At 56.3% G+C, this 120,895-nt stretch overlaps 8 protein-coding genes and 1 long non-coding RNA gene across 14 annotated transcripts; 4 read left to right on the top strand and 5 right to left on the bottom strand.

The window, feature by feature from the left end:
* Window positions 1-19,866: 19,866 nt before the first annotated feature.
* LOC309344374 lies at window positions 19,867-26,185 on the top strand. The gene is made up of 2 exons (XR_014157702.1): window positions 19,867-25,714; window positions 25,967-26,185. It is a non-coding gene; the product is annotated as an uncharacterized lncRNA (long non-coding RNA).
* A 145-nt stretch (window positions 26,186-26,330) lies between these two features.
* On the bottom strand, window positions 26,331-31,381 carry SLC35H1 (solute carrier family 35 member H1). 2 transcript variants are annotated; one of them, XM_081866709.1, is made up of 9 exons: window positions 31,263-31,381; window positions 31,022-31,163; window positions 30,422-30,485; window positions 30,253-30,325; window positions 29,990-30,158; window positions 29,808-29,891; window positions 28,408-28,583; window positions 28,022-28,151; window positions 26,331-27,896 (listed from the first exon to the last, which is right to left on the bottom strand). In XM_081866709.1, exons 1-9 carry the CDS (start codon window positions 31,371-31,373, stop codon window positions 27,787-27,789), a joined length of 1,059 nt encoding a protein of 352 aa, XP_081722835.1. In that variant the 5' UTR covers window positions 31,374-31,381; the 3' UTR covers window positions 26,331-27,786. The 2 variants fall into 2 exon arrangements, with proteins under 2 accessions (XP_081722835.1, XP_081722836.1); XM_081866710.1 differs by lacking the exon at window positions 31,022-31,163 and having other exon boundaries at window positions 31,263-31,353.
* A 1,134-nt stretch (window positions 31,382-32,515) lies between these two features.
* ELMO2 (engulfment and cell motility 2) lies at window positions 32,516-46,477 on the bottom strand. 4 transcript variants are annotated; one of them, XM_081866570.1, is made up of 22 exons: window positions 46,453-46,477; window positions 45,154-45,286; window positions 44,681-44,721; window positions 44,395-44,467; window positions 44,147-44,197; window positions 43,772-43,953; window positions 42,202-42,301; window positions 41,103-41,254; window positions 40,928-41,006; window positions 40,609-40,644; window positions 39,793-39,843; window positions 39,393-39,515; window positions 39,173-39,307; window positions 38,418-38,522; window positions 38,222-38,330; window positions 37,825-37,961; window positions 36,567-36,730; window positions 36,363-36,475; window positions 35,449-35,556; window positions 35,204-35,286; window positions 35,018-35,095; window positions 32,516-33,494 (listed from the first exon to the last, which is right to left on the bottom strand). In XM_081866570.1, exons 1-22 carry the CDS (start codon window positions 46,458-46,460, stop codon window positions 33,294-33,296), a joined length of 2,262 nt encoding a protein of 753 aa, XP_081722696.1. In that variant the 5' UTR covers window positions 46,461-46,477; the 3' UTR covers window positions 32,516-33,293. The 4 variants fall into 4 exon arrangements, with proteins under 4 accessions (XP_081722696.1, XP_081722698.1, XP_081722697.1 ...); XM_081866572.1 differs by lacking the exon at window positions 39,793-39,843; XM_081866571.1 differs by lacking the exon at window positions 40,609-40,644.
* A 1,173-nt stretch (window positions 46,478-47,650) lies between these two features.
* Window positions 47,651-51,854, top strand: SNRPB (small nuclear ribonucleoprotein polypeptides B and B1). Its single transcript, XM_081866452.1, has 7 exons — window positions 47,651-47,789; window positions 48,591-48,742; window positions 50,003-50,114; window positions 50,671-50,823; window positions 50,988-51,126; window positions 51,308-51,433; window positions 51,673-51,854. Exons 1-7 carry the CDS (start codon window positions 47,787-47,789, stop codon window positions 51,708-51,710), a joined length of 723 nt encoding a protein of 240 aa, XP_081722578.1. The 5' UTR covers window positions 47,651-47,786; the 3' UTR covers window positions 51,711-51,854.
* Window positions 51,855-53,305: 1,451 nt separating this feature from the next.
* On the bottom strand, window positions 53,306-64,153 carry DDX27 (DEAD-box helicase 27). The gene is made up of 21 exons (XM_081866281.1): window positions 64,046-64,153; window positions 63,723-63,845; window positions 63,331-63,390; window positions 62,107-62,272; window positions 61,854-61,903; window positions 61,648-61,734; window positions 58,555-58,660; window positions 58,301-58,474; window positions 58,014-58,164; window positions 56,890-56,989; window positions 56,505-56,646; window positions 55,831-55,984; window positions 55,652-55,733; window positions 55,343-55,520; window positions 55,128-55,234; window positions 54,678-54,780; window positions 54,465-54,562; window positions 54,226-54,355; window positions 54,029-54,116; window positions 53,755-53,832; window positions 53,306-53,643 (listed from the first exon to the last, which is right to left on the bottom strand). The coding sequence occupies exons 1-21, from the start codon at window positions 64,124-64,126 to the stop codon at window positions 53,625-53,627; spliced, it is 2,277 nt and encodes a 758-aa protein (XP_081722407.1). The 5' UTR covers window positions 64,127-64,153; the 3' UTR covers window positions 53,306-53,624.
* A 134-nt stretch (window positions 64,154-64,287) lies between these two features.
* On the top strand, window positions 64,288-76,216 carry ZNFX1 (zinc finger NFX1-type containing 1). Its single transcript, XM_081868316.1, has 13 exons — window positions 64,288-64,511; window positions 65,622-67,361; window positions 68,342-68,461; window positions 68,706-68,854; window positions 69,451-69,594; window positions 70,377-70,482; window positions 70,610-70,851; window positions 70,982-71,121; window positions 71,819-71,973; window positions 72,243-72,388; window positions 72,498-72,608; window positions 73,087-73,182; window positions 73,298-76,216. The coding sequence occupies exons 1-13, from the start codon at window positions 64,433-64,435 to the stop codon at window positions 75,743-75,745; spliced, it is 5,676 nt and encodes a 1,891-aa protein (XP_081724442.1). The 5' UTR covers window positions 64,288-64,432; the 3' UTR covers window positions 75,746-76,216.
* Window positions 76,217-77,940: 1,724 nt separating this feature from the next.
* CCNDBP1 (cyclin D1 binding protein 1) lies at window positions 77,941-85,945 on the top strand. The gene is made up of 10 exons (XM_081866574.1): window positions 77,941-78,032; window positions 78,270-78,351; window positions 81,446-81,527; window positions 82,223-82,319; window positions 82,484-82,557; window positions 82,677-82,753; window positions 84,141-84,394; window positions 84,658-84,718; window positions 85,408-85,454; window positions 85,665-85,945. The coding sequence occupies exons 1-10, from the start codon at window positions 77,956-77,958 to the stop codon at window positions 85,771-85,773; spliced, it is 960 nt and encodes a 319-aa protein (XP_081722700.1). The 5' UTR covers window positions 77,941-77,955; the 3' UTR covers window positions 85,774-85,945.
* A 48-nt stretch (window positions 85,946-85,993) lies between these two features.
* On the bottom strand, window positions 85,994-94,469 carry LOC309344302 (protein 4.2-like). Its single transcript, XM_081866575.1, is given in 14 exon segments — window positions 85,994-86,239; window positions 86,241-86,265; window positions 86,267-86,442; window positions 87,747-87,910; window positions 88,710-89,042; window positions 89,216-89,458; window positions 89,823-89,926; window positions 90,038-90,176; window positions 90,474-90,651; window positions 91,414-91,536; window positions 91,771-91,889; window positions 92,067-92,300; window positions 93,368-93,556; window positions 94,347-94,469. Coding segments are annotated over 14 exon segments (2,280 nt in total). The 5' UTR covers window positions 94,357-94,469; the 3' UTR covers window positions 85,994-85,996.
* A 423-nt stretch (window positions 94,470-94,892) lies between these two features.
* On the bottom strand, window positions 94,893-107,175 carry TGM5 (transglutaminase 5). Of its 2 annotated transcripts, XM_081867678.1 has the most exons (13): window positions 107,007-107,175; window positions 106,362-106,538; window positions 104,727-104,978; window positions 103,895-104,013; window positions 103,066-103,194; window positions 102,059-102,236; window positions 101,160-101,298; window positions 100,696-100,799; window positions 99,940-100,179; window positions 97,540-97,887; window positions 97,285-97,445; window positions 96,784-96,917; window positions 94,893-95,419 (listed from the first exon to the last, which is right to left on the bottom strand). In XM_081867678.1, exons 1-13 carry the CDS (start codon window positions 107,014-107,016, stop codon window positions 95,245-95,247), a joined length of 2,166 nt encoding a protein of 721 aa, XP_081723804.1. In that variant the 5' UTR covers window positions 107,017-107,175; the 3' UTR covers window positions 94,893-95,244. The 2 variants fall into 2 exon arrangements, with proteins under 2 accessions (XP_081723804.1, XP_081723803.1); XM_081867677.1 differs by lacking the exon at window positions 107,007-107,175 and having other exon boundaries at window positions 106,362-106,835.
* Window positions 107,176-120,895: the final 13,720 nt, after the last annotated feature.

Raw genomic sequence — 120,895 nt, 5'->3', positions numbered from 1 at the left:
TCCCATGCCTGGCTGGTGAGGGTTGCCGTGGCAGAGTCCTGGGTCTCTTGGGTGCAGGATGGTGCCATCATGGGGCAAGCAAGTCTCCAGCACAAGGTACAGGGGCTGGTTGTCCTGCCCTGACCCCACAGCAGGTGAGTCCCCTGCTAGTGGCAGCAGAGGTCCATTTCCATGGGTGAAAGGGGCACGGGACCCCCTCCCAGGGCTCTCTGCTCATGGTCAGCTCTCAGCCAGCTCAGCGCAAAGTTGGCCTCGCATGCAGAAGGGGGGGGCATACTTGCCGCCTCCCACATCAGATCCTGGGCCAATAGAGCAGGAATGCCTCTCCCCCCCCCCACTCCTTACAGGTCAGAGGAGGAGATGGGTGGAGAGGGAGATGGATCTGCTCTGAAGCGAGAGGAGCTGAGCCCCCTCTGGGCAGCATGGCCAACAGGGAGAGAGTTGCACACAGGGCCAGATTGAGGTTTGATGAGGCCCTCAACTCCTGAAGGTAATGGGGTCCTTTCTATGTCCAGCTGTCCTTTGTCAACAACAAATTGTTGCTGGATTTTATTTATTTTGTTGTTGTTGTTGAATATGTGCTTGATGGTAATTTATGGACCTAATAGGTATCTAAAGCCATTTGCACCCTTTATATAGAAATGAGCAAACCAGTGATATTTGAGGGAGCTGGCAAGCAGGCGGGGCCCATGGCTTAACATCATAGGAGCCTACACAACACACAACTGTTGCTGTATGTAGGTTTTATTTTATTTGTTTTTTATCTTATATTTTGGAAATGTACATCCATTTTTTCCCTTTAAATTTTTTTGGTGCCCCCAAGAGAGTGGGGCCCTAAGCTAGAGCTTATTGAGCTTATACATAAATCCATCACTGGTTTCACATGTGTTGTTGCTGTTGTTTAAAAAATAAGCATCAGTTTGGGGCTGGGTGGAGCCAGCGCCATAAATGTCTGTACAGAAATTGAAAACACTCTGAGGGAGGAGATGGGCCCTCAAAGCAGCACAAGCTGCTTCTTTCTCTTGCCAACTTTGCCCCCCACCCCCTCCTCAAAGAGCTCCAGGTGACACTCAGGCACCTCATTACCTGGTCCAGATTTTCCCATTTCCTGCCCTCTTCCTGACTCCTGGCTCCGGGGATTCTGCCCCCTCCCCCTCCCCCTGCACCTGGCCTGGCCTCACCTGCCTCCCTCCCTGGGGCTGCTGGCAGCCTCCACTCTTCTGGGCAGGTGGGGATGTCTGCTCAGGTGGGCTCCTGCAAACAAGCCCCCCACCCTCTGAGATTCTCAGGTGCAATACATGCATGTGGGTGGCATGGAGGATCTTTGGGGGGGGGGCGTTTCCTGCCATGCTCCTCCTGGCTGGCTTGTTCAGGATCCGTCCTGTGCCCGCAGATGGGTCCCTGGGCAGCCGCCTTCTCCTGCGTCCTCAACGCTGTCACATATTGATCTATGGCTTCTGCTTACATGGAAGGAATTAGTGATGCTCTAGCGGCTCAAGGGCTCTTCGGCTACACAGCCCCCCCTCCCCCTCTGGCCCCCACCTCAGCCTGAGCATCCTCACACAGGCCCAGCCTTCAAAACCCAACCTTCTGGGCCAGGTCTGACACACCCGCAGCATGCAGCTTCTCAGTCTGGTGCGCTCTGTCAGTTTGGCGGGAGGCAGACTTATGAGCCAGACCATCGATCCCATGGAGCCTGATACTGTCTACACTGACAGGCAGCTGCTCTGCAGGGATTCAGACAGAGACTCTCTCCCAGCACTGCCTGGAGATGCTGCCAGCGGGGATTGAACCCGGGGCCTTTGGCATGCAGTGCAGACGCTGTAGCCACTGAGCCACAGCCCCACTGAAAGGGGCCACAACTGATGACCCCGCTTCCTACGGAATGGGTCTCTGGAGGCCCCCACTTGCAGAATGCCATGTTTGATTCAGGCAAGAGGATATTTTAGGCTTCCTGGGAATCCATTCAGCAACTGGGCATACACCCTCAGGGGCCCTGGAGCTGGAGGTCAGAAGAATTGCCAGTGGGATCAGGCCAGTGGCCCATCTAGTCACAGTGGCCAACCAGTTGCATAAACCCACAAGCAGCATTTGAGCACATGAGCAACTCTCCCCTCCTGCAGCTTCCACCAACTGGTGTTCAAAAGCACCGCTGACTCCAATGGGCTGGCAGAGCCAATCTTGTGGGTGCTTTGGGGACCTCTGCAAGGGTGCTGCTATCCCAGCTGGTAGCAGCAGACCCCTCTTCCATGGGAGCACCATGCCAGAGCCCCCCACCTGCCCCCTTGCTGCATTCTGCAGTCCTGCATTGGCTCTGGGCTGGCTGGGGGGGGGGAGGCAGGCAGTACATCCAGTTCCTTCTGCAAAACTTCAAACCCACCGTCCTGTTTGAATTATTCACTCGTAATCCCTGGAGTTGGCAGCAGCTCCGAGAGGCTCCAGCAGGTGCAAGCAGGAGACGGAAGGAAAGGGAAAGGGGGGAGAGGACATCAAATGGTAAAAACCACCAAGGATTTAGAAACGCAGAAGAGGCGGAAGGGGGGGAGGGAGAGCTGTGGTGGGGAGGCACAAGGGGTTAGGCAGGGGCAAAGCAGCTGTGTGGACCCCCAGCCCCCAAAAGACTCCAGGCCCTGGGGTGGAAGGAGCTTGTGGAGCAAAGGGCTAAGGAAGCCAAGGCAGGAGCTGTTGGCCCCAGAAGGCCAAATCCTGGAACCAAACACCCAGCACACATCTGTGCATTTCACTTTGGCCGAAGAACATGGGAACATCAGAAGAGCCGGGCTGCGGGAGGAGGCCAGAGAGAGGCTCGTCTTGTCCAGCTCCTGCTCCCACCATGGCCAGCCAGATGCCTGGGGGAAACCAGTGTGCAGGAGGCGAGCAAGAGAGCCACACTCGCCCCGCCTGCAGTGTCCAGCCACTGGCCTTCAGAAACATCGCTGCCTCTGACTGTGGAGGTATTCTGCCCAGGAGCCTCCCATTGGCCTCTCCTCCAGGAACGCTTAATAATATTTAATAGTCATTTTTATTATTTATACATCACCCATCTGACTGGGTTGCCCCAACCACTTTTGCAATGCTCAGCAGTCCTCCCTCCCTCCCTCCCTCCCTGTCTCAAGAAACATCCCATGTTGCAAAGAGGGGAAACGGGAAGCCAAGGCTGAACTGCTGGGGGCTGCTGTGGGGCTGCTCTGGCCAACGGCGGAGGCTGCCAAGAGGGGCTTCTCTCTCTCTCCGGACTCTAGGATGGGCCACCTCCGTGGAGAAGCAGAGCTGCCCCTCTGGATTCCTCCAGGCCCATCTGGAAGCTCCTGTGGGCAAGAGAGGAACTCAGCCTGCCTAGAAGCTTCTTTGGCGAGAGGCCTCTGCTCTCGCAAGTCCTCTCAGCCACCCTCGGAAATGGCAAGGCGGCGGGCAAGGGCAGGGCAAGGGCAGGGGCAACTGCCTCCCCGGGTTGATTTTTGTTCAAGTGAGCAGTTGGGGGGAAATCACGCAACCGGAAAAACACGAGTGAAATGAGGCCGATGTGCTTAAAAAGCACATACACAACAGGCCATGTCAGGGATAGCATGGCCACAAATTATATGTAAGGTAAAAGGTCTCAGCCTCCATACTCAAACAGCCCAGAAGATATTGCAAGGCCTCTTCTCTCTTCCCAGACTGTCCTTCTTCCTCGTGGGGCAGAAGATGCTTCGTCCCTTCCTGGAAAAGACCCTGAAACTCTCCTGCCTCTGCGTCTTCTGCCTCTCTGGCACCTGCCCTCTTTCTTCTGCAGCCAGCGCAAAACAGCCAGTCCAGGGTCCCACTCCACCCCTGGTGGCCTAAGGGTTCAGGGAGAGGTTCTCTAGGCCGTATCCAACTAAGTTTGCCTCAGAGGAGACCTATTGAAATAATTGCACAGTCATAGAATTGTAGAGTTGAAACGGACTGCCTGGAAGGTGGTGGACTCCCCTTCCTTGGAGGTCATTAAGCAGAGGTCAGGGGCCACCTGTCAGGTATTCCTTAGCAGTGATTCCTGCATCGGAGGGGGCTAGACTAGATGGCCCTCGGGGGTCCCTTCCCTCTCTACAATTTTATGGCCCTAAATAGGCCAGTGCTTGCCCTGGGTGGAGAGGGTGACAAGGAGAAGCCCCACAGCAGGCTCTGAATCCTGGCTGCCCCAGGGTCTGACTCTGCAAACATCTGGCAGGAAGGGGCCTCTAGGACCCTCCTCCAACTGGCCTTCTGACCGACAGACCAGTGCCCCCACTCTGGGGGCATCCCAGCCAAGGAGCGCAGGGAGGTGGGAATGTTGTGCCAACCCAAAGCAGGAAAGGGAGGCCATGAATGGCACGCCCTGCCAGCTGCCCCTGTGGGGCTGTGGAGCCCATAGGCAGGGAATGGCGTGTGGCCTGGGGGTCTGAAGCAGGCAGGTCCAGGGGCCCCAGGAGGCCCAGAGGCCCCTCATGCGGCTGTGCCAGGGGGCATCCTGCGGCCAGCGCAGCATGCGCTTGGCTCCCTGCCAGGCAGGTGTGTGAGGCATCCGACGTGGCAGAGAGGCTCTGACAGGAACGGGCACCAAAGTGTAATGTTGATTACGTTGGAAGCAAAATAAACACGAGGCCTATTTATGTATCTATAGAGAATTAATTGGGGAGCTCCAGAACGCGGCAGATTATAAATGAGAATCATTTTCAGCAACTCCAGCTCATTCATCTTGTTTCAAAAAGGGACTGTCAGCACGGAAGCTTCTGGCTCCGCATCACCCCCTCCCTCCCTCGCCCCCCAGTGCCCAGGGGGAGGGGGCAGCTCAGGGATGAGGGACCCGCCTTGCATGCAGAAGATCTCTCATTCCGTCCCCCCCCCCCCAACCATACATACACACTCCAGCTCAGAGGATTTCTGGGAGCAGAATACGAGAAAAGGCTTTTTCTGCCTGCAGGACCCTGGAGAGACAGTGCCAGCCCAAGTGGGCCCCAGTGCATGAGGTGGATCAGTAGTCTGGCTTGGCCAACCATGTTTACAAAGAGCTTTCTCTCCCCCCCCCCCCAATCCCACTCCCAGGCCAGACCAAAGGCCCACCTGGTCCCGTGTCCCCTGTTCCTGCAGAGCTTTCTTTGGGAACTCACAGGCAGGACCTGAGGCAACCGCAGATCTCCCTTGCAGGTCATTCCCAGCGCCTGGCCTTCAGAGGACTGGGTGTCCATGGGGCTAGGGCTGGGGGGGCACTTGCTGGGTCCCTAATGTACTTATTATTTTAGTGCACACAGACACCCATGCATCCAGCTGACCAGCAAGAGGTTTAGAGTGCTCTCCGAAGCAGCTTTTTGTTACTGGCCACCTTGCCCAAATTCCTCAAAGGCTCTTGCTTTTGCTTGAAGAGGAATCTACTTTTCCTTTATCTATTTTCCTTATGGATGCAGAAGCATTCACTTCAAAAAGGGCCAGGCTGCTTTCAGACCTTGCACCCAGCACTCACCACAGCCAAGGCAAGCTTTTCATCTGGCCGAGAGTCATACAGTATCGTCGTCCTGAGGGCAAATTACAGCTCCCTGCCTTTCCATTAATGTTAAATGGACAAACAGAAGTTAGCTCCCAAATGTATAATCCCATGCAATGCAGCAAATTGCCATGGCTTCTCTGCCTTCTCTTCAGCACACTGCCTGGTGCTTAGGGTTCAAGAACATAAGAGCATAAGAAGAATTCTGCTGGAGGAGACCAGCGGCCCACCCAGTCCAGTCTCCTGTTCTCACCGTGGCTGAACAGCTGCCCCTTATGGGGAAGCAGCAGGCAGGATCCGAGCCCAAGAGCCACGCTCTCCTCTCCTGCTGTTTCCAACTCCAACTGCACAGCCAGAGCACCTTGTTCTTCCTGGGAGGTTTTTAAGCAGAGCTCAGATGGCCTCCTGTCAGGCATTCTTTGGCCATGATTCCTGCCTTGCAGGAGCCTCAGGGTCCCTTCCAACTCTACAATTTTGGATTCTATGGCTTCAGTTAGGTGCATTGTTGTTGGCGCTTTGCCCCTCTACTTCCGCTGGTCAGCTGAGGGTTTGTTTCCAGCTGCCCTGTGGGTCTTGGGTGCCCCAGAGGGAGCCAAGGGGCCCTCCTTGCAACCTGGACACAGAGAGCCGCAGCAGAGCAGACTTGGGGTTCCTCCTCCTGCCCCCCGGTCTGCACGAGGGGAGATGTCAGACCAGGCAGGAGGAGACTCCTGCGCATCCTTCGCCGGCTGTGACGGGTCCAAGCGGTGCTTGGCAGAGCGTGCGTGCATGCGCTCCCTCCAGGGATCCTGATTCTGCCCCCTTTGATTGCACAGAAGTGGCAGCCGAGTCAAAGCAGCTAAGCCGAGCGAAGCACATCTGTGTGGAATTCCCGGTGGGATGCGCTGCGGATTCGGCAGAGGAAGCGGGCCTGGCGCACATGAATAGTCACTTCAGCTTAGCAAACACCCTGGAAATCCATAATGTTCCTTAGCTCCAGCCCATGCGCACAGTAGCTTGCTAAAAAGGGAGGGCTCCTTGTGGGGCTGGGGGCTTAGAAGCCACTCAGTGCAAGGTTGGCGCTGTGGACTGGAGGGGGGTCACCAGTGGCTCAGGAGGGCAGGCAGAGTCCACAAATGGCTCCACCTGGGCGGGGTGAGCATCACCCGCACGCAGCCTGGAACTCTTCTGTTTTGAGGAAAGTCAGGGTATAAAGGTATAAAGGAAACGTCTTTCCACATTAGTGTTCCAGCTGTTGGGCCTCAGAGTGAAGCAGGAGGTGAGAAAGGGCCTTGAAACCTCTTTTTAAAACTTCCTCTCTGGACTGAATTCTCCTTCTGCATGACTTGGGTGGTGGCATTTGTAAAACACATTATGCATTTGTAAAATTGGCACCATTGATCTCAGGACCCATAATCACAGAATTGTAGAGTTTGAAGGGATCCCAGGGGTCATTTAGTCCAACCCCCTGCAATCTCACCACCTGGCATGAGGGGCAAGTGCTGCCAGCATGGCTAAACCTCTTGAGAACAGAGACTATGCGATCCAAGGTGCATACAAGGGGACAGCAGCTTCGGGGGGGGGGGCAAAGCAGCAGCAGCAACAGCAACACCCCCCCCCCAACAGGAATGGAGTGGAAGGAGTCTTGGTGGTCTCAAGTAGTTGTGGAATAAGAGGAGAGGGTCCTCCGAGGGGTCAGAAACTGGTTAAAGAGCAGCCCTCTCTTAGTGGGGTGGGATCTCTAAGACCCATCTTCTATCTGCAGAGCTGTTTAGGTTTGCATTTCTTGTAATTGGTTTTAACAAGATAGAAGTTGATAAAAGTTTGCATGGCGTGGAGAGGGGGGATGGGGAAAAGTTTTCTTCCTTCTCTTACCAGAAAACCCACCGGCATGAAGGTGAATGCTGGAAGATTCAGGACAGATGAAGGCACCACCATTAAACTGTGGAACTCCCTCCTGCAGGAAACAGGGATGGCTGCCAACTTGGATGGTTTTAAAAGGGGGATCAGGGAGGAGGAGAGAGCTATTGAGGGCTCCCAGCCAGGATGGCTCTGCTCTGAATCCCAGTTGCTGGAAACCTCTGGAGTGGAGAGTTGTGCTGGAATTCTCCTTGCTTGTTTCCCACAGGTTGGCCTGATCCAGGAGGCTCTTCTCTCAGGAGGAGCAGGACTCCCATTCCAACTTCCTTCCAGGTTTAGATCTTCAGGGTTCTTGCCCTGAGTTGCCCCAGGAAGGCATTCCCAGCACCTCCTTCCTTTGAGATAGTCCCATATACAATTCACCAAGTTGTATTGTGGGGGATAGGTGTGCTCAACATGCTTCTATGAGGTGTGAGCTTTGGGGGTGGGACGGAGAGTAGACCCCCAAACCCCCCTGATGAGCTGGTTCCATGGGAAGGCAGGAGAGGAGAAGGAAAACCCCCAGCACACACGCATGGTAATTGATGCTCCCTCAGCCTGGCTCTTAGCTTCAGCCTCTCACTCTGGCTGGCTGGTAATTTATATCATTAAAAGAGGAGTTCGTTCGAACAGCGTTACTAATTAGTACGGAAATACTATTAGCATTGTTAACACATTCAAAGCATTTGTATTAATGCTTGTTGGCACTGTGCGAGAGCCAGCCTTGTGGAGGGAGGCCGGGGGCAGGGGGGGGCGGGAGGGAGGGAGTAGCAGCTCAGGAACAGCCCAGAGCAGCCCCAGGAGCAGCTGAGAATGATCATTCCCCCATCCCCAAGGGGCAGAGAGGAGCTCTCAAAGTCTCCTTTGTGGGTTCCTCTCCCCTGTCAGTCCCCCCCCCCCCGAGTCAATGAGCTGAGAGTGGGGAGGGACCCCGAGGGGCAAGAGACTCCGAGGGGCCTGCACTTTCCCAGAGTTGGGTTTCCTTTCAGTGTGGAGACGGTGATGCCTTTCGGATACAGTGGTACCTCGTTTTACAAATTAATCCATTCTGGAAGTCCGTTCTTAAACCGAAACCATTCTTAAACCAAGGCGCACTTTCCCTAATGAGGCCTCCCACTGCTGGTGCCCTTCCACCATTCGGATTCTGTTCTTAGACCAAGGTAAAGTTCTCAAACTGGGAAACTTCTTCTGGTTTTGCAGAGTTTGTAAACCGAATAGTTCGTAAACAGGGCTGTTTTTAAACCAAGGTACCACTCTATATGCTTTTATTTACACATTTATACAACCAGACCCCTTCTGGCAACTCCTGCATCTTCCCAGCTGGTGCCAAACATCTTGCTCTGCGAGGCAGAGGTGGGGGGGGTCTTGTTGTCTGGGCAGCCCAGGATCTCCAGACACACTGGCCAGGCTTGCACCTCAGGGCGGGGGGGGGGGTCACTTCAGTGCTGCCAGTGCAGTGGTTTGGCTTCCCTCCTGGAGGCGAACTCTGTTGTCTCTTGAGACAGACGGATGCCAATGATACAACCTGAGCATAGGATGGAGGGACTCACAAAACTAACACCCCAACAGGTGTTGCCTCCCATCAGTCACAGCTTGGGAGTCTGGCACAGAGCAAGACCAGCCTCTGTCCAGCTCCCAGCAGTATCCCAAACACACAGCGCCCCCTCCAGGCCTGTTGCTCCCCTGCATCCCGCCAGGTGAGGTGGATGAGAAATGCCTACCTTCTCCCCAGAGAACACCATCACTTGGCTGTTGCTACAGCAACGTGGCCCACTCTTTTAGTCATGCAAAATGCGGTGCTTAGCTGAGCGGCTAAGGCCATTAGCCTAACAAAGAAATTGGTTGGACTGGCTCTCTGCAGCTCCTTCTCCTCTAGTCCAAATCCCAGATGCAGAATCCCAGGCCTGGAGGGGACCCCAGGATATCTTCCCCATGGACCCCTCCCCCACCTCCCTATTCTGTAGCAACATTTTGGTTAGAAGACCAGCATTTTCATATTTGAGTTCTTTAAGAATTCTTGGGTCAATGCCATCTGGACTCTGCTTGTGTTTTTATTTAGTGACTAAGGGTTAGAACTTAATTTCTTTTCACCACTGAATTAGAAGGCTTTCAGAAGCCTTTCCCAAGCAAGTTAGTTCATGCTCGGGGAACTGCCCTCCATCCTTTGCCATGCAGAGAGACACAAAGAATTCATTCAGCTGCTCTGCGATCTCATTTTTCTCCTTTGTCTGCTTGCTCTTCTTTTTTGCCAACACTTGCCTTTCCTTTGTGTTCTTCTCATTTGTACAAGACTTCCATTTTTGACAGAAACCTTTTTGCCTTCTTCGGTTTCCTTGACTCTGCTCATTAACCATGCTGGCATCCTTTTGCGCTTGGCAGTGGCCTCGTTCCTGATCTGCAGAAAACAGCCTAGATGAGTGTCTACTGCTGTTGTTTTCAATGACCCCGGAGCACTCTGGAGACCCCTGATCCTCTCCACTTTCCCATCCAACTTCCTTTATACAAATCCTCTCATTTTCTAGAAGTTTCCTCTTTTGAGGTCAAATTTGACTGTTTTGGACTTACGGTACTCAGCAACTGTGTCCCGTTCCATGTATGTTGAACTCAACAGCACCATGTTCTTTTTCCCCCAGATGGATTTAATGGCACTTAATGCCTCACTCCAGATCCTAAGAGCCTTTTAGGATAAAGCCCCAAAATGCCCCCTTCTCATTGGTTCCCTGACAGATAACTCCTGCATGGAGAAAGCAAATTGTCTAGATCCATTCAAGGCCTAGTTTTAGCACCTAAATATCCTTGGTTCCCCTGAATAATGACCTATAACAGGAGAGAGGCAGGGGGAATCCTAGAACTGCAGTTAGAAGGGCCTCCCCAAGGGTCATCTAGTCCAACCCCCTGCAATGCAGGAATCTCAGCGGAAGCATCCATGACAAGTGGATGACTTCATTGACCATGGCATCCTTCTGGAAAGACTCCAGGGGATGGGAGCTGGAGGCTGAGCTACAACCGTTCCTCTCCTTCCTCCAATGTCATCACTAGAAGTTAGGATTGGGCAACTACTGCTTGGCCCCACAGCCACAAGAGCCAACTCTTAGGGGCCGAGGGGGCTTCAGCCCCCAATAAAATATTTGAGGAGGCTGGGGCAGCTCCATCAATGTGCTGAGGGCACAGCGCTCTCTGTGCCATATGACTCAGGAGAGGCCATGAAGGTGTCAGACCAGGGTCTGGGTGGGGCTGAATCCCGATAAGATGGAGGCACAGGACTTAACTGTACGGCCTGCTCTGTGAGAGCCTGCATTCCCCACTAAGAAACAGGCTTGGGGAGTCATCCCGGATTCCAGCTTGCCTCAGGAGTCCAATTGGCTTCTGCATCTGTTCCCAGTTCAGGCTGATTCATTAGCTATGGCTTCTCCTGAGTTGTCTATGCTCTAGTGACCTCCTGCCTAGACTACTGTAATGCACTCTACATGGGGCTGCCCTTGAGGACTGTCTAGAAGCTGCTCTTACACCAGGTATTTGTCCATCTATCCCAGGATTGTGAACTCTGACTGGCAGAGGCTCTCCAGGGCGGTCTTGGGCAGAGTAGAGCCTTCGGCACCATCTTCCTCCTTATCCTTTTTAATTGGAGATGCTGAAGCCTGAACCTAGGGCTTCTTGCCTCCAAGGCAGGTGCTCTAAATCCAGGCTCTGGAAGCTCCCCCTTAACCCCCCCCCCCATGCGCACGTGGTGCTGGGGTTCTCCTGGGCTCCATGCCCTCTGTGGAGCCACAGGTGGAGGTGGCAGCAGCAGCAGCAGCTAAGAGAACCTTTAGAGAAAGTGGGCCTGGCCCACCACTAGTTAATCATAGAATCATAGAATCATAGAAGAGTTGGAAGAGACCACAAGGGCCATCGAGTCCAACCCCCTGCCAAGCAGGAAACACCATCAGAGCACTCCTGACATATGGTTGTCAAGCCTCTGCTTAAAGACCTCCAAAGAAGGAGACTCCACCACACTCCTTGGCAGCAAATTCCACTGTCAAACAGCTCTTACTGTCAGGAAGTTCTTCCTAGTTACTTCTGTGCTGGACTAATGCAATGGACTCTCTGTGGGTCTGCTTCTGAAGATGGCAAGAGTCACAGAATGTGGTCACCTAGGAGCTCTCTGGGGTTTGTTACGGAAATTACAGGGGGGGGCACATCTTTAAAGTTAAATATTACAAATATTATGCCTGAATATATGCTTCCAACTTGACAGCTCAGGGAAGTCACCTAACTTTAGAAATAATATAAAATCATCTCCTTTCCCAGTTCCCCCCATTCCAAAGCTATTTTCCCCTGGCAAAAGGACTCCAGGAAGTTCCCAGAGGTGACAACTGCTGGGCTCATTGTTAGCCAAAGGAAGCCAAATTTCATCACCTGACTTGGCTCAGGCTCCAGACATGCAAAGGAACTCCTATTGCACTTTTGGGTGGTGGGCACTTAAGACATATTTGTCTATGCTTATCTTATACCTGGGTCTTGCCCTGCCATGTCTGCTTATGCTAATCTTGCACCAAGGACTTGTCTGGACATGTTTGCCAAGGTTAACCCCTCCCCTTCGAACTGTATTCTGGGATGTGGTGGGAAAGTTTTAAAAGTCTTTGTCACCTGTGATAGGAATTTTATGGTCTTAGATATATGGCAACGTTCATAACCACACGTACATAGATCAGCACAGGAAAGCCAACCTGGAACCATTTTGATTCCTAAACTGAGCAAATGTTTCTCTGCATGGTCAAAATGGAAAAGCCTCCTCATTGTCTCTTCCTTCACAAATCCTGTCTTAACACCCCATCCTCGGGGTTCAAAATTTGCTCTTTGAACCTATTGCGCAATAAACTTTGGTCTACAGCTATTTGCTCCGGTTGGTGGCTGGACTCCTTCCTTCATTCCGCAGGGACCCGCAGGCTCTGCCCAAGGAGCTGGGGGACTGAGCAGCCTCACACCTAGATTTTTCCTTAACAGGTTGAATGGCCAGGATATGCAAAGCTGATACTGTGCCAGTCACTTGAGCTTCAAGTGCCACTCTTTTTTTTTTTTCTTTTTTTTTTATTAAGGATTTTCTTGTTTTACAGAAGGGTAGTGCCTCGTATTTTTTTTTTCTTCTTCTTCTTCCATGTAACGTTTTTACAAACAACTCTTGACCTCTGACGCTGCCAGTCATTGGGGGCTGGGCTGAGTCAAGGACCTGCCTGCCTCCCTGCCCAAACCTCAGGAGCAGAGTCTGAGGCCCCTCTTGCTAGACCCGCCTAGGAGAGCAGCTAGAGACGGGGCCTTCTCTGTGCTGGGTCCCCGTTGGTGGAACTTCCTTCCTTGTTTGATTTCCCACACCGGTTCCAGCTTTTAAACCAAAGCTGAAGCCTCATTCGTTTCCCATTGCTTTTAGCTGAGATGAGCTTTTCCCCATTAAGAACTTGGGCGGTTATAGATGATATTAATGGATATTTTACTGCTGGTTTAAACTGTGTTTTAATTGGTTTAATTAATTCTGTAGATTGCTTGGCTGGACTTTGACATCTTCCTCACTACAAGTTTTAAACTGCAGGGTTTTTTTATTGAAATTTCTCTTTTGAGTTAGTGAGGCTTTTCATTTTAAGAAATGTCTTTTTCAAGCAAACAGCTGCCTCCTTTAAGCTGGCGGTGGGGACCAGCCCCTCCCTCAGAGTTCAGTGGCATGAGCCCCCCCCCCCCCCCCCCGTGGCAAGGGCCAGGCATGCAGGTGGTCAGGGACACCTGTCCCAGAAGCAGGCCTCCATCCTCCAGGCGCTGCAAGCAAAAGGGCTGCAGCTCAGCAGCAGAGCAGCTGCCTTGCAGGTAGAAGGTCCTAGCCTCCGTCCCTCATGGTGGCATCTCCAAGGAGGGATGCCTGAAACCCGGAAGAGCCACTGCTGCCACTCAGCATGGATGGAGAAGACAAGACTGGGAGGAGGCATGAGAGTCACCTGTGTTACGGAAATTACGGGGGTGGGGGACATCTTTAAAGTTGTTAAATGTTACAAATATTATGCCTGAATGTATCCTTTCAACCTGACAGCTCAGGGAAGTTACCTAGCTTTAAAAATAATATAAAATCAACTCCTTTGCCAGTTTCCTCCATTCCAAAGCTATTTTCCCCTTGAAAAAGGACTCCAGGAAGTTCCCAGAGGTGGCAATTGCTGAGCTGATTGTTGGCCAAGAAAAGCCTAATCCCATCCCCAGACTTGCCAAGGGGCCAGACATGCAAAGGAAGTTCTCTTGTACTTTTGGGTGGTGGGTACTTAAGACATATTTGTCTATGCTAATCTTACACCTGGGTCTTGCCCTGCCATGTCTGCTTAGGCTAATCTTGTACCAAGGACTTGTCTGGACATGTTTGCCAAGGTTGAGCTAGTGTAACCCCTGTCTACCCCTCCCCTTTGGTGACATGTCAGGGATGTAGCAATGATGTATCAATGTTGCTGTGCAAACTGTATTCTGGGATATGGTGGGAAAGTTGTAAAAGTCCTTGTCACCCCATCCTCGGAGTTCAAAATTCCTCTTTGAACCTGTTGCGCAATAAACTTTGGTCTACAGCTATTTGCTCCGGTTGGTGGCTGGACTCCTCCTTCATTCCGCAGGGACCTGCGGGCTCCGCTCGACCAGCTGGGGGACTGAGCAGCCTCACACCTAGATTTTTCCGTAATACCTTCCAGTATCTGAAGGGCTTTCACGGGCAGAAAGCTTGTTTTCTGCTTCTCCAGAGAGCAGGACCTGAATGAATGGACATCATCAGGAAGAACTTTCTGAGGGTAAGAGGAGTCTGGCAGTAGAAGGGTCTCCCTCAAGAGGTGGCAGACTCTCTTTCACCAGAGGTGGGCACCTGTCAGGGATTATGTAGCCATCATTCCTGCATTGCAGGGAGTGGTCTGGATGACCCTCGAGGGTCCCTCCCCACTCTAAAATCCTATGATTCTATGGCCCTTAATCTGACTTGGTACATAGACTATATGCAACTGGCGGAGATGACTGGCAGAATCCGAGACCTGGGAGAAGAAAGGATTGAAGAAGATTGGAAGAAATTTAAGACTTATTTACAAAAATATTGTAATTTGGTTGAACGTTAAGAAGGATGCTTGATCATAAATAACTGGCCACCACTAAATTAGACTGGAATTTGATAATAAGTCAGATTAAGGAAAACATAAACCTTTTGGAGAATTGTTAGATTATATTTAAATGATTGGATATAAGATTGCAAACAAGTTGATAATTTGCTTGAAAAACTTTTCAACGATGTAAGTGGGAGCAGAAAACGTGAGGAAGTCCAAAGAAGTTATGAAATTATGTTACGATATAACCAATGCTGTTTATTATCTGTGCATTTCTTTTATAAAAAAAACCTTAATAAATATTTATTTTTTTAAAAAAATAATCTGACTTGGTACAGGGCATCGCCCTGTGTCCATGTAAGTTCCTATGAAATGGATCCAATAATGGGCAGGGGGCCCCGGGGGTCCTCTTCAGATGGACCTTCCCCAATAGCAGAAGGACAAACGGGGCTGATGTTCTCCTCCATCACCCACTGAGCTGCTTTAATAAGAATAAGAATAAGAATTTATTATTTTTACCCCACCCATCTGGCTGGGTTTCCCCAGCCACTTTGGGCGGCTTTCAACAGAACATTAAAAACATAATAAAAACATAATCAAACATTTAAAAACCTTTAACCTTTAGATGCCAACTGAAAACTTTTCCATGCTTTCAGGTTTATGCAGACAATAACAAAACCTCTTCTTGTAACAGGTGATTCATTTGAGTCTTTGCGTAGTCTTTATTGTATACCTGTGTGTTGTTAACTGTGTCATTGTTGTTTTACCAACAGCAGCACACAGATAAATAAATATGTTGGGGTGGGGGCACTGGTGGTGCTCTAGGGGTTGCTGACTCCAAGGTGTGTGCATTTGCAGTGGGGGGGTCAGCTCTCAAAAGTTGTGCCCAGTGGCCCCGGCCAGGCCAGGAGCTTCTGGAACAACCTCCCAGCTAAGGCTCAGGCTGCTCCCAACCTGCCACAGAGGAGACGAGGGTCCTGTCCACAGCCCCCCTCCTTGCACTGCCACCCCCCAAAAAAAAAACTTGGGAGAGATGAGGTTCTGGCCACAAGGGGTTAATGCCAGGAGCAGAGCAGAGTAATTGGGAGTTAATACGGTCCTGTGTTTTTTATTACACTCAGTGCATTAAATTGATAGCCTGTTACCAAAGGCCACGAGTGTCACCTCTCAACAAGATGAAATCTATGTAGCCCATGGACAGCAGAAACAGCAAGATTTATAAAGGTCTCCATAAAATTAACATTTGGAAGGGAAGGGAGGGGGGCAGGGCAGCTGTCTCTGGAGATGGGAGACCCCCCCCCCAGCCTCCCTCCCTCCCAGCAGCTGGAACTGCAGAAATGGGGAAGGGGGAGCAGCCTGGTGCAAGGGATCCAGCACCCAAACTGGGCAAGGCTGGACCAGTCTCCTTTTCTGACCCCACTCCCCTTAACTCCTGCTTTTCAGAAGACAAAAGGAGGCTGTGACGTGGCCAGGCCTGGAAAGAGGTGCAGGGGCTTGCAAATGGCTTTAAGGCCCAAAGGACCCCCTTTCTTTCCCTCCAGAATCTGAGGACCAGCTGAGGGTGGGGGGGCAGGAAGGTGTCTAACAGGGTGGGGCAGCCTCAGGCCTTCCCCCCACAGTGTAGCCCTGTGGCATACGCAGAAGGGGCCAGGCTTGCAGGAGGGGGGGGCTTTTGCCAAGCTCATGGTGAAAAGTGCCCCCTGCACCAGCTGCCCACTTGGGGCAGGCATGGGCATGCATGCCCCTCCCTGGACCTCTTGATTCACCCCCCACCCCCATCCCTGGCTATCTTAGGCACCCCCAGCCTGGCTGCAGCAGCAGAGACACACACTCCAGCCTGGAACTGCGACTGCTCCTGCTCGCTGGATTGTCACAATTAAGACAATGAAATATTTAGACAGGAATAAATAATGAGGCAAGGGCTGGTAATGAGGGGAGGCCGCCCAGGCCTGACGAGGTGTAAATCAGCACTCCCTGCCTCCTCCTCCTGCTGCTGCTGCTGCAATTAGTTATTTCTGCACCCAGGAAAGGCTTCCAGGTCTTACTCTGCCCCCTCTCTTGGGACTGGCACCAGGAACAGTTTGGGTTGGGCAGGGGGCCTCTGGCACTAACTGCCCTGCTGTGGCCACATCCCCATAAGTGTCTCCAGACCTGGCATGGGGCGCATGGGGTTCCCTAAAAACACCCTGGCTAATTCCATTCTGGAAAGAAAACCTTGCATGGAATCATAGAATCACAGAGCTGCCAGGGAGCCCCAAGGGTCATCCGGTCGAACCCCCCAGTAATGCAGGACCCACAACTCAATAATCCCCGAAAAGGAGGAGCCAGCCAGCCTTTGTTTGAAAAACTTCCCTATTTCCACTGCCTCTTCATGATTGCAGGTCCTTGGTGCTCCCTTTCCTTTGCACCCATCCAGGTCAGGCCCCGGAGAGCTGCCCTCTCAGCTTGCCCACCTCCCCACCTGGCACTCTTGCTCAGGTGGAGGAGGAGGAGGAGGAGGAGGAGGAGGAGGCCCGCTCTGTCCTGGGGGAGCCAAGGGAGGGGTTTCCCCTGGTCCAAATGGCCTCTTGGCACCTGAAGGCTGGAGGGCTGCCTAGAAAGGCCTGTAAATGCCGCTTTGGTCATCAAGATAACCCTGAAACAAAGTGTTAGTTGCTGAAAAAATAAATTCACACAGGTTTGTATCCCTTGACGCTTCCAAGTCTTAGTTTTGGTTCAGCTCATTGGGAGAGGAGAGGCTTTGACACTGGCTACCTGTCACTCTTCCCTTGACCTGAGAGATGCTGGAGAGCTGGGAAGGGGCCTCCAAGCCAGAAGAGAGCTAACTGGGCTCCTGATGCCAACTTCCTAGCTGGCTGGGTGTATAAGTAATGCTAAACATACTGTATTAGCACCTCACAGATGAGTCATGACACCTGCCTGCTGCTTTGGCATCTGCCTGGAGTCTGTAAAGGCTCCCGGGCTCTGTAGGGAGCCTTGAAAGCTCTCACCTTTCTTTCATGAAGCAACAAAAGCGGTCCTTCCCTTCTGGCGTTCCTGACATCCCTCTGGTCTCCCTGCATCCAGCCACCCATTCAGACCCTCCTTTGGGCCTGCGGATCATCACAACGAAGAGCAACAGCAGGCCTGGCCCGGTCCCTGCTTCCCTGCCACCCAGTGAACCTGCCATTGCACCCCCTGGTGGCAGTGAGCTGCCCAGGTCTGCTACCTTCAAGGCGCCATGCCCAGCGGAACCACACCCTGGCTAGTGGGCTCCCCCTTTGGGGGGTGTTTTCCTTGGGGGTCACGCTGACTCCATAAAAGAATAATCCAGATTTCATGAGTGCCTGGCAGCTTTAGCCAAAGTCAGGAGGAAGCGGCTGTGTTGGGCCCTCCCCTGTTGGGGCCAGAGGCCTCTGGGGGCCACGTGCAGGGTCAACTGAGCTGAGAAGAGGAGCCTCGACTCGATGGGCCTCCCTTGGCCTCATCCTGCTACTGGTGGTGCTGCTGCTGCAGGGCTTCTCTGGTCTTCTTTCCTCTCTCCTGATTTTATAAATACTATGTATATAAATAGAAAAAATATTTATGTTACACATTTCTAGCTTACTTAATATAACTTGATAAACTGCTTAATTCAGTGTTTCCCAACCAGTGTTCCGCGGCACACTAGTGTGCCGCGAGACGTTGCCTGGTGTGCCGTGGGAGGGCACACTCATTGAAATTAGAATTAGACTTTTGCCCCCCGCCCGCCTTCACGCTGCGTTTCTCCGCTCTCCCGGGAAGGCAGGCAGGGGGGAGCAAAGACTTTCACCCCCCGTGAAAGTCTCTTCTGAAGGCGGGCGGGGGAACAAAAGTCTTTGCTCCCCCCGCCTGCCTTCAAAAGCCGTCCAGGATAGCGGGAAGCGCTTCCCTGCTATCCCGGACTGCTTTTAAAATGCTGGCGGTGGGGAGCAAAGCCTTTTGGCCCCCGCCGGCCTTCCTGGACCTCTTCTGAAGGCCAGAGGGGGGGGAAGGCTTTGCTCCCCACCGCCAGCATTTAAAAGAGGTCCCTGGAGATTTCCCTATAGGCTTTCTTCTTGCGAAGCAAGCCCATAGGGAAATTCATCTTGCGAAGTGCCTCAAAAAACGGAAAACCCTTTCGTCTTGCGGGTTTTCAGTCTTGCGAGGCATTCGTCTTGCGGGGCACCACTGTATATATAGTCAATATAGGCACAGAGTTAATTTTTTAAACATTTTCTAATGGTGGTGTGCCTCGAGATTTTTTTCATGAAACAAGTGTGCCTTTGCCCAAAAAAGGTTGGGAAACACTGGCTTAATTAGTAATATAAGAGCATAAAACTTTCTACAATTTCTATATACAGGGAAGAGAGATTTCCTCTTTCTTGCCCCTCCTCGGTCCATTGTAGCAGGAACCAGCTTCATTTTTCAATGCAGTTCTTGCCTTGCTGTGCCTTCTCTCCCTCTTGTCAGATTTGTAAGTTGCCATAAAGGCCCTTTGGCAAACTCAAGAGGGCCACGAAGTTGTTCCTGGGGGAAGAAGGTGCTTCCAAATTTCCATTTTAATAAATAGGTTACCATTCCTTGGAATGATGCTTCTGAGATACCCAGATATTGTAACCGTGGGATCTATGAGCTGGACGGGGAGCGACGTCCAGGCCCCGTAGAAAGCGGCTTCCCAGAAAGCGACGCCAGGCGGGTGCGGGGCTGGATGCCGGGAGGGGAGGGGCCTCCGGGGGTCTCAGGACTCGGCGCCGGCTCCGCCGCCCTTGCCTTTGGGGGGCGATGGCTGGGTGGGGGCACTGGGGGGTCTCCCGGCACAGGCAGCCCGCCGTGGTCCGCCCGCCTTGCCGCAGCCTCGACGCGGCTCCGCACCGCCGCCGTAAATCACTCTCTTTGCCTTTCGCAGCAGCAACTTAACGGGATTAATTTATTGCGTTCTGTCTTTAACAAACATCATTATCATATCGCCATGTAGGATTATGCAAATCCGGGGGGCGGCAACGAGCGGAGCCTCTCGCCAAAGGCACCTTCGCTCCTCGACGGGGCGGGAGGGAGACCCCCCCCCAAAGTACCGTGCGCGCTCGCTCGGCAGAGGCAAGGCGCGCCCGCGACGAGCCCGTTGTCCGCTGGCGACCCCAGACCAGGCGCGGCCGCCCTCCCCAAGGGGCGGGCGCGGAGGGCGGCTGCCGTCGGACCCCGGCTTCCACCAGCAGGCGCGAAGCTGCAGAGATCCCCGGGCTCCGGAGGCTGGCACCGGGAAGAGGGCGTCGGGGGGCTCGTGGGCGCAGCCGCGTGGCGACGGCCTCGCCAGAACGGCCTTCGAAACCCTCGAGGAGCCAAGCGGACGCCGGACAACCAGCCGAACCGCTCCTCCCTCTCCCCGCGGCGGCCAGGACACCCCCGCCCCGTCCAAGCAGCGGCGCCTCCCTCTTAGGCACCGGGTCGCCAAGCTCGCGGGCCGGCGGGGGCTTGCAGAGCCGCTCCCGGGGACTCCCTTTCCCCGTCTTCCCGCGAGGCTGCCAGGTTCATGGGAACCGGACAGAGCGTGGCGTCTGACCTGCTGCCTGGACTGGAGGGGGCGGCCGCCGTCTCTGCACTCCAGGTCTCGATGCTCCCCGGGAAAGGCGGCGGCCACTGTGCGCTGTTGGCGAGAGGCACCAGCGCCATGCAAGGCCCCCCTAAATCTGGCAGGGACCCCCGTTAGAAGCCGCGCTTGGCAGCGCTCAGAGGCCTGGGGAAGAAGACCCCCGAGGGTCGTGCCCATCATCTGCAGGGCAGGCAAGACCGGATTCCCCAGCTCAGCTCCCAGCCGCCCTCTTCCAGCTGCGCTCCTACCTGGACAGGATAGCCTCACCTCTGACACAACTGCGCTCTAGTAACCTCCAGGTTTGATTACTGCAACGCATTGTGCATGGGGCTGCCTCTGAAGACTGTTCTTGGAAACTTCAGCTGCTGCAGAATTTGGCAGCCAGGCTGCTCATTGGGGCAAGACGGTGTGAGAATTTTACACCGATCCTGGTCCAACTGCATTGGCTGCCTATGAGTTTCTGGGCCCAAGGATGGAGAACTTCACCAAGCCAGAGTAGTCTATCCCATTTTCTCATGCCAGTGCAACAGGGGGCTGCTGTCCCCCCCCCCAAGGATCCCCAGAGCAAAGGCCACTTGCAGCCTGCCATGGATCCAGCCCAGAGCAGAGGGAGGCCTGTTCCTGGACGGGAGCCAGGCCCCCCCTCTCCTCTGCGCCCTTGCGCCCAGGCACCTGGTGCCGACCTTTGTCATTCCCTAAATGCCAGCGCTGTAGGCAAGGCTGCGGAAGGAGCCACTGGAATGAAGTCTCCTTACTGCTTTTTATTGCAGGATCACTGCTTGGATTTACGAGGCCTGAGTGAGTCTCATTTCTCTGGCAAGGCAGAGGGAGTAATTAACTATTAATAAAAGTATTACCAAGCTCCCCACAGGGGCTGCTTAATTCATGGGGCAGGAAAGGGCAGTGCAAGGCGGCTGCCTCTGCGGCGACCGACTGCCTTAGCACCAGCCTTGCTGGCTGCCAGAGATGAGGACCAGGACCAGGTAGCCTCTCTTGCTCGGAAACTGGTAGGCGAGGGCACTGCAGCTGTGGCCCCCAGCAGCCGGGGAGGCAAAGCCTTCTCTGCCACTTGAAGGAGGTGCCAGGGAGGGAGACGTCTGCCTTGAGCCCATGGGGGGCCCAGGGCCAAGTGCCAGGCTGACCCCAGGCCCCAGAGACTGTGTGGCCTCAGGCAGGCATCCTCCATCTGCCTCACAGCCCTCCCCCTCCCCCTCCCCCCCCCAGTGGAGGTAGGAAGCCTGGTCTGCCTTCACAGCAGTGCTGGAAGGGTTACTGAAATGATGGCATGGAACACACCTGGAATACCTAAGAGGAAATGCTCTGTAAAGACCAAGTCTTATCGCTGGGGAAATGATGGAGTTCCTCCGACAGCGACTCTGGCAGACAACTTGTGCTCCCAAGTATATTAATGGCAACTGCCAGCTGAGGCACAATTGGTTGTGTCAACTGGCTGTGGGAGCAGCACGGGGAGACCCAGGATGAAACGCCAGCCCCCTCCTAGGCCTGGGTCACTAGAGGCCTGCCCCCTTCCTTCCATGACCCCACCCATCACAACCTGCCCTCTGACAACACCTGGTGCTCACTTATCCCCTGAAGGAAGCCCACCTTGTGCTTCCTGCCGTTTTAGAAGAACACAATCTGAGTTTCCACATCTCTGGCCGAATGCCTTCATTCACTTTTAAGACTGTGATGTGGGCACCAGTCACAAAACGGCCACCATGTGAGCATGGCATCACACACAGTTAGAGAGAGCAGTCACTGTGGCTTACCTCCTCAACCTCAGGTTCCCATGAGAAGTCAGCTGTGTCTGCTGGTTGATGTTAATTTCTGCGCTCCCCCCCCCCCCCACACACACTGGTGGTGTTGCTGGCTAACAATAGGGAGCATTTCTCAGCACCAGCAAAAATGTACCAGGTGCCCACGCAAAACTCTCTCATGCACATGGACACCCGACACACACATGCATTGCTCACCTCCCACCACAAATGCATCTCCCCTCTCTCTGCCCAAATGCATCTCTCACAGACCAGACCACACACACAGTCTCTCCTCCCCTTACAAAGCCCAACTCTCCCTCTCTCACATACATGGGCATCCATTTTTCTGGGGGGAGGGGGAGGAAACCCTGAAAGGAAGAAGGCGAATTTCTCTCTCTCACACACACGAAACAATTGCTGTCCATATCTGTTGCCTCATATCCTTCGAAAGATGCTTTAACCTTACATTTTTTTAAAAAATGAAAGCTGTGAATCTAGGAATTCAAGTTCATCCCAGGGGCACCAAAGCAGCCCCGTGCTCCTTGGCACTGGGTTGGCACCCCCTGGCATGATGGCTGCAGAGGAGAGGAGCCCAGGCCTGGGGCTCAAACGTATCCCTCCAGGCGTGGGTGTAGCCAGGGGGAGGTGGGTAATCAAGTAAATCAATAAAAATAATTAACAGGGGTTCTGCCTCCGCCCCCAACATAAAGCCTGCACCACTAACATCAATCCTGGCTATGCCCCCAGGCCTCCCCACTTCAAACTACACCCCTCCTTGAGTGTTTTGGTTCTTGACCCCTGGAGAATGCCTCTTCCTTGCCTAACGAAGCAGGGGGGTGCAAGAGTCTGTGGGGAAGGGTCCCATTCACACCAGCCACTCCATAGACATCTTTGCCTGTGGCCCCACCCACCACTGGCCAAGTCCCAGCAGCCAGCAAGGCCAATGGTCAGGGATGATGGGAGTTGGAGCCCAACAACTCCCAGAGGGCATTCGTCTTGCTTGTTTCCCATACTCTACACATTAGTAGAGAGGCAACTAATGCACAGAGCATGGGAAACAAGCAAGACAAATTGGTGCATTTAATACAGGATGGCAAATATGACCTGGTAGGGACTACCAAAACCTGGTGGGATGAGAGACATGGCTTGAGTTTGGAACTGAGGGCTATGACCTGTTCAAAAGGAATAGACCAAACAGGGAGGAGCAGCACTGTATGTGAAAGACGTGTAATAATAGTAATTTATTTATACCCCAGCCACTCTGGGTGGCTCCCAATAGAATTATTAAAAACACAATACAGCATTAAACATTAAAAACTTCCCTAAACAGGGCTGCCTTCAGATGTCTCTTAAAAGTAGTATAGTTGCCGAGTATCTGAGCAGCAGGGACCGGGGAATGTGAGGGCTGCTGTCAAGGTGCTCCTGCCTTGCTGCCTGTGGGCCTTCCTGATGCAGCACCTGGCTGACCACTGTGGGAGGACAGGAGAGGTGAGGTGGCCTCCACCTTTGGCCTGATCCAGAAGGGGATCTTCGGTTTTACGCCTTGAGTGGCAGCTGCCTCCTCACCCACCCATCTCCAGCAGCCCTCAGCAGGAGCAGGGGCCAAATGCCAGGGGCCATCGGAGTGTGACTTCCCAGCGCCCCCCGGAAACGGCTCCACAGCTTGGAGCCCTGGAGGAACCTGCAGAGTACAGCAGGACCCACTGCCTGGGAAGGAGAGGATTCAGAGGCCCTGCTGCCCCCAGACCCCCCAACCCAGGCCCTCCAAGCTGCTGAGGTTTTCATTTGGCAGCTGCAGGCCACATCAAGGAAGAAGCAGTAGCGCCAGCAGACAGCGCCTGGCACAGCAGCGCCACCTGCTGCCCGCTTCCTGAGTGTGGCCAAAGCCATTGGGGCGGCAGGAGAGAACACACCTGTCTCTTCCTGCCCACTCCCCAAGATGGTGTGCTTGGCCGTCCAGGTTCCCGTCACAGGAGATGCTTCTATCCCACCAGGAATCCGTTTTCTTATGCTTCAAGGGCTGCTGTGGCAAAGTCTGCCACCACTAAGCCAGGCTTGCCTGAAGGTGCCCTTCTTCCTCTGGGCCCTTCAGACTGGCAACTCCGCGTTGCTTCAGTTCTCCTGCTTTGGGGAAGGGCAGAGGGTGAGAGGCCTCCTTCCCCCCCCCCCCCGATGCCCAAGGGCAGCTGCCTGCTTCCTCCTCCCCATCCACCTTCCCAGGGAAGAGGCCCCAAGGCCCTTCCTCCTGCTGCTCTCTGAAGGCTTCGCTGCTGCTGCACCCTCTATTTCGATGATTTCATGTCTGATTTCCACTCTTGCTTGCTTTTGGCAACTCCCTCTCCTCCTCGCCCCCCCCCCGGCCATTTCTATTCCCATGGTCACTTCCAGCTTACGCAAAGGATCCTTCCCATGTTGAGATACCCTGCACAGAGAGGGGGCCTTCTTCAGCATGGCTCTCCAGAACCAAGGCAAGCACAGTGTTGCCATGGAGCAGTGGCTGGCCCCTGGCCGCTCCAGTCGTGCCCAGCATGGAGGAGAAAAGGGCTGACAGGCAGAACTCTGGGGCACCTCCCAATTCCTTCCTGTTTGTGGAGCCTGGTTGGGGCAGAGCGCCTGGGGGCCAAGAAGCCCCCCTCCTCAGCAGGGGGCAGAGCTCAGCACAGCACAGGCAGGTCCCAGGCAGCCACAGCAGCCGAGGGCCTTGGGACTGTGAGGTGGAGCTGGACGTGGGTGCAAGGACACGGCTCCTTGGCAGGTCCAGATCTGTGGCCTGACGCTGCAGAACACCTTCCCCTCCAGGCGAAGGAGAACATGGGTGTCGTCCGTCACAATAACACCTTTTCAACAATTTACACTAAAAACATTTAAGACACACAGACAATTACATTTCCTTTGTTAAGAGGTTTATAGGGTTCCTTTGGATGCTTGAAAGCAGCTGTGTGTTTTTGTGGAATGTACATTTCAGCCCCCCCCCCCCCCCGCCAGAATATTCTGCTCTTGGGATTCTCCCTGGCAGCTTCGTGGATTCTCTGCATCTCTGCCACGGCTGCTCTTCAACTAAACACAATTGCCCACGTGGCTTGTCTTGAAGGGCTGCTGTAGTTGCATCTCAAAATAAGAGCACTGACCACAAATTAGGAAAAGGGCAGGCAAGAAGGCAGTTCAGTTCACGGGGGCTTAGAGCAGGCGAGGAGCAACACAAGAGGAAATTGTCCCTGCAAATCAAAGGCCAGGCGGACAATGGGCCCAGGAGGACAAAGCCTTTTGCTCAGGGCATCAGGCAGACAAGGGCCAGCCAGGCCAGCCGCGGAATGAAGGTCACTCACTTAACACCAGTGGGGAATTCAAGAATCTTAACAAGCTCAGCAAAGAGGCAACTCTCCTCTCCTGCAGAAACTCCACTCCCACCAAATGTTCCCAAGATATGAGGCATATTTGGCAGCCGTGGAAGGAAAGGAGAGGCCTCTCCTGGAAGGGCAACTGCTTGAACAGGAAGCAGCGAGGAGGAATGAACATCCTTGCATTCTTGCAAGGCAGGAAATAAATAAGAGAGGCTCCATGCAGGGAACCATGATTGTTAATTACAGGTAGGTAGCCATGTTGGTCTGCCGTAGTCAAAACAAAAACAAAAAATTCCTTCCAACTAAGTTTGTTATTGGTATGAGCTTTCATGTGCACGTTGGTCTCTGAGGTGCTACTAGAAGGAATTTTTTATCATGATTTTTAACTTGATCATAAAGGATTCAAAGCAAAGGATCAGCAGAGAGCTGGTCAAGTTTGTGGACAACATCACATTATTGAGAATGGTGAGGGGGAAATGGACAGCCAAGGGATCCCCAGGGTTCCCCTGCTGCCACCAAGCCAGCCAGGTGACAAAATGGCAAATGTGGTTCAATGTGATTGTACATCCTCCGAGTGACGGGTGAGGAAAGGGATCTTGAGAGCCAGTGTGGTGTAGTGGTTCAGAGCGGTGGATTCGTAATCTGGGGAACCGGGTTCGCGTCTCCGCTCCTCCACCTGCAGCTGCTGGGTGACCTTGGGCCAGTTCTCTGAAGTCTCTCAGCCCCACGCACCTCACAGGGTGTTTGTTGTGGGGGAGGAAGGGAAAGGAGAATGTGAGCCGCTTTGAGACTCCTGAAGGGGAGTGATAAAGCGGGATATCAAATCCAAACTCTTCTTCTTCTTCTTCTTGGGGCTGCAGTGGGGAGCTGAAAATGTCAAGTGAATGTGCAGCAGCTGTGAATGTGTCAAATCCAACATTAGGGATCAAAAGCAAAGCTGCCTACAGGATTCCAAGTGTGATCCTGTCATGGATTTCCATAAGGGTAATCTCATTTTCCTTAGGAAAATTTATGGTGGCTAAATATGGGATACAGTCTGGTTCTGCTCACTTCATCTCCAGAAGAAGCACAGCAGAGCTGGAAAAAGCTCTAGAAAAGGGAAGGCAAAATGTTCAGGGGTGAAAAAGCAACCAACCAGCAGCCCCCCCCCAAAAAAATTAAAGGGCTGGAGCAGCTGCCCTTTGAGGAAAGGTTGCAACAGGCTGAGGTTAGAAAATGGAGACATGATGGGTGAAACTGGGCAAAATGAGCAAGGCTTTCCTCCCTCTCCTGTTACTAGAACCCAAGGAGGGTCACCAAGGAAGAGGGAGATTTGGGATGGGGAGAGAAGGAGGCCCTTCTTCACACGGTGAAGAGTTAAACTCTGGGATTTGCTCCCAGGAGAGGCAGTGATGGCCACCAGCTCAGCTGGCTTGAGCCGGGGACAGAGTCACAGAGGAAGAGTGGCTGCAAGTGGCGACTGGACAGAGCGCAACTCCATGCCGCCTCCAGAAATCAGGGTGGGGAGAGCCCTGCTGCCACACTCAGTCCTCTTGGGGGGGGGGTCTCCTTGGGGGCATCTGACCGGTGATTCTGGGAGACCGGAAGCAGGGCTGGATGGACTCGCTTTGGTCCAACTAAAGCCACAAGCACCACCATGACGTCTGAATGGATGGCACAGCTGCATTTCAGTCAGCGGCTGGCCAGGGCCATTCTGAGCAGCCACAGCTGGGGGTGAGGGGAACTGGCAAGGCGGCTGCCACATTCTTCCCCAAGGCTGTGATCTGAGACTTGCTTGCTTGCAAATCTGGATGACTTCCAAGGGACTTACTTCCAAGAGGGTTCAGGACACTGAAATGCTACTCTGCAGAGTGCAGAGATGGGCAGTGGAAACTCCCAAACGGGCCTCCAATGTCCTCAAGATGTCAGCAGTAAGGGAGCCTCACGCCAAGCCCAGAGATGAGCAGCGAGGGCTCCTCTTCACCCAGGCAGCCTGACTGGTCCAGGGCATTCCGCATTCAGGGCTCCAGCTCCCAGCCTGCTTTCCGCAAGGCTACCTTCTGGTCCTATGCCAACTCTCTCTCTGCCCACACCCTGCCCAGGTTCGTGGCAGGTTTCTACTGCTTCCTCCAGTAGCTAGAGCTCTGAGTACCATCTCAGAAGCGCCTAGTTCTGAAACCACCATGATGCCCACCCCTTCCAAACTCCAGGGACTGCTGCAAACCCAGAAGCAGAAAGCAAGAGGCTCTCGGCTGCTGCTCTGGCCTCAGCCCACTTTGGTCCCAACACGTCTCCCCAAGAACCAGCTGGTCCTCCAACCCCAACAGCCTTTTCGCTTCTTAACACATTCACGTGGCACTGCCTCCGACCCTGAGGGGCACGGAGGCCAGAGGGCACAAAGATGGGCGCAGAAAGGAGGCACCCAATGTCGCCATCCGTGAAGGCTCACAGGATGGCACAGTCCGTCTCACTTTACAGCCTCCCCCAAGCTCCCTCTCTGAGCCATGGAGCTCCCTCTCTGAGCCACCCGCCAAGCTTCGTGTGGCTCCCCCATCCCCCAAGATCTTTCCCATAACACCAGGGCCCAAGTGCTTCAGCCTCTTCCTTTCTACGGGGTCCCAAGCCCCCCCCCCATTTGAAGCCCTCCGGGGTAGCCGGCTCCCCCTGCCTTGGGCTCTCTTGGCTGAGCTGCTGGCATGTTTCAGCGCTGGGGGAATCCCGCAGGGTCCTCTTCCTCCTGGTGGTGGAGCAGCAGCAACTCCAAGTCCGGGCTGGAACAAGACTCCTTGGGCTGCCTGGCGCCCTTTTGCCCTGCGCAGAGAAGGAGGCACTGGTCAGCCGGCCCCCAACAGGCAGCAGGGCTTCTCCGGCCCCCACCCCAAACCTTGGCTATGCAGGAAGCCCAAGTCCCAAGACCCCACCGCCCCCAACATTACCTGTGGCACTGAGAGCCTTCAGCGCAACGTGGAGGGAGAGCCCCAGGAGGCAGACGACGAAGCCCAGCCAGTTCAAGAGGCTCAGGTGGTCTCCCATGAGGTGCGTGGCCAGCAGAAGAGTGCAGACCTCCTGAGGACAAGAGCAGGGGCGAGTCACAGCCAGGACTGACGGCCCCAGGAGCCAATCGAAAGTCTCACATTGGGAAGGGGAAGGACTGAGTACTTCTCACTGGGGCACAGAAGCCCCTCAGGCCTCCATGGGACAAAGGGAAGACCCCACGCCAAAGACTCATGGGCTCCCAGCCGGGGCCAAGCAAAAGGCGACTGGGGCCATGGGTTGGCTGGCTGGGCAAGGAAGGGCCAGAGGAGGAAAGGCCACCCAATACCTTGAAAATGCCAGAGATGGACAAGGTGAGGCTGGAGGTTTTCGACACCAGGAGGAACTCGGAGAAGCCCAGCCCAAAGGCCAGCAGCCCCCCCAAGGCCAGCTTGCCCAAGAGGCCCAGCAGAAGGTCCACCTCGTGGAAACGGAAGAGCTTCTCCGACGCAGACAAGGGCAGGCCTGGGGGGAGAGAGAGAAAGAGAGAGAGGGCTCAGGAACCTCCAGGGCCCTTTACCTGGAAGCAAGTGCCATGGGTTGGACTTCTAAGGGAGGGTGCTCAGCCCTAGGGGCCCTCAGTGCTCCTCCTGCTAAGCCAGGGGCCGAGGGAAGCTCAGCCCTGTTCTGGGGAGGCCAACCCACCTTTGAGCAGGCTGAAACTCAGCAAAAGATTGACAAACACTCCAAGGGTTTCTCTCCCCCTGCAACCAGGGAAAATATTCTTTGCAAATGAAGAGGAAAGTTGCCTGACCACCTGTGGGGCGGGGCTGAGGGGTCCACTATGAGCTTTTTCTACAGGAAGAGGAGCTGCTATGGTGGTCACAAGACTGCACTGAGGCAAACAAATAATTCCCAAGTCTAAATACAGCATTTCTTTGGGTTTCTACAGTGGTGACAGTTTTGATTTTAAATGTTGGTGGTTTTTAAAATTTCCTATCAACTGAGATGCTTTTGGGTGCTGCCCTGTCTTGTAGTTCCAGCTCTAAATTTGTAATTTCTGTTTGCTGAGAACTAAATAACCAGCCCAAAATAGCCTGACGGACGTGGCTTTTCCCCCTGCTCATTGTTCTCTTCCACTTATGCACAATGCGCCATGCCTGGCATCACAGGGCGCTGTCTAGCCACATCCATTCGCTTCCCTGGGTCTATGAGCATCGATACCACCCAGCACATTCTGTCCACGCCTGACAAAAGACTATTATACATTTCCCCATTTCTCCCCAGAATCTCTCCCTCCCCCCTTCTACATGACTGGAGCTCTGAACGTACCAGCCAGCAGCTTTGGAGAAGGAACCTAAACCATGCTTGGACCCCAGTAAATGCCCTAGAGCTGTGGTTCCCTACATGGGGCACCCCCCCCCACAGGGGGGCAATTTGGTTCTTAAGGGGGGCAATTTGAGAATGAGTTATTCACAGTTAATGGCCTTTTGGGCTTCTTCCACGTGAACAGTTCACTTTTTGAATAATAAGAATTATATGTTATGTGGGGGGGGGAGGATTTTAGAGATGCTTAGGTGCGGCATGGCCAAAGAAAGGTTGGGAAGCACTGCCCTAGAGTAAGCAATCCCCAGACAAGCACCCTTTTGGGGAACAGCTCCCCTGGGAGCAGATTTCCACCTGGATCCACTGCTCTGCTGCTTCGCGCTCAGGTGTCATTTCTGCCCCCGCCTCACCCCAACAACTTACCCTCAAATGCAGCGAAGAGGGGGAAGAGGCCCAGGAACATGGCTGGCTGCAGGTGGAACATGGTGTCTATGGGATTCTGGAGTCCTGACAGGAGGGGGAGAAGGGGGAGCCCATCAAGGAGGAGGAAACGGAGCAGGGTGTCGCCTGCCCCCCCTCAACACCCGCCCCAGAGGGGCACATACCCAGCTCGTCCTTCTGCAGAAGTATCTGAGTCAGCGTCCAGCGGATTCCGCCCAGGAAGGAGGCACCCAGCACCATGGCAAAGCCCTCCATGTCAAACTGCGTCGCCTTGTAGGTGAAGAGGAAGAGCCCCCCCGCAATGAGCAGCACCACCAGCACCAGCGCCCCCCTCTGGTGGGAAGAAGAACAGCGCAGGTTGGCTGGTGGCCGCAAGCCCAGGGATACCCTCCCGCTCAGCCTGGGGGGGGGGGGGCTGGGCGCTCACCGGCTCCTCCAGCTTGAAGACCAGAGAGAAGAACAAGATGAAGAGGACGGCCGAGGACTTGGTCATGGTGTAGCTGCAAGGCCAGGGAGGAAGGAGGCCGTCAGGCAGGCAGGCAGGCAAGAGAGACGGGCAACGTGTTCACAAGACCCCCCCCCCACCCCATACTCACAGCGAGACGGTGATGTAGAGGAAGCTCCAGTTGCTGAGCCCCACGTCCAGGGCCGTTGACAGAGCTGAGAGCAAAGAGAAAGAGGACTGAACGAGAGGTCAGCTTGGCTGTCTCACCCACAGCTAGTCAGTCAAAATGTGTCCAGGAAGCTCCCAAGACGAGGAGGATGGCCACAGCCCTTCTCCCTTGCCCCCAAGCAACTAGCATTTGGGGATAGACTCCCTCTGCACATGGAGGCTCCTCAGTCAGGCATCTCAACTAGTTGCCACCTTCCTCCCCTGACTGAGCTACCGGCCCAACCACCCCCTCTTCCAACAGTAAAAGACGGAAGCATAAACTGTCCATTCTGCATTTTTTCTTCTCTCTTTCCTGGGTCCCTTTCCCTGTGGACTCCCAGTGTGAGGATCAGGGGTGAGGACCCGGAAGCTGCGCGCCGGCTCCCTCGGCCCAGAAAGCGAGATGAGCGCGCAACCCCCGAGTCGGCCCCGACTGGCCCTCCTGGTCCGGGTCCCCTGACCTCGAAGTGGGAGCTTGTTGAGCTGATAGGCAGATCCGGCGCTGCCTTCCCGGGAGCAGAGGGCGGGGGGGGGGCGGCCTCACCTGCGGGGCCCACCTGGCGCAGGTAGGCGGCCCAGGGCAGCAGCGGCCGGGCGGGTCTCCGGGCGCAGCGGCGCGCCAGGCCCGAGAGCGCGAAGATGACCAGCAGGTGCAGCAGCGTCATGAAGAGCGGGAAGCCGAAGCTCTGCGGGGGAGGGGAGGGGAGGGAGAGGGGGGTGAGCCGGGGGGGGGAGGGCGGGGGGGAGGGGCGCCTGGTCCTCCCTCCCCCTCCCCCCCCGCCCACCTTCATGATCCACTTGTTGTAGAAGGTGATGCCGATGGAGAAGGCGTAGTAGAGCAGCACCAGCCCCGCCGCCCGCGCCGCCGACCCCGCGCCGCCCCCCGCGGGCCGCATCCCCACGCCGCGCCCTCCCGACAGCCGCTTCCGGCCACAGGACCCGCCCCTTCCGGCGGGCCCACATCGACTCGCCGCGCCAGAGCGAAGACGAGCGGCTCCTGGCGGCGCCTGCCCGTCGCTGCACCCTGGCCGGCAGCAGCCCCGCCCCGCCCGCCCCGCCCCTCGGCTTCTCGCCCCGCTTCTGGCCCCCCCCCCCTCCCTGCCAGGCAGGCCAGGCCGACGGACGCAGCGGCTGGCGCAGGGTTACTCCTCCCCGTGGCCCTCAGGGGCCGGGGGGGAATTCGAACCCGGGTCCCGACTCGGATTGCTGCCGCCGGGGGCCGAGTGGGGCTGCTGCCCCGGGTCCCCCCGGGCTGGCTGGGAGGCGAGCGACGCAGCCGTGGGGCCCGATCCCCTTCTCCCTGCGCTACAACACGCACCACCTTTCCCGGAGGGACCCAGCGGGAAGATACCGAGCGGCCTTGAGCCTGGCGCGGCTTGCTCCTGGGAAACCTCTGCAGCATCCTTGTCTCAGCAGCTCTTCCAGGATCACCCCAAACATCCAAGGATGGGCCCCGGGTCCAAGTGTCTCCCAGAATCCTCACCAATTAGGGGTGGGAGTCCAGGCCCTGCAAGGCATCCATGGGCCCCTGGCCAGCTAGACCCCCCGCCCGCCCCCCTTCAGGAAGTGGCCCAAAAAGGGAGCAGGGGGGCAGCAGGGGCGATTGTGCCCACAGGGCAGGAAAGACACAGCCCCCTGCCTCCTCCCAAGCAGGCAGAGAGGGGTTCGGCTGCCCTCGCAAGCAGGGGTCCATGTCCCCAGTCTTCCAAAATCGCAGGAAGACTCACAAGCACCCATATTCTGCTCAAAATAAGACCTGCATGAGCAGAACCTCTGGTCTTTACTCCCAGTTTTCAGAGGGGAAATGGGACGTGTTGCTGCCCACTCACTTCTCCTCTGAAATCCAGGATTTTGGCACCATCTTCACCAGGCAGCTCTCACTTCTGCCTGGGGTGGGGGGTGGGGAGAGGCACTGGCACCCACAAGAAGCAGGAAGCCCTTTTTCCCTCCCAGGGAACAGTCCGCTTCTGCTTCAGCCTGGGCAGAGTCTTCCCCTCCCACAGCCTGGTCTGTGCAAGAAGGAAACAGGAGCCGCAAAAAGGAGGAAAACAGCCTTTAATGCAAAGGTCGGGGAGGGCGGGGGAGGGGCATGCCAGGTCCAGCCTGTGCACTGTGCCCCACTGCCAGGTCAAAGCAGCTAGGCTGGCAGCCTTTCTTGGGTCGGGGGGGGGCTCAGTGCTCTTCCACCCAGGGGAGCCTAGATGGGGGGGGGCAGAAGCTGTACCAGGGGCTGCATTTGCCACTGCGGGGTTCACTGGGCGGCAGCAGACTCACAGGATGGAGCCCCTGCCTGCCTGCCTGGAAAGTAAGAGAATCATGTAATGGTAGAGTTGGAAAGGGTCCCCAGGGGTCATCTCGCCCAGCCCCCTACAAGGCAGGCCCCAGAGACAGTCATGGATGAGGCTCTGCTGCCAGCCCCCATCTGCCATGCCCCCTTCCCAGGGAAGGCAAGAGCCACCAGCAGCCTCAGGCCAAGCACATCAGGCAAAGGCACACCAAGGACGGCTCTGCAGGGAATGCCACGGGGGGGGCGGGGGGGGGGGCTTCAGAGCACGCTCAGCCCTCCAGCGCAGCCGGCTGATTCTGGAGTAGCCGGGCTCTGGCTCTGGCCCTGCTGCAGGGCGGAGAACAGCTGCCATAGAGGGGAGAGTCTTGTAGCATTAAAAAAACCCCCTCAAACGTGACTGCCCAGCAGGATCCCTCCTTCCGCAGTTGGAGAGGAGCCCCCCCCCCAGCAAGAAGAAGAGGTCCTGGGCATGCGCTGGAGGGGGCCGGAGGCTGCCCCCCTCCCCCCCTCTGCTGCCGAGGGAGGGGCGTCATCCATAGTGGTAGACGAAGTCGTAGCTGCTGGGCTCCTTGGGGACGGGCGGGGGCACCTCCGGGATGGGCATGTTCTCCAGGTCCAGCAGGCGCAGCTTCATCTCCATGCTGAGCAGCGTGTCCAGGTCGCTCTTGGTCAGGTCGCTGCCCATCTCCTTCCCCAGGAGGGCGTTCAGGCCGTCAATCCAGATGCAGTACTGCGGGGAGGGGAGGAGGCACCTGAGACCCCAGGAGGGACCAGGGGGGGGGGGGCGTGTGGCCTGGTTGCCCCTCCTCATGCCCCCTGACATCTTGCGGGGGGAGGGGACACCTGCCCCCGCTTCCTTCATCATAGAATTGTGGGGTTGGAAGGGACCCCGAGGGTCATGTGCTCACCAACCTCCCAGGAAGGGCTTCCCAAGGAGAACAGGATGCCGGACTCAGGGGCCTCATCCAAGAACATCTTCCCAGGTCCACATGGCATCTAATAACCTTCCTTCCTTTCCCTTGAGACAACGGGGTCCACGTCTTGCCCCCTCACCTTGTCTCTGCCATTATGCCCCCTTCCATGCACTCACAGACCTGCCGTTTAATTTCTTTGGGTTTTATTTCCTGCCTTGTTTTACCTGGCCGTGATCCATAACTGTACATGGACTGTATATTGCCACCAGATCCTGCCTGATAACACTGCAATTTGCAGAATTTTGCATAACCTTTCATTTTGGAAAGCAATACACATTATTTCAGAACAAAACCAAGCAAGAAAATCAGGCTCCTCAAACCCTGCCACATCCCTCTCTCCTCAGCCACTGAGCTCCCTTCCATTTTGCATGGTGGGGTTCATGTCTCTCCCCCCCCCCCCTTGACTCTCCAGAGACTGAGCAGCTTTGCAGAGGCAGGCGAAAGAGAGAGAGAGAGAGGCAGGAAGGAAGTTGGTGGGCAGCTACATGGTCAGCCCTGCAAGGTTTTAAAAAAGGAGCTGAGGTTGACGGAGAGGAAAGAGTAAAGGGCGGGGGGCTGAAGAAGCAGCTGGGGGGAAATGGAGGAAGAGCAGCCCAGATGGGGCAGCCGGACACAGAGATTGTTCTAAGAATCTCCACATGGAGACCAGGGATGGCTTCCCTAGCTGGGGGGCAGGGGCACAAGAAAGCCTCCTGGATAAAAGGCAGGACCCCCACCCCCTTTCAGTCCTCCTCTCGATTTTCTGGGCCCAAGAGAAAGGAGACAGTCTCTGCTTCACCCACAAACGCTCTCCCCTGGTTTTGTGAAAGCCCCAAAGCCCAAAGTGGCCTGGGCTTCCTTCAGAGAGAACAGCCCTTTCTCTAGAGGAAGTGACAGGAGATATGAGAGCCATTGTCAAACCTCTCAAGGGCTGCCCCATGTTTTCTCCTGCTCTGGAGGGCAGGACTCAAACCCATTCCTTCCAGTTAAAAGAAAGGAGATTCCAGTGAAACACCAGGAAGAACTTTCTGGCAGTAAGAGCCGTTAGACTGTGGAAGGGTCTCCCTTCGGGAGGTGGGGGACTCTCCTTCCCGGGAGGTTACTGAGCAGATGTTGGACAGTCATCTGTCAGGGATGCTTGAGCCAAGATTCCTGAATGGCGGGGCTGGACTAGATGGCCCCTGGTGTGCCTTCCACCTCTACAATTCAATGACTCTTGGAACTGCAGCCAGAAGGAGGAAGCGCATTGCAGGAGCAGGGCCATTTGTCGGGAGGAAGGCAGCTTCCCCTCCTGACTCACCTCGTATTTGTTGGGGGCTATGAAGTTCAGGGTCTCATCTGGATCGTACAGGATGGAAAAGGCCAACTCCAGAGCCTCCTGCGGATGGGAAGAGGGAGAGCAGGGGCTGGTGAGCCAAGGAGGCCAGTCCCCACCCCCTGCCAAGGACACCCCCCCCGGGTCTTCCTCCCCTCCCCAGCCAGCTACCTTGTTCTGCTTCAGAGCCCCCTTCTCCTTCATGTGCGGACAGTCCTTCCCAGTGACGACAGCCTTGATGTCTGCAACGGGAACTGGGCGAGAGAGAGGGGCTGCTGGTCAGGCTGGGCAAGAACAGTGGGAAAGCCCCTTCCCTCTTCCACAGAGAGTTGGGAGGAGGCCCTTGCCCAGAGGGTGGTCATTGAGCCCCTGCCCAGTGCCTCGCCTAACCACCCACCCCCCGGCATGGCACTCACTCTTCTCCTGCAGAGCCTCAAAGGTGACCTCCCCCTGGGCGTTGTCCTCCAGATCCCCGTAGTGAAGCACTTTGTGGTTCAGAGCCAGGCGGCAGAACCAGAACCGCTCTGTGGGGCGACAACAGCAGCACACGGCCCATAAGAAGGCAGGGAGGCCCCTTCTCTGAAATCACTGAAAACCTGGCAAGTTGCCCTCTCGGGTGCTCTAGCGCCCAGGAGGAGTCCCAGACGGAGATTAATGGGGGGTAAGGGGCATGTAGCCCCATACCTTTCAAGGAGATCAAAAGGGCACGACCCGCAGTCGTCCGTGAATGCCTTTTTGTTTGTTTGTGAGAAGGGATGGAAATCGCCATCTCCCAGACGAAAAGGCAAGGGCACTGGGCTCAATGGCTCCATCTTAGGACAGTCCCAGCAAGCTCCCATGGTGAGCTGTGGAATACCTTTGAATCCGGACATAATTGGCAAGTGAAGAGGCACCCCTGAAAAGATTCTGATTTATGCTGGAGGAGAAAATCATCTGTTTGGAAAGGTTTGGAAAGAATGAAAGACCCAAAGGGGGGGGGGCATCAAGCCACGAGGGCCAAATGCCTAATTATGATTATGATTTATTTCTACCCCACCCATCTGGCTGGGTTTCCCCAGCCACTCTGGGCGGCTTCCAACAAAAGATTAAAAATACATTAAAACATCAGTCATCAAAAACTTCCCTAAACGTAGAATCTAGGAATGAAGGTAGACTGTCTCTGGAGCTGGAGGTTCCATAAGGACATAAGATTAGCCCAGCCGGATCAGGCCTGTCCTCACAGGAACTGAGCAAATGCCCTAGAGGGAAGACCCCAAGGGGGACCCATAGGCAAGAGCCAGCCATGGCCAGGATTCCCCCCCCCCAGCCCTCTCCTCCCCGCTGCCCTCACCTTGCCTCCGCCGGTTCCCAATCTTGCGGAAGCTGCTCCCCTCGCAGAGGCGGTTCAGGCGCTGCTGCTTGATGAGCTCCAGGATCTCGGGCTGGATCTTCTCCCGCAGCTCCCTGGGGGGCGGCCACACAGCAGCCAGTGAGCACCCCCGCTGCCCCTGCCAGGCACCACCCCCAGCCCTGACCCCCCCAAGCGGCCGCTCACATGATGGGCGGGGAGTGGAAGTCGTCCTGGCTCATGCGCTCCGACTGGCGCAGGCGCAGGATCTCCGAGTAGCTGAGGCTGCGCAGTTTGCTCTTGAACTGGTCCAGGGAGCTGGGCTTCGAGGGCAGCGCCCGCATGATCTGCTCCCGCACCACCTGCATCACCTGGGAGAGGGGGGCAAAATTACGCCTGGCAGGGAGACCGGGGGGGGGGGGGCGAGGAGGGAAGCTCTTCTCCCAGAAGTGTGAGAACATCCAACGACCGAGGGAGGGAAGGGCTTCTTCACGCAGAGCATCGTTAACCTGTGGAACTTCCTCCTGCAGGAGGCAGGGATGGCCTGGGTGGCTCTGAAAGGGCTACTGAGGCCACTGACCACAGTGGCTCTGCTTTGCCTCCCTGGTCAGTAGCAGGAATGCTTCTTGATGGCCCTCGCTGGAAACCTGAGGTGGGAAAAAGTTCTCTCGCACTCAGATCCTGCTCATGAGCCTCCCATCATGGGCAATGTGGCTGGCCACTGTGAAAACAGGATGCTGGGCTAGACTCAGTACAAATTTGGCTCGAGTTGTTTCACGCTTTTATAGGATGATGTGTCAATGTATCCACAAGTGATTGGATTCTCGTGTTCCTGCCTTTTGCAGATCTCACAGGCCTCCCTCCTGCATGGCATTTCCATGCTTCTCTGACCCTGGAGGGTGGGAACCTTATTGGTATTACTAGAAGGGCACCAACAGCCAGCCAAGGAGGTAGATTTAGAGTCGGGAGGGCGAAGCAAGCTTCTCCTTGAAGCATTCCAGGGACACGGAAGGAAGATAAGGGAATGTCAACAGGCCTTTCTTTACTGAAGGCCAGAAGACAAGTACAAAAGATGAAAACAGAGCGGAGCCGGACTTTTGACACTCCTTGACCTGTAACCTCATGCCATGATGTTTTGTGATGCATACCAATAAAAGCTTTGTTCAAATGTCCTTTGAGGCAGTCTTTGCTCGCTGGCAAGGCTGCCCTATTGTGGGTCCTTACAAGGCGCTTTTGCTTGCTAGTCTCTTGGTTTCCTTGCTATTTCAAAGTGTGACCCCCCCCTTCCCCGGGCCAGACCAGTGGAGCATTCTGTTCTTATGGAGGAGGAGGGAGGGGAGATAGCCCAGCTGAGCCGGAAGGCAGGAGAAGGTGCCAGGGGCAGAGGGGAGGAGACCCCTGCCCACTGGAGTGCAGCTGCCGCCTCCACCCCCCACCCCTGCCTCTGCCCCACGGCCACCCCCACCTTGTTGAAGTCCTCTGCCGTGGCCCGCATCTCCTTCCAGGTCTTGTTGAGCAGCTGGATGCAGATGGCAAAGAGCTCCTCGAAGGCGCGGTCGTGGGTGAAAAACATGGGGTGGTAGTCGTTGCGGCCCTCGTTGGCTGGGTGGGGAGAGGGAGGGAGGTCAGAACAGCCAGGATGGCACCTCGGGGGGAGCACCAGGGAGGAGGAGGAAGCCAAGTACGTGGGAGGGGCATCGTGGCCACAGTCAAGCAACGTAAATTCCCTGGTTGGAGGGGGGGGGCTTTCAGTCCAGGGGCCACTTTCCTGCACAGGCAGCTTCAGGGTCCCCTCTGGCACAGGTGCTCAAGAGAAGACTCTGTGGGTGCTCCCCCCTCCCTCCTCATCCGACTTCACTTACGCAGCTCCCCAACCTGCAGGATCTCACACAGCATCTTGGTGAGCTCAATGGCGCTGCGCCCAAAGGGACACTCGTGCTTATCCTCCCGGCTGCTGTTCTCTAGGACGATCTATGGGGCAGGAAGGGAGCAGAGTGAGGGGGGTGGGGCTGGTCCAGGAGCCTCGGCCTTCGCAGAGGGGGCACCCTCCCCGCTTACCCGGATGTAGGTGTCCTGGTGGCACTTGGCCAGGTAGAGCATGTTGTCCAAGGCCAGCATTCCCGGCGGGGTCTGGGTGAAGTCCAGGGCAGGGTTGATGTGGTTCTACGCGGGAGAAAAACCAATGGCTGCCGTCAGCAGCAGAAGGAAGGAGCTGCCCCCAAGGGGTCCCCACTGCTGAGGGATTCAGGGCAGGGAAAAGGAAGTGGAAAATTCAACTGTGGAACTCTCTCCCACAGGATAGCTTCAAGAGAGGGCTAGCAAACTTGCTGGCAGGACCAGTGGCCAGCAATGATGGGAACTGTAGTCCAAAAACAGCTGGAGACCCAAGTTTGGGAATTTTTAATCGCATTAATAGTTTTGATGAACGATTTCTGATATTTTCTGGCATTTTGAAATACTATAAATTTACTTAATTGTATTAATCATTTTGATGAATTTGTTATTGTTTGCTTTACTTACACGTTATTGTGTTTGACAGAATAGCAACTGCAATGTCTGTTGTTTTCTAACGTTATTGTGATGATTGTGAGCTGCTTTGAGCTCCACATTTGTGGCTGGAAAAGTGGACCATAAATATGAAATTGAATCAAATATCTGTTGCTGGAACGGCAGGAGGGGAAAGCGCTGCTCTTGTGCTCTGGTCTGGCCTGCTGGTTCCCTCTGGGGCTCTTGCTTGACCGTGGGGAGAAGAGGCTGCTGCATGAGGAGATGCCCCACCCCCGGCCTGAGGGTCTTGGGGGGGGGTTGCCTACCATGAAGCCCAGCATCTTGTAGTCCTTGGTGTACATGGCTCTCCTCTTCTCTGTCCCGCCCCCAGGGAGGCTGCTGCTCTCCGACTCGGCGTCAAAGGCGATCCTGCGCAGCTCAAAGATGATGTCCCTCTGGGCCTGGCGAGCGAGGAGAGAGGGCAGAGCGTGAGCCCAGCACGGAGGCTGCCGTTCACATGGAGGGGGCCACAGTCCTGCCAATCACCTGGTCGCTGGGGTCCATTTTGGTCATCATTCTCTCCTCCAAGAGGTTGAAGGTCAGGACCTGCAGCACGTACAGCTGATGGGCCATCTCCGTCTTGATGGGGCGGTTGCCCCGGATGACGTGCTGCGGGAGGAGAGGGAGGGAGGAGGTGGAAGAGGCTCACCTGCCAACCCCTCCCCGCGTGAGCAGGGCCAGGTCCCCCTTCTGGCCCCTGACCAGCGGGGGACACGCCTGGTTGAGGGGAACAGGAGCCCCCACCCTCTGCACCCAGAAACACCCACAGCCTGCAGGCCAGAGACCGTGCAATGGGGGGACCACAAAGACTGGGCACCCCAAGACGGGGTTCAGATGGTTGCCCAGAGGCAAGGCTATGTCAAGGCTGAAGCCTGGTCCTACTCACTGCCAGGATGATGGAGCGCAGGTGCTTCTGAGCAAAGGCGTTGGCCATCTCCTGTTGGGGGTTGACAGAAGAGGGAGAGAGAGAGAGAGAGAGAGAGAGAGAGAGAGAGGAAACTCCAACCGTGCCCCACCTCCTGGGGGGGGGGGGAAGGGTGCTGAGCAGCCTAGCAGTGTCGTGGCAGGCTGCTCCAAGCACAGGAAAGGCAGCCATTCAGCAAAGGGGCTGCTCCCACCCTTGGAGAGTCCTCTGGCTGTCCATCGCCCAAAGCAGCTGCAGCAGCAGCTGGAGGAAAGCTGCACCCCAAAGCCCCCACCTCAGCAGCCCCGCCAAGGAGCCCAGGCCACCTGCACTCCCTCTGGGCCCGTCCCTGTGCACCCACAGAGCACACACCCCACAGGATGCAACCACAGACCCAAGCGGTGGCAGGGGTGGGAGCGGGGAAGAGAAAGAATCACCCTGGTTTTGCCCTCTCCAGATTAGCCAGGAGCTGCAGCCCAGCTTGTCCAGGAGGGCAAAAACGCCACAGCAGCCAAAGAACCAGGGAGGAGAAGGGCGGCCACAATCTCCTCTCCCTGTGGACACGTGCAAGGTGTGCAAGCCAGATAGATGTGCGAGAGAGAGACAGACACAGGGAAAGACGGAGACAGACGGAGACGGTGAAGGCTGCCTCTGAGGCGGAGGCAGAGGAAGGGTACGGGGGTCTCTCTCTCTCTATTTATTCCCAAGACATTTCCACCCCGCTTTCTGGCTCTGAAGAGAGAAAACACCAGTGCTTGCTCTTAGAGAGGAACCTCCTGGGCTGAGGGATTTACTTACAGTGCAAGGCAGGTCTAGCGGGTTGAGGAGCTTCTCCTGCGGACAACAGGAAGCAGAAAGACACAAAGAGAAGCCGGCAGAAGAGTCAGCACAGAGACCCTCGCAGGGAGGGCAGGCGGGCGGGCGGGCGGGCGGGCAAGCAGGCGGGGGGGACGGGACGGGCAGACACAGAGACGCAGTGCCACGCAGCACATCCACAGACCGGCCAGTCACCACCTGGGGAGGCACCTTCCTCCTCCCTGCCCCCCATCAGCGAAGGAGTGCAATGGCTGGTGCCCTCCCCTCCCTCCCCATGGCAGCCCCTTGCCCGGCCACCCACCTGCCTCTTGTCCTCCGGGGCCTTCAGAAAGAGGGCGTTGATCAAGGCAATGGCATACGTCTGGATCTCCTGGTTTGAGCTGCAGGGGCACAAGGGGGGGGGGTGAGTGGCAGGCGGCTCCCCACCTCCTCCCACCCACCCTGACAGGATGTGCGGTGCTGGAGGCGCCACTCACACTTGCAGGTGGGCAATGAGCTGCCCCACGGTGATCTCCTGGGCAATCTTCTGGTAGAGGCTCTGGCTGTTGAGCACCATGCTCTCCAGGATGGCCAAGGAGCGCTGCAGGATGGAGACGTCCACCGTTGGCTGGCTCACATAGCCTGCAATCTGGGGGGGGGGAGGGGGGAGGCAGAGGCCGCTGAGCGCCAGAGGCATGCATGCCCACTGCCCTGCCCAGGGAGCCCCCCTTCTCCTGTACCGCCTGCTAGGACTGTTGCCTAAACTGGTTTGAAGTCCATTTTGTGATACAGTGGTACCTTGGTTCTCAAACGCCTTAGTACTCAAACAATTTGGAACCCAAACACAGCATACCCGGAAGCGTTCCGGTTTGCAAACTTTTTTTTGGAAGCCGAACGTACTCCATTTTGAGTGTTACACTTCCGTTTTGAGTGCTACACTAAGGTCTGTCTGTTTTTGCTATTTATTTTGTGTGTTTTTTTGTGGCTCTTTTTTTGTCTGGAACCCAGTTCAGCTACTGACTGTGTGACTGCAGTACATTATTCACTGCTTTCATTTTATGGATCAATGGTCTCATTAGACAGTAAAATTCATGTTAAGTTGTTGTTTCGGGGGTTGTTTTTAAAAGTCAGGAACAAATTAATTCATTCTGCATTACCTTGTATAGGAAAACACGCCTTGGTTTTGGAACGCTTTGGTTTTGGAACGGACTTATGGAATGGATTAAGTTTGAGAACCGAGGTACTACTGTATCAGTTTTGTTGTTTTTGACCTGGCAATATATCGTGAATCACGGTTGCTATGCAAAAATCACGATGCAGGAAAAACCACGAAGCCAGCCAAGGCTTCTCTCAGTTCCTGCAGCCCCTGTTAACTCTGCCAGCTGAGCTCTCCCCTGCCTCATGCAAGGGCAACGAATCCCAAGAGCCAGCAAAAATCACAATGAGGGGGAAACTGTGAAGCCAGCCGAGGGCTCTGCATAGCTCCATCCTTATTTCAGACAGGGCAATATACTGGTACATTGTGATGTTTAGTGGGTGAGATGTTGACAAGCAGCAATCGCCCAGCCCTGCCACCTGCACTCGCGGAGGCTGTACCTGTTTGATGAAACTGATGGACACCATGTCCCAGGAGATGATGCCATGATCCATGAGCTCCAGGAAGGCTGTCAGGGTGAATGCCAGCATCTCACTGTAGCTGCAGGGGGCACAGGGGATGGCAGATCAGTAGGGGGCGGAGGCACCCTCAGGGCTCCCTCGCTCCCCACTCATGGCTGGGCAAGGCAGCCCCTCCAGAGAGTCACTCTGCTGGGCGACGCAGAGCTGCAACCAGGCACCGTCTTGGCGGTCTCACGTCAGCACTTAGTGGGCAATGGGAAAGGCAGCCGCCTGCTTCTGGGGCCTCCTAGTGTCCTCAGCACCTGCAACCCACAGAGGCCAGAGGCAGGAATTTGCACTCCCTCCATGCTCTGCGGCTCCACCACCCGCCTGCGGGATGTCCTGCCGTCTGGAGAACCAGAGCAGAAAAGGGAAGAGGGCAAAGCAGGCCGGGCACTCAGAGCCTGGCAGTGACAGAGGAGGATTTGCTCAGGCCACCAAGAGGCTCAAGGCCTCCCTGCACTTGCCCACTAAAAGCCAACGTGGATATTGAATTAACTATTCAGCAGTTTTAAAAAACCATATTAAATGGTATATATAATACCATAAAATATTCATTACAAACAGCAATGAAAACAGACTTCGAAAACAGCAGGCAGGATGCCATTGCCAAAATGCAGATAAAATCAAATTTAAAAAGCCTAACAAAGTTACACATCTAGGAAGGCTTGGCTAAGGAAAGGGTGGCAGTGTTTGGGCCCGTTTAGAGAAAATGTAGGAGGCAACACATTGGAAGTTTGTAAAATCATGCATGGCATTGAGAAAGTGGAGAGAGAAATGTTTTCCTCCCTGTCTTTGGATATCCCACCCAACTGAACGCTCGAAGATTCAGGACTGATAACACCAAGTCCTTCTTCGCACAGTGCAACTGAACTGATGGCCATCACCTTAGAAGGCTTTCAGAGTGGATCAGACCCAGGGCTGGAGGCAAAGAGGACACTGGGTGGCTCGGCTTTGCCAGTCAGAGACAGCCATGCTGCTGAATCCCAGTTGCCGATAACCGCAGGTGGGCACCTGGTTGGCCACTGTGAGAACAGGCTGCTGGACTTGGTGGGCCCCCTTGGGCCTGATCCAGTGTGGGGGGGTCTTATGTTCTTACATTACAACATTAAGCAATGGGGAGAAGACCCAGGCCTGGGAGGATTGTCTTCTAGCCAGTGGCCTTTTCCCTCTTTGCGCCCCTGGGTGTCCCAGTGACCAGCATCAAATCCCAGCTGCCCCTGGCTGCCACCTCCCATGCCAGGAGGAGAGAAAGAGCACCCAAGCCAGGTCCTGCGGAAGAGCAAAGAGAACGCTGCCAAGGAGGTGGCGCCCGAGTCTCTGCTGCCTCCCCTGCCCTCTTGGCAGCCCTGAGGCAGCTGGCCCCCCCAACCAAGAGCGCCCTGCTCCAGAAGAGGCCGGGGGGCTGCAAATGGCTGCAGTGCTGGAGCAAAGAGAAGGCCAGAACTGTCCACATTAAAGGACAGACCCTCAGGGGAGTGAGCGCTGCTGGTGCTGGATGCCCACTTACTGGGAGAGGAGCTTGGTGCCGCCCTCCACGAGGCGGGTGAGCACCGAGATGCCGTCCATGTTGATGAACTCTGTGGCAAAGGTCACGTCCGCAGAGAGCTTGGCCAGCTCCTTCATGGCCTCCAGCCGAGCCTCCATGCTGTGCGACTGCGTCCGGTCCATCAGCTGGCGGGCGGCCCTGGACTGGGGGGCAGGGCAACAGCTAGCCCCTTGCAAACCCCCAACCCCTCCAGGGGGCTCCCCTCAGCCAGGCAGGAGAGAGAGAACAAGAGGAGGTGGCCTCGTGCCATGAGCCCAAAGCCAGCCAGCAGGCTCCAAATCCTCAAAGGGGGATAAAGAACCCCCCACCCACCCCCCAGAGGCAGCCCAGACCTACTGGAGAAACCGCCAGCTGGAGGATGGTCCCATTCTTGATGTCACAGCGGGTCTGCAAGGCAAGAAGGGGGGGGGGCTGCTTAGCACGACTGGGAGAGGAGCGGAGGCCCCCCAGCGGGGCTCCTGGTCTGCTTCTGTGGGTTTCCTCCAAGGCCCCCATCCTGATCAGAGTTGCAAGGAGCTGCATGGCACCCCATGACCCGCTCCCTGCTTCTTTAGATGGGGGGTTAGGAACCAGCTCCCACGCACCTGCTCTGTAATGTACAGCTGGGCCCCATCTGCGTAGCGCAGCGTGTAGTACTCTGGGTTGGGCAGCGACCACCTAAGGGGGGGGGAGGACCATGTCAGCCTCCTCCCTCAGGAAGCAAGCTAGCGGGGGGGGGGGGCAGGTGAGCCACACCCAGGAGCCGGAAGAGCAGCTGAGGGGCTCAGAGGAGGGGATCCAGCAGCTCCAGAGCCCCAACAAGGAGCTGGCTGGAGTGGGGGGAGAGAGGCTGGCGTGGCCCCCATGAAGCCAGTTGTGGTTCCCACTCACCCGTCACAGACCTCCTTGATGATGGACGCCAGAGGCCGCTTCTGAGAGAGGCAGGGGGAAGAAAGAGAAGCCTGAACTACAACTCTCCTCTGGACGGCAGGTGATCAGCAGCCCCCCCCCCCGGCCCACCCACCATCCAGCACTAGAGGGCCTGGACACCCCAGGAAGCTGACAGCTGGAAGAGCAGGGCAGAGAAAAGAAACCCCTTCTTAGCAGAGAGCAGAGTGGAACTCTGGAACTCCCTCCCACAGGAAGCAGCTTGGCCACCAGGGCTTTCCAAGAGGGTCAGACCCATTCTGGGAGGAGGACAGGGTTCTCAATGGCTACTAGCCACGTGGGCTCAGCTCTGCCCCACCCCACCCCCCCAGTTGGCCACTGTGAGAACAGGATGCTAGATGTGGTCCCTGCCCCCCTCCCCCCGGCCCGATCCAGCAGCTCTTCTGATGCTCTTAAATTCAGCCTGCACCCGTCACCTGGTCAATCTCCAGCAGCTGAGCGTTGGCCCCTGGCCACTCCACAGCCACCTTGACAATGTCCGACGGGGGTGGCATCCCTCCTGGCTGACGGCCACCTGACAGGTGGGGGCGAGGAATGGTCCTCCCAAACCTAGCCAGAGGGGAAAGGCAAGTCAGCTCCAGGGCAGAGGGGATTCTGCCCGAGAGATGCCCCCTCAAGCGGGCACTCCGAGGACCCAGCAGCACCAGCCTCTGCACAGACCCAAAGACAAAGGCCCAAAACCCTGGCAAGCAGAGCCAGCCCCCTGGCTAGGCAAGCTCTTTGCCCCCCTCCCAGCTTCCAACAAAGACCTGGCAAGGAGGGGCACTGCTCTCAGAGGCACCCAGCACCACCTCCTGCTGTCCTGGCCAGGTCCAATTCTGGGCTGCCCCCAAAGACTGCCCGGCCCCACCTTCCTAGAGCTGGGAAGTCACTGGGAGGGCAGCCTGGCAAGGAAGCAGGGCAGGGTGACCCGGATGCCCAGCTCTGCTTTTTTGCCAAGGAGTTGCCCCAGAGGAAGCGCAGGCAAGTGAGGGGCCCCTCTCCTGACCACAGCAGCCAGCCAGACCCCCTCCCAAGGGATGCCAGGGAGGACAGGGGCTCAGCACCTCTTTGCCTTGCAGGGGCCAGAGCAGCTGGTGCCTCTGCCTGCCTCCCCTTCACCACCAGCCTCCTATTCAAGGCCAGGCACACTTAACCCTCTCCTGGCGGCGGCTGCTGCTGCAGCAGCTCTGGCGTTCAGTAGCTTTATTTGACCGACTCTTAGTTTTGCCAGGAGATGTGGGTCATTATGTGCTGTGCAAGTTTTTGAACAGGTCTTTTTTTTTTCTTTTTTTTTTGGAGGGGGGAATAAAGCACGCTGCAACATACACAATACATCCAACCCAACCTGTTTTTCCCAGCAAAGTTGAATATATTTTAAGGGCATCACAGTTGACCATTATGATCTGCCCTTTAGTTTTTAAGAGAGGTGAAGATGAAGGTGCTAAACTATTTCATGTTAATGAGGCCAGGGATGGACCCCTGAAATAAAGGGCACTGCAGATCGAACCCGAGATTTAGCTAGCGCTGCATCTGTTCCGGACGCCCACATGCATACATTCTGCTGGCTCTTTTTAAAAGAAGGATGTGTTTCTCCAGTGTCCCGCCCTGAATGCTTGGGCAGAGGCTTCCATCAGGCAGGGCAAACCCCATATGCTGCCAAGCCTACCAGGCAGCTCCACACACCAAGTCCCTTCCTTTGCCTTTCCCCCAACTGCCACTCTGCAGCGCCCCACCTGTCCATTGCACTGGGGGGGGGCTCGGGGGTCTGCCCACCCCAGGCAAGTCCGGGGTGGTGGCTCCCCATCCAGGTTCTGGGAGAGCAAAAGCAGCAGCAGCAGCCCAGGAGGAACCAGCCTCCTTCTGGGAAGGGAAGAGGAACCAGCCTCCTTCAGCAGAAGAGCCAGGCGACAGGAAGCCCGGGGGGAATTCGGGGGCTATTTGGGGGGGGGGCTGCCCCCTCCTCTCCCGCAGGAACTGGGGGTCTGGGCAGCGCAGGACCAGGCGCTCTCGCCCCCCCCCCCAGGCCCTCTCACCCACAGACCCTGCCTGCCTGCCTGGGAGGGGGGAGCAGAGATGGGGCGCCCAGATGGGCCAGGGAGACGCAGCTGCCCCACTGGGGGCCAAGAGCAGGAGTCCCCCCCCCCAGCTGCGGTTTATGGGAAGGTCCCAGCGGGGGGGGGGGAGATGCTTTCCGGGCGCCCAGTTGGGGCAAGAAGCCCAGCAGCTCCTCCAGGCCAAAGGAGGGGGTCGCCCCCTCCCTCCGAGCAGGCGGCCTCCAGGCGCCCCCCCCCCCACGGGCCTCTCCGGAGCAGCAGCGGGGGGGGGAGGAGGGGGCGGCCCGCGAGGCCCTCAGTCCGGAGATGGGGGGCCGGAGGGGGCCGGCCGGTCTCCCGCAGGCCCCGCCGGGGGCGCCCGTGTCTCCCCCCCCCGAGCGGCGTCCGGAGGGGAGGCCCCTCCCCCCCCTCTGCGTGACCAACAGACAGAGGGGGCGGGGGAGGGAGGGGGAAACGGAGCCCCGAGAGTCGCCGCTCCGCCCCCCCGCCCCGCCCCGCCCCCGAGGCCGGCCGCCCGCCCGCCCGCCCTCCCCGCCCCGCGCTCACCCGGCTGCCCGGGACCCTCCGCGCCGCCGCCGCCGCCGCCGCCGCTCTCCCTCCGGCCGCGGACCCGGCTGCGTCCCGCCCCTCCCGCCCGGCCGCGCAGCCCCATTGGCCAGCGGCGCCCGCCACTCAGGAGCGCGCCTCGTCCCCCATTGGCGTCCGCTCCGCTCCGTCTCTCTCCAGCCCGGGAGGCGGGGCCTCCTCGCCCGGCGCCGGCTGCCATGGAGACCACGCAGCTCCGCCCTCCTCCGGAGCCGCCGCGCTGGGCGGTCGCCCGGGCAACGAGCCCCGCCTCTGAGGGGCGGGGCCGGGCGCCGGAAGTGTGGCTGGGGAGCGTCCGGTCGGCGGGCGCTTCCGGTTCCGCTCAGGCAGCGCGAGGCGCGTCTTTGGTTCGTGAGGCGGCGGGAAGGCAGGCAGGCCGGCCGGGGGGAGCCGCGCAGGGAAGGAGGACCGACGCCGCCACCGCCACCATGGTGAGGGGGGGGCGGGGGTGGGATGGGGGGCCCCCTCCCCTCCCCTCCCCCTCCCCTCCTCTCCCCCTCCCCCTCCCCCTCCCCCTCCCCCCCTCCCCCCTCCCCCTCCCCCTCCTTCTGTTGTAAACCAAAATTGCCCTTTTCCCTTATGGGGGACCCAAGAGCCCATATAGAGTCCTTAAGTGGGTTCCCTATAGGTAGGAGAAAAGAACAGAGGCCAAGCAGAGAATAGGGAGAAGCAAAGCAGCTCGTAAGCCTGATCTGTATTGAACTGTTGCAACAGGGGGCCCCCCTCACACGCAGGAGAAGGAGGAGGACCCTGAAAAATGGCGTGCAAGGCCTTATAAAGACTTTTGAAATTGCCACCCTGGAGCTCAAGACCACCCCCAGAAACATCATACATACATCACAGAAGGAGGCGGTCTAAGCAGAGATTTGAATGTTGTTTTTCTCCTGTCCTTGTTTACCTCCTGTCTGGCAGGTTACCTGTTAATGGTCACTTGACTGGATACCCTGGGGAGCCTGGCCAGTCTTTTGTAATGACAAATACTTAGTTCCTGAGCCAGGTCACAGGCTCACACCCTATTCATATCTTAAATGTGCCCTTAAGACAGGATTTGTGAAGGAAAAGACAATGGGGAGGCTTTTCCACTTTGACCTTGCAGAGAAAACATTTGCTCAGATTAGGAATTAAAATGGCTTCAGGTCGGTCTTCCTGTGCTGATCTATGTATGTGCGGTTATGAACATTGCCATATATCTAAGACCTCAAAATACCTATCACACTTCTCCTCCCCCGCAGACGGTGGGCAAGAGCAGCAAGATGCTCCAGCACATCGACTACCGCATGCGCTGCATCCTGCAGGACGGCCGCGTCTTCATCGGCACCTTCAAGGCCTTTGACAAGCACATGAACCTCATCCTCTGCGACTGCGACGAGTTCAGGAAGATCAAGTGAGCGGCCGGGGGGGCGGGGCTCAGCAACACCCCCCAAGCAGAGGCCGGCCCAGGAGGGGCCCCCGACCCAGCCCCTCATGACACCTCCTGAGGCACAAACCAGTCGGGTGGAAGGAGGGGCACCTGCAACCAGGGCGATAGCTCCGGCTTGGGGAGGTGGGCCCCCGCCAGGGGCGCACTGCTAAATCGGCTAAAAATGTGCCCATTAATATGTCTATAAATAGAAATATTGATGATTGCCTCACAAAGGGTTTTAAATAGAGGGTGAATTGAATGGGGGTGGAGGAAAGACAGAAGAGCTCATTTGTCAGTAGTTAGGGGGCACAATGTGGACAGTTCTGTCAGGGGCACAAGATCACGCCACCAAATGAGCCCTGTAGGCGGCCGGGGTCTCTCCCTCCTGGTCCTCCTTGGGGAAGGACAGGTCTTCGTTTCTGCCCATAGGACCCCAGAGACGGTGGTGCTTCTGCCATAGCCTGGGGTCCCCATTCGGTCTCTCTCTCCTCCTTTGACCCCCCTCCAATGTAGCATAAGGCACCCACCTCTCTGAGGGGCCAACAGGTCGCCCCCTGAAAGGTAAGTGTAGAGGGCAGAGATGCTTGTGACACAGCTTTGGGTTGCTTCTTCCTTCCTTTTGCCAACGCACCAAGAAATGTAGCCTTATGAGGCTTTGCCCTCGGGTGGGAAAAGTATTGCGCCCGGGAAAGGGAAGTGGGAGTCAACAGACACTCAAGGAATAGTTTCGGAGAAAAGGCTTTTATTTCTACCATCCATGAACTGGTAGAAGGAGCGTGATAGTTCACAAAAGCATGCACGAAATTCACAGTCATGTGCACAAGCATATATACCCCTTTCCAGTTCCCTCCTCCTTTCTCCTCCCTCAGGAGTCCTCTGAGCATGAACAGAAAGCTGTCTTGGGACTCTTGGGACTCTTGGCACCCTTCCCAGGAAAGGGGTTTCAGAGTGTTCAGATATGTTTCAATCTCTTGTTCTGGCATGGTTCCCGGACAGAAAGTAAGTTGCAATGTGGTTCTTTAGCAAGGCCAGAAGGCATGAGAAAGGCCTGAGAAACAATGGACTGTGTTCCCTACCTTTTGTTACAATCTTTTTAGTTACAGCAAGTGGAATGTTTCTGATGCTTAGCTGCTGAGAAAATGATTTTGAAAAACTTTGAGAAGCTTTGAGCCTGCTTTGGTGGGGGGTGACTTCAGGCCTAGGTGAGGTCACCTGTCCTCACCTTCCTTCATTTTCTTCTAGGCCCAAGAACTCCAAGCAGCCTGAGCGGGAAGAGAAGCGAGTGCTGGGCCTGGTGTTGCTGCGAGGAGAGAATCTGGTCTCCATGACAGTCGAGGGGCCACCCCCAAAAGATGTAAGCGGAGCCAGATTAGGGGAGATGTTTGCTCATGATCTTGTCCTTTCCCAGAATAGCTTAGTAGAGGGGTCCTGACAGCAAGGCATCAACTAAGTCTGGCTTTTGGAGTTTGCTCTAAAATATTTACAGTCTGCTTCTGGAACTAAAGGACATGCCAGTATATATTTATTTTGAAACGTCTGCTTCTTCTACATATCAGGAATAGCACAGAATCAAAAATCAACATGGAGAGTACCAGGGAGGGGTAAGAAATCAATCAGAGAGGATGGGGATTAATGGCGGCAGAGAGGAGAAGGGGAGCCAAATATTCCTTGTTGTGGTACTTGGAAGAAAGAAACTGGAGTTTCAGAGGAGTGCTGGGAGAAAAGTCAGATTTTGGTGTTGAGAAGACAAAGGTGAAGCAGATAAATGTGTCAGTCCATCCCCAAATTAAAAAAAAAAATTATTATGCAAGTGGTGGCCTGACTCATTGCTGAGCATGGTAGGTTTTTTGTTAAGAACCTCACCACCACTGGAAAACTGTCCTGCTGCAGTGACTGTTTGGCTCTTTCAGACTGGCATCGCTCGCGTGCCCCTGGCTGGAGCCGCTGGAGGACCTGGTGTTGGCAGAGCTGCTGGAAGGGGCGTCCCCGCAGGAGCTCCCATGCCCCAGGCACCCGCAGGCTTGGCTGGCCCCGTGCGTGGTGTCGGTGGCCCATCCCAGCAGGTAAGCAGGAGGCACGTCCTCCCAGTAAATGGTTTGGGGGGGGAGGAGTCTGGGGCAGCTCAAGGACATTGGCATTGGATGTTTGCAGGGGAGGGAACAGCAGTGGATCCCTCCAGCTTGGGATCCCACTTGCAGATCTCTAAAAGCCTCTTCTCTCCTCCCAGGTGATGACTCCTCAGAGCCGAGGGACAGTGGCTGCCGCAGCAGCTGCCGCAACGGCCAGTATTGCAGGCGCCCCCACTCAGTATGCGCCAGGCCGCGGAGGCCCCCCTCCACCTATGGGCAGAGGGACCCCACCTCCAGGTAAGCAGCAACCCAGTTGCATCCCCCACCCAGACTGGCAGAACCTGGGATGAAATGACAGTAACTGAGCACTGTGAAGAGTTGGTGTCAAAGCAGGATTACGCTGAGGTTCACTTTGGGACTTGGGGGAGGCGTGGTCTGTGGAGTCAAGGGGACTGAAGTGGCTTCCTTTTCACTGCAGGGATGATGGGGCCTCCCCCGGGCATGAGGCCCCCCATGGGCCCCCCGATGGGCATGCCGCCTGGCCGAGGCTCCCCGATGGGCATGCCACCTCCTGGAATGAGGCCTCCTCCCCCTGGCATGAGAGGTGAGTTGACTTTGAGCCCGAGTCAAGGGCTGGCTGTGTGGGAAAGCCAAATCCAGAGTCCTTTTCTGCTGCCTGTTGGCCTCCTGTGAATGGAAATCTCACTGGAGGAAGAAAGAGGCCCTTGATAAGCTTGGAACTAAGGGGAAGGGAAGGGCAAGGTTGTCCTTGGGGCGCAAGAGCACTGCTGCCTCCTGGGGCAGGACCTGCCAAGCTGATTGCCTCTCTTCTGTCCTTTCTAGGTCCTCCTCCTCCTGGCATGCGCCCACCCAGGCCCTGAGAGGTGGCGCTGTGAAGGGAGAAGAATTTGATCCTTTGGACTTCTATCTTGTTCACCCTGAGGGAATGGTGGGGTGGGGGGGCTGTATGTTTTATATTTTGGGGGTTGTCATGTTGCCCTTTCTAATAAACACTGGGAAATTTCCTGCTGTGGTGGTGCAAATTTATTCTGAGATTGTGCAAAGCAAACGAGTCTAGGCTTCCTGGAGGGCTCTTCACCTGGGCTCAGGAACTTAAGAAGAGCCAGCTGGATGAGGCCAATGGCTCATCTGGTCCAGCACCCTGCTCACAATGGCTGACCAGATGCCCCAGTGGGAAACCTGCAAGCGGGACCTGAGCCCTCTCCCCTCCTGTGGCTTCCAGCAAGTGCCACTCAGAAGCTAGTCACCAGCTTCTTGCCCCTCAGCTTCAGTGCAGGGAGCTCACGCCAAAGCCTGGGGGAGGGGGGTGTTGCAGCCGTGTCCCTCTGGTTGCTGCCAAGGCATCAAACTGCTCAAGCATTCCTGAAGAGGAGGAGGTTGAACTTAAAGCCCCAGTTGAGAACTTGCTTGCTGTTTGGACAGAAAAATCCCCAAATAACATGTGGGCAGTGTTACAGTCGCCAAAATGGAATGTCTACGTGCCATTTTGGGGAAAGACTAAAGTCTTATTTTTCCAATGATGGACCGACTGATTATCAGTGAAACATCTGGCTAGGATGACAACCAGGAGCTAGGGTAAGACACGGACCATATATAACGTAAGAATATCCTTCACAACTGTGAGCAGAGCAGTGGGGTGTGGTAAGAGAAGACAAGCTACAACAATTAACTATAACATTGTTCATGGCTCCTGCCCAGGCTGCACAGAAAAAGCATATTGTGGAGAAAAAAGATAAAAGAATTTCTCCCTCTCAACATTAGAGGCATGATACCGTATTTTTCACTCTATAGGGCGCACCTTGTTTTAGAATCTTCCCCCTCTCTGCGCCCCTTCTGTGAAGTGGCAGGAGAAACTGAGCCCCTTCCATTTCTCCTCCCGCTTGGCTGAAGGGGCGCTGCGCAGTTCTCCCTCTCTGCTGAAGACAGCAGTCTTGCTCTCCCGGCTTCAGCAAAAGAACCCGAAGCCTCTGGAGCGCAGTGGGACCTTCCACTGTGTTCTGGAGGCTTCAGGCGGCTCTCCAGGCTTCATCGAAAGCAATGCGAAGCCTCTGGAGCGCGGAGGGAGCGCTCCCTCTCTGTTTCAGAGGCTTCGCATTGCTTTCGCTGAAGCCAAGGAGCCTGCATTCGCTCCATAGGAGGCACACACATTTCCCCTTAATTTTTGGAGGGGGGAAAGTGCGTCCTATAGAGCGAAAAATACGGTACATATTTTCTTGTTCCATTTTGGGCAATTCTTTTGAGACCAGTTACAAATGCAAATAATTGAGCTGTAAATAAATCCTGATTTATAGCAAGATTTCTGCCATCTTATTACACTGTTCTGACACTGGGAATTTTTGACTTCATATTTCATAGTACACTTGAGTGGTACACTTTCCCAATTACACACAGAAGTAGAGTTTCTCTACCACCGCCCACACCTTTTTTAAAGAAAGTGTCACATGAGACCTGTAGCCTGTCAAAAAAGTCATTTTTAATGATAAACGTGTAGAATAATCTAGTTTTTCAGAACATGAACAGTTTCTTCCTCGGTGAGAAATGTTGGAAAGCAAATGGAGTTACAATACGCAGGCAAGCAAGACACTGGTGAATTCCTATTTACAGGCCGCAACAGTGGGAAGCGGTCTGGCTTGTCCTTCCCAGGCCAAAGCTGCCTCCAGCTGCCCGGATATGGCTGGTGCTGCTGCCTCCAGGGAGACTCACTTGGATTCCAAGCCTCAAAGGGGCCTCCACCATCCAGAAACCCGCAAAGGCAGCCCAGGAGAGCTCCTGCCTCACTTCTTCCTCTTGTACCTGCACAAGGACAGGAAGCAGAAAGTGCATCAGTCCTCTGGTGGGAGAGGCAGAAGAGAGCCGGAGGGAGACACATGGGGGTGGAAAAGGCAAGGAGCACAGGAGCCTCACCTGGAGCTGGCTGCTCTGAAATTCCCTCCCTTCCTCCTTGAGCCAAGACCCAGGCGCTTGCGGTCTTCAAACGAGGGCCTGCAGGAAAGAGATGTCAGGATCACGGCCAGGCAGGGCCTCTGCTGACAGGTGGGGCGGGGCTGGCACAAGCCTGTCCCCCCAAAGAGGTGGGTGCCTTTACTGAAGGGGGTTGGACTAGATGATTCTAGCTGGGGAACTTCTGGCCCATTTTAGCAGTTGGGATGATGGGGAGGGGGCCATGCACAATACTCACCCCGCCCGATACTGCTTCAGGGCTCTCCGGCTGGTGTTGGTGAGCTCCTCATCAAACACAGACGTCTTCTTGTGCTGCTGCCTGGGCCCTTGAGGAATGTGGCAGAGAGGGAGACCCTAGGTTAAAGCCAAGGCGACCTGCAGTCTGGCAGCCCCCTGCTAGCCCCTCCCCTGCCGAGAAGTGGAGCTGCTGCTTACCTCCCTTGGCCGCTGTGGACGGAGCCTCCTCGGGGATGGCCCTGGCGCGCTTGGGTCGGCGATTCCTCTTGGCCAGGCGCTCGGCGTACATCTGGGACTTCAGGATTTCGAACTGGGACCGCTCCTCCGGCTGCAGGGACAGCACAAAGGGGGCTAGCAGTGCTTCCTCCCCCAACTCACTCACTAGCCCCTCCAAACAACCGCCCCCCCCCATACACACACACTCAGCCACCGCTCACCGTCAGCTGAGCCGCCTTCTTCTGAGACTCCTTCATGAACTTCTTCCGCTTCTTGGTGCCTCGCAGCGCCAAGTCAAACTCCTGCAGGGCCTTGGCAACTGCGCAAGAGGCGAGATCCCAGAGGCAGAAGGTGAGAAGCCAGGCAAGGAGAGAACCCCCTTTCACGGCCAAGGCCCCCCCTGCCCCCTCCCGCTCTCCCGGCCAGGCCCTTACGCTTCTCCTTCTTCCTCTCCTCCCGGCTCTGGAACCAGCTGCGGGCAGCGCCCTCCGCCCCTTCCTGAGCACTCGTCTCCAGTTTCCGCTTGGCAGTGTTGATCTAGGAGGAGAGCAAAGTCAAGGGCCTGCTGTTGGGAGAGCCCCTCTGTAGTAAAGTTAGTCTCTTTGGGCACAGCCTCAATGCCCAGGAACCTCGGTAGCGAGCCAAACAAGAGCTGCCCCATGTTCCCTCATCCACCTGGCAGGGCTGTGTCCCACGGGGGAAGTTACCACAAAAGGAGCCAACTAAAGGGGAATCCTGGAGGGGCAAAAAAGGAAGGCACTCAAACCAAATTGCTCTGCAGGAACTTGCTTGCTCCCATGAGCCCAGGCATCCCTAAGGCCTCCTCCCGTCCCCCCACAGAGCCTCCTTCCCCCACCTTGCTGCCGCCTCCTCCTCCTCCTCACCTGGGCCTCCGAGTGCTGCAGCTCCCTCTCCTCGCGCTCCAGGCGCAGCACAGCATAGACATCCGACTCCAGCTTCTCAATCTTCTCCCGGAAGCGCAGAATCACATCTGGGGGCAAAGGGCAGCCGCTCAGCCTCCCACAGCGCCACCCCTGGCCTAAGGGTGCCCGTCCCCATGCCCTGCTCCTCAACCCCTCCCTGCTGCCACCATGCTTACCCTGGGGAAGGACCCTGGCCTTGACTGGCGCCTTGGCTGCTTTCACAATCTCCTTCAGCATCTTGCGCTCCTCCTCGCCCACCAGGGAGACCGAGCGGCCGGCCCGCCCTGCGCGTGCTGTGCGCCCCACGCGGTGCACGTAATGCTTGGTGGTGTTGGGCATCGTGAAGTTGATCACCTGTGGCGAGACAGGAGAGCCTCAGGAGAGCACCTGCGGGACCGGGCCAAGGGCCCACCAGCTCCAGCATCTCGCTCTCCTGGTGAGAAGCTGAGCAGGACCGAAGCTGGCTGAGGGGGAGAGCCACTGACCGTTTTGACACCTTCAATGTCCAGTCCTCGTGCCGCCACGTCCGTGGCCACCAGCACATCAATCTGCTCGTCCTTGAAGCGCCTGCAGACAACAGCAGCATCCACAGAGAGGGAGTGTCAGGGGCAGCCAGCCTCTCTTGCACACACCCCTCCTCCCTGCTCCCCCTCCCCCTGCCTACCGGAGCCCTTCCAGGCGCTGCGCCTGCGAGAGGTCGCCATGCAGCTCCCCGACACGGAGGCCCATCAGACCCAGAAGGATGTGCAGGCGATGTGCTTGCTTCTTGGTCTGCGTGAAGAGCATCACATGGTCCAGGAATGTCCGAGTAAGCAGGGCTGAGGAGGAGAGGGATGGGAGGACACAAAACTCACAGATAGCCTGTGGAACTCATTCCCACAGGAGGCAGTGGCGGCCACCAACCTAGGATGCTTTAAAAGAGAATTGGACCTGCTCAAGGGGGAGGAGAGGGCTTTCGGTGGCTCTTAGCCACAGTCGCATCAGCAGTGCTTCTGAATTCCAGAAGCTGGGAACCACAGGAGGGGAGGGGGCTTTTGTGCTCAAATCGGGCTTGGGGGGGCTTCCTCACTGGGGCATTTGTTTGGGTGCTGGGCTAGATGGGCCTTTGGTCTGATCCTGCAGGCTCCGCTGATGTTCTTAAAAGCCTGGTGGGTCAGGCCAACAGCCCATCTAGTCCAGCTTCCTCTTCTGATGATGGCCAAAAAGAGGCAAACAGAATCTGAGCACAAGAGCGACTCTCCCAGCAACTCATATCCGGCAGAGCAACCATTATGGCTATGTGCTTAGGGGTCAGAAGCTGCCCCCGAGGGCTGCTGGACCCCCACTCCAGGCTCCCACCTGCCACAATCGCCTCCCGGTCTCCCTCGCGGCTGGGCCGGATGCGGACAAACTCCTGGCGCAGAAACGGGGCCACATCTGTGTTGCTGTTCACAAAGATCCGGACAGGGTTCTTCAAGGAAACGGAGGCCAAGTCTTTCACCTGCCAGAGAGGGGGAAGCTTGGTCAGCCCTGCCATGAAGGTCCCCCTAACACTCCACTCCTCCAAAGAGAAGCAGGGCATCCCGGCCCAAGGGAGATCACGGGGGGGTGGGGTCCCTGTTCTGTAGCAGAGCACCAAGATTCAAATACATGACAAGATTCCTGTGACCACTTCCTATCATCCGCCCAGCGCATTGTCACAACCGCACCCTCCCCAGTCTCCTCTCTGGGTCTCCCTTGGTACCTCGTCTGTCATGGTGGCAGAAAAGAGCATGGTCTGGCGATGTCGGGAACACAGCCGGATGATCTCCTTCATCTGCTCCTCAAAGTACTCATCCAGCATCCTGTGGGGAGCAAGAGAGACAGGTGAGCAAAGAGGGCAGAGGGTGGGGAGTGAGGCCTCCTCCTCCAGGCACAAAAAATGCGCCAAAAGGCAGGTCTGGGCTAGGACCAAGATCCCAGGGGATGGGGCAGCACCCTGCAAGGAATGACTACAAGGCAAAAAGGGAGCAGAAAATAAGAGGTGTGCAAAATAACACACAGGATGAAGAAAGAAAAGAGGGAGATGTTTTTCTTTCCCTTCCTCATAATACTGAAAGGTGACATGACGGCTGTCTTCAAATATCTTAAGGGCTGTCGCATAGCAGAGAGAACAGCCTTGTTTTCTCCTGCTCTGGATGGGAAGACTTGAACCCATGGCTTCAAATGACAAGACATACGGAAAAACTCTCTGACCGTAAGAGCTGCTTGACAGTGGAGCGGTCTCCCACAAGAGGTGGTGGACTCTCCTTCCTTGGAGGTTTCTAAGCAGAGGCTGGGTGGCCAGCTGTCAGGGATGCTTGAGCTGAGATTCCTGCATGGCAGGGGGCTGGACTAGATGGCCCTTGTAAGTACCTTCCAACTCTACTGTTCTAGGACTCTGTGGTACTAGAACCCCAAGGAGCCGTCTAGTACAGCTGAATGTTGGAAGGCTCAGGGCAGATAAAGGAAGGACTTCACACAGGGCATAAATCTGGTGTGCTGATGGCCACAAACTTGAAGGGCTTCAAAAGAGGACTGGACAAATGGACAGAGGAGAAGGTGGCTGGCTACTAGCCATGACAGCTCTGTTCTTCCTTCCGTGTCCAGGGCAGCCTACCTCTGAATACGGGGTTTGGGGATTCACAGATGGGGAGAGGATTGCTCTCGTGCTCAGGTCCTGCTTCTGGGGTTCCCTAGGCAGGCCTCTGATGGACCGCTGTGAGAGCAGAATGCTGGCCTGGGTGGGCTTCCTTTGGCCTGATCCTGCAGCCAGGCCTCTTGGTGTTCTGACGGCCTCTCCCCCCGCCCCCCCGCCCCCCCCCGCCTGTGCCCAGAGATTCTCCTCACCGGTCAGCCTCGTCCAGGATGAGGACCTCAACGCTGTCCAGGTGGAAGGAGGGGCAGTTGTGCAGGTGGTCAATGAGGCGTCCGGGGGTCGCGATGAGGATGTCGGGGCCCGAGCGCAGCGCTGCCTCCTGGGTCTTCAGGTCCAGGCCCCCTGCAAGGACACAAACCGGGTGGGGGCATCAGCTCACCGAATGCACTGCAGCCCCCTTGCTAGGCAGCATGGGTGCAAACAAAGTCAACCCCCCCCCAATGGAGCCCTCTCCATCTCCCAGGTCCTCCTCACTCACCCACGGCCAGGCAGGCGGTGACACTGGTGAACTGCGCCAGCTGCTTCGTGACAGAGTGCACCTGAATGCCCAGCTCCCGGGTAGGCACCAGAACCAGCACCCGCGTCACTGGGGCTTGGCGGGGCTTGTAGATCAGGCGCTCCAGCACAGGCAGAATGAAGGCCGCTGTCTTCCCTGAAGACAGATACATAGATCAGCCTCCTGGTCCACCCCAAGCCTTTGCCCCACCCCACTCCCTTGAACCCGGGGCTCACCTGTCCCTGTAGCCGCACATGCGCAGATGTCCTTCCCCAGGAGCCCCACAGGGATGCAGGCCTTCTGGATGGGGGTCGGCTGCTTGAAGCCCAGGGCGGTTATTGCCTGCCAATCACAGCCGTTGGGAAGAAGCCAGTGTGAGCAGGTCTCTGCCCTACAACCATGCAAACGCTTAACTAGGAACGCGCATCAACATGCTGCTCTCTGGCCTCTCAGAGGGACTGGGTCTCCACGCTGACACGGGCAGAAATCCCAGCATATGATCATTTCAGGGGAGATCAGTGGGAACGTGGCCATTTCTAGCTCAGCCTTGTTGGCTGCTGCCCATACCCAGCCGAGGGGCGTCTTCAGTGCAGGAAGGCTAACTACGTCACCCAAGGTGCCTCGCATGCTGGTTGGCCTAGCAGAATCCAAGAGAGAGAAACTGATCTACCCTCAGACTACAACTTATTTGAACTCAAGGGTAACATTCTATCATCTCGAGGCAATACTTCAGGTAATTTTGCTGATAGCCTACAAAGGCAGTTGTCAGGGGCTCAAGAGCAGAAGCACAGGGAAGGGAGGAGATGGAGAGCGATGGGGAAGAATCTGAGGGGAGCGTAGGAGAAGATGACAGTGGCCCGAGAGATTCCATGAGCCTCTCCAGCGAATCGGAAGATTCACAGAAGGGGGCGCTGGAGGCCAGGGCAAGGGGGTTCCCAAGGGGGACACCCCAGGAGCAAGGGGCCAGCGGGGACTCCCAGAGCAGCAGTTGGAAATCAGGACCAGCTTCCCCACCAGAGCATAGTGGGGGGGAAGAGTCCCAGGTATCGGGGCCAGCGTATCCCCCACCAGGGAGAGAAGATGAGTCAGGGCTGACCACGCCTCCATCGGAGAGTCAGGGAAAGGAGGGGAGGTCAAGTCCAGCGAGCCTCCCGGAAGAGGGAAGCAGTGACCGAAGCAGTGTAACGGTCAGGAGGAAGGTCACTGGGTTGGCGCGAGAGACAAGTTCAAATGTACAGGAGCGCGGGACAGCAGAGAATGAGGATTGGGAACCAGGTCCTAAAGCCCGCCGGAGGCAGGGGGAGGAGTCAGGCGACTCAGCGTCGGAAGAGTCCAGAAAGGGCAATGCCCCAGCGGACAGGAGGACCCAGAGGAGGAGAGAGCAGCGGAAGAGGTGGAGCAGGGCTAGGATCTTAAACTGGTGTCAGGGGGGAGGAGATTCAGACGGGACTTCGACGGTCTAGGGTTTAAGACGTAGAGCTGCGCGCTGCAGCTTTGAAATGGAAACTGAACTTTAATAAAGACTTTTGTACATAACGACGACCTGGCGTTGGTCCTCTGTGAGCTGGGACCTTGGGGCAGCTCTGACAGCAGTAATTCCAGTCTTTCTGCAATCTAATACCGTATTTTTCCGTGTATAACACGCCCCCTATTTTTTGGGACTCCAAATAAAGAAATCCCCCATATGCACTATCCATGTATAAGACGACCCCCAATTTTAAACTTGAAAAAATAGGGGGGAAATATAGTCTTATACATGGAAAAATACAGTAAATAATTATTATTACAACCCCAGAAAGTGAAATACTTGATTCTGGTGGCTGGTTTGATTCTGAATGTCAGGTGGCTAAGTGCTCTCAGAATCTTTAGAAAATAATCAAAATTTTTAGGAAAGTGTTTTTTTATACTAATGGAACCAATTACAGAATGTGGTAGAATTTCTTCTTACAGCTTTGGACACTTGAGTCATGTAACAACGGAGAAATATTCAACTAGATTTCGGAGCATTGAATTGTGTGGACTGAGCGAAACGAAATATCCTACTGAAACAGCAGGAACCAATCTAGACAGCTGCTTTGACGGCAAAGTGTGCATGCACCAAAGGTCAACACAGTATCTTCTTGTAGCATTTACAGATCTACCTTCAGCTTTCGATTTGATAGACAGAGTTTGGTCTAAGCTGTTCAATACAAATATTGAAAAAGGACTATAGATTTTAATTTAAAAACGACATTCTTATGCTCATCTTAAAGTGAAAGCAGGTTAAATGTCCACCTTACTAACCCTTTTTTAGCAAATAAACTGGACTGACTGACAACCGACAAGGACCCCCTCTCCCCACATGAAGGGACCCTGACCCTTTGATCATCACCTGAGGCCCTTCCTCTGATGCCTCCTCCATGAGGTCCAGAGGGCGGGCAAAACATTTGCTGCTGTGGCTCCTCATTTGTGAAAAGTTCTCCCCAGAGAAGCTCGCCTGGCGCCTTCATTACGTATCTTTTTTTGCCAGGCAAAAACAATTTTTCTTCAATCAGGCCTTTGACTGATTAACCTTCTACAGCTTTTTTAATGTGTTTGTGGGAGGAGAGTTATGGGTTTGTTTTTGTTTTCTTATGTATTTTGTGGTCTCATTTTGTATTTTTATGTTGTGAACCGCCCTGTGATCTTCGGGTGAAGGCTGGCATACAAATTTAAATATAAATAAACAAGAACTTTCTTCTTCCATCCTCCAACTACAGGCTCATTTAAGGTCCATTTACCCAGAAGCCTCGAGCCCTGTTAACAGTACAGTGGAACCTCGGTGAAAACGTTCGAAAACCAAGAAGCAATGGGAGGTCGGCAAAATCCATTGAGAGAAAAGAAAAACACGCAGCGGATGTGTTTGAAAACAGAAGCAATTACTTCCGGGTTTTCAGCATTCAGATTCCGAAACGTTCAGCTTCCAAGATGCTCAAAAACCGAGGTTCCACTGTATGATGAACATCCTAACGTTATCTTTGCTGCTAAACAGTAGTTTTTTTGGGTTTTTTGTTTTGCTGTCCTTCCAGTAAGAGATACCAAACAAGCCTGCATTTTCACAGATCTGTTTCTTTTGTTGTTTTGTTTGAATTAGGCAAGGCATGTTTGCCTAATTTACTTCTGGGGCTACAAAAGCTGTCAAATGTGATGACTTGGTGTGGGCTGAGATTTGCCCATCTAAAAGAGACTAGGCAACCACCTTCGCCATCATAGAATCATAGAGTTGGAAGAGACCACAAGGGCCATTGAGTCCAACCCCCTGCCAAGCAGGAAACACCATCTCCCTCTGAAAGAAAGCAGGAACTGGCTACCTTCAGCAAGGGCCGGGAGAGGTTCATATCTTGGAACGACAGGCTGTCATCGTACTGTGAAGCATCTTCAAAGAACTGCTCAGGTTCCTAGAAAGGAGGATCAGAAAGAGAAAGCCTGAAACACAGATCCACAACATGAGAGAAGGACCCCTGTTTCTGCAGGTATTCCTTCTCACCCCAGCACCACCCAGAATCCAAAGGCTCACCTCCTCTCCACCTCGCTTCCTTTTCCGTCGCTGCTTCACCTTGAGTGTATCTGTAAAAAACGACATGACCCCCCCCCCACCAATAGATGATCAGAACACCTTACAAATCAGAGAGCAGCGCCTCCTACTAAAACCTTGATTCATGCAGCTAGCTGCAAAAAGCATGTCAGCTGCCCCACTGTAAGGCACAGAAGACGCACCCTTGCTCTCTTCTGCCCCGGTGCCTGCACAGCACATCCATCGTCATGGTTACCAGCTTTTGTGAAGATGCTCTCATCTGCCGAAGAGTACTCAGACTCCAACTCCTCCTCCTCCTCTGCATCTTCCTCCTCACTTCCTCCAGCATCCACCTTGTCTACATTCTCCTGTGCAGCCTCCCCAGCATCTTCTTTTGCTGGCCCTTGTTTAGCTTTCTTTTCCTAGAAATGAGACATTGTTTTTCCTGCCCAGCCTCCTTCTCTATGGCCAAAGAGTTTAGTGTCTTGACCAAAGACCCTAACAATTTCATTATAATTTGCCAAACTGTAATAAAAAGCGTACAACAACTACGTACTCCAAAGCATCAAGCATTTAAAGAAAGGGAGTCAGAGTTCGTATCACCTGCTAGCTCACACCTAGCTTAACTTCCCTTAGACCTCTGAATCTCCAGCGTAACTTTTTGCAATATTGTTTCTTTTTCTCATCTTTCTTGCAGCCAGAACATAAAGCACCACTTTATGTGACACAAATCCATTAGCGTCAAATATGTTAGGGAATTGTTTCTGCCCTTGTAAGCCTGCTTCTAAACTTCCTTCTCCAAGATTCCACGATTAAATAATGTTCCACTGAACCAGAAAAACTGCTTGAAGATTCTCCAAGGGTCCCTACAAAGATGCAATCACACTGCAGGCACCTTATGCAAAAGGCAAAGCCCACACAGCTCTTTCATGGGTTACACATGCTGCCCCACCCAAAAGCTGATCTTGCATTAAGCAGAGGATTGGGATAGAAGACCTTCCAGGTCCCTTTCAAATGTATGGTGTTATGAATCGCCACCTGCCCTGACTTTGGGGTCCTGAAAATGGGAAGTTCTGTTGTGCTTAGATAAGTCACTCTGCAGTCACAGAAGTTCCCCTGCACGTGAAACAGATCAGTTGGACACTTTGTTTTGGAGGACACTACTTTTGGAAGGCAGCACAACATCCACACACAGGCGCCCAAGTGGTGGGGACTGAGGGGTATTCACCACCCCCAAATTTTTCAGGGAGGGGACTGAGCTGCCCCAAAATCCTGTGGCCCTGCTCCTCCTCCCTGCCAATGTTGCGTGGGGAGGAGGAGGCCAAGCATGGAGCCCAGCTCCCCATTCCGCACCCAGCACTCGAGTACCGGCACATGACGTGTAACATGATGCGCCCCTGCAATGTCGAGGGCAAATTGCTGCCCTTATCCACGCAGATACAGGATCCCAGAAGATTCCAAACCGGTGGGAATTTCTAACCTGGGCTTTCCTTTTCTTTCTTACAGTTGCAATCTTCTCGTCCAGGCTAGTAGCGGATCTCTGCATAAGAGAAAACAAACAAGGTGAGTGCAGGAGTGGAACGCCAAAGATCAGAAGCTCCAGCAGGATGACCTCATGGGAACCCTGAGGCACGGAGCAGCCTTCCCATCTTGACTTTGCAGGTCTCAGAGAGAGGAGAAGGGGGGGCAGAGAGAAGGCCCGGACACCTTTTTTGCTCCAGAGGAGGATGAAGAAGAATTGGCAGTGGCTTCGGAGAAGCTGCCCTGCTGGATCATGCCAGAAGGTGGTGGTGGGAGGTTTTTTTTTTGGGGGGAGGGGGGGTGATGGCGCAGAGCATGTGCCCCTGCGGAGCCCCCCGCCCCCGCTCTCACCTTCCCCTTGAGCTGCCTCAGCACCTCCGCCCAGGGGCCTCCGCCGGGCCCCGCCGACGCCTCGGCGAACGCAAAGCCCGCCGCGAAGTCTCCGCTGCGACCGCCTCGGCCCCCAGCCACCTCCTAGGGGGAGACGAGACAAGAGAGGTGAGCGGAGAAAAGACGGGGCGAGGGAGGGAGAAAAGAGGGAGGGAGAGAAAGGGGGGAGGGAGAAAAGAGGGAGGGAGAGCACGGCCCCGCCGGAGGGGAGGAGGACGAGCGCGGCAGGCGCTGCCCGGCCCTCCCTCCCTCCCTCCCTCCCTCCCCGCCGCCCCCTCGCCGACCTCGCTCTCGGAGCCGCTCTCCTCCTCCTCCTCGGCCTCCTCGCCGCCGGGCCTCGCCCGCCATCCTTCCCCGAGCTCCATCGTGGCCTCTGAGGGACCGGAAGTGCAGGGCGCCGGGTGCGCCACGCAGAGCTCCGCCCGCCCGCCCGTCCGGCTCCCTTTCCCTTCCGGCGGGGACGGCGCCCGGGGCGCAGGGGTTCCGGGGCGGGGCGGGGCGGGGCGGGGCGGGGGGGAGAAGCGAAAGCGAAAGCGGGGGCGGAGCCAGCCGGGAAGGGGAAAGCGAAAGGCGAAACTGAGCTGAAAAGCCGGCGGCGGCGGAGGCGGCGGCGGCGCAGAGCCCGGAGGCGCCTGGACGGGACGGAGCGGAGCGCCGAGCGGAGCCGAGCCATGGAGGGGCGCGGGCGAGGAAGGGGGCAGCAGCAGCGCCGGCCGCGAAGAGGCGGAGGAGCGGGAGGCCGAGGCCGAGGTGACAGCCACAATTGAAGAAGAATAATAAGAAGAAGTATAAGAATAATAATTTATTACTTCTACCCCGCCCATCTGGCTGGGATTCCCCAGCCACTCTGGGCGGCTTCCAACAAAAGATTAAAAATACAGTGGTACCTCGGGTTACATACGCTTCAGGTTACAGACTCCACTAAGCCAGAAATAGTGCTTCAGGTTAAGAACTTTGCTTCAGGATGAGAACAGAAATCGTGCTCCGGCGGCGCGGCAGCAGCAGGAGGCCCCATTAGCTAAAGTGGTGCTTCAGGTTAAGAACAGTTTCAGGTTAAGTACGGACCTCCGGAACGAATTAAGCACTTAACCCGAGGTCCCACTGTACATTGAAACCCCAGTCCTTGAAAGCGGCTGGCCGGGCCAGAGCGGAGGAGAAGCGCAGCTTTCGGGGACCGGAGGCTCCCCCGAGGCAGGAGGGGAGGCTCCGCTCAAAGGCTGCGCTTCTCGCCAGAACAGCGGGAGGATCCTCGAACTGGGAAGGGGGGGATCCCCAGGGGCCATCTAACTCAACCCCCGCAATGCAGGACTCGGAGGATCCCTGACGGAAGGAGGGTCCACCCCGCTCGCTCCGGAGTCCAAAGAGGGGCTTCTGCCCCCCCCTCCCGCCTCCCAGGGCGACCACGGGCTGGTTGGGGAGGCGTCTCCGCCTTCGTCAGGCTCGGCGTGAGCGGAGAGCCCCGGGCTTCTCCCTTCTGCCGCACCGGGATGAGAAGGCGAAAAAAGGAGCCCAGCAGTTGCTTCAGCTTTGGCGGCTGGATCTGGTCCAGCGTCCCCTTCCCGCCGGGAAATCCCCGTCCTGCGGCTCCGGCTCTTAGCAACGGGAGGTTGGGCGACCCCGCCCGGCCCGGCTCTCCGCCCCGCCCCCGGTCCATCGTTTCTGGGGGAGGAGGAGGAGGAGGGAGCCGCCCAGTTCCCTCCCAGATCCCTCTGGATGCTGCCCCTGGGTGGAGAATTCAGCCCCTGCCTAACTTTGGAGGGGCGAAGCCAAAGTTATCCCCTGATGGGGGGGGGGACAGAAGGAGGCAGCACTTGGGCTTCTGCCCAGAGACTCTCTAACTCCCCTCTTTTCCTTCTGCAGAGCCTCAAGATGGAGGAGCCTCCCAGCAGAACGCAAGTGGGCAGCATGAGGGGGGCCCTGGCAGAGCTGCGGAGCGGAGGGCTGGCTGTGGCCGGACCCCCCACCAGGACGGGGCACGCAACCCTCGCAGAGGGGGCCTCTGGCCTGGGGCTGATCCGAGGGAGGAGCGGAGGGCTGGGGGACAGAACCAGGGAGGGCCGGCCAGGGATGGCCCAGGAAGGCAAAGAGAGGGGGGCCCAAATGCTGACCCCACCCAGCGGCCCCACGCAGGGCCAGGAGGCTCTCAGCAGCAGCGAGGCCCGATGATCAGCCCCCGCTTCCTCCGTGAACTCCTCGAGAAGGACCCTTCGGAGGTGGCCATCACGCTGGCTTCCAGCCCCCGCCTGCGGGAGGCGCTCTCCCCAGTTGCCATGAGGCCGGACTTGGTACAGCTGCTGTGCCAGGTTCTCCGCAAGGCCTGCCTCTCCCGCCTGGACCGCCAGAGCATTCAGCGGCTGCTGGAGACGGTGAAGGAGTCCTCCTTCCTCCGGGTCTGCCTGCCCCAGTACCTGGCCGACATGCTGACGGAGGCCCGGCCGGAGGTGCGGCGCCAGTGCCCCCAGCACATTGCCAGCGTGGTGGCGCTGGTCCAGGAGGTGGTCAGCATCTTCCCGGCCAGCTCCCTCCAGAAGGTGGCCCTGCTGATGTCCGTCCTGCCGGGCTCCGTCAACGGCCTCCGGGCCCTGGGGGTGGACTTCCTGGAGGAGCTGGACCAGAGTCTGGAGAAGCTGCAGGGCTTCATCCAGCACCTCCAGGAGCGGCGGCGCGAGGGCACCTTGCGGGTGGACAGCTGCACCCTCCTCCAGCCCACCACCCCGGGCGAGGAAGGGGAGTACCGCACCATGTCCATCTACCCCACCTACGAGGAGGTGAGCCGCGGCCAGAAGCCCTTCCTGCGCCCCAACCTCATCAGCCAGCCCTACCAGAGCCCCGCCCTTTACCTGGACACCCACTTTCGCCTCCTGAGGGAGGACTTTGTCCGGCCGCTGAGGGAGGGGATCCTCCAGTTGCTCCAGAGCTTTGAGGATGCCGGCCCGGGCAGGAGGAGGTTGGACGACATCCGCGTGTACCTGGACGCCCGGATCCTGGCTCCGCTCTGCTCCCGGACCGGCATTGACTACAAGGTGCGCTTTGATTCCACGCCGCTGGGCGCCATCCGGTGGGAGAACTCCAAACGCCTGCTGTGGGGCTCCCTGGTCTGCCTGTCCAAGGACAACTTTGAGACCTTCCTCTTTGCCACGGTCTCCGACCGGGAGCCCCAGGAGCTGCGCAAGGGCTTTGTCCGCCTCTCCTTCGCCGCCCACAGCCAGGCCCTGCTGGCCGAGGTCCAGCCCTCCGACTCCTTCGTCATGGTGGAGACCACCGCCTACTTCGAGGCCTACCGACACGTCCTGCAGGGGCTGCAGGAGCTGCGGGAGGAAGACGTCCCCTTCCAGAGGTACATTGTCCACTGCGAGGCCCAGGTGAGGGAGCCGGCATACCTGCGGAGGGAGCCGGGAAGCAGCCTTTACGACCTCAGGTGCCTGATGGCCAAGCCTCCCCCTGCTGGGGCGGAAGGAGCCCCTGAGGGCCGTGTCGACGTGCTGGATGCCTCCCAGTGGCCGACCCAGGAAGCCGTGGGCCTGGATGAGTCCCAGCTGCAAGCCCTGAAACTCGCCCTGACCAAGGAGCTGGCCATCATCCAAGGGCCTCCGGGAACAGGTGAGTCGGGCATCCCATCCTCCGAGGAAGAGGTGTCTCTTGCAGGAACTGGGGTTGGGAGGGGGAGCCTTTCGCCGCAGAGGAGTTCCAGGATCTCTCCAGGGCCGGAAACTGTATGTATTTATCACATTTCCGTCCCTTGATGGCAGAGTCCCATATAAATTTCAACACACGTCCAAAAGATAACGTGCACACGTTGGCAGAGTCAGCAAAAGCAGAGCTGTGGTGGAATTGTAGCATCAAGCATCTTTATTTACAGCAAAGAAATAAAAGCAACAGTTGTGTGAGCAGCTTCCTCACACATCCTCTCTGTTGGAGACAGAAAGAACAAAGCGGAAGTTTATCAGCCTGACTTCCATTCGCACATTCATAACAAATGAAATCATCCGGTCTTGTGACCCTTTGCAATAGCAGCAGTGAAAAATACTGACAGTTTCCTCTGAGGAGCTCAGGGTGCAGCACGCAGAATTCTCCTTCCTGTTTTATCCGCACACCAACCCTGTGAGGCAGGCTAGGCCCAGAGGCACACTAAGTGAAGCGCAAGGCTGACTTAGGGATTTGAAAACCGGTCTCTCCCAGGTCCTTGTCTGATGCTCTAACCACTGTACCACCATGCCTTTCCAGATGGAGGCTCAGATTTCTGCCTGAAACGGGTGGGTGTGAAGTGGAGCCGGCCAGTTGGCTGGATCCTGACACCCTACAAGGCCCACTTTTCCGACCCCCTGTCACTCTGGCATCGGGTGTCTTCCTTTGCCTCATGGGATTTGAACCCGAGCCAAGGCTGGAGGGTGCTGCTTGCCTGCAGATCCTGCTTGGAATGGCAGTGAGTTGGCTGTGGCAAGGGGAGTGCAGCTTGTGACCCCCCCAGCTGCTAGCCTTTCTTGGTGGGGGGGGAATGGCTGAGGCTGCAGGGGGGCCCTCTGATGCCCGTTGGGGGTTGGTAGACGGAGCTTCCTGCTTTGACAGGACTTTTCCCACAGGGAAGACCTACGTTGGGCTGAAGATCATGGAAGTCCTGCTGAAAAACAAGGCCGCCCGCGGAGAGACCCCCCTCCTTGTGGTCTGCTACACCAACCATGCCCTGGACCAGTTCCTGGAAGGTGGGGGGTCTGCCTGCCCTGGGCAGGGGGGGAGGAGAGAATAGAGATTGGCGGAATTGGAAGGGACCCTCAAGGGCCATCCAGTCCAATCCTCTGCATTGCAGGAATTACTGAGACTCCTTTGCGGGGGGGGGGGTGTCGCTGTACGGGTGGCTGCCCATTGTCCTGGCAGTGGCGGGAGGGTGTGGGTCCCCTGCTTAGATATCCCACCTTGACTTTTACGTCTCCCCCCCCCCCCCGCCAGGAATCCAGGCGTTCCAGCCGACGGGCATCGTGCGGGTTGGTGGCAGGAGCAACAGTGAGAAGTTGAAGCCGTTCACCCTGCAGCAGCTGCGGGGCAGAAGCGACTTCTGGAGAGGCCTGCCTGGCCACCTCCGGTGGTCCTACAATGATGTACGTACGAGGAAGGGGGGAGGGGGGCTGGTTTGGAGGGTGTCGTTCATGGGGGGGTGTTGCTGGGACTTTGCCCAGGAGAACAGCCAAATCAGCAAAGCACAGAGAAATGGAGGGACCCTCAAGAGTCATCTAGTCAACCCCTGCAACGCAGAAATCGCAGCCCAAGAACCCCTCCCATGCGGCCACCCCGCCTCTGTTTAAATACCTCCAAGGAAGGAGCGACCGTTCCCCCTGCCCCTCCTGGGGGAGTCTGTTACGCAGACTGACATCTCTTCACCTTGGATGCTCAGGCCATTGCCAGAGCTGAGGGCTGCTTTGTCACTGGAGCGCAGCACCTGTGGAAATGCTGCCTTGTTGCTGAAAGGGAGCTCCACGCTGCCTCCGCAGACCAGGGCCAGAGCTGGAGGTTGGGCGGAGCAGAGGGACTGAGCAGGGTGCCCTTGGGGGGAGAGCAGTTGGAGGCGCCAGCAGAGAAGGGGCAGGGAGCGGAGCTGCCCGGCCGGGCGCCCCCAGCTGTCCTCTGCTGGGTCTTGATCCCTTGCTGGGCCTTGTCCGCTGGAGGGGCTGACCTGGCCTCTTTTTCCCGAGGGCAGATCACCTGCGAGATGCGGGAGGCCGAGTTCGAACTCAGCCGAGGGGCGGCTCAGCTGGAGTGCGGGCTGCACGGGATTCTGCACGAGAAGCACCTGCGGAGCTGCATCTCCAGCCGGCACTGGGAGAGCCTCGTGAGGGGCCTGGTAAGGAGCAGGAGGGGCGCATCTGGGGGGGGGCGGCGGAAGGCAGCCCTGCAAGAAGACACCCCACCGGGATCTCCCCGCCTTAGGGACCAAGTGCCCCTGGGAGAGCAGAGGGGGAGCCCCCCAACTCCTCAAGGGCTTCTCCAGCCCCTCAGCTGGAAGCAACAGAGCAGGGGCCAAAGTCTTGGGCGAGAGTGTGAGCTGTTTGGCTGCTCTGATGAGTAGGAATTCCTCCCTCAAAGGGGGGGGGGCTGATGGGGACTCCAGTCATGGAAGAAACCACCCTATCTATCTATCTATCTATCTATCTATCTATCTATCTATTTATTTCATTAAATTGATAGATGCACCTGCTTGAAATTTGTGTGTGTGTTTATATACGTAGAAACAATCAAGAAAAATTCAGGATGTTGAAAGTTTCTAACCATCGAGGTTAGGCTTGTCTAAAAAGGAAGTTTTCAGCAGGCACCAAAAAGAGCAAAGTGGCAGCGTCTGATTGACGTCAAGGGGCAGGGAGTTCCCAAGGGCAGGTGCTGCCACACTAAACCGTCAGCACCCATGAAAGACTCATCGCCCTGGAGGGAGATTTTCCCAGAAGAACCTCCTGCTGCAGAGAGACCTCCTGGCTCTCTGGGAGCACGAGGCGGTTGCAAGGGTTCCCCGCCTTCCCCACCCCTCTCGTGGCCCCGGCTCCTGCTTGCCTTCCTGTCTTGGGGTCCCTGGGACTGTGGCACCTGCCCACCCACCGCTGAGCCGGTCTGAGCTGCTCCTCCTTGTTCCAGGAAGAGGACTGGATGGATCCAAAGCACTCTCTGATCCTGGAGTGGCTGGGACTTGGCGTCACGCCGGTTGAAAACATGGCCGATCCAGGATGGCCAGAAAATGCAGGTAAGGGGCTTTCCTTTGGGCAGCTTCTGGGTGGGACAAGGATGAGGTGGCGAGTTCGAGACACGGAAGGAGCCTGGGGCCTGCCCACTCTCTGCCGCCACCTACCGGTCTCTGTGTGGCCCTTCAGGCATTGAGGAAGACCAGGAGGCGGGGGAAGGCCCACAGGCAGAGCCAGAGCTGCTGCAGGTCGTGGAGGAGGCAGACTTGATTCAGCGCGAGCGGCTGCTGGACTACGATGAGGACGGGCGGCTGTGGAGGAGGAAACCCCCCAGGCACAACCTGGACGACCTGTTTCTGGCCATGCGGTTGGATGATGAGGAGAAGGGGGAGCAGAGAGCCCCACATGGGGCAGAAAACGCTGGGTTTCAGGTATTGAGGGGGGGGCACAGTGTGTTGCATTGGAGGGGGTGAAAGCTCTGTTGTCGCTGCCCCTGAGGTGGGCAGGACAGGGGTTGCCCCGGCCTTTTCCTCACCTGCCCACCTCCGGTTCTCTCTGCAGCTGCAGCCGGGCCGGAAGAAGAAGATGAAGCGACAAGCAAAGGCGGAACTGAAAAAATGGGAGGCGATGACCAAAGAGGAGGCTGAGGCCCTCCTGGATGTGTGGCAGCTGAACCTCAGCTCCCGCTGGAAGCTCTACAGGTAACTTCTGTTCCAGGGGCCTCCCCCACAGATAGAATAACAGAATCATGGGAAGGAACCCCAGGGGTCAACTAGTCCAGCCCCCTGCAATGCAGGAATCTCAGCTGAAGCATCGCTTAAAGATGGCTGCCCATCCTCTGCTTTAAAACCTCCAAGGATAGAGAGTCTACAGCCCCTCGAGGGGACCATTCCAGTGTCAAACAGCTCTGATGCTCAGAAAGTTATTCCTGGTGTTGAGTCAGAGTCTCATTTCTTGCAACTTGAAGCCACAGGTTCAAGTCCTACCCACCGGAGCAGCAGAAAACAAGCTTGCTCCCACTTCTCAGCCTTGAGATATTTGAAGAGGGGTCTCGCATCTCCTCTCAGCCTCCTCTGTTCCACGCCAAACATCCCCAGTTCCTCATAAGGCTTGGTTTACTGACCCTTGATCATCCTTTTAAAATTGTGGTGCCCAGAATTGGACACAGCATTCCAGGTGTGGTCCGACCAAGGCAGCATAAAGTGGGACTATGACTTCTCGAGTTCTGTGGATTCACATTTTTTTGCTGCTCCATCACACAGTTGACTCGTGTTCAGCTTGTGATCCTTTTCACATGTGCCACTAGCAAGTTAGGTGTGTGTGTCGTCGTCCCCCCCTTATATTGGTGCCCCTGGTTCTTTCTGCTTAAGGGCAGAACCTGACCTTTGTGCCGCACAGGTACTGGTTGCAGAAGCACCAGGCTGAGATCCAGCGCGAGATGCTGCACCACAAAGAGAAGTACCAGGCGGCGGCCGACAGGCTGGCTGAGCTTCGCCAGCACCAGGACCTCTGCGTCTTCAGAACAGCCCAGATCGTGGGCATGACGACCACAGGTGAGGAGGAGCCTGTGCAGCAAGCTGCCCCACACACCCTGGGGGGCCCACCTGTCATGGGGGGGGGGAGTGAAGAGGAGCCTCTCTCAACTGCTTCCTTGCCCAGCTGCAATACAACACGCCTGCAGGGCTGCCTGTGGGTCTTCCTCTCCGGTAGTTGCTGCCGCCGTTGCCCTCACACTTCCTCCAATTGGAGAGGGGGCAGCCTGGCTTGGAGGCAGAGGGGGCAGAGATCAGGGCGTCCCCTAACCCCCCCCATCTCACCCCAGGAGCCGCTCGGTACCGCCAGGTCCTGCAGCAGGTGGCCCCTCGCGTGGTCATTGTGGAAGAGGCGGCCGAAGTCCTTGAGGCCCACGTCATCACCACGCTGAGCAGGGCCTGCCAGCACCTCATCCTCATTGGAGACCACCAGCAGGTAGGTGGGTGGGTGGGCCAGATGAGGGGTGGGGTCTGCTGGCCTTGGGCCCCACCCCTTCTCCCCCGCCCCCCACCCCACGGGCTCCATCTTCCTTCTTTCCTTGCAGCTGCGCCCCAGCGCCAACGTCTACGACCTGGCCAGGAACTTCCACCTGGAGGTTTCTCTCTTTGAGCGGCTGGTGAAGGTTGGCCTTCCCTTCGTCCGCCTCGCTTTCCAGGTGAGGCACAAGCAGCCCCCCCCCGGCCCCCTCCCCTCGCTTGCTCTGTGGAGGCTGCTGGATCAGGCCAAAGGGGGCTCAGCCGGTCCAGTGGCCTCTTCTCTGAGAGGCCCAGCAGATCTCCAAAGGGAAACCCACAAAGTCGGGATCTGGGTGCAAGAGCACTGGCTCCCCTTGGGGGTGTTCCAGGAGCTGGGATTGGGAAGCATTGACAGCCTCCAAATGGGGGTTTCTCTCTTTCACGCACAAGCGAGGAAAGAGGGAAGAAGAGCTGGGAGCCTTTCCTGCCTGGCTGGGGGCAGCCCCAGACCCTGGCTGCTCTCCTCTAGGGTGGGCGGCCCAGAGGCAGCCAGACATGGTTCCCCCCTCAGACCTTGAAGCAGAGAAGGGCGGTGGCCACCTGAGGCAGCCCCTCTTTTCGTGAGGGCGGTTGCCTTCCCCTCTCCATCACCTCTCCCTCGGCTTGCCCTTTTTGCAGCACCGCATGAGGCCAGAGATCGCCCAGCTGCTCACCCCGCACATCTACCAGGACCTGGAGAACCATCCCTCGGTGCTCCGCTACGAGAACATCAAGGTGAGCATCATCTCTCCCCTCCCCTTGCCTCCGCCTGGCTGGCTGGCAGCCTTTGGCCAGGAGACTCTGCCTTGCCAGCTCAGCAGCCTCCTCCCCTCTCCCCCTCTCTGCTCAGGGCGTCTCCTCCAACCTTTTCTTCGTGGAGCACAGCTTCCTCGAGCAGGAGATCCAGGAGGGCCGCAGCCACCAGAACCAGCACGAGGCCCAGTTTGTGGTGGAGCTGTGCCGCTACCTGCTGCGCCAGGGCTACCAGCCCTCCCAGATCAGCATCCTCACCACCTACACGGGGCAGCTCTTTTGCCTGCGCCGCTTGCTGCCGGCCAAGGAGTTCCAGGGCGTCAAGGTCCACGTGGTGGACAAGTACCAGGGGGAGGAGAACGACATCATCCTGCTCTCCCTGGTGCGCAGCAACCTGGCGGGGAGGGTGGGCTTCCTGCAGATCCCCAACCGCATCTGCGTGGCCCTTTCCCGCGCCAAAAAGGGCCTCTACTGTGTGGGCAACATGGGCATGCTCAGCCAGGTGCCTCTCTGGAGCAGGATCCTGCACACTCTGCGCGAGAAGGGCCATGTGGGCCGGGCGCTGCGCCTGGCCTGCCAGAACCACCCGCAGACCAAGACGGACGTGGTGCAGGCAGAGGACTTCCGCCAGGTGCCCGAGGGGGGCTGCAGCGTCCCCTGTGACACCCGCCTGGGCTGTGGCCACGTCTGCCCCCGGGCGTGCCACCCCTACGATCTGCAGCACAAGGAGCTCCGCTGCTTGAAGCCCTGCCAGAAGGTGCTGTGTGACAACGGGCACCGCTGTCCCTGGCTGTGCTGTGAGCCCTGCGGGAAGTGCCAGGTGAAGGTGCCCAAGACGGTGCCCAGGTGCGGCCACCAGCAACAGGTCCCCTGCTCAATGGCCGCCGAGGATTTCTGCTGCAAGGAGCCCTGCGGGAAAACCCTGGAGTGCGGGCATGCCTGCCAGCTCACCTGCGGCCAGCAGTGCGAGAGGCGCTGCCCAGAGCTGGTCCTGGCGACGCTGCCATGTGGGCACAGCCAGGAGGTGCCATGTTCAGCAGCGTCAGAGATGGCATACGGGCGTCCCATCCGCTGCAAGACGAAGTGTGACAGCGTCCTGGAGTGTGGGCATCCTTGCCCAGGCTCATGCCACGCTTGCTTCGGGGGCCGCTTCCACCAGCCGTGCCGGAGCCCCTGCAAGCGCCCGCTGGTTTGCGGCCACCAGTGCCGCCAGCCCTGCACCAGGGACTGCCCCCCGTGCCGCCAGCCCTGCCAGAACCGCTGCGTCCATAGCCGCTGCCCCAAGCAGTGTGGGGCGCCCTGCTCGCCCTGCATGGAGCCCTGCGAGTGGCGCTGCCAGCACCACCAGTGCAGGCGCCTGTGCTCTGAGCCCTGTGACCGGCCGCGCTGTGACGTGCCCTGCCCCAAGCCCCTCCCTTGCGGGCACCCTTGTGCCGGGCTGTGTGGGGAGCCCTGCCCGCAGAAGTGCCTGACCTGTGACGCGGAGGAGCTGACACAGATCTTTTTTGGCTGCGAGGATGAGCCGGACGCCCGCTTTGTGCAGCTGGAGGACTGTGGGCACATCTTCAGTGCGCTGGGCCTTGACCGCTACATGGATGGCGACGAGGAGGAAGAGGAAGGGGCTGTCCGGCTGAAGGTGTGCCCCAGCTGCCAGACGCCCGTCCGGAAGAGCCTGCGCTACGGCACGCTGGTGAAGAGGAGCCTGGCAGAGGTGGAGGTGGTGAAGGGGCGCATGCAGGGCAGCTCAGCCGAGATCGCCTCGGGTGCCCTCCAGCTGATGAGGGCGCTCCAGCAGGAGACCACCCTGAGGCGCCAGCTGACCAGGCAGCACAGGCAGCTGAGGGAGAGGCTGGAGGACGACTCCCTCTCCGCCAGCACCCTGGGGCTGGTGGAGACCCTCTTTGGCTTCTACGCGCAGGTGGCAGGCTTGATCGCCAATGTAGGAAAGTTGGCGCAGCAGGAGCAGGAGGGGGTGAGGAGGCGCCTGGCCGAGGTGGCCGGCTGGCTAGACCAGCCCCGCGACAGCTTCAGTGGGCAGCAGGTGTCTGAGCTGCGGACCGAGCTGCGGCGGATGACCTACCTGGTGGAGCTCCTGGCGAGGTGCAGCACTGCTGGGGAGAAGGCCAGCCGGGCCCCCGGCACAGCGGAGCTGGTCAGCGCGGCCCGGAAGGTCCTGGAGGGGCCTGGCAGGTTCACCCCCGAGGCCGAGAGCGAGGCGAAGGCCAAGCTGAAGGAGCTGGAGGCTGTTCTGCCCACCGTCGCCGGGCTGGGCATCTCCGAGGAGGAAAGGAAGCAGATTGTGGCGGCCGTCAGCGGAGCCACCCGCGGGCACTGGTTCAAGTGCCGCAACGGGCACTTCTACGTCATTGGCGAGTGCGGGGGGGCCATGCAGACGACCCGCTGCCCGGAATGCCGGGAGACCATTGGGGGTGAGCACCACACGCTGGAGTCCGGCAACCGGCTCGCCCCTGAGATGGACGGGGCAACCCACGCTGCTTGGTCCGAGGAGGCCAACCGCTTGAACGTGAATAATTACCTGCACTAGGAGGCTGGCCCCCCTCATGGGAGCTGCTTTCCATAAAATATTTTAATATTTTTATCACATATTAATCTTTTTTACCACGTTTGGTCACCCTATCATGGTGGACTTGGTTCAATGAAAGAGTTGCAGAGCTTTTAACATGACAACGGGGTGAGATGAAGCAAACAGTAAGATGAGCAGGTAAAGGCAACTCAGGAAGTTGCTCCTTGCTGTCTCTCCTCACCTGCCCTGCAGCTCCAGGAGCCACGTTCTGCTTCCTGCCTGCTCTGTCTTTTCCAAAGAAGCAAGATGACAAGTGTCAAAGTGCTTTTACAATCAAGTAGTATATTGCTTTTGTGAAACGTAATCGCCCTGGGTTGTCGGAGGGGCTGGGAATGGGCAGTACAGGGCCCCACACTCTGCTCATGGCGCCCCTGTCCTGACAACACTCTGCCTGCCAGATTTTACTCTTGCAAATAAATTTGTCCTAGCGGATCCCCCGTTGTGCTTCTGAGTGTCTTTTCTGTGGGAGAACGGCACCCTTCTATGGGGGCCAGCAAAGGGCTTGTGTCCTGGACGATGCCAAAGGTCATCACACAAGAGAGCCAGGAGATAGAAGCAAAAAAGCAGCCAGAAGCCTTGATCTGTGGGTTACATCCGTATTCCAAAGTTTCCCATAATACAAAAAAAGTGTGGTCTCAGGTAGAATCCGAGATCCAGGCATGCCCCTGTCAATTACAGTACAAAGGAAAGCATTTACAGTAACCAGATCCCTGAGTCAAGTCAAATACACCCTTTGTCTTGATGGGGCTTCATCCCACTGTGGGGCAGGTAGGCATTGTGATTGAGATGGTAATCTGTCTGACATTCTTGGGGCAGCATATCACCAGTCATGACTCCTGCGGATGTGACTGCACATCTCGGGGATTATGGTGGGCTCTCTCACCCTTCCCCTAATACCTCACTCCTAAATACCATTGGAACTGAGAAGACTGATGAAGCGAGTGATTTCTTGTGAATTTCTAAAGATTTCCCGTTGTACACAGAAACATTTATCCGTGAATTGCTACATTTGGTATTGACACTTCCTCTGTTGGAGACCTAGAGTTTGGCAGGGAGTCGCGGGCTCCTGAGCTGAGCTCCCCTTGCAGATGCAAGCCCTTGGCAGAGATGCTGCTGTTCTTCTCTCTTGACGCGAGGGGTGAAAGGCAGGAAAATCCCCGTGTGTGAGAGAATGGCCTGGTGATGTGCAGCGGAGACTCTCTTATCTTTGCCTAAACAAAATAAAAAAATTCCTTCCAGTAGCACCTTAAAGACCAACTCAGTTAGTTCTTGGTATGAGCTTTCGTGTGCATGCACACTTCTTCAGATACACTGAAACAGAAGTTTCATGCACACGAAGTGCATGCACACGAAAGCTCATACCAAGAACTGACTTAGTTGGTCTTTAAGGTGCTACTGGAAGGAATTTTTTTATTTTGTTTTGACTATGGCAGACCAACACGGCTACCTATCTGTAACTTAGCTTTGCCTGGTGGTGGGGAGAGGCAAGGCTCGTGGGCGGGGGGGGGGGAGTCTCTCGCCCCCCTTCCAATTTCCCGGGAAGAACATGGTGCACCATCCTGATAAGGCGGCCGGGCAGCCCAGCAATACTTCCGCGTGCCCCGAAGGGTAGAGCTGGGAGGGAGCCCCGCCCGCGCCCCTGCTTCCCGCTCTGCAACGCCGGGATCCCGAGGAAAGAGCCGCGGAGCGAAGGGCTCTGCTCGGCCGGGCGCCCGTGGAGGCGACTGCGCATGCGCACGCGCCCCTCCCGCAACTGCCTCGGCGAAGAGACTTCCGGCAGTGGAGCCGCTCGGCGTCGAGGGCTGCGGTGGCGAGGCTTCTTCACCCACAGCTCCGGTTCCCTGCCGCGGGATGTAGGAGCCGCCATGTGCGGGGCAGGAGCGAGGGGTCGCACGGAAGCAGCCCGGCAGCCGCGTCCAGGAAAGGCCGGCTGGGCTCCATCGCGTGGCTCATGGAGAACATGCATTTATTAATCTTCTTCTTCTTCTTCTTCTTCTGCATACCCCCGGCCACTCTGGGCGGCTTCCAACTTTTCAGAGCGCGGGGATGCGAGGCGGCCAGGCTCCAGCCTTCCCCCTTTCCTTCCTTCCTTCCTTCCGCTGCCTGGCGGGCGGGCGCCGGGGAGCCGGAAGTGGGGCGCCGGCTCCTCTGGGGCGCGGCCTGCTCGGGCGATGGCGGCGTCTCCCGGGTCTCCGGCGGCGCTGGGTCGGGTGCGGGAGGCCCTGAGCGCGGCGCTGGGCGAGCTGCGCGGGGCCGGGCGGCGCTCTGCCCGCGCTCCGAGGCCCCTTTCTCTTGCAGGCGGCCAGAGCGGGGAGGGCGCCGGAGGCTTCGAGGCCGCGCGCTTCTGGGAGGCCCTCGGTAGGTGCCGCCTTGGCGGAGCCCCCCCCCCGCCCCTCCCCGCCCCGGGACGGGCTGCCCCCTTGGCCGGCGGGGGCCTCTCCCCTCGACCCCCCCCCCCCCCGCTCACCCTCCTGCCCTTCTCCGCAGAGGAAGCCTTCCAGGCCGCCTCGCAGGAAGCCACCAAGCTGAGCCTGGCCTTCTCGAGACCCCCGCCGCCTTCCCGCCAGGTGGGTGAGGGGCCTTCCCGGAGGAGCCCCCGTCCCTCGGCCCCCTCCCATCAGCCCGGGCATTGCCCACGCGGCTCATTCCCTGCAACATTTTTCTGCGGGGGGGGGGAGGGTTCAGTGACATAGGACGGGGGTGCGGTGGGTGCAGGCCGCCCCGGGTGCCATCACTAAGGGGGGGGGGGTGACAAAATGGCATGGGGCTCGGGGAGTCTGAATTAACCTGACAGTTAAAAATGCCACAGGGAATGTATAATGATGGCGATGATGATGATGATGCCGAACAGAACAACACTCTCTATTCCTGGAATCAATCAAGAGCAAAGGTGGGGGGGGGGAGAGAGAGGGGCACTGGGTGCCCCACTGTGCAGCATGCCCAAGCCATGTGTCTCTCCTGGGGGTGACTTGGGGGCTTAGGCACCTGCAGGCTCCACGCTGCCCCAAACGGCAGCTGAGGGGCGGGGGTGGCCAGGCTCCATGCAGCGGCCCTGCCCCAGCTCACCCCACCCAGTGGGTGGCTTGCCCTGGCCCCGGGCAGAGGGCACATCCAACGCTCCAGGCACCTGAGCAGCTGGCGAGGCCGCTTGGGGGGCAGGCCCTTCTCCTCTTATTTGATCCATTCTTTGCTTTAATTTCACAGGCTTCCAATAATTCTCCCTCAATGCTCCCAGATCTCTCCTCTCCCCCCCACCTAGTTGTCTGAGCCCAGGGCCTTTTTTGCGGGGTGGGGGGAGCTGCCGGTGGCAGATGACCCATTCTGAAGCTGACCAGACATGGGTTAGAGCTCAATGTCGAGCCTACCAAGTGGCGGTAGCGACGGCGAAGACTTTCTTCACCGCCTCTATTGCATCTGCAGAAAACAGCAGCAGGAGACTTTTTCAGGTGGTCCGCAATTTAGCGGAACCACCTGCTACATCGGGGCCCAGTACGGGCCACATGAACTCCTGCAGTTTTTTGCAGATAAAGTCACTCAGATTCGGGAAGAGGTAGACGCCACCATGGGAGCAGGACCGGGACGGGAGAGTGCTAGAGACCTGTCTAGTCAAATTGCGTGGGATCAATTCCAATCTGTTACCTCCGAGGATGTGGACAGGCTGCTTGGACGAGTGAAACCAACCACCTGTCTCCTTGATCCTTGCCCATCCTGGCTTATAAAAGCTAGCCGGGAAGGGCTGGGCAATGGGCTTCGTGGGGTGGTGAATGCTTCCCTCCGTGAGGGAGCCTTCCCAGACCCGTTGAAAGAGGCGGTTATTAAATCGTTTCTTAAAAAACCATCTTTAGATGCGGCCAGTATGGCCAACTATCGCCCAGTCTCAAATCTTCCATTCTTGGGCAAGGTGATTGAGCGAGTGGTTGCTGAACAACTCCAGGCACGCCTGGAAGAAGCGGACCATTTGGATCCCTTCCAGTCTGGATTCAGGCCTCATCATGGGACTGAAACTGCCTTGGTCGCACTGGTTGATGATCTCCGGCGGGCTAGGGACAAAGGTGAGAGCTGTTTCCTAGTTCTGATGGATCTCTCAGCTGCCTTTGACACTATCGACCATAACATCCTTCTGGACCGTCTTGAGGGGCTGGGAGCTGGGGGCACTGTTATACAGTGGTTTCGCTCCTTCCTCCTGGGCCGTGTTCAGAAAGTGGTGGGGGGGGGATGAGTGTTCAGACCCCTGGGCTCTCACTTGTGGGGTGCCTCAGGGTTCTGTCCTCTCCCCCATGCTTTTCAACATCTACATGCAGCCGCTGGGAGAGATCATCAGGGGGTTTGGGCTGGGTGTTCATCAGTATGCGGATGATACCCAGCTCTACCTCTCTTTTAAATCAGAACCAGTGAAGGCAGTGAAGGTCCTGTGTGAGTGCCTGGAGGCAGTTGGAGGATGGATGGCGGCTAACAGATTGAGATTGAATCCTTAAAATAAAAAAGGATTTTTATTTTTTATTTTATTTTTTATTTTAAGGCATAAATATTAGATAGAAGGCACCTTAAAATTAGAAGTAAAATATTTTGAAAGATATAAATAAGACACGAAACAAGGTAATAATTTGCTGATTTGTTTTATTGTAAAGAATGCAGGGTGAGGGAGGTGTGGGGAAGTCCAGCTAACAATTTAAAAATGTATTTTGAAAGTTGGAGTATTATTTATTTTTCTTCTTTTTTTTTTCTTCTGTAAACTGAAAATGCAATAAAAACGTTTTAAAAAAAAAAAAAGAGATTGAATCCTGACAAGACAGAAGTACTGTTTTTGGGGGACAGGAGGCAGGCAGGTGTGGAGGATTCCCTGGTCCTGAATGGGGTAACTGTGCCCCTGAAGGACCAGGTGCGCAGCCTGGGAGTCATTTTGGACTCACAGCTGCCCATGGAGGCACAGGTTAAATCCGTGTCCAGGGCAGCTGTGTACCAGCTCCATCTGGTACGCAGGCTGAGACCCTATCTGCCTGCGGACTGCCTCGCCAGAGTGGTGCATGCTCTAGTTATCTCCCGCTTGGACTACTGCAATGCGCTCTACGTGGGGCTACCTTTGAAGGTGACCCGGAAACTACAACTAATCCAGAACGCAGCAGCCAGACTGGTGACTGGGAGCGGCCGCCGAGACCACATAACACCGGTCTTGAAAGACCTACATTGGCTCCCAGTACGTTTCCAAGCACAATTCAAAGTGTTGGTGCTGACCTTTAAAGCCCTAAATGGCCTCGGTCCAGTATATCTGAAGGAGCGTCTCCTCCCCCATCGTTCTATCCGGACACTGAGGTCCAGCGCCAAGGGCCTTTTGGCGGTTCCCTCACTGCGAGAAGCCAAGTTACAGGGAACCAGGCAGAGGGCCTTCTCGGTAGTGGCACCTTCCCTGTGGAATGCCCTCCCACCAGATGTCAAAGAGAAGAACAACTACCAGACTTTTAGAAGACATCTGAAGGCAGCCCTGTTTAGGGAAGCTTTTAATGTTTGATGTATCACAGTATTTTAATATTCTTTTGGAAGCCGCCCAGAGTGGCTGGGGAAACCCAGCCAGATGGGCTGGGTATAAATAATAAATTACTATTATTATTATTATTATTATTATTATTATGAGCCAGATAACCTTTGGGTGCTGTCCCCTTGCAGGAGCAGGAGAGCCTGGCGGAAGGGGTGCACAGCGCTGTCCTGGCAGCCGCCTCCGTGTATTACCAGCTCCCCAAGGGCCAAGGTGAGCAAGATGGGGCCCCGCGAGGAGGGACAAGGGGGTTCTCTGGGGGGCAGCGTGTGAGGAGCAGGCCAAGGGGGCAGGCACTAGGTTGGGCTCCTGCACCTTGTGCTGGCGAGAAAAGAAGAATCCGAGAATTGTAGTGTTGGAAGGGGCTCCCAATAGCAGGGGAGGCGTCTTCGCTTCTCTGAAGGGCTGCCCCATGTAAGAGGAAGCCGGCTGGTTTTCTCCGGCTCTGGAGGGCAGGACCCAACGCAGTGGGTTCAGTTTACAAGAAAGGAGATTCCGACTCAGCATTCAGAAGACCTTTCTGGCAGGAACAGCTGTTGGGCAGTGGAGCCGTCACCCATAGAATCGTAGAGTCGGAAGGGAGCCTGAGGGTCATCCAGTCCAACCCCTGCAGCTGTCCCTTACGGGGATCGAACCTGCCACCTCGGCCTTATCAGCACCAGGTAGCTGAGCTATCCAGCTCAGACTCGCCTTCCTTGGAGGCTTGGAAGCAGAGATGGATGTCGCGGGTTCTGTAGCTGAGATTCCTGCATTGCGGGGGTTGGACTGGATGACCCTCAAGGTCCCTTCCAACCAGGAGCCTGAGATTCTGTACGAGGTCTGGGGGGGGGGGCTGCCGCCTGCAGTCTCGGTGCGTGAGTGCCAAGGAGGCAGGGCAGCGGTGATGGGGCTCTCTTTGCTCCCTGCAGGGACCACGCTGCGCAGAGCAGTGCGCGATGCCACGGTGCAGGTGGTGGAGGGGATGATTCAGCTGATCGAGGTCATCCTTCGGACCCCCCTGCAGAGGTGAGCTGCTGCTTCCCGCCCTCACCTTCCCAGGGAATGCTGGGGGGAGGCAGGAGGTGTGGGACGTCTCTCCCCAGAGAGTGGGGCACCCTCCTCTGCCGCCCCCTGGGCCTTGCCACACAAGTGGAGGCCCCCTCCTGACGCTTCTCCGCTCTCCCTTGCAGCCTCTCGCAGGAGCAGCTTGTCTCCACGGGAGGGGTCTGGGAGGCCTGCAGCCGAGTTTTCAGGATGCCTCGAGGTGAGCCAGGGGTCACCCCAGGGCAGCCGGGGGGCAGGGCGAGGGACGCCACCCTGGGCGCTGCCATTGCTGCTTCCCCTTCTTGCCTTGCTCCTCCTCCCTTTCTTCTCTCCCCACAGATAACCAGGCGGCTGTGACCCTGGCCATTACCCAGGCGCTGGGGATTGTCAGTGATGCACTGGAGGAGATGAAGCAGGTGCACAGGGAGGGGGGGGGGCTGTCCGCCGGCTTCACTTGCAAGAGAGCAGGGGGTATCCCCATCCCTATTCTGCAACTGGAAAGCCTCTAAGTTTGAAGCATCAGACCAATGGGTTTAAGCACAACATTTAGGTATCCTGAAATTGCATTTGCCTTTTCAGACGCTGCGGCACACGGTGGGCTCAGGTCAGAATGCAGATTGCCAGAATGTAGTCTTCTGACATTGGGGTGGGGGTGTTTGTTCAGGGCGAGTAAATGGGCTCATGCCTTTCACAAAAGCCATATTGACCCTTGATGGAGCACCTCATTCTTTCCTGTTACTGGGCCCAGATAGTAAATTTTTTCTTTATTTTTATTTTGGCAAAAGGCCAAGCCCCCCCCCATAATGCAGCCTGCTCAGCCCATACTTAATCCTGCCACTGCCCCCCCCCCCCTCTGGATGTGCCGATCTCTCCTCTGCCTCTTCTTCTGTGTGGCTTCTGGGGGCAGATAAGGGCATTTGGCCGCCCCACACAGGCTAAAGGCAGCCTCTCCGGATAAGGGCTCCTTCCTTGCCTGGGCTGCCCTGATAGAGCCCCCACCCCTGGGCTTTGCCCCTCTGCTCTGGGCTCTTAATAGCTTATGTAGCCGCCGTTAAAAACTGGCTTGGCTTTCCTGTAAATCTGTTCTACTGAGATATGAAGGGTTGTCAGAGGGAGACTTTGGCCTAATAGAGGTTTGGCGGTTTTTTACATTTTATTAATTGACAAAATAAACCAAAGATAAGGAGCATACAGAAATACTCAGCAAGTTGAAAGCAGCATGAGGTTGGGCGTTAGCACTGAACTTGTTATTCCAGAATAACAGGTTTATGGGAGAAAGGTGTAAACTGCTATATATGTGTTATTTTATAATAACTTGGCTTGGTCATAGCTACTACAGTCCAAATTTTCTCAACCCATTCAGATACAGAAGGAGATATAAGAGCTAAAAGTTGGGAGGGAGCAAAATTAAGCAGCAGGTACAAGGTGTAACAGCGTTCCTTGATCTAGTAGGGTTTTGACTGGATTCCCTCTTGCGCTGCACACCTGGGAGTCCCCAGATGCGCTGTGGTTGCCTCCACCTCCCCCCACTTCCCTTAGTGCCCCCCCCCACCTGCATTGGGAGCTGCCAGGCAGCATTGCAGGGGGCTGGACTAGATGACACCTGGAGAGTCCCTTCCAACTCCACAATCCTATCAGTCTTATTTCCTCCCTCCTTGCTTGTAATGCCCGACTGAGGAGGTTAGCAACTTGGTGCCCCCCCTGGTATTCCCTCTCCCGTGACTGAAACGGTGGATGCCCACCCCCTTCCCTACCTGGGGGGGGGCAGGATGAGTGTGTGACTGGCATGTCCCTTTCGCTCAGGCGCAGACTGAAGGTGGAGACCCGTACAGTGATGTGCTGGAGGACGAGGACTTGGGCTCGCGGGCAAACAGGGACACTTACTGGTCGGCGGCTGACCGGCAGCTGCTTGGCCCCTGCCTGGGGCTGGTGAAGGCCGCCAAGATTTGCCTGAAGAGGGTCCAGGGGGCCGTCAGAGGCCGTGGAAGGACCGACAAGGCTGAGCAGCTGGCGCAGTTAGACGACCTGGCCGACATTGCAGGAGACGTCAGCCCCAGGTGAGGCAGCTGGGGGAGCCTTGGGGGGATTGCTGTGGCCTAGGGGGTGGGCCAGGGCAGCAAGACCAGTCCCAATGCCCTTCCTGCAGGGTTGCTCCACTCTGTCCTTGGAAAGTCCCCCCCCCCAGGGTATCATGAGCCTGAGGAAGGGGCGCCCAGGAGCCTTGCAGCCGAGTCCAGTGCATGCTCTGCTCCCTCAGGCTGCCTCTCTTTTGGGTTGGGGGCTCCCCTGACCTTTCCTCCCTTCCTGTTTTATTCTGCAGTGTGGACGAGTTGGTGCTGAGCACCTACCCCCCTGTGAACCAGCTGGCTCTGCGGCTGAATGTGAGTTGCTCATTTGGGACGATGAAGCTTTTTGGGGGAAGCCTCTGGTCCTCTGCAGCTTTTGGGAGATCCTATTTCCCCACTTCAGCCCATGAGGGTGGGGGACCTGGGACCCCCAAGATGGCCTGCGGGAGAGAAGACTGTGCAAGCGGAGAGTTGCCCCTGGGGCTGAGGGGGCCTCTCCTGCCCCCTGGAGAAGGGGGTGCTTGATGCCCCGTGGCAGATTGCCCTTCCCTTCCTCCTCTACCAAGCTGGCCTCCCCTTCCCTTCTCTGCCCCTGGCAAAGGCAGCCGTGGTCTCTCTTGCGCAGAAATGGAGGAAGCTGCCGCTGAACCAAGGAGTGCCCCCGCTGTCTGGCAAAGGCGTCTCTGTGGTTTGAGGCCAGAGGGCCTCTTCCCCAGCCCTACGTGGAGATGCTGCTGGCAGATCGACCTGGTCTTCCTCCCTGAGTTGGGACAGCCCTTCCCTCTGTTCCGGGGTGAAAGGTCAAGGCTGTGTCCGAGGGGCCGTACGGTGCCAGCCAGGGAGTGCCAAAGGGAGAAGCCCTTTTAAGAAGACCTCGCACTTGCCTGCCGACCTTGTGGCCAGCGGGCGAGAAACCACCTGCTCCCTGTTGCACTGTGGTTTTCCTAGAAAAGATGAAATTCCAGGAGCGGCGGCTCTGGGCTTGACGTCTTGTTTCTTTCTAGGCTGCAAAGTTGGCGTCTGTGCTAAAGAAGATGTTGGAACTGACCAGGTGAGCAGGGCAGCCTCTCCTCTGTCTCTGCCGCTTCCGCCTGGGGGGGTGGGCAGAGGGGCACAGCTGGCACAGCTGGTGAGGAAACGGTTTCCGTCTTAAAGACATAGCCAGCACAATTGCCCTCGATGCTGGGACTGGGGGCCTTGTCAGGGTGGCCCCCCATCGCTCACCTGCATCTCTCTCTTTCCCCCTCTCCTCCCTCCCCAGCGCCAGCTTTGTCTGCCCTCCATCGGAAGAGAACTGGGTGCAGTTCCTGGCCGGGGCAGTTGACCACAACATGGACAAAATCAAAGAGCTCACCCAAGGGCTCCTTTGATGGGACCCCCTGTGCGAGGGGTGCTGGACCCATGGGTGCCTTCTGTGGCTGCCTGCAGAAGAGGGAGGAAGCAGGACTCCTGCGGGACCCCATAGCTGCTGCCCCTGTGCTCTGGGGTGGGCAATAAAGTCCCCCCTGTGCTTGTGCTGGCCAGGCTCCTGCGCTAGAGAAAGTCTTGTGTGCTCCTGATCATTTATAGCGCCTCACCCATGCACCCGGGGCTTCACAAAGCACCGGAGGAAGCCAGGTCTCTGCCCCAAGGAGATTGCAGGCCGAGACGTAACGCAGGGGAAGGAGGGAGGCGCACAGGCGCCGCTTGTCCTTTGGCTCTACCTGCTAAACAGCAGTGCAAGAGAGCAGCCAGCTTGCTTTGGGGACAGGGGAGCTGCTGCTTTTGGAAAGAGCCCCCCCACAGCCCCCCTTCTGCTGGCACTGGGCTGATGAAGAAGGAGCCGCGGTCTGAGGGGTGTCACTCCAAGTGCATTTAATGCAACTCCTGTTGCTTTGGAGAAGCTCTAAGCTGCTGCCCCCACCTGGATGGTCCTGCAGGCCTTGAGGGGCTGGAGCAGGGGGCTCTCTACATGCACTGTCAGCCTCCGGGGCCCCGCCTGGGTCGGTGTGAAGGGGATCCTCAGTGCTGTGCTGCTGCCAGCTGGGATGTCTCCAAGCCTGCAGAGAGGAGGAGAGGGGGCTGTTAGGGGGAGAAGGGGGTCGCCAGCTCTCCTGGGGAGGGGCAGCTCAGGAGGAGGATGGAGCAAGCTTGTTTTCTCCTGCTCCAGATGGATTCATGGAATCAGAATGGTAGACTGGCAAGGGGCACCAAGGGGCATCTCGGGCAGGACTCACTCAAGTTCCAAGAAAGGAGATTCCATGTCAACACCAGGAAGAACTTTGGACAGGAGGACCTGCTTGATGGTGGAAGGGACTCCCTGGGGAGGTGGGGGACTCTCCTTCCTGGGAGGTTTCTGAGCAGAGGCTGGATGGCCAGCTGTCAGGGATGCTTGAGCTGAGATTTCTGCATTGCAGGGGGCTGGACTAGATGGCCCTCAGGGTCCCTTCCAACTCTACAATTCAATGATTCTAAGAGCAGCTGCTCACCTCCTCCCCCAAGCCTATAAACACCACCCTGCTGTCTGTTTTCAGAGGTGCCAAGCAGATGAATCCAGCTGGCACCTCAGCAGAGAGCCCTTCCCCCTCAATCCTGGCAAACGAGGGGCTGGGCTGGCACAGTCCCACCCCCCACTTGCTCTGATCCAGCCGTGGGGAGTGTGTGCCTTTGCCTTCACCTGGAATGCCAGGTCATGGAGAGGGCTTGATCCCCCCACCCCAAAGAAAGCCACCTTGCCCAGGAGTGTCCTTCACCTGTAGCTCCTGGTCTTGTGGATGAGCCCCCATCCTGACACGGAGACAAGGCAGCCTGGGAGGGGCTCCGGGAGGGGGTTGTGGAGCTGGATCTCGGCTTGGGTGGCCTGGAACTGGGCTGTGTGCTCAGGGACCTGAGAAAACAGGACAATGGCAGCACAGGGACTGGGGGGTCTGGGGGGCAGGGGTGGGCTGAAGCCATAGACCCACTGGGCTTGCTAATGGGGAGGGGGCAGGGCTCTACCCAGCCTGCTTTGCTGTGGCACCCCAAGTCCGAAGAAACAAGGACCTCCTACTCCCCTTGAAGGGCTCACGGTCAGGAAAGGGGGATTGGGGGCTCACCCCCTCAAAACAGGCATTGGAGGAGGCCTACTCAGCTGTGAAGCTCCCTGGGTGACCTTGGGCCAATCACTGTTCCTCAGCCGAACCTACCTCACAGGGCAGTTGTGCAGTGGGGAGGAAGAACCCTGTGTTCCACCGTGAGCTGCTGGAGGGGGGGATTTGAAAGTAGTTGATTTTTCTCTGCTCTGCCTTCAGGTGTTAGTGGGGCTCAGCTGTGTCTGTGCAGTTAGCTGCAGAGGGGGGGGGGGATGCTCTGGCCTCTCACTGACCTGGATGTTGAGTCCAGGGGCACAGAAGCGGATTTCCTGCCAGGCCAGGTGGTTGCTATGGGAGGCCGTGTCTCTCAGCAGCGCAGTCAGCTTCAGCAAGAGGGAGTTGTTGCGCAGGGCTGGGCCATATTCTGCATAAGGCAGCGTGGTGCTCAGGGCTTCCTCTGGAAAACAAGGCAGGGGGGCTCAGGGAGATTCACAGAGGGCACCCAAGGACTTGTCCATCACAGGCTGTGATGCCTCTGCAAGGAACCCGGCATGCTTGGACTAGATGGGAGGGGTGTTTGCAGGATGCATGTTCCTCCTGAGCCAGACCAATGGCCCATCTAGCCCTACAGGGTCAGCACTGGCTGCAGGGCACTTTCTCTGCCCAGAGGTGCCAAAGGGGCTAGATGCCCCTTTGGACCCCTTCCAACTTTGGTTCTCTGTGTAGGAGAGTAGCAGCCAATCTTAAGAAAAGCTTCTTCTTTCTAGTTAGCATGAGAAGGGGTTAAGACCACAGAGCTGTTTTGCTGATAGGCAGAGACTCAGACCATAGAAATACATTTGATAAGAGAGGGCTCTGTGTGATGTCACTTCCCCTCACCTCTCTTCCTTTGACCAGCCAAGAGGGCAGACATGCCCTTTATCTGCTCCAGCTCAGGCAGATGCCAGAAGCTGATTATACTGTAAACGGAAGTATTTTGCTTGCATAGCTTGTGCTGCAACTGTTGAGGTTAACCAATGCAGGATTTTCAGTAAATTCTATTTTTAAACTTACCGTACTTCCCAGGCTGTTCCCTGATTCTTTGTTAAATCAGGGTAAGAAAGGGAGAGCCAGCTTACTTCATAGTTGGATTTAGCCTAATTCCTGTGCTTTTAACTTTGCTGCCAAGGATGGGATTTTGAGAAACCGTTCAGCCCACACATGTGGGCGCCTAAAGGGATAAATTGCAATCAGCAAATACTCCCCAGCAAGCTTACCGTGCCCGCTGGGGAGAGTGAAGTGATACTGCTCCTTCCAAAACTGCGCCAGGGCCTTGCCATCATACTGCAGTGGCTGGGCACCCAGAATCAGTGCCAGCCTCTTCTCCTCCCCGGTCCGGTTCTCCACCAACACGGAGACTGGGGCGTCTTGCCCCAGTGGCCAGGAGCTCTTGGCCTGGATATGGGCAAAGAGGAGAGGTTCTGTGTCGTCTTCCTGGGCCGGAGGGGCGAGTGGAGGCTGAGGGGGGCTGCGGTCCCCCTCAATCTGGTCCTGGAGGCGCTCCTGTTCACGAGAGACCTTGTTCAGCACAGCCCTCTCTGCAGCAGACCCTGCAAAAAACCCAGGAAGCCATTTCCACTTTGCTCCTCAGGGAAGCAGGTGATAAATTTCTTCCTTGACTGGCTGAGAATGAGGGAGGGGGGGTCAGAGATGCTGCCAGATTTGGAACCCACCCCAGGATGGGGGGCCAAGCAGAAAGCAAGAGCTCACCTGCCCCACTTACCTTCCGGGTGCTTGTAGTGGTGTGTGAGGTCCTCGCACCGGTCGCTGCCCACTGCCTTGGTGCTGAGGTTGTTGCCCACGAACTTCGTGGAGGAAAAGGCACGCTGGAAGTCCCCGTTGTCCTGTCGCACCCAGGCAGCGCAGGTGGCATTGGTGGCTGCGAAGAAGGTGGCGACGTCGTAGCGCAGGTCTAGATGGCCTTCCTTGATGGCCCGGACAGGGGCTGGCCCGCAAAACGAGGCGCCTGTGGAGAGGAAGGGGAGGACGACAATTGGGGTAGGGGTGCCCCCTGTGGCCTAAGGGTACCCCTGCTTTAGCCCCCCTCTGGCTTGTGGAGCTGGAGGCGAGGGGGCTACACAGTGTGGCTAAAAGGGCAAGCTAGTCAGAATCACGGAAGAACTGTAGAGGGGAAAGGTACCCCAACGGTCATCTAGTCCAACCCCCTGCAATGCAATGATCCCACCTAACGAATCCCCGACAGGTGGCCTCTCACCCCCTTCTAGGTGGAAGCTGCTCCCCCATCCCGGTCTCTCCATATTGTGGCTGGGGGTCGATGCCAGTGTCCCGCCCCTTCTCCCTTGAGCCCCCCACCCGCCCGTGGGACCTACCGCTGCCCTCTTCCTGAGGCGTGGCATCCACGGCTTGCCATCCGTCGTAGCCGGAAGGCAGATCCCGACGGGCCATCCAGCACTCGTTCCAGGCGTGGAAAGGCCTGCGGGAGACCGGGAGGGAATGGCTTAGGGGTGGCGGCGTCGTAGGGAACCCTGAAGCCCGTCCGTCTCCCCACCAGCTTCTCCCCCACTCCAGTAATACGGCGCCTCACCAGACGGCAGCCTCGGAGAGGCCGGGGATCAGGGCGGCGCTCTCGTCGAAGTATTCGTCCACGCGCAGGCGGCCGGCCGTGTCTTGGGCGGAGGCGAAGCTGGTGACCACGCGGGTGGGGATGCCCAGGCTCCGTAACACTGCACAGAGAGAGGCAGCGGGAGCTGGGCGGCGAGGTGGCTCCTGAGGGAAGGGACCCCCAGGCCAACCCCCATCCGTGCAGGAATCACAACCCTTTAGGCCTTAGGGAACGGCAGGTTCGCCCACGCCCCCTTAGGAGGGCGACATTTCCACCGGCTCCCTCGACACTAAACCCCTTTCCTCAGGAGGGGGTCCAGTCCCTCAGAGCTAGCAGAGTAGGCGGGGGGGGGGCAACCATCTCAGGCAGCAGGGGCCCCTTCCTCGCCTGGGGCCCATCCCTGAATAGGACCCTCTACCTGTACACAGGACCCCCGCGAAGACCCAGCACTGCCCGTAGCGGACAGGCTGCCCTCGCGCTGCCAGCCACCGGCGCAGGATGGGGGCGCTGCCCGGCCACTGGAAAGGGGACGTCCCGTCGCTGTAGTCCCCGGTCCAGCCGCCCTCCAGGATCGCTTGGTGCGTCTTGCTGTTCAGCTGGAGGGGGGCGAGGAGAGAAAAGTGAGCAGCACCAGGAGAAAGGAGGCCTGTCCAGCTGCCCCCCCCACCCCACCCGCAACAATATAGAGTTAGAAGAGATTGTGGGAATTGCAGGTATGAAAGCGTTAAGACTCAAGAGTTCCTCCTGCCGCAGAACTCTTCTCTTTTCCGCGCTGCTTCCGAGGCAGCCAGACATTTAGTGAGACTTCCTTTTTAACTATGCATTTTGCAAGGAGCATTTTCCTGGTCTTCTTTTTGTTACTGTTGCTGCTGGAGTGGAAGGCAAGACTTTATGTACCTAAATGCTGTTTTCACGCTTGGTCTACAGTGTGCTGTGTTATTCTTTTCATTAAGAGGGAAAAGGGAGAAGTCCAGTGCTCCCCCAGCCTGGATGAATGGCAATAAGGCTACACAGCCGAGTCCCGAAGTTTCCACTTTAGTGCTGCAAAGGATGGGGTTTTGAACTCTGCTAACTAATTGTTTTAACTTTAAACGTTCTGCTCACACATGTGAGTAATAGCGAGGATAAATTGTAAAATATATCCGACCCGCTGCCTATAAAAAAATATCCAGCAAGACCCCCAGGGGTCATCGAGTCCACCCCCCTGCAATGCAGGAATGGCAGCTAAATGCACCCCGTGGCCAGCAGGGGGCGCGAGCGGCCCGGCCCGGCCCCGAGGGTTCCTGAGCAGGTGCAGCTGCTTCCACTAAGCCGGCAGGGTCTGCGGGCGACTCTGCCTCCTGCTCCTGCCCACCTACCATGGAGCTGACCAGCCGGCAGACGTGGAGAGGGTCGCTGCGCTGGGCGCAGGGCGCGTCCTGCAACCAGAAGAGGCCGATGGCCGGCAGGGCCAGGCTGAGGTCCACGACGTCCTCTTCGAACTGAAAAGGGAGGCGGAGAATTGAAGGCTGGAGGATGGGGGGAGCCCCACTCGCGTCCCCCGACCATCCCGACCCCTCCGCTCCGCGCGCGCCTTCCGCAGCAGTAAGGAGCAGCCCCGCAGGTGGCCGGAGCGACGGGGCGGCCACCTCCCTGCAGGTGCGGCCGCCCACCTGGCCCAAACCGGCCAGGCGCAGCCGACCCCTGGGCTGAGGGGGGATGGGTCTCTCGCTCACCTGGCCGTAGTCCCAGGGCTGCTGCTGGGGCGCCTCCTCCAGCCCCCAGTAAACGGTGCCCTCCTCATTGCACACGTATTCCTGGCGCTGCGCCTCGTTGGGCAGGAAGACGCTGTCCTCTGCGGCGGGAGACGGGCCATCAGGGGGGCAGCATCACAGCCTGGGTTGGCAGGGGTCCCCCTGCGCCGCCCCCTCCCCGCAGCAGACCTTCCGACCCCACCCACTGCCCTCTTGGCTCCGGCATCCTGGCCTTGGTTGGCACCGACGCGTCTTGCCTCCGCGGCCCGGCCACCTACCTTGGCACCAGGGGTTGAAGAGGAGCGTGAAGGTGCCCAGCGGGCGCGGAGCCCCTCGGCCGTGCTGCAGCAGGAGGGAGTATCGGCCGATGGCGGCGTCGGCGGGCGAGGTCACGGTCAGCGTCCAAGAGAGGCTCTCGGGGGCGTCCACGAAAGCCTCCCAGCCGCTCTGGCGGCCCCGGCGGGAGATGGGGAAGCGCACCTGGGACCCGTCCTCTTGGGATGGCCGCTGCCCTGCAGCCGGAAACGCGAGATGGACAAAAGGGGACGCAAGGCAGCGAGGGGCGGGGGACAGGTCTGCTGGGGGGCTGGCTGGAGAAAGGAACGGGGGCGCAGGTAGGCAAGAGAGGGGCCACGAGGCCCTGCGGGGGTCTTTGAGCTCTCCTCGACTGTCCTGTCAGACCCCCCTGGGGGGTTGGGAGGCGAGCCTCCCCAGGGCCAAATTCAGGGCTTCATTCAGGGCAAACTGACTTTAACGGGGGTGTTAAAACATCTTGTGCAAACATATGACACACCTCCCAGATGTTTTCGGAGACGGTGCTGCACAATTACTTTTCTACATTCCTTCCGAGAAGGGCATTCTAGCTGGGGGCGGGGGGGGGAGTTAGCTGCTTTGCCATCAGAAGGTCCCGGGTTCAAATCCTGACAGCATCTCCAGGTGGAGCTGGCAGAGACCTCCCCCCCCACCCACCCGCTGAACGTGCTGGAGGATCGCTGGCAAGCAGTCTAAAAAGTCCTAAGCGAGGTGGCCCAGGGCCTTGACCTCATACTCGTAGCGTTGGAAGGGACCCGAGAGTCCTCTAGTCCAACCCGCTGCAATGCAGGAGCTACAGCTTCCTGAAAACGGGTCCGTGGGCGCGTCCTCCTTGTCCCCACCCCCAGCTGGGGCACCTCTGCTGGCGAAGGTGCAAGTCCCACCCCTCGTGTGCCCAGCAAAGCGGACCCACTTTACAGGACCGCTGAAATAATTGAGAAAATTAATGGGACGCTCTCAGTTGTTCATCTCGCCTTCATCTCTGACCCGCCGTACTCTTTTGGAGGGCAGAGGAGTTGGAATTCCCTCCAGGCGCCGCCCAAACTTAGCTACCGCTCCTTTTCTCCCCTGTGACGCTTAACTCCCCCCTCCCCCTCTGCTCTGCAACTGCAGACGGTGCGTCTCCTGGTGGGCTCCCGCAGCTTCTGCCAGCCGGCAACCACCCCCCTCGCAGCCGGAGGAGCGCGAGAGGCGCGCCGGGGCTCCTGGTGCGGCGGGGCCGTCGGGGAGCCGCGGGTCTTCGGCCTCCGGCTCTTCCGGAGCTTACCCGTCTGGGCGACCAGGCAGGTCTTGCGCAGGTACCTCCGGGGGGCTCCGGGCAGCGGCTCTCGGAAGTGGAGGGTGAGCGCAAAGGGCTGCCCGCGCCGCACCACCAGGCGCTCGGTGCTGACGGCCACCGTGCGGTGCGCCGCGTTGTTCCTCGACGGCTGCAAGTCGCATCGCGACACCTGCAGGGCTGCGGGGCGGGAGGAGAGCAGGCGGTGAGGGGGCAGGCGGCGCGCAGGGCGGGGTGCGGGTCGCTTCCGCTCCGCCTCCCGCTCTTCTGGCAAATGAACGGGGGCGCAGGTAGGCAAGAGAGGGGCCACGAGGCCCTGCGGGGGTCTTTGAGCTCTCCTCCAGATGGGCCAGAGAGGCCGGCGTCTGGACAGTAGTGACTGACCGCCAGACTGCGGCAGCCAGGAAAGTCCCTCTCTCCCCTGAAAGACGCTTAGGGGGCTGCTCACGACCCCTGAGAAGTGGGACTCTGCTGAGGGTGCTGAGATCTGTTTGGAATGGTGGGGAGATGCCATGCTGCAAAAGTGCGCGGGAGGGGGGTCCTGCCTGAAGCCGCTGGGTGTGACAGAGCAGCCGCACGTGAGAACGGGGCTGGTCCCCGAACTCCTCCTGGTCACTGAGGTTGCTGCCCAAAGCTCGGCGCCTGCTCTTGGCTGCAGAGGAGTCCTTTCGACCAGGCTGCGCTCGTCAGCCCCCTCCGACCCACCTGCTCTTTTGGCTCCCCTCCCACTCCCCCCGCTTTAGCCGGGCCTAAACGCCCCCACCTTGAGACGCACCCAGCTTGCACCCAGGACCCTCGCCCCGCTTCGTGGCTCCCTGCCGGCCTCCTCCCTACAAGGCCAGGGGCTCCCGCCCGCCTGGGCAGCCTCCGTTGCTCCGCGCTGTGATGCTGCGCCGAGGAGCCTAGCAGACCCCTCTGGGATGGCACCGGGTTTGGACGGCTTGGCAGTGCCCAGGGAGTCCCCGCTCACCTTGGCCCATGGCGCTTTGCGGGCCGCGGGCTCTGTCCCTTCCTCCTCTTGCCTCGGGCTGGCTGCGGGAGGGCGGTCGGGGCCGAGGATGGCGAGGCTGCCTCTGCCTGGCCCGTCCCGTGGGGCCCCCTCGCCTCTCGCGGGCTCCTTATCAGCCTGGCGTCACCTGCCGCCCTTATCTCTGCCACGTGCGGCTGGCAGGGCGGTTCCGACGGGCCTTTCCAAGCAGCTGCCCGTTACCGGGCGGGCCGCTTTCTGCTGGGTTCCTTTTCTCACGCTTCGTGTGGTTTTTCCCATTCGCGGGACGCGGCTCAGGTGTGTTCCCTGCAGGCCACAAATAGCAGGTGGCGCCGCGCAAACTGTCATGCATTTCGCATTTCTAAAAAGCCGATCGCTTAGTACGGCAGCATTTACCCTCTGGAACTCCCTTCCCCTTGACCTCAGGCAGGCGCCTTCGCCGCCCTTTCTCGCATCGCTGGGGAGAGCAGGGCGCGCAAGACATTCTGGTTCTGGAAAGCCTGTGCACACGCGTTAGTTTATTGCCGGTTTTATGTTCTAAAGAGTTGCTTTTACTGACAGCCTAATCGTTTTATTCTCTTTGTAAGCCGCAGTTTTTTATGACATTGATTGAATAATTACGGTAAGTGTCCCAATCCCCACGAGCGACGGTGTCTCCCCCTGCGCGGGACTGGGGCGCAGGATAGCGAGGCGTCTTCCGCGGAAGGACTGCTGCCTGCCTTCCCGCCCCCTGCCTGGACGGGGGGAGGCGGGGGTCTGCGGCGGCAGAAGGAACCGGCGAGGCGGCGGCGACGGATGGGAATGCAGACTTTTATAGGAGGGGGCAGAAGGGGTCTGAGCAGTCGTGGCCCACCAGGCGCTGCCGGGGGTCCCGGCTTAGTCAGTCCCTGCGACACCTCCATCCCGAGCGGGGGGCCACTTGCAGCTGCTTGTGGCCCTTGACTGGGGGGAACTGGCTGCTCTTGAGTGTGACGTGCAGCTGCCGGGGGCCGCTCTTGTAGGGCGTCAGCTGGAGCCGGACGCTGGTCTGCTTCCGGGGGCCCAGGGGCCCCAACCTGCAAAGAGAAGAGGAGCCTGGCAGGGAGGAGGCCAAAGGGACCGCACACTTTCCTTTCTTACCAGCTCTGAGGCAGTGATGAGCCCCAAATGGCCGGGTGGGGGAAAGGGGGGGCACTCACAGTGCCAAGGAGGCATAAATCATAGCAGCGTAAAGCTGGAAGGGAACCTAAGAGTTATCTAGTCCAACCCCCTGAAGTGGAGAAAACAAATAAATCATCTGTCCTCAAGGATGCTTCAGTTGAGATTCCTGAATTGCAGGGGGTTGGACTAGATGATCCTCAGGGGTCCCTTCCAACTCTACAGTTCTATGATTCTGTCCCTGACAGGTGGGCATCCAACCTTTTGACAAAAGAGAAGGAAGATATCTGGAGGCCCCTGTGGGAGAGGGTCTTCGTCGCCTTCTCCTCCCTCCCTCCCTCCCTCCCTCCCTCCCTCCCTCCCTCCCCCCCTTCGTGACAAAATACAGCATCTCCCTCTCTGACTGGCAACAAAGGCCTTGGCCCCCAGTGCTGCACTCCTGTAAATCAGAAAGGAGGATAACTCTTCCAGTTTGTATGGCTGCTTATTCCTTTTTTTTCTAAAGACTCTTTAGGCACATAGTTTCCTGCTTGTAGGTCTCTCTGCTGTTTGTGTTGCTGGGGCCCTGACCTCCGGGGATGCTTCTGCTCAGAAATGGCTCCAGAGCTGATAGTGGAGGGGGAAGAGAAGGGGCCGCGTGCACATTCACACACAGAGAGAGAGCAGGGGGAGGATCCTGCCCCAAAGATCTTCCAAACAGCAGAGACTCGGAACTGTGAACTGCTGGCCAATCATCCTTTGCTCTGCACTTCTTCCTCCAGGAGATCAAGCGCTGGGAGTGGAAGCCTCCCCCCAAGGGGGTAGCAGCCAAACCTAAGAAATGCCTCTTCCTGCTAGTTAGCCTGAGGAGGAGCTAAGACCACAGAGATGAGACTCAGACCATAGAAATACAATTGGTAGAGAGGGCTCTGTGTGATGCCATTTCCCCTCCTCTCTAGGAGAGGGAGGAGCATAGAGTACTTCCTCTTCCTCTCTCTTCCTTTGGCCACAAAGAGGGCAGACGTCCCCTGTGCCAGGCAGATGCCAGCTTGTTGTGCTGTAAATGTAAGTATTTTGCTTGCATAGCTTTTATTACTGCTGTTGCTGTGATCCAGTGCATAGTTATAAAGTAAGTAAGTCTTATTTTACTTCCCAAGTTGTTGCCTGAACAAAGTTTTACAGTCTGTGATTTTAAATTTTGCTGCCAAGAATGGGATTTTGAAACTCTGTTCACCCCATGCATGTGGGCGCCTGGAGGGATGAGTTGCAACCAGCCTTCCTGCCCCCCTGCCCCCTTACTCACTGTATCTGGGGCTGGCCCTTCACCAGCCCACTGCCTTCCATGCTCAAGACGCAGTTGCCCACGGGCTCCCAAAGGGGGTTGGCAAACACCACCTGGATTGGGAAGGGCTGGTTCACCACCACGGAGGCCAACACCTGTGCCAAGGACCAAGCGGTTAGGAGCAGAAGGGAGGGGGGCTCTTTGGGACAGGGGCCCAGCCCCCAGCCCCCTCTTTGCCTGGCCTGAAACTTGGGCGGTGGGGGAGCTTGTTCCCCACTTTGAAGAAGGCTGGGATGTTTCTTGCTGAGCCTGCATGGCTTTAGCCCACCCAAACCACATCAGAGGGAGGCAGGTGGGTTGCAAGGTGTGTGCCAGGGAGGGAGCCGGTCAGGTGTCTTGGCTCCTTTGCCCCCAGGAACAGAGCCTTTGGAAAACCTGCACTGGACCCCACAGTAGCTGTCCCATCTCCCAGGTGAGCAGCCCACTGTGCCACCCCCGCCAACCCAGAGGAGATGTGCCTACGTGGATGTCCAGGCTGGGGCTGGCCATGGTAATGGTTTTCTCTGCCAGGGTCTTCAGCCAGGTAGTGTTCTCCTCGCCCAGCGCGATGACGCAAAGCTGCTTATCCTCTCCCAGCTGCTGCCCGTACTGCTGGTAGGAGATGGTCCAGGGAAGCTCCTTCTCTGCAAAGAGGCCCGTGTCAGAGGCGGGCGGCACTCCTTCACCCGGAGACAGCGCCTCGGGAGGCCTGCCCGCTCCCCCTACCGCTCGCCTTACCTTCCCTGGGGCGGAGGGAGAGGTACAGGGTCTCCTGCCAGAAGGGCGGCCGTGGGTGGCCATCGTGCAGCACGGCCTGGGCGCTGAGGCTCAGCTTGAGCTCCTTGTGGACAAACTCCAGGTTGCAGGCCGCCAGCACCAGCTGGATGTCCTGGCCCACCTCAGGACTCTCCACCAGCTGGAGCTTCAGAGAGGTCTGGGCCATGGCCGCCGGCGGCTCCCGGGTCCTGTCCTCCACAGAGGCAGAGAATGCAACCGGAAGGACTCCTGACCTGTATCGCACTGGGGGGCTGAGCGGCTGCCTCTGGCCGAGGGCCTTCAGGAACACACGGCGCTCTGCCGGGGAGCCTGTGGGGAGCGAGGAAGGACAAGGCAAGGCCAGTGAGTGCACGAGGTGAGGCACCTCCCCCCGGGTCCGGAGCTTGGCTAAGGGAGGAAAAGTTTGGATTTGGATCTGATATCCCGCTTTATCACTACCTGAAGGAGTCTCAAAGCGGCCAACAATCTCCTTTCCCTTCCTCCCCCCCACAACAAACACTCTGTGACCTGAGGGGGGCTGAGAGACTTCAAAGAAGTGCGACTTGCCCAAGGTCACCCAGCAGCTGCATGTGGAGGAGCGGGGAAGCGAACCTGGTTCATCAGATTACAAGTCTACCGCTCTTAACCACTACACCACACTGGCGGAGGAGTTTGGGAGCCATCAGAGGCACCAGATCTCTGCTAGCCTACTTGCAGTCTGCATAAGATGATCCCTGCAGGATCAGGCCCCAGGAGGCCCTCCTAGTCCCAAGGGGAATCCAGCAAGCAGGACCCCCCAGCACAAGAGCAGCCCCTCCCCTCCTGTGGCTTCCAGCAACTGGGACTGTGTTCCTGTCTCTCACCAGGGAGGCAGAGCAGAATCAGCAGGGTTAGCAGCCCTGAACTTATTTATGTTATTTTACTTGCTTACTAAATTTATAAACTGCCCGCCCTTCATCCAAAGATCACAGGGTGGTTTTTATAGCATAAAGATACAAAACGAAAACACAAAATACATAGCATAACAAAAACAAGCAGAAAAACCAGTAACAAACACCTTGAAAAAAGCCAAAGATTTTTTGACCAGCCTAAGGCCTGGGAGAAGAGGAATGTTTCTGCCTAACACCGAAAGACATGTAATGAAGGCGCCAGGCGGGACTCCCTGGGGGAAGCATTCTACAAGCAGGGAGCCACTGCAGAAAAGGTCCATTCTCATGTAGCCACCCTCCGGACCTCTTGCGGAGGAGTCACACGAAGAACGGCCTCAGAGGATGATTGCAGGGTCCAGATTGGTCATATCCTGAGTTACTGAAGGCTTTATAGGTCAGCACCAGCACTTTGAATTGGGTCTGGAAACAAATTGGCAGCCAGAGCAGTTGGGCCAGGATTGGCATTATAAACTCCATCCATCTTGCCCCAGTGAGCAACCTGGCCACCGCATTCTGCACCAGATGAAGTTTCTGAACTCTCATCAGAGGCAGCCCCACGCATAATGTGTTGCGGTCATCTAACCTAGAGGTTTCCAGAGCATAGACCACAGAAGGGTGCAGCTGGGCCACCAGATGAAGCTGCTAGAAAGCACTCTGGGCCACTGAGACCACCTGACCCAGAAGTACCCCCAAGTTGCATACCCACTCCTTCAGAGGGAGTGTAACCCCATCAAGGCCACTTCCCAACCATCCAGTCTAGGGAACCACCCTGATCCGGAGTGAACTTCAGTCGGCTGGCGCTCATCCAGTCCATTATCAAGACCAGACAATAGTCCAGCACTTCCACTGCCCACCTGCGGATGTAAAGGACAGCTGTGTGTCATCAGCATATTGCGGACAAGGGACTCCAGATGACCCCACTCATGTGGGGTTTCATGTGGATCTTTTTGCAGGCATTTTGCAGCTGCTGATTTTTAGAGCAGAGCTCATAGAAGCCACTCCCAGCTGGTGCTCCGGCTGCTTGAGGTTTCCTGCAGCGGCAGCTTCCTCCCTGTGGCCCCCGGCCCTCGAAGACCCAATCGCAAGAACAATCGTGCGCCACAAAGCCCAGCCCAGCCTTGACAGTGCAGCAACCCTCAGGCTCACCTGGGCTTCCTGCCTTTCCCTGTGCCCTAGCCACTAAAGGCGCTTTGCTGCCACCATCACAAGCAGGATCAGACATGCTGGCTGAGAATTTCACAGCCTTCAGATGAGGGAATAGCACCCTGCAATTTGGGAGCCTGCTGGCCAAGAGGCCTCTCCACCGGCTCTGTCTCCAGGCCAGAACAATCTGTTCTGCTCCTCTGTAACTGCCTGCAGGAATGGTGAATCCAGATTACAACTTCTGAGTCAGGCCAGCTGGCCGGGTGCAGGATGCATTTCTGGGTGCCTGTGGCTTTCTCCATCTCCCTACCTTCTGGGTATTTGTAGGCACTGGTGATGTCCTCCCGCTCATCGCTCCCAACGCATTTGGTGCTGATGTTGTTCCCAACAGCACTGGTGTCCCACTGGAGCTTCTCCTTCCTTGTCCCGTCCAGCAGCCAAGCCACACGGTCAGCATTCACCATGGAGAACACAAAGGGGGCATCGAAACGCACGTCCACATCTCCCTCCCGGATGGCGCTGACAGGGGCTGGCCCACAGCAGTATAGCCCTGCCAGGAGGGAAGGAAAATGTCAGGGCCGGATCAGGCCAGGGGCCCATCCAGGTCAGCATCCTGTTCTCACAGCTGGGAGTCCACAAACTGGACCTGAGCGCTTCCCAAAACTGGAATTCAGATGCTGTGGAGGCAGAGCAGGGCCACCCTGGCTAGGAGCCATCCATATCCCTGCGCTTCCTTCCTCACAAGGCAGTTGCTCCACCCCCTGGATCATTTCAGTCGCCCTTTCTGACCCTCTTCCAACTCCACAATATCGGTTTGGTGACCAGAACTGTGCATAGTACCCCAAATGTAGTCGCACCTTAGACTGGTATAATCTAAGGTTATGATATTGGGAGTTTTATTTCCCGTTCCTTCCCTAAGGATCTGTAGCACGACATTGGCCTTTTTCACAGCTTCCACCCACTGGCTCAGCGTCTTCATGGGGCTGCCCTCCAAGGTCCCCCAGAGATGGGGAAGCAGTCAGGCCAAGCCCAGGCCAGGCTGAAAGGAGGAGCGGGGGAAACGCACCGTTGCTGCGCTCCTGGGGGGTGGCATCCAGGACCTGCCAGCCGTGGTAGCCGGGGGGAAGGTCTCTGCGTGCCATCCAGCACTCATTCCACACGTGGAAGTTCCTGCAGCAGAAGACAAGCAGAGCCCAAAGAGATGGTCTCTCTAGCTGGGAGGGGTGTGCTTTGTGGGGTCATCATGAGGGAGGGGGGAATCACAGCATCCCTGACAGATGTCCCCCCCCCCAGCCTCCGCTTGGGGCTGTATCTCTCTTTGGGCAGAGAAGAGCCCAGTCTTGGGTTTGATCTGAGGTCAAAGGCCCACCTGGGAAGGAAAGCCCTTGCCTCACTCCATCCCCGGCAAGGAGCCCCTGAGTCAGGGTGGTCCTCCCTCCATCATGTGATGCAGAGAAGAAGGGGCCCCAGAGGATTTGGCAGTCGGGAGGGGAGGGGGAAAGGGCCCCCCAGGAGGCAGCCCCATCTCACCAGATGCTGTCCTTGCTCTCTGTGGGCAGGAGGTACCCGGCCTTGTCATAGAAGACATCGATAATCAGGTTCCCGTCCTTCTCGTGCCCCGAGTCAAAGTTGGTCACCACCCGTGAAGGGATCCCGAGGCATCGCAGTACTGGGGAGAGGAGGGTGCAGCTGGGTGCCGTCCTGGGCAGCTGGGACCCCTCCCCACCTGCTGCCCTTCAGCTTCTGCTGGGGGAAACAAGTGCTGCTGCCCCCCCCCACCGGAGAAGAATGGCTGTGCCAGTTCTGCCGGGATCCTGTACTTGGCTCCTGTAAGTAGCCTCTGAGCATGTTAATAGCAGCAGCTTCAGCTTCCAGTGATAAAGCAGCTGGGGTGAGGCTCTTACAGGGACCCCCATATCTGCCCCATTTCCCATGGGGCCCCAAGAGTAAAGTCTCTCTCTCTCTGTGTGCGTGCATCAGAGGGGGCTTGGGGGTCCATTTCTCCAGCCCACTATTTGGCCGCCCCACCCCCTGTTTTTCCCCCTAGGAAAACTGGCACACCTGCCTCTCCCTTTGGCCCAGAAGGGCCACCTGCTTTCACTGACAGTATTTAAAAGTTGCCCTGTGTTTTGCTACCTGCCCCCCCCCTCCGTCCACCTCCCCTTAAAGTACCAACCTCTCTACGAGGTTTCAGTCAGGAAAAATGCTGTGTTTCTTAAATTCCTTGCTAGGTGAGGAAGTTCTTGTTCCCAAATGCAACCTATCACTTTCCTATTCAAAATACAGCTACTTCTCATTTCACAACGATCTTGACAAATAGTAGCCGGACCGTCCCCCCCGCACTGTCCCTTCTGGCTTTGCAGGTGAAGCAGAGGCCTCCACGTTTCCCTGGGGAGTTGCGCCCAGCATGCCTTGCTCCCCATCCCTACCTGTGCACATCACGGCTGCAAAGACCCAGCACTGCCCATACTTGACCGGCCGGCCCCCGCTGTGGTCCCACTGGGTCAGGATGGCGATGCTGCCACTCCACTCGGTGGGGCGGACGCCCCCGGAATAGTCCTCGCTCCAGTTGCCCAGGAGGACCCCGTTGTCATCGTTGCTGTTGATCTGGAGCGGGGGGGGGGGGGAGGCAGGCAGCCCCATGAGTGCCAGAGGGCCCCTCCAGGCAAAGCCAAGCTCATAGTCACTCGACTGAGCCTCCCAAAGTACTTTGAACTTGCAGCCTCATATACCGAACTCGAGCGTGTTTGAACCTAATTAGTTCATGAAGGGGTTAAACCATAGAGTCAGCTGTCCTGCCAGCCTCAGCCTATGTCATCACCTGTCACTTGGGGAGGAATTGGGTCACCAAACCTTTGTGTTTTTTCTCTCTGCCTCCATGTGAGGAGCTCTGAGTTGCTTGCTCCAGCCACATGGCTTTAGCCAGCCTCTTTTGTTTCAGACAGAACAGAGTCTTAAACCAGTGTTTTCCTCAACCAGTTAATGTTCTGGCAGCTGCACCTTGCAAGGGCAGCCCTACCCACAATGCATTGCAGCAGTCGAAACGGGAGCCTGGAGCACCCCTGCCATGTGCCTGCTTTTTCCGGGGGAAGGAAAACGGTCTGTGCACATGCAGTTGTTTATCATTTTAAAGGGTTTTTAATTGTTTTTGCTGTGTTGTGAAACAGCTTCAAGGTGCTTCTCGGGAAGTGATTTATAAGCGGAATAAGCTATGGCAACCCCACCTGGAACAGCCTGTACACGGAATTCCTGGGTGGCAGGCGTGGGGCAGGGGGAAGGCGATGCCTCTTGCGCATTCTCCTGGCTGAGGGCAAGTCCAGCAACTGCTTTGGGTCCCCATCTCAGAAGGTCCCACCAGCCCCACCCTGAGCAGATCAGGGAACAGCCCTTGGGGGGGGCGGGTCCCACAGCGCTGGGTGGTCCCAGCAGCCCTTACCATGGCGCTCAGCACCCGGCTGACGTAGACGGGGCTGTTGCGCAAGGAGCAATCCCTGCCGGGGTCGTGCAAGAAGTGCAGGCTCCTGTCCAACAGCTTCAGGCAGATGCCCACGATGCCCTCCTCAAACTGCAGAGGAAGAGGAGGAAGAAGGCGGCCAGCTCAGCATGCAGAAGGTCTCCAGCTCCAGGTGGGGCTGGGAGAGACTCCTGCCTGAAATCCCGGAGAGCTGCTGCTGCTGCTGCTGCCAGTCAGTGTGGGCAATACTCAGCTAGATGGAGCAATGGCCTGACTCGGTATGAGGCAGCTTTCTATGTTCCTTCCTAACCAGAGCAAACTCGGAGGATTGCAGGCTCAGCTGCATTGCTGCTCTTTGGCCTGGCCTGGCCAGCTGCTTCTTCTGGGCAGGGGCCAAGGAGAACTGGGGGAGGGAGGGAGGGAGGGAGGGAGGGAGGGCTGGCTGGGCCTTGTCTGGCTGGGGCTTGTGGGTGTGCCTCTCCCCCTGCACTTGCTGGACTCCAACTCCCAGCTGCCCCAGCCAGGCCAGCGGTCAGGGATGGAGAGGTCAGCTGGAAGTCCAGTAATGCCTTGGGAGCCCCATCTTCACTCAGCCCTGGACTAGGGGAGGCTGCAGCTGCTGCAGCACTTCACCTTCCTAAATGGAGCTTCCATGGACAGAGCCACTCTACCTTAGTGTGGTGAACAAGAATGGGGGAAGCAGTTGGTCTCAGACGCTGCTTGATTGGGCTTCCCACTGGGTTGGCCCCTGTGAGGATGGGACTAGAGTCATTGGCCTGATCCAGCACCGGGGTTCGCCTTAAGTACTTGCCTGCCCAAAGTTCCAGGGAACAGGGCGGATCCAGTTCTTGTTTCCCTGGTAGATGAGGCCCTGCTCGTTCAGGACGTACTCCTCCCTCTCCAGCTCGCTCTCCAGGTAAACGTCATCATCTGAGAGGCAGGGGAGGGGGACAGGTCAGAGTAGGGAAGCCCCTCCCCCAGGAGGCAAGGAGGAGAGAAGGGGCTCTTCAGGGCCCCTAGCCAGGCAGCTCTGCTCTGCCTCCACAGCTGGTGACAGCAACACTTCTGAGTGCGCAGGAGGGGAGGGGGGGGGCTGCCTTGGTGCTCTGCTTCTGCTTGTGGGTTTCCCCAACTGGAGCACCTGGTTGGCCACTGTGAGAATGGGATGTGGGCCAGGGGGCCCTTGGCCTGATCCAGCAGGCTCTTCTGAGGTGCTTTGGAGGGTTGGGAGAGGCACCTTCCCCTCCTGGGACCCAGCCTCACCTCCAGGCCCCTGTGGATCCTGCTGCCTGGGGCAGTTGCCTCCCCTTGCCTCGTGGGTCTGCTGGCCGGCCCCCCTCCCCTCCATTACTGGGGGGAATGCCAGGCTCCCTCCCACTGAACAGACGCCCAGGAAAGCCCCCCCCCATGCTCCCGGGTCCCAGGGAGATGCTCCAAGCCCCCAGATGCAGACCCAGGACTCTTCCGCTGCAGCGCTGAGCAAGGAGCAGACCCTGGCAGGGCTGGGGGAGATTAGCAGCCCAAGCTAACAAATGCCTGTTCTTGCTAGAGGGCGCCAATTAGTATCTTCTCTCCCACCCATTAAAACCCACCCCACAGATCAGGGCCTGAAGGAACCGCCCAAATGTGCCCCCACACCCTACCTGGGCACCAGGCATTGAAGAGCAGGATGAAGTCCCCCAGGTAGTAGAACTTGGAGGTGTGGTCGGAGTCGACGCGGATCTTCAGCTGGTAACGCCCAATGGGGGCCCCAGCCGGAGGCCAGACAACGACGTCCGTGGATCGGGGCCCGCTGGCGGCGCTGGCGGTGGCTCTCCAGGCGCGCTTCGAGTCTGGCTGTCCTGGCCCCACCGGGAAGATGGATTGTGTCCCCGCCTGCTGGTCTGGCTGAGGCCCTGCAGAGTAAGGGGGGAGTCAAGGGGAGCTGGAGGGTCTCTCGGAGGGGGTCAGGCCAGGTCAAGGCAGCCCAGTGGGGCATTGAGCAGCTAGGAAGGGCTGCAAGGGAGCTGCCATCATCATCATCATCACTGCCGTGGAAGGTGGGAACTGGCTTGCCCACAGAGGCTGCCCCTTGGTGGGCCACCGTGCCCCTCCCCCTGCTGTCTACTGCACTAGAGCAACAGAGACCCGACCTGGGAGAGGGTCCAAGTCCCCACACTTAACCATGACATTCCCGGGGTGGGGCCAGCCGCTGCCTGTCTCAGTCTAACCTTCCTCCCAGGGCTGCTGTGGGGATTAGAGGAGCACTAAGACCTGGGAGACGAGGGTTAAAATCCCCATAAAGCCATGAAGCTCCCTGGGTGTGACCTTGGGCCAGACACTGCCTTGAGCTCCGTGGAGAAACGGGGGGGGGGGGATATAAATACAATAATGAATACTTAAAATAGATCCCCTGTTCCCTGCTTTTGAGACCCTTTCAGCTGCTGCTCTGGTCTCCGCCAAGGTCTGGGACTCCCTTGGCACCTGTTGGCAGGCAGAACTCTGGGCTTGCCACTCCAGGTGCTCCAATGGCCTTGGCTGGACTCAGGGCTGCAATCATAAAATGGTCCCTGGGGGCCCAGCCCCCTGAAATGCAGGAATCTCAACTAGATCATAGAGGGCAAATGACCACCTAACCTCTGTTTACATGCCTCCAAGGAAGGAGAGTCCACAACATCCTGAGGGAGATTGCTGACTGTCAAAAGTTCTTCCTGATGTTAGAATCTCCTTTCTTGTAGCTAGAAGGCATGGGTTCAAGTGCTGCCCTCCAGAGCAGGACAAAACAAGCTTCTTTCATGTGACAGCCCTTCAGATATTTGGAGATGACTCTCAGATCTCCTCTCAACCGTTCCTCATAAGGCTTGGTTGCACACAGGCAGGCAGCATTTGCCAGGCAGTCCAGATGGAAGACAGGGAGGGGCGCAGAGACCCTTGTGGACAAGGCAGACCACAGGACCCAGAAGAGGCCTCAGGGCTTGCAGCAGGTCCTGTGCCATTGGGTAGGCACTGCCCTGGATGTGGTGAGGGCTGAGGGCCAGAAGAAGAGCCCCCAGTGGCCCACCTAGTCCAGCCTCCAGGAGCTGAACAGTGTCTGTGGGAAACCAGCAAGCAGGATTTGAGCCCAAGAGTTCTAGCAGCTGGTGTGCAGAAACATTTGCAGCCTCCGACTGGAGGCAGAGCCTTCACTAGCCCCCTCCAGCACATGCAGTTGGCTAATGGTCTTGTATCTCCTCTCCTCTCCTGGATTGAGAGGAGACCCCAGGCCAAGCCCCTTCCTCTCCCTCCCCACCTGCTCCTACCTGTCTCTGCAATCAGGTGCAGGGAGTCTCCGTGCAGGTAGCCTCGCCCCTGGAAGTGGAGGGTGATGGTGAAGGGCTGCCCCCGCCTCGCGATCACCTGCTGGCCCCCCATCTCCGCTGTGCGGTGATGCAGGTTGTTCTTGGTGCTGTGCCAAGTGATGAACGCCAGCTGCAGTTCTACCAAAGAGCAAAAGGACGTCAGCGGAGAGTGCTGGGCCAGGCCAGGGGCCCTTCTCATTCTGTTCTCTCAGTGGCCAGCTGAATGCTTCTGGGAAGCCCCAGGTAGGACCATAGAGTTGGAAGGGATCCCCAAAGGTCATCTAGCCCAACCCCCTGCAATGCAGAAATCTCCACTAAAGTATCCATGGCAGGTGGCCATTCAACCTCTGCTTAAGAACCTCCAAAGCCACCACCTCCCACTCTTGCTCTCCACAATTCTAAGCTAGACTGCCTCTGTCCATGGAGGCTCCATTTAGCAACCATAAGACGTTAAGAAGAGGGGACCCCGCAGGAGCACCGGGAGGAGAAGGGGCCAGGGCACCCGGAGTTGGAGCCTGCCCTCCTCTCCCTCTCCCCCTGGGCTCCCCCCTTCCCCATCCTCAGAACCGGCACCCGTCCCCCAGGCTCCCCCAGGCCAGGACTCACTCGCGGCCATGCTGCTGCTCTGCCAAGCGCCTGCTGAGGAATGCCTCCGGGCTGCTGCCGCCCGCCTTCCTCCTTCCCGGCTGGCCGGAGCCAGAGAGGCGGAGGTGTGGCAGCAGCCACGGCATGAACGATTCACCTTCCTGCTCAGTCACCAACTTTCTTGGCACAGCAGCGTCCCGGGAGCAGGCCGGGTGTGGGCGCGACGGGCACTTGCTGAGAGAAACGTTGCCCCACCTGACCTCTCTGCTCTCCTCGTGGGAACAGAGGGAGGGCGCAGCGCTGCTCTGGCTGGCAGCAGCAGCGGCTCGGCAGGGGAGCCTTTCCCAGCCCGACCCGGAGATGCTGCTACCAGGCATCAGGCACGGCGCCTCAAAGGACGTGATCACCGTGGGTCGGGGGGAACAGCAGTGGCCGACCCCACCTCCCCGCAGGGGCTCAGACAGGAGCCAGCCCACAGCCTCGCATCCAGGGGCCGTCGGGTGGGGCTGCCGACAGCCCAGCCTTTGGGCTGGGGGGAGCCACCCAGAGGTCGCCTTCGCACAGCGGCTCTGCGGGATAGTGGTCCAAAGAGGCCCTTCTGGTCCTTCGCAGGAACCTGCCCTTGGCCCACCTCACTCAGCGTGGCCAGTGCTGGGGTCACTAACACGGTGCCCGCCAGGGGGTGTTGAATGCCTGCTTGCAGCAGTCTGTGTGGGTCGTGGCCAGGGATGATGGGAGCTGTAGTTCAGCAGCACCTGGAGGACTCCGCCTGGCAGGCACTGACTGGCAGCATCTCTGTCTCCCTCTTAAGGGTTTCAGATATTCATTCATTCATTCATTCCCCACTCATCTGGCTGGGTGTCCCCTGCCCTATCCTTGAGTTATGGTCCTAACAATAAAGGAAGACGCCAGTCCTCTGAATTCACCAAAAAGGGCTTAAAAGCTGAATTGACGAAAGAGAAAGGAAAGCAAAAGAGAGAGAGAGAGAGAGAGAGAGAGAGAGCGCACTCAGACACGGAGCTTTTAAGCGCAGACCTGTGCCTGGAAAGAGCAGGCAAAGGGGAATTGCAGTGAAGCCCCGAGTCAGACCACTGGCCTTTCCCACTCAGTTCTGTCTACACCGACTGGCAGCAGCTCCCTGGGGTTTCCCAGGCCTCTCAGGAGAGGCTGCCAGGAACTGAACCTGGGTCCTTCTGCATGCCAAGCAGGTGCTCTGCCCTTGTGGAATGTGGGGGGTGGTCTCTTCCCCAGAAAGGACCCAGTGCACCCCCCCCCTCTGGCCACATCCACCTGTGAAAGGTCCTGGGAAGCGTAGTTTGTTAAGAGCGCTGACGTCACAGAGCTACAGTTCCCGGCATCCTTAGCAAAGGACCGTTCCCAGGATTCCCCACAGATGTCAGGATGTGGCCCTAGCCGGCTCCCCATGTGTGGGAAGAGGGAGGGTCATGGGGGGGGGGCCAGCAGGTGCTTGCAGAGGAGAGAAGCCCTGCCAAGAGGCGGGTGCTGCAACCTGCTCCAGGACCCCCTGCTCCCCCCCCCAAGCCGCAGGCGTCTCCTGCCAGCCGGAGGAGCAGGAAGTGCCCCCGAGTTGCCCTCTCTGCCTCTCAGGCGGCCCTGGGCTTTGTGGTGGGCAGGCCAGGACCAGCCTGGGAAACAAAGGCTGAGCCACTGTGGTTTCTGGATTCCTTCTCCCTCCCCTGCCAAGAATGCCTGAGCTGGTGGATTAGCAACTCCGCCTGTCATTCTGCCTGTGTCTGCCTTTCTGCAGACAGAAGGGAAGGACTTGGTGTCACAGTGCCGCCACCCCCCCATAGCCGCCACCCCCCCGCTTGCCTCCTTTGGCCCCTCAGCGCCTTGCAAGGGGGTCTCCCTCAGTGGGGCAGCCAGTTGGACCCCACTGAGCATTTTCTGCAGCACATGGTGAAACTATGGAACTCCCTGCCACAGGATGGCTGCCAACCCGGATGGCTTTAAGGGGAGGAGGGGAGGTCTGTCCAAGGCTGTCCAAGCCAGGAGGACTCTGCTCCCCTTGCACAGCTGGAGGCAGCAGTGCTTCCAAATGCCAGTTGCTAGAAACCACGGGAGGGGAGGTCCTCTTGCCGTGGGAACAGGGTGCTGGACTAGATGGGCCCCCATTGGCCTGGTCCTGCAGGCCCTTCTTTTGTCCTTGAGTTCCACAGTTTCACTCTGCACTCCATGTCAATATACAGTGGTACTTGGTTTACGAACTTAATCCGTTCCGGAAGTCCATTCTTCAACCAAAGCGTTCTTAAACCAAGGCGTGCTTTCCCATAGCAGCAGGGGGCTCAAGTTACACTCAACAGGAAGCGGAACATGTTCTGCTTCCAAGGCAAAGTTCACAAACCGAAACACCTACTTCCGGGTTTGCAGCGTTCTTAATCCAAATTGTTCATAAACTAAGCTATTCTTAAACCAAGGTACCTCTGTACTTCAATTTGTCTTTCAACATTCAGCTTTGTTGGCTGACCCCATTGAGGGACCACTCTCTACCCAGTTCCTCCCCATAAAAACCCACCTTTCCTGTTCAAGTTAGTTCAGGTGTGGCATCTGCCCTGTGGGTCTCAGGCGATTTGTTTCAGTGTTTTGGGGTGACTGAATCAGTTGTCACTTTCTGATACTCCCCTTCCATGCCCCCTCCTTCCTCATCTTTTCTGTCTGTAGTCTACTCCTGAATGGAGGAATCCTGACTTTTTCTTTTGGTCACTCTGCTATGTGCAAAACCAGAAAACAGCACAAGCCAACCACAAAGAAAAAATATGCACCCCATAGCAATCTGAGGTGTGTGTGTGTGTGTGTGTGTGTGTGTGTGCACGCTGAGAATTTGCTTTCATTTCTTTTCGAGTATGCTAAAAAGGGCACAGAAGGAGCTTATATATATGTAAATATATGATTTATTGCCCGCTGTTCAGTGTAATGTCCGTAGGCACTTCACAACAATTAAGACACAATGTTAAAACAGTTTAGAACAACCTACACCCACAAAAATAAGGCGGGTCCTAAAAATATACATCTAGGGTGCCAATAGCCAACGTAAAAAGGGGCTGTAGCATTTGTGCATGCTCTCTACCTCTCCAACCTGTCCTCCAAATCTGGCAGGAAGAGAGACAGGTAGGCAAAAGCTTTTTCAGAACACAAAAAACAGAACAGTAGTTTGCTGCCACCATTTCCTTATCTCAGAACAGCCCCTGAAAAGTAACCTAAGGAAGGAGATTACTCTTCAGTTTTACCGGGCTGCCCCACACTGTGTCACTTTACCACTGTGTCACTTTACCGTGGCACAGACAGAAATCCAACAGGCTCTGGTAGGCGACTAAGGGGTTAAGCACTGGTTCAGCTTTCCCGGCAGAAAGGCACAAAAGACAAAAGCAGGGGGAAATCCTTTTTCCAAATTTATTAAGAAGAAAGGTTATTCAGAACATGTAAGTTGGGACATCTCTTACAAATCCCAAACAGAAAATAAAAACATTTAATATTACTAACTACAGAACATACTCACAACGAGAACGAAAGTACAAGACAGAACAGTTCAAAGAAGTTCTCGGCTGATTCTGCACCTCCGGCATCAGGGCAGGCTCTCTGTATGACAATGGCCGCACATGGCAAGGTATGCCAAGCAGATGGGCTGCTGCCAAAGGGTCTGCTTGGCAAGATGGGCTGCGAATTGCAAGTTAGTTTCTTTTTGTGGACAATTGGATTTTAAACAACAACCCGTGAGTAGAACGGGAAATTGGACTCCTAAAATAATTTAATTTGGCACCGAACGGGGAAGGTTTAAACAGGAAGTCCACCTTCCCTTTCTGTAAATAGACTGAAGCAAAGAAGTTGTTAACTAAGGTCTTGGAAAGTCTTACGTAAAGGATTAAAACCCCACTGATTGAAACTATTATTATTATTCCCCTTGGAAGTAGGGGAAGTCTGCAGGAGAAGCTGAAAAATTAAAAATCGAAGTACCACGTCTCTGAACCTGGGAACGGTCTGCGAAAAGTCCATTGGCGGTAAGCAGGATAAATTTGACAGCTAGCTGTCAAGACATAAAAGAAAGAAATTATTTCTATCGTCCGCTTCTGCGTTTAAAAAAGAAGAAAAGGTAACTGGAACTGTTACTATTTTACTTTTGGAACTGTGCTGGAAAGGATTGACAAATGGAGACTGTTTCCCTCTAGAGGGAGTTTTGGGACATTGTTACAAGAGTGCAGCTGGGATAGCGTCTGTACTGAATAGGAAGTAGCGTCTGTACTGAATAGGAAGTAGCGTCTGTACTGAATAGGAAGTAGCGTCTGTACTGAATAGGAAGTAGCGTCTGTACTGAATAGGAAGTAGCGTCTGTACTGAATAGGACATTTTATCTGTTGGGAAAGCTGCATAAACAGATGGATGCTATGGCTACCAGTATTGATATTTTGAGAACAAAAGTGGGCATCAGCATAGAAGTTGACAAGAACCCGGCACAGGAATCTTTCTTAACTGAACAAATTGATGAATTAGAGAAGGAGAAAATTGCTCTTGTGGAGTATAAAGCAATATAAGGGGGAGCCTTAACCCTACAGAGGCAAATGGAGGATTACAAGATGAGGCCTTATATGACTGTAATTAGGAGAAGCCAGTTATTGAAGATGGGAACCTGGCCTGATCTGGAAAATGAAAGGTGGAGAGATCCCCTTATGCGGGGATCAAATGACTTTTGGGATATGAATTTGAGCCAAGAGGAGATTGGAGCTTTTGGGGCCTTTGGACTTGGAAGAATTGTGAAACAAGATTTGGAATATTTTATGGGCCCTAGCCTTAACTATGGAAATCTGGCAGACCTGTTAAGAAGGAATATGAGCATTGATGGGTTGGAGCTCCCCCGAGATCTGCTTTTTAGCACCAAAGATTATCAAGAAGATCGGCAGATGGGACATGAAGAAGAGTTAAGAGCCTCGGACATAAGATCTCCAGGTTGATGGACTGTTGGAGGCTGATGGAACTGACGGCAGGGGCCGAGACCGGGGAGGGGGATGGTGGAAGAAAATTGGGAATTTAAAATGTATATATGGAGATTTTTTTTTAAAAAAAAAAAAAATTTTGATGAGAGTTGGAAAAATCGTGGAATGAAATTTTTATGACCCTAGGGGAAAGATTAAGTTCAAATATATCAATTTTAAGGAGAAGTAAGATTAAATAAAGTAAAAATGGATGGCTAATTGGTGAAAGAAGAGAATGTAAAATTACAGTATATTAAGATAAATTACTAGGATAAAGAAGATTGGAAAAAAATTCAAAGTTTATCTATAGAAACATTGTAAAATCCAGGAATGTTAGAAGGATGTTGGAATGAAGTAATGTGGTTTTAGCAGAAATGATATAAAGGATTAGGTAAAAATTGACTTTTTAATTGGTGAAAGACGAGAATGTAAAATTACAGTATATTAAGATAAATTATTAGGATAAAAACAAAGCTGGAAAGGATTTGCTGAAATACTTAATTGAACTAGAATACAAAAAAGGGAGGTGTGAGGAGGTCAAGGAAATAAGCAAAGGAAAAAAAGCTATGTAGAGGTTTGAGCTGTTTTTTCTTCTTTTTTTCCTAACTGTTCGTATTTTTTCTGTATTTTTTATTTTTTTGTTTTTTTGTTTCTTCTAATATTTTCTTTGTAATCTTTAAAATTTGAATAAATATTATTTTTTAAAAAAAATTAAAGACAGAAATATTGAAGCTACCAGCATGAGTTTGACCAAACTGCGGGAGGCAGTGGAAGACAGGAGTGCCTGGCGTGCTCTGGTCCAGGGGGTCACGAAGAGTCGAACACGACTAAACAAAAGACAGAAAGTCTGCAATTAAAGAACCAGATACACATTCCCAGGATTCTATAGCGTTTGGCTCTCTCATAATGCTCTTCTTTTGCTTGAGCCAAAGTTTTAACCTACTGAGATTTCCCAATTTCACTACAGGTGCATATTCAGGGTTTACAAAAAAGGTGTAGAAATACGGTCCCAGATGCAGCTCTGCAGGGGACAGTTCCACAACTGAAGGGCTGCCACAGAAAAGGCCCTGTCCTCTGTCAGACAATACTTCCTCTGCTGATCTTAACACCCAAGGGGGGGGGGCTGAAGGGAAGAAGGTGGTCTTTCAGATATTTGAGGTTTGAGTCATTAAGGGCTTTAAACACCCAAATGAGCACCTTGAATTGGGCCCAGAAACAGACTGGCAGCCAATGCAGCTGATTTAAAACAGGGGTTATGTGAGATCTAAGTGGGAGGCCAGCCAGGAATCTGACTGCTGCATTTTGGACCAACTGAAGTTCTGAGTCATCTCCCAGAGCAGCCCCATACAGAACACATTGTAGCAGTCCAGTCTGGAAGTTACCAGAGTGTGGAGTACCATGGCCAAGTCATTTCTGCCCCAAATGGACCATAGCTGGAGAACCAGCCAGAGCGAGACATAGGCGCTCTAAGCCCAAAGGCCACCGCATCCTCATGCAACAATGTGGAAGCCACAAGCATCTCAAAGCTGCAGACCTGCTCCTTCCAGGGAAATGCAACCCCATCCAGGACTTGCCAGCCCCCCCCCCCCAGCATGGGAGACACAGCACCTCTGTCTCTTCAAGATTCAGCCTCAGTCGACTGGCCCAATTCCAGCCCATTGCTGCCTCCAAGCCTTGGTCTAGCCCTTCAACTGCCTCTCCCAATTCAGATGGAGCAGAGAGATAGAGCTGGGCGTCATCTGCAAATGGATGGACTTCACTCCAAAACTCCTGATGGCAGCTCCCAAAGGCTGCATATACAGTAGATGGCAAATAGCACAAGGGACAAGATGGACAACTCCCAGGCAACCAACAGCAGGCTCCCACAACTACCGTCTGGAAACGGGCTTGGAGGCAGGAGCAGAACCACCAAAGCCCAGTGCCCCCCACCTCCCTAAGCTGCTCCAAAAGGATCCCATGCTCATCAGTATTGAAAGTCAACAAGAGATGAAGGATCCATCTTTCTCCTGGCACATGTCATCAGCCAGGGTGACCAAGGCAGTTTCAGTGCCCTCATCGGGCCTCAAGCCAGACTAGAATGGACCCAAGTAATCAGCTTCCTCCAAGCCTGCCTGAAAGTGGACCCTCCCCCCCAATTGTCCTGAGTGCCTTGCCTCCGAAAGGGAAGCCAGCAGTTCTAGGTCCAGGGAGCATTTTCTAAGGAGGCAATGCTCCACCACCTCCTTCAAGGTCAGTGGTTTCCCCCCTCCTCCCAGTCAGCCCCCTATGACTAACACTAAGAAGCCAAGATGGACACGGGTCTAGGAGCCCAGGTTCTTTAACATCTATATTTAGCTGCTGTCAGGAGAGCTGGAGTGAACTGTCATCAATATGCAGATGAGAGCCAGCCCTATCTCTCTCCTCCATCTGAATCAGGGAGGTGGTTGAGGTGCTAGACCAGTGCCTGGAGGAAGTGATGGTTGGATGTGGGCCAAGGAACTGAAGGTGGATCCTGAAAAGACTGAGATGTTTATGTGCCCCAGGTTCTCTCACCTAGGAAGGAGGGAGGCGGCCTCTCCTGGATGGCCTTTGCCCTGGAAAGAGCCGGTTTGCAGTCTGCAGGCGCTCCTGGATTGGACCCTGTTGCTGGAGGCTCAGCTGACTTCAGTGGCCAGGAGGGCCTTTTTTCCAACGCTGGCTGTTTCACCAGCTATGACCCCTTTTGGACAGAGAGGACTTGGCCACTGCACTCTGGACTTCCAGATTGGATTAGTGCAATGAGCTCTTTTTAATTACTGGCTGGGGTTCTAGTTAACCCCTGTTTCAAAACAGCTGCAGTGGCTGCCAGTTCCTTTCCCAGCTCAATTCACAGTGCTCATGCTAGTTGTTATACCACTTTGGCCCCAAATGTTTCCCTACAGACCCTCTCAGGAGCTGAGATTGACAGAGGGAGATCTCTTGCTAGTTCCTCTGCCCTCAGAGGCGGGGTGGGGGGTGGGGTGGAGCAGAGGCCCCTGAGAGGGTCTTCTCTGTAGCAGCCCCTAAGCTGTGGCCCTCTCTCCCCACAGAGGCTTGCCTGGCACCCTCATTGTACAGCTTCCGGGGATGCTGAAGAGACACCTCTCTGCCCTGGCTTTGGACACTTGAGCTGCGTGTTTCTAGGACCACCTTATTTTTGTGCTTGTAAGTTCTTTTACATTGTTTTTAGTCTTGAGTTTTAATTCTGTAACCCAGCCTGGGATGAATGAATGGCCAAGGGGACAGGTGGGACACACTGTTTTGAGCAGCTTGTCCACATCCTCAAGCTGCAATGATCTAAACCAGTCCAGTGTGGATGGGAAAGGCAATGCTTTAGACACTTCCATTGGATGTGGCACACCCACGTCCGCCTGAATCTGAGCAATTTTGTTCCTGAAGAGCTTTGCCATTTGTTTCTGCCTCTGCGGGTCTTTGAGGGGGGCGGGGCAACACTCCCTTGGCCAGACGGCAAAAGCCCATTCACCTCTCAGAAAAGCTTTGCCAGACGGCAACTTAGGGACGAAATGGTGGCAGAGGAAAAGCAGGTTTTCTTTGCTGCCAGCACAGCCAGGTGGTGAGCATGGTTGTGCAGCCTCACCTGAGCCTTATGCCACCTGTGCTCTAGCCACTGATCCTCCTGTTTCATTGCAGGCAGGTCACTGGAATGCCAACACGGACTACAGGCTCCCTAGTGGCAATGAGGGCACTTTGGGGCAACCGTGTCAATGGTTCTACACATCTTCTTATTCCACAGTGAGACAAGAGTCTTGGCAGGAGTGCCAGCTCTGTCAGATGGAAACATGCCCCCCACTCCATCCGATTCCCTCTTCCTCCAAGACTGGACCAACCTGCAGAGTGGCATGTGCCACCTTCAGCCCAAACCTCACGAGGGAATGGTCTGCCCATGACCCAGGACTCACTGACCAGGTCACTCCAGGGAGCGTGACCAATGCACTCTGAGGAAAGACCCGGCTGAGGGTCTGCAAAGACACATGGGTGGAACCATGGATGCACGGAGACAGAATCATGGCTGAAGGGAAGGGAGAGAGGAAATTGCCTGACTCTGCTTTTACACATTTCTTGGGTGGTGATTTTTTTTATAAAAAGGAACCAAGGTGCTTGCACAGCTGCTGTGTTCACGTCCTGTCAGTGTTTAATTGGCATAATAGAATCAATAAATTAGAAGGTGAGGACAAACAGCAGAGGGAAGGCCTCTTGGAATGAACAGGAAAGACTGAAAGGGCTCTTCATATACCAGTTCAACTACGTGTGGGTGTGGGCAACATGGGTCTAATCTGAATAGTGAGACAGTAATTTGCATCTAAAGAATGCTCTGGTGTGAGCAAGCCTAGTATCTTTGGCTTGGAAAACAGGTGAAATAATTCACTCAGTTTCTCTGCAATCTCCTTTTCCCCTTTTGGCACTCCTTTGGCTCCCTGGTTGCCCAAACCACCTATGCAAAATTAGCAGGTTTTGCCCCATTGTGCATTGCTTTATTCTTCTTATAATGAATTGCATTTGCTATTTTCCTGTCCAATCACTCAGTTTTGAGAGGTCCTTTTGAAGCTCCTAAAAATCCCTTTTTGTTTTAACCCTGAACAATTTGTTTCAGCCAAAAGGAAATGTGGTGGTTACCAGGGTTTCTCAAAAATAAGTCATGTCAAATGTCATTGTTGTCTTTATAAGCCCCCTGGATGAAGGAACTGAGGGACGTCCCGTTCCTCCAATCTGCAGACTTTGCCTTTCAACTTCCTTTTTACCAATCCCCTCATTTTGGGAAAGTTTCCTCTTTTGAAATCAAATGTGACTTTACTGAGACCTTCCTGGCAATTGTTCCACTTACATTCATGCTCAGTTTCTGAACACAATGTATGCTCAGCAACACTTGCACGTGGTTCTGGGCAGTCAATGAACGGTAGGCACCCCTCTAGTCGGGTCCAAACTGTTCCAGGGCACAGTCATTCCCCAGGTATCCAGCTCTTTGCTGCAAATGGAAGACACAGGTGGCAAAGATCCTCCTTCGCTAAGTGTCCTGTCCCTCCCCTCCCCAATCTGAGGTGAGAGAAGGAGACCACCTAGGTACTCCACAGATGTGTTGGAAGACAAATCACAAAGAGGAGCAGCAGCAGGAGGAGGCCCTGCTGCTGGGGCATCAGAAGCTCAGCAGAGGAGGCTGGCCTGGCCTGTGTCCTGCTGCCACATTAGGGAGAGCAGCCTTGGGAGGCAGCTGCCTTCTTGTTAGTCTGCTGCAGCAGAAATGGTAAAGAGCCTTGTGGCACCTTAAAGACAATAACATGGGCTTGTTATAATAACATGCCATAATAACATGGCATATGCTTTGTGCACAAGATTCTACTTCCTCAGACTCAGGCTGTGAGCTCCTGGGTGGCAGGTGCATGTCTACACGGTGGAGGGGAGAAATGGTAAACAGGGAGGTTGGAAAAAACCAAATGCAGAAAAGCATAAATGGTGATAAATGACATGACTCAGAGCTTTTCTGCACTTAGCTTTCCTCTGCTCTTTTCCGGCACTTTAGAGATCCGTTTCCAGGTACCTTGTTGTTTTTTGTTTTTTGTTTGCTCTGGAGCTTTCTCCTTGGAAACCAGCTCCTTCAAGCTCAGGGGCCCTGATGGTTCTGCTCCCAGTGAGAGGCAGCGATGCTTCTGGATCCCAGTTGCTAGAAGCCACAGGGAGAGTTGCTCCTGTGCTAGGATCCTGCTTTTTGATTTCTCACTGAGGCATCTTCATGGCCACTGTGAGAACAGGATGGGCCCCCTTTCGCCTGATCTGGCTCTTCTAGTGCTCTTTTGCTTTTCACAAAAATGCTCACACAGGCATCCTGGCACCAGAAGCCTGATAAAAAACCCTCATTCGGATTCCGTTCAGAGGTAGAGCCTCTTTCATGCTGCAGGCCAAAGCCCCTTCCTTGAATGGTGGTCCCCTCAACAGCTACAGAGTCTTCTGGGAGGTGTAAATTGTTGGGCTATAGTTCCGTTCCACCTTAAAAGGGTACAGGCATGACTATTGTGTGTCACATGCCTGTTTACTTCCAGCTCTTGCTGGGAACTTCCCTCTGTATATAGCTTTTGTGTCTCTGCTGTTTTGCTGGACACGAAGGGATGCAGACATGTTTTCCTTTGTTCCTGAACTATGCTGAATAAATGCTGTACATTATGCTTGCACATCTCTCTGTCCGCCTCTTCTGCTGTGAGGTGATTTACACCCTCTGCTGACAGAGCGTGTCCGGGTCTCTAAATGTAGCTGAGGCTTGTGTCGCTGTTTGATGCTGTTCCAAGGGAGACAGCTGCCGGCCAGTGGCTGGAGCCGGCTGGGGCCTGCCTGATGCCTGCCCGATGCCCCCCGACTCCCTGCAGTATCCCAACATAAATATCCCCAGCTGACTTTTCTTTGTTGCCACTTCCAGTGCCAGCTGGGCATGCAGTTGTTTGTTTGTTTGTTTGTTTGTTTGTTTGTGTGGACTGGATGGGAGATGGCAGCTGAAGGGAAGATGTGCCAAGGGAATGAGACTAGTGTTGCAGGCGAGATAAAGAGGTTCTTGAATAGTGTTGCCAGAGCAGTCCGGGGGGGGGGGCAGAGTGGGCATTTGGGGCTGTTGCAGGGCTGCTCCTTGCCTCTATGCTACTGTTTGCTGTGTCCTGTTGCTGCTAGTAAGTGCGGTGGGGTGGGGGTGGGGGTGGCCTGTCTGTCAGCAAGGGCCGGTCCGTAAAGGGAAGGCTCATTGCCCAGGATTATGGCTCCAGGTTACTGATGAGGCAGCTTAGAAAGAGCCTTTTTTATCATTTACAATTTTTACACTTGAAACAATGACAATACTTAAACAATGGACAGTGACTCCCCTCCCATGGTTCATTTTGTTGCTTTCTTTTCCACTGCATATTCTAATTTCCCCCATATCTTATTCTTCTCAGCTTTATATCTCAATATTTCTTACTGCTGAATCTATACTTTTACTGTTTACTTATGTTTACAATATGATCCAAATAGTCTGCAAAACATTTCCAAACTTCTTTGAATACTTTTTTATCCTGATCTCTTCTTCTATTTGTCAATCCTGCCATTTCTATATATTCTATTAACTTTGGCTGCCATTCTTCCTCTGTCGTATTGGATCCTCCCTCCATTTCTGAGCACACACCAACCTTAGAAAGAGTCTTTGAATCGTGGCGTTGGAAGAGACCGTGAGAGTCGCCCAGTCCAATTTCCTGCAATCTTTTGCCCAACATGGGGCTTGAACTCACCATCCAGAGCTTCAGAACAGCTGGGGAAACCCAGCCAGATGGGCAGGGTATAAATACTAAAATTATTATTATTAAATTATTAGGAGTCTCATGCTCTACCGACTGAGCAGCTTTATTGGGTAGTTGGGAGGAACTGGTGCTGTTCTGCCATTTCCCCTTCTAAGTCTGCCTTGTCATGGATTATCATTCCTGGGTACAATTTCAGTTTCGCTGACCTGTTTGGCTTCTTTTTGGGGTGGGTATTGCAGTCTGAGGAATGCCTGACGTAACTTTTTTTTTGTTGGGAGTTTGCGTCTGACGAGTCCAAACAGAGCAGGGGTGGGGAACCTTTTTGGCTCTGGGGCCCAGATTTTGATTTGCCCTCCCCCCCCACCCTGAGCCAAATTTGACAGGTGGGAGGGGCAACCTACCTGCCAGTCGCCTACCTGCCTGTGGGAAATGGCACGGCAGCTGTGGGCTGGCAAAGGGCTTCTTTCTCCTGCCCAGCAGTGAATGGGCAGCAGGAGCATTGGAAAGGCACCTGTGGGGCAAAGAAGAAGCCCTTCATGCTGCCAAGGCTTGCAGGAAGCAGCCTTCTTTCCTTCTGCGTCAGCCAGGGGTGCCCCCCCACCTGCCAGCCCCCCGGCTCCTAGCAAAGGAGCAGCAGAGCAGCAGCTCACTTTAAGCTCCCCATTGCTGCTTTGAAGTATGAATGTCAGCCATAATACAGCTGCCCTGCATGGGAGGTCCTGATGGTGTCAGGGGCAGAATGGGGGGCTGGGGGACCCTGCTGGGCCAAATCCAGTTTTCTGTGGGAGATTATCAATAGATTGTAGAGCACCCCATTCAAGTTGCCACAGATGTTGAAGCCCTTGACACCAACACTCACCTCCATTTTGAAAAAAATTCATGTGGCGGCCTCAGTACCAAGCCAGCTTTGTTTGCAGACTGCCCCCCCCCCCCCGCGCTTCTCCAGACAAGCTGTTTATTCCACATTCATCCTCCTTAGGAAGAAACATCCTGATCTGCCTGCACAAATCTTATGCAGTAGTCAGACTTCCTGGGGTCTCTGCTGAACATTTGTTCTGGTTTGCTCCCAGGGTGGTTCTATGAGATGAAGATGGGAAGCTGCCTGCTGGCGAGTGAGACGCTTGGCCCAGCCCAGCCCAGCCCAGCCTGACCCCTCTTCAGGGAAGGACAGGTGCCCAGGCAGGATGAAAGGCAAGGCCGATACACCCTGCACACATCCTGATCCACTTGCGGGGAATTTACACATCCTCCCGTTAGTCGTTCATCTCACATTTTTTATTCCAATTCCCCATCTTGCACTGCAGGGGGTTGGACTAGATTACCCTTGGGGGTCCCTTCCAACTCTACAATTCTACTTTCACTTTCCAAACGTCAAAGAGTCCCACCCTTTTTAAAGTTGATTTCTTGCTCTGGAGCAACAACGAGAGCCCTTTAATCCACTTCAGCTCAGGAAACCTAAACTTCTGGCATGCCCATTAATCCCTCTTGCAAAACACGGACAGACTGAGAGTTCTGGGGCTCTCAGGAACTGGCCCCTGTTTTGTGACATGCTTGGCTGGAGTTTTCAGAATCAAAGGGGTAGCAGCTCCCAACCCTCACCGCAAGTTGGTGGCTCTTCTCTCGGGTAAGACCAGCAAGGAAGGGGGGGGGGCTGTCCAGG

The sequence above is a fragment of the Podarcis erhardii genome (assembly GCF_964252035.2).
Source record: "Podarcis erhardii genome assembly, chromosome: 6".
In the NCBI taxonomy this organism is placed as follows: domain Eukaryota; kingdom Metazoa; phylum Chordata; class Lepidosauria; order Squamata; family Lacertidae; genus Podarcis; species Podarcis erhardii.
The sequence above is the reverse complement of the archived record's forward strand: the minus strand, read 5'-3'. Positions and strand labels throughout refer to the sequence as shown.

What these genes read in the sequence shown, in the direction of transcription:
- SLC35H1 (XM_081866709.1), bottom strand. Translation starts at nt 31,373, where the DNA reads ATGCGGCCCGCGGGGGGCGGCGCGGGGTCGGCGGCGCGGGCGGCGGGG. An exon ending in GCGCCAGGTGGGCCCCGCAG is followed by an intron (nt 30,486 to 31,021) that starts GTGAGGCCGCCC and finishes CTTTGCTCTCAG; the next exon opens with CTCTGTCAACGGCCCTGGAC. An exon ending in CCATCTCTGGCATTTTCAAG is followed by an intron (nt 28,152 to 28,407) that starts GTATTGGGTGGC and finishes TCTTGTCCTCAG; the next exon opens with GAGGTCTGCACTCTTCTGCT.
- ELMO2 (XM_081866570.1), bottom strand. An exon ending in CCTGCAGGTTGGGGAGCTGC is followed by an intron (nt 37,962 to 38,221) that starts GTAAGTGAAGTC and finishes CTCCCCACCCAG; the next exon opens with CCAACGAGGGCCGCAACGAC. An exon ending in GGGCTCTGAAGCAGAACAAG is followed by an intron (nt 35,096 to 35,203) that starts GTAGCTGGCTGG and finishes TCCCATCCGCAG; the next exon opens with GAGGCTCTGGAGTTGGCCTT.
- SNRPB (XM_081866452.1), top strand. An exon ending in AGGGGCCACCCCCAAAAGAT is followed by an intron (nt 50,115 to 50,670) that starts GTAAGCGGAGCC and finishes TGGCTCTTTCAG; the next exon opens with ACTGGCATCGCTCGCGTGCC. An exon ending in CAGAGGGACCCCACCTCCAG is followed by an intron (nt 51,127 to 51,307) that starts GTAAGCAGCAAC and finishes TTTTCACTGCAG; the next exon opens with GGATGATGGGGCCTCCCCCG.
- DDX27 (XM_081866281.1), bottom strand. Translation starts at nt 64,126, where the DNA reads ATGGAGCTCGGGGAAGGATGGCGGGCGAGGCCCGGCGGCGAGGAGGCC. An exon ending in TCTCCCGGCCCTTGCTGAAG is followed by an intron (nt 58,661 to 61,647) that starts GTAGCCAGTTCC and finishes TGTGATTGGCAG; the next exon opens with GCAATAACCGCCCTGGGCTT. An exon ending in CTGCCACCATGACAGACGAG is followed by an intron (nt 56,647 to 56,889) that starts GTACCAAGGGAG and finishes CCTCTCTGGCAG; the next exon opens with GTGAAAGACTTGGCCTCCGT.
- ZNFX1 (XM_081868316.1), top strand. Translation starts at nt 64,433, where the DNA reads ATGGAGGGGCGCGGGCGAGGAAGGGGGCAGCAGCAGCGCCGGCCGCGA. An exon ending in AGGATGGCCAGAAAATGCAG is followed by an intron (nt 70,483 to 70,609) that starts GTAAGGGGCTTT and finishes GTGGCCCTTCAG; the next exon opens with GCATTGAGGAAGACCAGGAG. An exon ending in CGTGGGCATGACGACCACAG is followed by an intron (nt 71,974 to 72,242) that starts GTGAGGAGGAGC and finishes ATCTCACCCCAG; the next exon opens with GAGCCGCTCGGTACCGCCAG.
- CCNDBP1 (XM_081866574.1), top strand. Translation starts at nt 77,956, where the DNA reads ATGGCGGCGTCTCCCGGGTCTCCGGCGGCGCTGGGTCGGGTGCGGGAG. An exon ending in GCGGCGCTGGGCGAGCTGCG is followed by an intron (nt 78,033 to 78,269) that starts CGGGGCCGGGCG and finishes GCCCTTCTCCGC; the next exon opens with AGAGGAAGCCTTCCAGGCCG. An exon ending in CCCCGCCGCCTTCCCGCCAG is followed by an intron (nt 78,352 to 81,445) that starts GTGGGTGAGGGG and finishes GTCCCCTTGCAG; the next exon opens with GAGCAGGAGAGCCTGGCGGA.
- TGM5 (XM_081867677.1), bottom strand. Translation starts at nt 106,599, where the DNA reads ATGAGAAGGGCCCCTGGCCTGGCCCAGCACTCTCCGCTGACGTCCTTT. An exon ending in GCACCTGATTGCAGAGACAG is followed by an intron (nt 104,979 to 106,361) that starts GTAGGAGCAGGT and finishes CTTACTCTGCAG; the next exon opens with GGCCTCAGCCAGACCAGCAG. An exon ending in CTTCAATGCCTGGTGCCCAG is followed by an intron (nt 104,014 to 104,726) that starts GTAGGGTGTGGG and finishes CCTGCCTCTCAG; the next exon opens with ATGATGACGTTTACCTGGAG.